Genomic DNA, 144,179 nt, shown 5'->3' on the forward strand with positions numbered 1-144,179 from the left:
GACACTACCAAGAAAATGAAAAGACCACCCACAAAATGGGAGAAAATATTTGCAAATGATATATCTGATAATGGACTTGGATCCAGAATATATAAAAAACTCTTACAACTCAATAATAAAAAGACAAATAACCCACTCTGAAAATGGGTAAAAGATCTGAATAAACATTTATCCAAAGAAGATACATAAATGGCCAAGAAGCACACAAAATGATGCTCAATATCATTCCTCATTAGGGAAATGCAGAGCAAAATGACAGTGAGATACCACTTCATACCCTCTGAGATGGCCATCATTTAAAAAACAAATGGACCCAAAATAGCAAGTGTTGGCAAAGACGTGGAGAAACTGGAACCCTGATACAGTGTGGGAATGTAAAATGGTGCAATCACTAGGAAAAACAGCTTGGCGATTCCTCAAAAAGTTAAATTTAGGGGCACCTGGGTGTCTCAGTCAGTTAAGCATCTGCCTTTGGCTCAGGTCATGATCTCAGGGTCCTTGGATCGAGCCCCACATCAGGCTCCCTGCTCACGGAGTCTGCTTCTCTCTCTCCCTCTGCCTCTCCCCCTAGCTTGTGTGCTCTCTCTCTCTCTCTTTTGCTTTCACTCTCCCTCTCAAATAAATAAAATCTTAAAAAAAAAAAAAGTTAAATTTAGAATTACCATATGACCTAGCAATTCCGCTCCTCAATAAATACCCATGAAAACTGAAAACATATGTCCACACCAAAATCTTGCACCCAAATATTCATAGCAGCATTATACATAATGGCCGAAAGGTAGAAACCACCAAGTATCCATCAACTGATGAATAGATTGATAAAAAGGACATATCATGCATTGAAAAAGCATTTGGCAATGAAAAGGAACAAACATAAATGAATCTTGAAAATATTATTCTAAGTGAAAGAAGGCAGTCACAAAAGACCACATGTCGCATGATTTCATTTATCTGAAATGTCCAGAGTAGACAAACCTATAGAGCTAGAAAGGAGGGCTGGAAAGTTTGGGGGGTTGGGATGTGACTGCTGAAGGGTCCGGGGTTTCCTTTGGGGTTGATAACGATGTTCTAAAATGGGAGGTATTGGCACAACCCTGTGAATATACTTAAAACCATTGAATTGCACACCTTAAATGGGTGAATTGATGGCATGTGGATTACATCTCAGTAAAGCTGCTACCAAGCAACAATAACAGGCCAAACAAACAATATCTGCAAGGCAGCGTGTGACCCCGATGTAAACCATGCAGGAAATATGGTCGAATCGATGGATAATGAATAACTAAATGAAGCATCAGAAATTATTAAAGTTGTTTGACATCCTCTTCAGCACTCTCGAGGCAGAGTTCATTGCCCTTCCCTTGGGCTCCCAGAGCATCTTGGTCATACCCCAAGGTTGCACTCACCCAGTGGTGCTGCAATTTATCTTTTTAAATGTCTAAGCCTGCAGCTGGACTGTGGGCTTCTCAAGGGCAGGGAGTGAGTCTTAGTCATCATTATCCCCTGCACCTCTTACAGTGCAATAAATGATTTATTTGAATGAAGTAGCCAAGAAATGACATTCAGGAAGTCTCAAAATAACCTGCATCCTAACTGGACCATCTGTAATGTGTTCCTTCTTAAAGGGGTATGTTGCCAGTTAAAATAATCCTGAAGGGAAGCTGGTCAAAGGCCTCCTTGTGCCAGCTTTGACTCAGTATGTGTGTCGTACGAGAAGGGACTGGAAGGTCCGTCCCTGTTTAGTGCAGCAACAATTGAAAACCGGGGCAGGTAGACGATGGGGTTGCAGGGCCCCTCCTCCGGAACAGGGAGCAATATTGGGGAGCAAGTTTCGAGGGAGTTCAGTGAGACAAACAAGAAGACTGGCCTCGGTGGAAGAGGCACAAGGGGTCTTCACAAAGACTGACTTTTCTTAGAGTGATGCAGTGGCGCTTAAGAAACTTGCCTCCAAGAGCACAGAGCAGTGGACACCCTCCCTCTCTACCGTTCTCTGTTCTCTTGTATTTGCTTTTCTTTCTTTTTAATTTTTTTTAAAGATTTTATTTATTTATTTGACAGAGAGAGACACAGCAAGAGAAGGAACACAAGCAGGGGGAGTGGGAGAGGGAGAAGCAGGCTTCCCGTGGAGCAGGGAGCCTGATGTGGGGCTCAATCCCAGGGCCCTGGGATCATGACCTGAGAGGAAGGCAGACGCTTAACCGACTGAGCCACCCAGGCGCCCCTTGTATTTGCTTTTCTTTGGATCACTTATTGCTGATAGCATCATGTATTTGTTGTTTGTTGTCTGTCCCCCCTGACTAGAACGTTGGTAGCAAAGAGCTGAGACCGCTCTGTCCTCCACACCTGGAAGACCACCTTGCATGCAGTAGCCCTCAAAATCACACGGTTTGGTTAATTATACTTCAAACACACACACACACACACACACACACACACACACACACACTTGGGTAGATTGAATTGAGTATATTTTTAAAAATTCAAACATCTCCCCCTCCAAAAGCTCCTTCTGCTCCAGGTTCAACAGCCTGAATATCTGGAATTGTTCATTCATTCACACTCAGGTCTCGGCAACCAAGTCATTTCAACCCGGAGTCCTCACTGGTTACAAAGATGAAATCTTCAAGTAAGTGGTGTGTTCTGCTTGTTCTTCCAAAAGGAAGAACTTCCTCTGCAGGCTTCCTGCCCAACCCAGAGCAGGGTTGTGAAGGGGGCAAAGCTGGGCCCCCTTGGCCACCCTCTCCTCCTATGCTCTTTCCCAACGAAGTAGACTCCTTTGCCCACAGCAGATGGAGAAAACATCTGTTGTTTTAAAGTCCCTCTAAGGCGAGCGGAGCTGATAATGTCTTAACTATCATCTCCTGGGGAATTTTAGAATTAAATAAGGGAAGTTTTGAATTGATTCGGAAGAAAAGTGGGCAATCCAGGATCCTGCAGATAGAATGTCTTGAGTGCTGGAAGCCCAGATAAACAATAAAGATCTTGGTCGGGTTGGCACTTTGATGACACTCTAATACACTAGGATATGAGCTATCTACAATGGGCCAAAGAAACCTTCCAATTTGTCTGAAAAAAAAAAAGTACCGGCCGTCCGTGGGAAAGGAAAGTATGACAGCCATCTGCATCACGCGGGGTGGCTATGCAGGGTCACATACCAACAGTCCTACTCCCATCGAGAACCCCTTACCCACGGGGATTTTTTTGAACTGAGAGAGGTTTCATCTCTGCCTACAGACCTGAGCACAGACAAAGTCACTCAGTCGGAGGTCATCCCGGTGGCAAAAAGCAGACCGAGAACTTCGGAAGGGCCACGAGCATTCCCAGGAATAACTTCACACCCACATGTGGGGAGACACGAGTAACTCTTTTCTGTGTCTGGGCAAGGCCAGAAGAGCCATCCTATGCGACCACGTGCTTTGACACAGAGATTTCCAGGGTCTCTTTTCACAAGTGTCATCTCATTTGATCCTTGTGATAAAATTGTGACAGACCCTGACACTCCTTTTACAGATGGGAGAAAACTGATTATCAGAGGTTTGGTGCTCTGCTCGAGGGCCACAGAGCTGGCTAATGAGAAGAACCCAGGTCTCTTTAAGCTTAACACTGTGATAGTCCATGTTATCTCCCTGACCTGGAGAAGTTTACCATCCAGGGAAGACTCCAAGTCCAGCATCTTTCAAAAGTACCAGATAGTACAGTGATGTACCTCCTATCGATGAGGCATCTGCTGATAGCAATTCCCCCATGGTACCTGGGTCAGGTAGGAGTTTTCCCCATGATGCTGACCCCCCTGAAGTGCCCCATGTTCCATGATGGATATAGCCCAGGGAGATAACACTACACTGAGTCTCTCCTCCACTCATTCACCCAAGCCCTCATTATAAGTAGCAAAGAGCTGAATATTGCTCTATCCCCAATACCTAGAATACTGTCCGGCAGACAGTAGCCCCTCAAAATATACTTTAGTTGATTGAATTGAATATGTTTTTAAAAATCCAAACATCTACGCTGCTGAAAGCTCCTTCTTCTGCTCCAGGTTCAAGAGCCTGAAATCTATATTTGTTCATTCCTTTTTTTTTCTTTTTTTTGCATCAAGAGAAAAATGAGTGGTAAGGCCAGCCATCCTCTGTAGGTGGTAGATGTTTATATAATCTATAATCTCATAGTGGCTTGAAGCATGATTGCTGCATCCACCACCTAAAACAGTAAGTATTGTGTTTCGTTCCACACCATGACGATCACCGTCTGTGTTCTTGAAAAACAGGAATCGCATTGTACAAAGGTGGATTTTCCTTGACCAAAATATTCTCAATGTGCTCTTTGCAGAAACTCCTTAAGAGCCCTGTAGCTAATATCCAGTTTTAATGTTTGTTGAGGTTCAAAAGCTGCACCCAATAACTTTAAGCTAAGCCCCTTGTGGGGAAGAGCAACTGTTAGCCCTGTGGCCCCGCCTCCTAAGAAACTTTCAAGAGTTTGTTGTTGTTGTTGTTGTTGTCACTGTAGAGGCCTAATCCTAGGAGAATGGGAATTCTGTTTTCTATTGTTCTTGGAGAAAGTCTCTAAAGCGGCAGAACTCGTTCCTCATAATGAAAATGAGAATTGGAATACTGGCCGTACTCTGATTAGCTGCTTTTGTAATACTAATTGACTGCACTCTCTTGATGGACCCAGTGAAATCCCAGGTTGTGTCAAAGCATTAAAACATTCAGAAGAGAAGTCTTAACGGTGCTGCTTACAGGAAGAACAACTGAATAATTGATCCCAGTAGCCATTTAACTAGAGACCTATGGTTTAAAAAGCAAGCTTTTTCTTAATCCCTGGAAGACCTTCATTCCTCTGGACACTTTATCCTTCCCTTTTGTCTTCATTCATCTACTTCCCCCACTCCTTTCTTTGTATAGGTGGCAGTTATTGGGGCTGTCCACAATTATTTCCAATTTTTGGCCTTCCCAGGACATAGTGGGATTACACTTCTCCTGACTTGGCCAATAACATTCAAGTAGATTAGCACTTTGCGAATGCTTTGTCACATGTCCTTTCTCTTGCAATTGGAGACCTCAGGCTGGGTCCCTGAGGGAGAAGAACACAGGGTAGAGCCCCCCAGCCAATGTGCTGTGGATACATGGTATAAAGAAGAAATACACTTTCGTTGTCTAAGCTGCTGGAAAGCCAGGATTGCTTGTGAGCAGAACGACCTAGTCTATCGCGACTGATACCGTAAACACGAAAGTGGAGAAGGAACATGCCAGAGTCTAGGAGCACGGGTTTTAAGAGTCAGGCAGGCCTGCGTTTGAATCTCAGCTTTGCACGTACTAGCTGTGAAGCCTGAGGCAAATAACTTTACATCTCATCTATAAAATAGGGACAATAACTTATCTGTTTCATAGGGTTGCTGCGAGGTCCCAATGTGGTAACGCATGTGTGGTGCTGAGCACAGTGACTGGCACATGGGAAGGGCTCGGCAAATGGCAGCGATTGTACGGGAATGACAGTGTTGTTCTTCCAAAACCTCTTCATTTCCACCCGCCTTCTAGTTTGGGGAGCTGATGAGTAAGTCTCAACTGCCATGAAGGGACCTCAATCAAGACTGCTCTTCATAGGAGTGTGATAAACACTGGGATGCAAGGTGCTATGGGAATGTGTAAGAGGGGGCTCCAACCCAGCCTCAGGGAATCAGGGAAGATTTTTCAGAAGAAGGGATGCTGGTGTGAGTCATGAAGGGCAACTAAGGAGAGATTGGAGGAGATATTTCCAGGCAATGAACATGGCATGCCCAACAGGTAATGGCAAGAATAAGGGGTGCTGCTACTAGGTATTTACCCAAAGGACACAAACATAGTGATCTGAAGGGGCACCTGCACCCCAATGTTTATAGCAGCAAAGTTCACAATAGTCAAACTATGGAAAGAGCTCAGATGTCCACTGACGGATGACTAGATAAAGAAGATGTGGTATTTGTACAATGGAATATTACTCAGCCATCAAAAAGAATGAAATCTTGTCATTTGCAATGACATGGATGGAACTAGAGGGTATTATGCTAAGTGAAATAAGTCAATCAGAGAAAGATCATTATCATACGATTTCACTCATATGCAGAATTTAAGAAACAGCACAGAGGATCATAGGGGAAAGGAGGGAAATATAAAATAGGATGAAATCAGAGAAGGAGACAAACCATAAGAGACTCTTAACTCTAGGAAACAAACTGAGCGTTGCTGGCGGGGAGGTGGATGGGGCAATGGGGTAACTGGGTGGTGAGCATTAAGGAGGGCACATGATGTAATGAGCACTGGGTGTTGAATGCAATGGATGAATCACTGAACTCTACCTCTGAAAGTAATAATGCACCATCTGTTAGTTAATTGAATTTAAATAAAATTAAATTTTTAAAAAAAGGAGAAGGGGTGCAAAAACACCAAAGACTTCGATATGACTAAAATCCAGAGACACAGCTGGGAGTATAGGCAGCAGCTCTAGTACATCTGTTATCAAGTTAGCTGTCTGCCCACACAATTCAGTGGGCTCTGGGTGGGCAGAAGCTGGGTCTCATTTACTTGCAGTTTTGGAGTCTGGCACAGTACATGGCACATAATAGGATCTCAGTAAATGTTTACAGAATGTCTGATGATTATAAACAAATTTCAGGCTACTCAAGCTTCAGTGTGATGCCAATTTCTCCTCATTCTTCCATAAGTTTCCAAACAACACTTCCACCCAGCCCACTTCTCAGACCCAAAGAAATACAAGCTAAAAATATAGCCCAGGTCATGAATCATAAATGAGATGGAAAAGCAGTGACTCACAGAAGTTAATCTGCTTCCCAGGAGAGTGTTGCTGGATGTCCTTTGCTGTGAGAGGTGAGGCAAAATGCCAGCACCATCACTGCACAGCTAAAGTTAATGTAATTCCCAGGCCTGCCATCGGGCACCCATCTGGTATTCCAAGGTTCCCATTCAGAGTTGCCAAGGGGCAGCAGCCCTGTGCATCCCATACAAGGAAGCGGAGACTGACAAAGTTTCTCTGCGTGTGTGCTCAAGAAAATGGTATAGGGCCCTATCTACTGTCTCAGTGGTCCAACATGTGCACCATCTTGTTGGCCAAGGCCTGAATTTGGTTATAGCTGTAGCCAAGGCAACACCTTTGCAGAATGACTTAGCAGATGACCAACCAATTACGTTTTGTATCTTTGCTTCATTCAGTTGGGAACTTTAATCTAAGAGTGACAGTGTGTGCATGGTCTCTTCTGCCCACCCGCAATCACTTGATATGCTGCATCTTTGTGGATTTAAGACCTTATTTGTCAGCTCTGAATCACCTCAAAAATATTAAATGAATTATGCCCTACACCCTCACATCACACAAATCTGTCTCAGCCTTCAGTGTTCAGGACCTAGAGTTTTTAATTAAATCAGACATTACTGGAGGAATACTACACACTCACAAATGAGAGCATCCGCAAGTACCACCACAAGGGAGACAGATTTAACAGCTCCAACAAATGCTCTCTTCTATCTCCTATCCCCCACCCAGCAGTGTCTGTACCCATCCCCCTTTAGAGATTCAAAGACCCTTAAACTTTTGCTCCCACCCCTGCCTATCAAATTAAATCTCACTCTCAGCAAATAATCTGAAATCTTAGCTAGCAGTATATATAACTAAATTAATATTGAAAACTATAGGTACCATTTAATTAAGTATTACTGGAAAAGGCCAACATTTTTATCATCAGTTGTCGTACTTAGTCAAACATGATGTCCCCAGTAGGAGCATTTATATATGGTGGTTTGAATCTTTCCAGCTCTCTAGGACTGTAACCATGCCTGGTGTGTGGTCATGTCTGGAGGCTATGGTGGCCAAAGAGCCTCATTCATACCATCCTCCCTCCAAGTCACAGCACTCAAGTCCTCCATGAATGGTCGGTTGTTCTGTTATGCTGAAACCACAACTCCCATTAGTCAGTCTCCCACATGATGATAAACTGCTGAATGACGTCATACTAGTTTTCAGCTTTTATGATTTCTCTGAATAAGAAGCAGCCGCCAACAACATGCCTTTGCAGAACTGCAGCCCAAATGTTAATCATCTCTCATTACACTTCTTTCTACTTGAAACACAGGAGTTTTCTGTAGCTCAAGCCAGTTTTCCTGACTCCTGATAATATGACTGAAAGGGTATTAGAGTTTGAGGGAATTTAGAGATTATCCATTCAAACCCCTCTTACTTTTCATGGATAAAAAATCAAGTGCCCTATTTGATGTCACACAGCATTTAAAGGGCAGGCAGAGCAGAGTCCACAAAAGACACAGACAAAAGTTGGAAACATACAAGGAGAACCAAATGAGTATGATATGGTGGAAGTCAAGAGCACACAGAGTTTCTTGGAGAAAGAGACTGTTTACTGAATTCAGGGCAGTGAAGATGACCAGGGGCTAAGGGGCTGGAAAATGTCCACTGGAATTTGGCAACTGCTAGCTTTCATTGTTGGCTTCAGTGGAGCAATATCAGTAGAGGAGAGAAGTAGAGGGCAGAGAGCAGGGGATTTAGAGTGTGATGTAGAGGTGAGGATGTAAACCAGAAAGCATAGTGCTTTTGTTTTCATTTTTGCTTTGAGAACTTTACATTTTAACAAAAGAGGAAAGATTAATGGGAGGGAGCTATTTTAAAAATGGAACAGACTTGCACACACGCTCACAGGATAGAAAGGTTGACAATAACAGGACAGGGGAGGAGGATGCAGGATCACGGTGCCCAGGGAAACAGAAGTAGAGACTCTCTGTGAAATGTGTTAAGTCCTGATTCAAATAAGTTCTTATAATAATGAGTCAGATTGTCCCAAGTGCCCGAATCAAACAGCTTTCAAAGTTGGAAGAAACATTTGCCCTTTTCATATGTCTAGATACTATTTGGGGATTCTTAAATATTCTTATAAACCATCAGGACTGAGCCAGAGTGTGTGTAAGTGGAAATGCTGTTAGGATGGACCGCAGCACAAGACTATGACTTCAGCAACTGTAGGCTTGCTTCAGAATTTAATCTCAGGGACATTGTGATCAGAGCTGGAAAGGGGTGACCTGCTAAGTCAGTATTTTTACAAAAACAAAACCCTAGACTCACAAAACCTTTGCACTTGAAAAAACTCTTTGCCTCAATCCTCTAATTTTCAAAGCGTTTAAAAGACTTGAACAAGGTCACACAACATCACAAAACTCTAAACAAGTATAGAAATTTGTGAACCTGTTCGCTCTATCACAGATATCAAGTTCCCAACAAATTCTAACATAGATTTTTTAGTCAAACTCAAATAATGCCTTCAGAAAAGTAACACCTTCAGAAAGCAACTCAAATAGAATTTCAGATTCAATTTGCTGATTTTATAGCTTGTAATCATTTTTTTTTTAATCTCAGTGTTTTAGCTGAAGAGAAAGAAAAGAGTACAAGGAAGATACCTGCTTTCCTTTAAAGTCCATTAGCATGGGGTAGATTACTTGTACTATTGGTTATTACATTAAATAATGACTTTCTACAATGTGCCCAGCTGGCTCAGTCGGTAGAGCATGCGACTCTTGATCTCAGGGTTTCGAGTTCAAGTTCCACATTGGGTATGGAGATTACTTAAAAATAAAATCTTAAAAAAAAACCAATGACTTTCTAGGATATATTGTTCAATTTAGTAATCAAAATTCTAGGAGCAGGGAGAGTCAAGTGGTTATAGCTAATAATGAGGAGTCTAGTCCAGGTTTGAGATTCTCATGGAAATCAGGAAGTTTCTTTCCTTCCCTAGCCACTGACTACATTTCAAACTTTCAACCATTGCCTTAAATACCCCTGACCAATGGCATTCATGCATATACAAATGGGAACCAAGAAGAATATGTGACATCACGCAGATGTGTCTAGGCCAGCCATTCCCATAGTACCTGAAGAGGGTCTCTGTTGATAGCATCATTTCCTTTAAAGTCCTTCTAAAATCCCATATCCTCCAGGAAGTTCTCTGATGCTCGCACTGCAGAGCTGAGATGGACAATTCCACCTTTACCAACAATCCTCCTTTTCAACTATCTGAGCCTACAAATTTTGAAGTGGTCCAGGGATGGGCTGCTGTAAACCTCTGCACAGCTCTGTGTATAACAGTGTGGTGACCTGCCTCTGTCTCATCCATCTTAAAACATGAGCTCCTAGAAAGCCAGGGTAGAGACTCTGGGTTGCCTACCTACATCCTTTTCTCCTTTTTCCTTTCCTCCTTTCTTCCTGCCAACAGAACCCCCAATGTGCCCAGCTTTAAAACCACCATTTCCAAGCTTTCCTTGAAGCCAGGAGACCAAGGAGGTTTAAGAGGATGTCATCAGGTAGGACTTCAAGGAAAGCTCTTTTAAAGGGACTCACTCAGCTAGGAGGTGCCCCATTTTTGTCTTTGTCCTTCCTTCTTCCTGCTGCCTGGAAAACGCACATTATGGGGGGTGGTGCTCCCATGGTCGTGTCACAATCTTGAGTGAGCCTGAGGATGGAAGCTATGTGTTAAGGATGGCCAAACAGAAAGATGGAAGGAGCCTGGGTGATTGATGACTGTGGGATTGCTGCATGGCCCTGAACTACCTACCTATGAACTTTTTTACATGACTGAAAAAGAAAACCTCTGCTGTTTAAACCCTCATCATTTGAGCCTTTGTGACAACCTAATCCTAAGAGCTACAGAGGCCTTATTTAACCTGTGCTGTGCAGATGGCATTTGAGGAATCAGGGTTCCTCTGTGGCTCCCTTCTGACGAAGCGAGAGCTCTATGAAGAGGTTTTAGACTAGAATCAGTTCAGTAGCTCGTAAGCACATTTTCCTATGTATCAGAAAAAGTAACATTTTAATCCCTATTATCTGAACATAGCTTTATAGACTAATACCTTAAATGGAAGTGTCCTACTTGACAACTTCAAGTGTCCTAAACATGGCTGAGAATACAGAAGCAAGGGACCAAAGAGATTTTTTTTAAAAGAGAGACAGCGCATGGGAGCAAGTGAGGGTGGGGGAAGGGGCAGAGGGAGAGGGAGAGGGAGAATCTTCAGCAGACTCCCCACCCAGCGAGGAGCCCAATGTGGGGCTGATTTCATCATCAAAATTTAGTAATCAAAATTCTAGGAGCAGGGGCCCTGAGATCATGACTGAGCCAAAATCAAGAATTGGATGCTTAACCGACTGAGCCACCCAGGTGTCCCAGCTGAAGACATATTTTTAAATTAAGTCAAACCCTAAAGCTTCTGCTTGTGTTTTTTCTCTTAGGAGAGCACCTCAGTCCTTCATTCAGAGCTCATTACTCTTGATTTATATACAATATTAACGGGTTGTCCTCTCAGGAGGCCAGAACCTCAAACTGAAATGTTGGATTCTCACTACCAAGAGCAAATAGTCACAGCTCATTGAACACAAGGAATCTGAAACACTGTAGAAGTATAGACATACAAATTCAAAAAGCTCAGAGATTTGGGGACTCAGAGTGCAAGGACAACTAGCCCATCATAGTTATTAGCTTTTGCCAGTATATCTTGGGTCCCAGAACAGCACCATGACTGTTCCACTTGATGTTAGCCAAAAAGTCGAGAAGTGATAGCACCATGACTGTTCGAATGAAGACTCCATTTCCACCAGAAGAAAAAAGAGGTTCCATTTCAACCTCTATTCACTCACAGGTATAGACCCAAGAAAGTTGAAAACACATGTCCACACAAAAACTTATGCATGAATGCTCATTGCAGTATTATTCATAATAACCAAAAAGTAGGAACAACTCAAACGTCTATCAACTGATGAATGGATCAACAAAATGTGGTACATTCACACCATGGGCTATTATTCAGCCATAGAAAGGAATGCAGTACTGATACGTGCTGCAACATGGATGAATTTTGAAAATACTTTGCTAAGTGAAAGAAGCCAGACACAAAGGACCACCTATTATATGATTCCATTTATATGAAGTACCCAAAATAGGCAAATCTAGAGAGACAGAAAGTAGGTTCATGGCTGCTAGGGGCTAGGGCAGAGGTAGGGAGCTTACAGGTACCTGGCCTCTTTTTGGAGTGATAAACCTATTCTAAAACCTGACAGTGGTGTGGCGCCTGGGTGGCTCGGTTAAGCGGCTGACTCTTAATTTCGGCTCAGGTCATGATCTCAGGGTCGTGAGATCAAGCCCCACATTGGGCTCCTCGCTGGGCATGGAGCCTGCTTAGGATTCTCTCTCTTCCTCTGGCCCTCCCCACCTCCCAGCACATATTCTTTCTCTCAAAAAAATAAATAATAATACAATAAAACCTGATAGTGGTTATGGTTGCACAATTCTGTGAATATACTAACCGCCCCTCCAAAAAAACCCAAATTATACACTTAAAATGTGAATTTTATGGTATACAAATTATATCTCAATAAAACTGTTACAAAAAATAAACCACACATCTGGAGACAAAAATCTGGCATTTCCCTCCTCCCCCCGCAATTTTTTTTTCATTCAGTTATCAGCCATCTCTGAAGAGAAAGGAGCATATAATCTTCATTATGCAGAGGTTTCTGTGTAAAGTATTTTAAGTTTTAGAAGATTGACTTCTAAAGGAAGAAGCTTCAGTTATCTGAAAAATTCAATGATTTCCTGGTGATGTCAACTAAATGAGTTGACTGTATCAGGATTCCTACCGGTGGGTGTTGACAGTGTCTGTGGGCACCTCATTCAGAAGAAACAGCCCCCCTCTTAACTCACTTGAACAGTTGGGCGATGACTCACAGACTTTCTGTCCTTTCACTCCCACAGAGTTGCTCAGTGTGTGTAGGAAGCATTAACTCACTAGCAGGTGAGCCACCTCAAAACCTTTCTGGAAGTCAGCAGGGTATAAATCCTAATAAAAATATGGCCTGTGAGTTCGCACAGGATGCTTCCTGGAGGCCTCTGGGATCAATACTGGCGCCCTGCCAGGCCCTAAGGGCCTCCCACAGCAACGCCCCAGTCCTACCTCATCTTTCCTCTTCCTTCTCCCTCCATTCCCTCCCCTCCCCCATCCCCCTTTCCTCCTTCTCTTCACAGGTAATGGGATTCTTACGTGTTACAAAGGGCGATTTGGGAGTTTGCCACACATCCCGGGCCAGAACCCTTTCCTTTGTTCCACGTTGGGGTTGGCTGCATGGCTCCCTCCTCCCCTCCCCAGTCATCTGTCTTGCTCTCTATGTACATTCTGCACATTCCCTCCACAAGACCTTCCTACCACTGGACGAGGCACAAGGAGACGGTGCTTGCAGTCTCAGCCTTTATCTCAGCAGAATTTTGCAACTTGTCATAAAAGATAAAGAATGGAAGATCTGGTGTTGAATAAAGGTTTCTTTGTTTTTCAGGGAACAGCTTATAGCTACTCCAGATGGGTTAACATATTTTTTTAAAAACTCGTCTCTGTATTTAAAGGGATTAAGAAGAGATACTTGAAATAACTTACACGGGTCCTGAGAGTCCAGCATTACGTAGACAGCCATGTGTTGGCTCCCATGGGCTGTCTATCCACGATGTAAATGTTGGGGAGTCGGGGGTCGGGGGGGTGCAGTTAGATGTACTCTTTAAAGTTTCAGACATTTATTCCAAACTTTCAGGACTTCCAAGATATTTTCTTTTCAAATCAAAAACTCTTTCCAAGTATGTCTTCATTTAGCCAGAATAAGTATCTTTAACATCATTTCAGAAACCAAAAGAAAACCAGCACAAAAATAGATGAGCCTCTGGTCAGGGTTCTCCTCCCTCCCCGGCAGGCTCCTGGCTGAAGTAGCAGGTCTCATGCTCTCTGGCAAAGCCCCTCGGAGAGAGCAGGAGAGAGCGGACCCTGTCTGCCCGGGGATATTCCTCCACAGTTGGCACCTTCTCTCATCTCTTCAAGGGACATCACATACAACTAGTTTGACTTCTAGAAGCTGAGTGGAAGTCGAATAATGAGCAAGACATCCAGACCCTACAAGGATTCCATCCCTTCTGGCCCTAAATAAGCTAGTCTGTATACTAGAATGTCAGTAAAAGAATTTATTTAATTCCAGTATTATTCTCTCAAAGAAATACATCAGACAGAACTATAGGCTTTGCTTTCTAAAACAACATGCACGCTTACATGTACATATATGCACCCACATACGGGGGAGGGGGTGTTTCAGGGTGGCTATTCTGACTTAAGACTCTCTTATTTTGGGGAGGGAAATGGTCTATCTTGATGGATCCCAGCATCTCTAGCTACACAGTAAGTAGAAGAGCGTGCTCTTAGACTGAGGACCAAGATCCCCTTGTACCGAGAGCCCCCACTTCTAGCTTCGTGCAGGTGAGGAAAGCAGCTGAGGAACAGAAGAGAGCAAGCTGACACAGTACAGGGAAGCTGAAGTTCTCCTCCTGGAGTCAGGAAGTCAGAGAACTGTCTCTTAGTAGAGGAGCGGCCAGAAGCGTGGCCCTTTCTCTGGGACACTGCTGCTCCTGGGGGATCAGCACATAGTGACACATAAGGGTGCCCCCATCTACCTGTCAGAGAGGGGGAAAGCACGTTGCAGAACAGTATGTGTGCTATGATCTTCATCTGTGTCAACAAGTATGTGTATGTGTATATGTAAGTGTGCAATGCTTAGGAAGAATTCAGAAAGACTACAAAACAAACTGTCAGGAGTGGTAATTACCCTAGAAACGGGACCTTCACCTCCTACCTTCTGCACTGTTTTTAATTTTTATCAAAGTAAGTGTGTGTTACCTTTGACATTTCAGAAAATACAATCAAGAAAAATTAGATTAAACAAAAAGAGTTCAGAAAAGTTAGCCCTTGTGACTCTTTCTCCCTTATTATATATTTTTAAAAAATACAAGTGAGAGAACAGTCTCATTCGCCAGGATCGTGTAGCCTTTGCATCCCTAGGAGTGCTGGGTAAATAAGAGTTAAGCCATAGCCATTCTGGTGAGTAGAGCACCATTTTTTGCTGGAGCATATCTCCCGTAGTTAATGTTATCCTACCTGAGAAAGATATGTATTTTTTCCAAACAACAAACAAAAGCTACTGAGAACAAATTACATCTGCCCTTGTAACAAACTTGATTCTCTTTGTTTATGTTTACAAAATACTATGGAGATGCAAAGGGCACCCTATTGTTATTAAGAGAAATAAAAAACAGAGAGTGTTCACTGAATTGTAAGCTGGCAATAACGTTCCCCCCACCAGTGTGGGGAATTCAAACCTCACACGTTTTGGTTGTCTTTATAAAAAGAGAAAGGCTTAGGCCACAGATGAGTTTCTAAATTTAAACCTACATCCCCAGAGATCGTCTTCTAGTTGCTGATTCGGTTTCATCTCCTGAAAAGAGGGTCTTGGATGAGATTCTGCTGGGGCACTCAGGATACCTACTGTATTCCTAGCGGTGTTTTTTTTAATTTTCTAGTATGCCTCGGGACACTCTCTAACATTTTCCCTGAACAGAAACCGTTTGGAGAGTAAGTACAACAGTATTCATTAAATACTGCCTTGTCTTCAAGGGCAAGATGTTGTTGTCAAGTTCAGTTTAGGAAAAGGAAAAGTAGAGTCTAAAACATGCTCGTTGTGATGACAAAAATTGGAAATGTATCCTGAGACAGATCAACCAACCAAGTTGCCGAGCTGTTAGCACACAATACAACAGTAAAACCCTGCTAACTGGTTACCACTCCACCAGCTTGCCACAGGCAGCAGGGCTGCCCACACCTCCTGCGGCCGCCGTGTGGACTGTAGACTTACTGAGAACCTGGTGTGCCGGCGGCGCACCTGTATACGGCGGTTGTGACTGTTGCTGAAGTCACATCATTTAAGTAGGTATTAAGCAAACTGAAAATATATGAGCTTAGGGTTTTTTAACATGCGGTTATTTCTATGAAAATTAAGTCAAAAGTTTTAGAAAGACTTTAGGAAGGCAAGTTCTTAAAAAAAAAATAATAGAGCTAAACTACATGTGGATGAAAACAACTCCAAATGATTTTAAAAATGAAACGTTCTGCACTCAGCTTGCTGTGAAGATCTCCCTAACAGCTCGTATCACTTTGAAGACACTGAAAGGAATATAAGTGAGGAATGATGGGTAGAATTTATACAAGAACAACGAAAGGGGTATTAATCATCATATCTATAAAACTCTGAGAAAAGGCCTTGACTCTACAACACAAATGAACATTTGTGTACATTTAACCGAAACATCGAAAGTATAAGTGAAACATTTCCATCAGAGAAGAGGCCTTCTACTATGTAATATTAAGAAACACTCCATTCTTCCCACCCTTGAAAATCACCTAAAATCTCTCTGCCTTAATGGGATGCTTGTCAGATAAGGATGCCTAATCGCTTGTCTTGACCCACAAAATACACACCAGACCTGAAGCCCTCCCCAGCTCTGCAGGCCCCCTGGACACCTCCCTCTAGTCTAGATGACTTTCTGTGACTTCAAACTCAGTGTGTCGGATATTGAACCTCTGACCTTCTCTCTCAACACTGCTCCTCCTGGGGTCCTCTGTGTCTTTCACTGGCCCACCCCAGACCTTCTACCTCAAAACCTCAGGCAAGTTGGATTGTGTTCTGCCCTCATCGTCAAATTTTTCTTCCATGATATCACCACCAGTGTTTCTTTACTTCACGCCCCCTAATAAGACCCTCATATAGATACTTCTCCCCTTGACTACTGCTGTAATAGCCTTTGAAAGGGCTTCCCCACTTCCAGTCACTCCTTCTCTAGCACAAAGAGATCCCCATGCCTCTGCTCAAACTCCTCAGCCTGATATTTAAGGACTGCTATAATCTGGCTTAAGTCTTTTCCACCAGTCTTTTCCAAGCAGCCTCTACTCTAACCAAACTAAAATCAGTGCTCTCCCTTGTATTTACCTCTGTTTCCTTCTCTGTGCCCCCTCCATCTGGAATACCCCTTATTTTTATGTATTCCCTGTGGTTAAACTTCTATCCAATCTGTATCCAATCTCAAATGCCATCTCCCCTGGAAGCTTTCCCTGACCACCCAGCTAGAAGCTGTCTCCACCTCCTAGAGTTCATGACACTGATGCACCAAACTATTTTCTATAGGTATGTATCATTTCCCACATAGTATTAGGATCATTCTTCTCCTAGCTTCAACCAAAAGCTACAATTACAGTATTTTGCGAAGTGCATTTAGTAGACCAGTAGAGAAAATAGTAGACCAGTAAGAAGCTGGTCAATGAGTTTGAAAATGCTGCCTACTCTCATCCTCACCTTAGAAATTGCAGTGGGGATAGGAGGACATGGATGTGTATGAGAAATGTCATAAGAGTGGGATTGTCAGGGCTTGACAACTGAAGGCTGTGTGGAATGTGACGGCAAGTGATGTAGACATGCCTCAGACTTCTGGCTCAGAATCTGGGAGATGCCACTCAAGGAGAGGACAAGAGGAGAGAGTGCACATGTGGGATATCCAGTGACATGTGTGCTCTGCAATAGTTGAACTGAATATCTTAGTGGAGAGGGAAGTAAGAAAATAAAAGGCCAAACCTGTGGCTCTTGCAGGTCTCATATTCCTTGAATACTTCCCAGGTTCTGCTGCTGTTTCGTCCAACATCTTTCTCCTCAAAACTCTCCCCTCCTCTCTCTGGATGGCCCTGTCTTCTCTCCATCCTGCTCCTCACTCTGCTAGTTCTATCACTAATGCCTTTTCTCCACAAATACCTAAATGGTTCCCTCTCAGAGCCCTCTCCTCTGCATTCTGCGCTCTCCCTTTGGTAGCCTTGTCCATTCCCTGGGCCTTGAAGACAACAGTAACAAAAATAATTTCTCCTCAATCCTAACTATTCTATTTTCTGCTGGAGATTTCCACCTGGATGCTTTGAGGTCTCCTTGAATGCATCACATGCAGAATGGAACTCACCCTTCACCTCCAAACCCTTCCTGCCTCTCCCCTTCTCCTCTAAGGAGCCTCACATCTGCCCTCATTCCTTCTGCCACTGCCTTTGCTCCCACATTGCTTCTCGCCAGGCCTCCCTTTGCCCAGTCTCCTTCCTCTTAGATCCTCTCTGAGCACAGTAGTCCATACGATCTCTCTAAAACACAGCTTCGAGTTTGTCAAAGTTCTGAGTTTGTCCTTATGCTACTAAAAAAAAAAAAAATATTCAATGGTTTTCTATTGGAAAACCCAACTTTTCAGACACTGTGCAACTTTGTTATAGCCTCAGTCCATCTTATTTTCCCGCTGATCTCCTACATACACCTTATGTACTGTCCAACCAAGTCAAATCACTCACCATTCCCCAAATACATGCTCTACTTTCCCACCTCCAAGGCTTCTCTATTGTCATTCTCTTTGCCTAGAACACTCTTCCTGCATCTCTGCCCACGGAAACTCTACCCATTTCTCAAGACTCAAAAAAATGCTTCTTCCCTCATAAAATCTTCTCTAATCATCTCAAATGGAAGAAGTTGCCTTCCTCCATGATATCCCACATGCTTTACTTGGATCACTTTGGTGTCATTTATTATGCATTGCCTTATGTTACAGTAAGTTGTGTGGACGTCTTTGCTCCCTTTTCATATTGTCACCTCCTCATGCAAGAATTATGTCTTATTCACCATGGTAGTGAAAGAGCACCCACCTGGGAGTTGAGAGACGTGAATTTTAGTCCTAGCTCTATGCTGATGAGTCTTGTGAGCTTGGGTAGCTTAACTCACTATGAAACAGAACGTTGTAGTCAATGTATCAGTCTGAGTCCTGAGTCGAGAGGAGAGAGGAGCTGAGAGGACAGGAGAGGGAGGGGCAGTGACTTTGAAGGACCTGGAGTTGGCACGAGGTTAAAAAAACTATGTTTGAATTATATATTTCACCATTTCCTAATGAATGATTCATATAAATTATCATCTCACGACATTGAGGGAAAAATTCAATTTCTGGGGTTGTCCTTATAGCACATGGTCTTTTTCCTCAAGTTGCTTGCTTTCTGGCACTTCTTTGCCTCTAACTAAAGGAAATTTCCAACCCCAAGACAGGCTCTGTTCTTAAAATTTACTGGTAAGTTACTTGCTAAAATTGTTAACACACTTCCCTATGGAAATGAAGGTACCAATAATGGCAGGATACCATGGTTAGTAAATGCCATTTAACCCAGAATGCACCTGAGTCAGGGTCGAACCTGCTGTAACTTTGGACATACCCTGATCCACAGCTGATTTGCCCCTTTCATTCCCACCCCTTGAGATCCTGATGTGGAAGCCACAGGAATATTGTGTGGCTGGGGGGTAAGGAAGTTAACTATAATTTTTAGAGAATTTGTGGAATTAAAAGAGGAGAAAGAAGAAAACTCGAGACAAACAGAAATAGCTTAGGTTAGATTTTTCAAAAGCCAAATGACTAATCAACTGTTTATTCTTCCATTCACTACCACCTCCTAATGCACATCCCAGGGTGACACATTTCATCCCACTGCCTCAGAGCTGCTCAGCCTCCGTCCCATCAGCCAGTTGGGCCTGAGCATTCTTTGTTGTGGGGACTGTCCCGTGCCCTGTAGGATGTGTAGCTGCATCCCTGGCCTCTAGTCACTCAACCCAGTAGCACCCACCTCTTCACCAGTTTTGAGCTCTAAAAATGTCTCCAGGAGTTGCCAAATGTCCCCTGAGTGGCAAAATCATCCACTGTTGAAAACCACCACACCAAATGGACTCAGCAGAGGTTTTTGAACTTTGTATGCTTTAGAATCACATAGTGAGCGTGTTAAAAACGCAGGTTTCTGGGCCCCAGCCTCAGAGATTCTGATCCAGTAACTTCAGGAGGGTCCCGGGAGTCTGCATGTTTAACAAACAGTTTTAACGGCTCAGTGGCCCTCGGGAAATTTTGGGAAATGCTATAAGAAAGATTCAGTGAAGTAAAGAGATATCTTTCCAAAATGCAAGTTTTCCCTCTGCCGCACTGAGGGAAGAGGGAAGCACACTAGTTGGGGAGAGCAGGCAGCTGGAGAGTGGTGGGCAGGCCTGCCCTGGGGGCACCACCCGGAAGGCTTAGGGAAGGAAGGTCGACCAGGGCTGCACTGCCGGCCAGGAGACAGGATGCTAAGGGGACACGGCGAAACACCCAGGTCAAATTTAGCCCATTTCAATGTATTTTTGCCCAAGAGCACTCTTGGCCCTTTAAAAGTTTGTTTTCTTCCCTCTACCTGGGGACGGGCCCTGTACTAATCTTTTTATATATTTTTTTTCATTTAATCCTCTCTCACACCATAGGAGAAAGCTTATCAACTTTTAACATGATTTCTTTGGAAAAATTCACTGTCTCAAAGAACTGACTACAAACTAACTTTTGACTAACGTCTTCACAAAATAGGGATGGCCTGTGCCCATCCTGGAGCTCCACTGTCTTTAAAAACTCTGCAGCTTGGCTAGAATGGGCAGAGACTCTCTGAGTTGGGAAGACAACGCGTCTCTCATGGGCTCACTCAGCCCCCGGACTCTGTCCCATTACATAAAGAAGTCCTGGTACATTGCCCAAGAAGAAGACATTCTCAGTTTCTCTCCCAGATATTCCAAACTAGAAAACGAAAGACAAAGGGCTTACAGTACCTTCCCATTCTGATGCCACAGGTGGGGGGAGGGGCAGACAGGTGCTGTAAGTGTGTGAAACTGGGTGGGACCTGTGACTCACTGGCCAGCTCTGGCCATCCGCTGGCATGTGGAATGACCTGTCCAAGGCTGTCGGCTCTTCTGAGAAGCCAGAAATGCAGAGTTTTATATGGAATTTCTAAAACATTGGCAACTAAACCAAAAAATAAATAAATAAAATAAATCTTTCTCCTGCTTTGACCAAACAAAACATGCCATTAAACTGTTGGTTTATGACCTCTGTGTTCCAGATTCTTTTCTGGGTAGGACACTGTTGGTACTATGCATTCTATCTCCACTCTCTCTCTCTCCCTGCACCCCCCTCCTACTCCCCGTCTCTCAATCCCCTCAACCTCCCACAGGCAGTATAATTTCCAACTCCTGCAAAGAACCTTTAGCCTCATTTTCCATCAGAACCCTTGGCTGCCAGTGTCCGACAAATGGGGGCGACTATTTAAACTTCATTCCATCTTTGCCCAGCTCTATAGGTGGGTTGTGCTTTCCTTCGTGCCCTTCTGCTGTGCCCTCCCTCAACCAGCACCCTCTCTGGTTGCTGGTTGCTTCTGGATTTCCCATTAACTTGCTTAAGTCATCTGTCCTCCCTGTCCTTCAGGAGCAGTGATGGGAAGAGGATGGGCAGTTGATACTGGTGGGTCTCTGAGCATTCCAGACCCTCAAACTGCATTCTGGCCAAGCCCCGGGGAAGTGGCAAGTCTTCCCCAGGGGAATGGCTGGAGGGGCAGTGAGGGAAGCTGGATTCTCAGCAAGGGGCTCTCAGAATGGGTCAGGATTCTAGTGTGCAAATGGAGGTCTAGACACAGGAGTGCCTCCTGTCTTTAGGGGACTATCAATATCCTATACAATGAACTGAAGGTCAGAGGCCTTTCCTCATTTAGGGGTGCAAAATAAGCCTCCCGATTCACTATGTGATCGTGATTGGAGGTTGGGGGATGAATAATGACCAAAACTGACCAAGCAAGCAAGGGCTTGGTGTCAGATTTCATGTGATTTTTAAAATATATTTGTAATGACATTTCTTGTACACCTGAGTTTATGGTTACAAATGTATCCTTGCTTGTCATCATTGCTATGATATGGACAAGTTTTATGTGATTTCAGTCAATGTTCTCAATCAAAAATCCAATTCTCAGGAGCCTCCTGACTTTTCCAAATACCTGCTTGCTCAACTCTTCTGTTTCAGATGCCATCTTTTCATGTAATGGTTATTTGTGGGCAGCACTAAGGCCTACATCTTTTGGTAATTATGATCTTGATACTTCCACACAAATCTGACCAGACCTCTCTCACTCTGCCTCCACTGCCCTCCCCCGCCCCTCACCGAAATCTGAAGTTTGTATCTTTTAGGAGAGAGGAAGAAACCCCAGGGACCTCATATCCCTGCTGCCGGGGAGGGGGTTGTGGAATGGACTTGCTTCCTGAGCTGTGTGTAGCATTGAGATCACTCTTCTGGTGATGGGATGGTCATACTGGGCAACAGGGTTGGGTCAATCAATCCGTGTGATAACATGGTATTGGCTTTAGAGTAATATGACCATGGAAGTGAGGGGAGAAGCCATAACAGGGAAGCGATCCCCAAAAGCTGTGCAAGAGGAATTCATGGATGCCAGTCCATGCACATCGTACAAGTCCTGGTCTCACACCAACATGTCGCCATGCGCGGGGACCGCCTTCAACAAAAAGGTGGAAAATGGATAAAGCCAAGGCATTTGGGGCTCCTTACCACTCTGCCTCACTTTTTCCTTCTCGTTGCTTTTGAAACACAATTTTTCTGTTAGAAGAAAAAGGTTTTGTTCTGGTCTTCTTAAACAAAAGCACACACACAAAGCATTTTCATCAATAGAGACATTTGGCATAGCATGTTTAGTTCAGGGAGTGAGGAGGGGTGAAGCAAGATGGAGGTACAAAAGAGTGCTGTACACAGAACTGGGAGTTCTTTTCTGGGCTCCACCACTAGAAGCTGTGTGGCTTGGGGCAAGTTACTTCCTATCTCTGAGTCTCTGTGTTTCCTCAACTGTAAAATGAAGGTTTTGAACTTGGGGAACTCTAAGACTTTCTCTTCCAGTTATGCTCTAGTGGTCAGGGGTGGGAAGAACTGGACAGATCAGAGGATGTGTGAGAGTTGAAATAACAGGGGAGCGCGTGGGTGGCTCAGTTGGTTTGATTTCAGCTCAGATCGCGATCTTAGGTTCACGGGGTGGAGCCCAGTGTTGGGCTCCATGCTGGGCATGGAGCTTGCTTAGGATTTCTCTTCCCTCTCCCTCTGCCCCTCCCCCTGCAAGTGCACTTTCTCTCTCTCAAAATAAATAAATAAATAAATAATCTTTAAAAAATAAAAATAAATTAAAAAAAATAAACAAGGGGCGCCTGGGTGGCTCAGTCGTTAAGCGGCTGCCTTCAGCTCAGGTCACGATCCCAGGGTCTTGGGATTGACCTGACCCAGGGCTGACTCCCTGCTCGGCGGAAGTCTGCTTCTCCCTCTCCCACTCCCCCTGCTTGTGTTCCCTCTCTCGCTGTGTCCTTCTCTGTCAAATAAAAAATAAAAAATAAAATAAATAAGGGGACTAATTTCTAAATTCTAGCAGGATCTACTTTTACATTCACTCCAAGAAAGAAACAGGAAGGAAAATATAACACCCTCAATGACAAACTGTCAGTTTTAGATGGAAGTATTTCCTCCCATCCATATGACCAACCTTTTAAGCACCGATAATTTAGAAAAGAGGGAAATGAGCAGAGGCAGAGGCAGAAAGCCATCTGTTACCTGTGAGGGCCTGACCTACACCACTCAGGTCTGCCTTCCTTTTGCATAAATCATGGGACTGTCTCTTCAGAGGTTTCCCACAGTTATAAATCTCCCTCTTTCAAGGTTAGAGTTACTAGACTGTCTCTTTGTGTGGTAGGGCCTTTTTCTCTTAGCACTTTTGTCCAGAGAGAATCGAGAAGGGTGAACTCTTGCTGTTCCTACAGTCCTCAGGTTGGCTGGCTAGACCACATAAGCCACGATCCCGGCCACCATCACTCACCCTGGCCTGCCCCCTGGACTGGCCAGGCTTCCTACACTCCCTGGAATCCTACACTTGATATTTGGATGTTGGATGTCAGGAGACCTGACTCCTCTCACAGCGACTCTCTAGAACTGAGCACCTGTGCCCAGAGGCCTGCATAACACACCCCTTTCTGCTTTACTGGTGAAGCCAGCTCAGTGTGGGTAAGAGGATGCTAAAGACATTTCTTCTCCTCTCTATTAAGACAAAGATGTTAAAAATGATTTCCTTTAGGAAACTGTCCTGAATCCATTTTCTAAGCAAAAGAGATCCCAATAGACCAATGGGAAAGGAGACCTGGAGTTTCAGGATCTTAGGCAGCATTTTGTTCAACTCTCTTATTCTAAATATGAGAAAATGAGGCCCAGAGAGGTGAAATGACTCACCTAAGGTCACACAGCTGGTTAGCACCACAGCCATTACTTTAATGCAGATCTCATAACCCCTAGACCTGTGCTGCCCTGTGGTAGACAGAACAGGGGCAGACAGAACATCGTGGTACCATGGACTACTTCTAGTCTACACAACAGACAATAGACAATACTAGCCTATTGGCTCAGTAACAAGCCATACCATTGGACAAGGAAGGATGGATGGTCAGAGTAGGCTGTGAGATTTACAAAGGATGTAAATAAAATTCCTCAACATAAATCCATGTTTGCACACAAAACTGATAAGCCCAACACCCAAGAACACTTATGTGGGCAAACACTTTGCAATAAATGTTCTTGGGGACTGTTATGGTTTGAACTACAACCCCCTCAAAATTAAGTTGAAGTCTTAACCCCCAGGATCTACGAATGTGACCTTATTTGGAAGCAGATATAATCAAGTTAAGATGAGGTCATACTGGATCAGCATGGGCTCAAGTCTAATGACTCGTATCTTTATAAGAGGGAAATTCGGACACGGTCACATCAGTGAGGAAGCCACATTGAAGACCGAGGCAGAGATTGGAGTGATGTTTCTCCAAGCCAAGAAATGCCAAGGATTGTTGGCAACCACCCGAAGCAGGAAGAGACAAGGAAGAATCTTCTCCTTGAGCCATGAAAGAGAGCATGACCCTGCCAATGCCTTGATTTCAGACCTCTAGCCTCCAGAACTTCGAAAGGATAGATTTCTGCAGTGTAAGCCGCCTAGTTTGTGATATTTGTCACAGCAGCCTTAGCAAACTACACAATCTGGGGAAATCGCTGGGGTGGGGTGGGGTGAAGTGAAGAGACTGAAATCATGCAAATAAATGCAACGAGGCAAGGTCTGGGGGTCGGTTCTGTACTAAAGCTGAGGACAGCTTGGAGTGGTCCTTCATCTGCGGCATTCCCGTTCACAAACTTCCAGGATGCCTGTCTTGCTCCGAGGTGGAGTGAGAGCGTGGGAAGAAGATGGGCAGCAGGGTGAGACAAACCTTGATCTGGAACCCTGTGTGCTATTCACTTAGGTTGGAAAGGGTGGGGTAGGGCTGGCTGTCGTCATTCGCGGAAGGCGGCCTCGCTTGGAGGGCTACTGTCAAAACTGCTGAACGGGCTTGTGGCAGCGCCGGTGCAGTTGGTTTCTTTGCCTCTGCTTTATTTAGCTTTCAACTAAATCGTAAGCAGTTTGGGGGTTGGGAACGGGAACTAAGGTCTTAAACACCTTCCATGGGAAGAGAGGAGCTGGAGTCATTAAATGGGGGGCTTCGAGGCCCTACAGACCAATCGTCTCACTCTAGGGCATGTGGTGTGGTCTCCGTACTCAGCACAGACTGTGATGGGTGACTGAGACCTCCGAGTGAGTGTTGGGTGACGGATAAAGTGACTTGGGAATACCTCGTAAAGAAGTGAGACTTAATCTTATGGTGGGAACAAAAGTCACTGTTTGGCACCATGTCATGGACTTCACTCACCTCACTGCTTTGCTCAGACCGGGGTCTGGTTGTCCCACTTCTGGCTTGGTATCGCTCAAAGAATGGCTTGCTGGCCTACCTTCCCTGAAAGATCTTCAGAGGGTTCAAGGCCTGAGCTTAAATGAAAGTGACTCAAAAATAGGTGCTCAGAACTTATAAAACATTTTCAGCTGTATAACTGATTCTATATTATAAGACCAAAGGAACAGTCAATTTAAAAAAAAAAAAAAAAGATTTAGGGGCACCTGAGTGGCTCAGTCCATTGAGCGTCTGACTCTTGGTCTCGGCTCTGGTCACAATCTCGTGGGTCATGAGATGGAGCCCTGAACTGGGCTCTGCACTCAGCGGGGAGTCTGCTTGAAGATTCTCTCCCTCTGCCCCTCCCCCCATTCATACTTGCAGGCTCCCTCTCTGTTTCTCTCTCTTTCTCTCTCTCTCAAATAAATAAATCTTTTAATTAAAAAAAGATATTTAACCCAAAGTCAAATCTAACTTAGAGTAGAAGGCAAATATAGTTCCTATTGTAAAGATAAAAGATGCAAGGAAACAAAATAAAGAGTAACTATAACTCTGTCATTTTGCCCCAAAAGGAATGCAATCCCTTCCATTTCTGCCCAAGCAACTGCATTTCTTACTTCCCCTGTCTTATTGCTCTATCACTTAGTACATGTGACATATTATATTTACTTGTTTATTCAATCAGGGCCCATCTCCACTCACCAGAATGTGAGTTCCACGGGGGCTCAGATCTGCTCTTTTTTTATTCACTGATGTGTCCCCAGGGCCTGGAACAGTTCTGGTCACATAATTGGTTCATAATACATATTTGTTGAATAAACGAGTGAATGAATAAACAAATAAGTTTGGGCAGGGAAAGGAGAAGTCACATGATGTGGATAAGGAAGTAGAATATATGGCTACTTTTTGCCTATAAAAGTTACTTCTGTGTCCCACTAGCCATCAAGAACATCTCTCTCATTTCTCTGCTCTGATACCATCATCACTAAGCAAATTTTTATTTATTTATTTTTTTAAAGATTTTATTTATTTATTTATTTATTTATTTATTTATTTGAGAGAGAGGGAGCTAGCAGAGGGAGGGGTAGAAGGAGAGGGAGAGATCACAAGTAGACTCTGCACTGAGCACTGAGCCAGACTCAGGGCTCAAACTCACAACCTCAGGCAAAACCAAGAGTCGGATGCTCAACCGACTGAGCCACCCAGGCACCATTAAGCAACTTTTTTTTTTAAAGATTTTATTTATTTATTTGAGAGAGAGAGAATGAGCAGGAGGGAGGGGAGGAGAAGGAAAAGCAGACTCCCCACTGAGCAGGGAGCCTGAGAGGCTGGGCTCTATCCCAGGACCCTGGGATCATGACCTGAGCCAAAGGTAGATGCTTAACTGACTGAGCCACCCAGGCATCCCCTAAGAAAATTTGATTTAAATCTTCCTATGTGCATCTTCCTACAGATGGGAATAGAGAGATCACAATTTGGGTGCACTTGGTATGATAATTTTTAACTGTAAATTAATAGGTTGGCATTTCATTTTTTTTAATTGGTTCATAGCTAAAAGAATTCTGAGGAACAGAATCTCAACCAGGATGGAAACCTGTGGTGAAAAGAGCAAAGAATAGCACACAGGGAACTTGAGTTCTAACTCTCCTTTTGCCTCACCTGGTAGCCTTAAAAAAATCACTTCTCTGGGCTTCAGTTTCCCCACAGAGACATTGAACTTGATAACTTCTGTGTCCCTTCCATCTTTCAAAGTTGGACTTCTATAAAAATTAACAAAGTATGCTCTTCCATATATTTTTACCTCCTATGAGAAGTGTTAACTTGTGTCTCATGTCATTGTCTATTAGGCAATATAGTGTGGCTCACCTGGGTCATGGGGGTCAGCGCCTTCCCTGGGGTCAGTTATTATCACCATGAAAAGACAGACATCCTCATTAAAAATCTAAAATGGAAACACTCCCTAGGGAAAGTGGAGGGCACACAGCAACTCTTTTCACATTCAAAATTGTACAGGTGTGTGGGTGTGGGGAGGTGGGAGGAGGTACAAAAGGGAAGGAAAAGCAGGGCAGAGAGTAGAGGATGTCTAGGTGATGGGAAGGCAGGTGCAGAGAACACAGGTTTGGAGTCGCTCCTTTTCCCACTAGAGCCAGACACTTAGGTTGACAAATGAGAATGTGCCCATGAACTTTTAGTAGATACATGAAGCTATTTCCATTATGAGCCATGCCACTCTGGGGGAGGGCAAGAACTGAGTGTCCCGTAAGTTTATCTTCCTTAGAGGTTTGACTTATCCATTTGCCAAAGCTGCCCCATGCCTGCTCTCCCTAGAACTCTCTCAGCGTTCATTATCTGCCCTTCCTTGAGATCTTATTTGTCCATTTGTGCTAGTTATTGGCTATCTCTCAAATTTACACCTTCATATCAGACTTCTCACCTGAGTGCTGGTCTTAGATGACTGCTTACCTACAAATTAATAGCACTGAGCTGTCATTACTTTCAACATCATGTGTCCTAAGCAAACTTAGCACGACCCCCTTCCCAACTCACTCTGCTTCTATCTCACTCCTCAGAACCTTTTTATCAATAATCACCCACAACCAAACAACAATAGCAAACTCACCAGTCTACCCACTGTTCAATAAATGTTCACTATTCTGCTATTTGTGTCATGAGCTGAAATGGTCTGATGGATCACCCAAGACTGTGGAGGCTTCTCGCGGAGGCTCTTGTCTTCACCTCCTTTCTCGCACCTCCACTTCAGTCCAGGTTCCCATCCATTCATGCCTAAACTCTCGGAGTAGCTTTCCCACTGGCCTCCCAATCTCTAATCTCTCCCCGCTTCCGTTCATCTCGAATCAATGCAGGTTGATCCTTTGAAACCATTTTCATCAAGGCACAGTTTGCCTACAAACCAAGTGAGGGTTCTTGTTTACCAGTCACAGCGTTTACCAACTCCTCCTTTGACATTTGAGAGCTTCAGTCAACGGCTCCTTCTTCCCCAAGCTACCCAGCATCTATATTTGTCTCTATGCAACTCACATGTGTTTGAGCACCAGCGATGTGCCAGCCACTCTCTCTGTCACTTACTACCCTCCAGCATTCCCCTCTTCAGTTAAGCCCGGCTTATAAGATCCTCCCCTGTGGCCACCACAGTGATACCTGCCTTTCACACTGCTCATATTTTTGCCCCGCCAGGAATCTCCTCCTTTCTGTCAAACCGGACCTGATATCGCTTCCAACACATACCTTCTGAAGGTTTCCCATGTGAATGAATCCCCGACCACAACAAACCGTTTCCTTTTTCTGAATTCCTTCAGCATTCTCACACTAGATTTCTATTGCTAAGTATTGTTCTCTTATTATTTCACATGCATTGTCTGGTTTTCCTTGACTGAAATGTGAGCTCCAGAAGAGCAGGGGCCAAATCTTTTTCTCTTCTCTTACCCAGATCTGGAATGAGCAAGGGCATATGCGACGGTAAGGACCCTGATTTTGCACGCAGCTCATGGACAAGGCCCACTTGCCACAGTGTAGGAAATAAAGCCGGGGGGAGGGGGGGCACCAAAGACCTAAGACTAGCTCTTAGCACAAGCACAGAGACACAGCCACGCTTTCAGAAGTACTTGTTAAATGCTGAATTACATTTGTAAAAATAATTCACGTCCCTTGCGCATCACGCGTTCCTCTAGCACAGAAATCCCTACTGAAATACAATGGCTGATAGAGCCCAGCAGGTCTCAGTCACTAAACAGATTTGAAATTCTTCACCCTTCTTGGTCAGAATGCTAGGTCCAGGGGGGGACAAGAAGACACAATCTCGCCGCCTCCATCAGAAGTTGTCCCTAACCCCTGGAAACTACCTACAAGTTAGCACCAGTTCATGTCCTTGAACCAAAAGTTATCTGACTTCAGTACAAGCCAGATATTCCTAGGGAAACCTGTAAGCCCAGCTCCCCTCCTCTCAGTCCAGTTACACAATGTCTTGTCCAAACCTAGAACCCAGCCAGGTGGTGTGCAGCCCCTTGCAGAACACAGGGAAGATGCCCCTTTCCCCAGGAGTTCTTAGAAGGAGCACAGAGAGGGAGATAGACTTACCCTCACATAGTAGTTCATGCCCATCCCCAACAGGTGCTGCAGAAAGTGCCTGTCCTGCCTGCTCCCTGGGCTTGGCTCCCCAGGGCCAGGAAGGGGACAGGCATCGGGAGTTAAGACAGCTGCCCTGTGCCCCACCAGGTCTGGCTGCGGTGGAGGTGCGGACCCAGCCCTATTTAGACCGGTCTCAGGGGAAGCTGGGCCGCTGGGAGCCGGGTCCTGGCTTTCCTGGAGCTTCAGCCGGGGCACCTCTTTGGTACCCAAGCAAAAGTTTTTCAGACTCAGCAAGGTGGCTGGGTTGGCCAGCTTCACGCTGGCCATGCGAGGGATCAAGGTGCACAGTGGGGTGGGGCTCTCCTGGGACGCCAGGGTGGCATCGTCAGCCGGCAGGTGAGGTGCCAGGGTGGGGTAGGGAGGCTGAGGCGAGCCCTTGTTCCCCACCGAGCCTCCGGGGCTGCTTTCGTCCAAGGACGTGATGGACTCATTCCGAAAACGGCTGTACTTGGCCCTGTGCAGCATCCCGGGGTGCCCGAAGAGTCCTACATACAGCACAAGTCCTGCCAGGCTGTCCTGACCGCGTTTTCGCATAGCCTTGGCAGTGCTGAAACAGGATACTGTTGCATAAATCGCCTCGTCGTCTGCTAGATAAACGGAACGGAAAGCAAATGCCTCAACGCCCCATGCGACTCGCGGCAGCCACCTCTCCCAACTCTGCACTCTCCCTCGCCCACCTCGGCTCCCGGGCCCTTCTGGGTGACAGCCTGGGGGGGTGGGAAACGCCTCCCCCAGCTGATTTCAGTCCCTCCCTGGCCCCAGCGGCAGCGCTCGGTGTTCTCGCCTTGGATTCCTTGCCGGGAACGCCTGGACCCAGGCTCGCGGTGGCAGAGATCGCTCACGGCCAACTCTCAGGCACGGACCCGGGCCGAACACGGGCCAGCCCGTCCCGCCGCATCGTCAGCGGGCGGTGCAGGAGCCTTGCAGGAATATTTAGCGCCCCCCACCCCCAGCCTTCCCTTCTGCACACAGGAACTTTCAAACCTGCTCCCTCCGGCTCTCACAGGGCGGGGCAATGACTGGCCTATTAACCCTTTATTTGTTCCAGTGATTGCTCATTTAAAAAAGGAAAAAGAGAAAATGTATATATGAGCCAAAGGCCCTTCAGCCTGAGTTCGTCGATTCTGATGGCTGCCCTCTCTTGGAAGATCTTGTCTCGCATCCCGTCCGGGCCACAAGCCAGAAGTACTAGTGACGGGCGGTGCTCCGCATTATTTCATGGACTTGCGATCCCTCCGTGTTCCTCAGATCCCCTCCCAGCCTGCCCACCCTGGCTCTGAGCTCCCCTCCCTCCTGGACTCGGCTCAGAGCTTCTTTCAGGAGCCCGTCGGCAGCAGAAGGCTGAGATGTGCAGGATGATGCAGAGTGTTGAAATTTTTATGAATGAACTTTGCTGAATGAATTTCTCTCTGTGTGTGCAAGCTAATAAATCTGTGAATGAAGCTGAGAATAGCTGTAATTGACTGATGGTCTCAGGGGTGCTTGGTTTTTATCCAATCAGGCGGCAGCTTGATGACTCATGCACCATAAATATACTAAACTAGTAGCCAGGGGAAATAAAGCTGGAAGGAGAGATTTTATTTTGTGATATCTGATGAAAGGGTTAAAAGGAAAGGCAATCTGTACTAGGAATCTTGGGGAAGCTGGGTAGCAGCAGGTGAAAAGGTCTCTTTTCTTTTTGTTGAGAATGGCTGGGAAAGCCAAGCAGAAGAGCTAAAATTTAGTTCCATTGTTCCACGGATATTAGGACATATGGTGCACAACTCCGGTGGGAAGCCGTGATGCATTTTTCTTAGAAACATAGTTCTTTTTTTATTGATTGCTGGTTCCATCTCCCATCTCCCGTCTGGGGCAACTTCCTGTACCTATCAAATGCATTCTGAAGAGATCATGACAACTGCAAAAGCTTAGCACACAGGAAGCCAGGAAGGGAGTCAGGAAAGGGAAATGCAGGTTCTTTTAGGAATAGAGAAGAGGAAACTGCTGAAACCCAGGGAAGATGTGCCAATCCATATCAGAAGAGACAAAATCTCTGCTGAAGGTTAACATTTCTCTGTAGACCAACGCTCTTACGTCTGAAATTGTTCGTTAATTTACAAATGAAAACAACGTGGCAACCGCGGGAATCCGAGATGTCCACAAGGCTGCATTAGGCTCATGTGTATTCATGACTTCGGTGGCCTGAGCTCCCTTGGGATCTAAACACAGGTTCTGAATTAAATGGTTGCTTATGACCCACCGAAAGGCATCCTGGCTGGCTTCCTGCTCCCCCAGAGGAAGAATGCACCTTTTCACATGCTGTCTGCCAAAACCGTTAGGATGTGTTTTTCCGTGGAAGGCCTTTTTGTCTCTTCATAAACCTTCCCTTCAATCCTGCTGACCTCTTCTCCCCACCCCCACACCTTCTGGCAGAACTGAGAGAGTGGCTAAGTCAGTTAGACCCCCCACACCCCCTGGGGAGCTGGGGAGCCAAGCTCTGGGCAAGGTGTGAAGTAGCCTTCCTCTTTTTCTTTCTTCCCCTCCCCACTTCTCCCCTCCCAGGGCTCCCTTCCTTGCTGCCACAGACCCCATGCTATGCTGCTTTGAGAAAGTTACTTTACCTCTCTGTGCCTGAATGCCCTCATCTGTTAAAAGCAGCTGTCTAATGGACGTGTTATGAGAGTCCGTGAGCTAATACTAATCTCTGTAAAGCACTTGGCATCACGTGCCATACAGCGCCTGCCTCACTGAGTACGTGCCAATCAGTGCAAAGAAAGGCCATGTGAACCAGGGCCGCTTGACCCTGAAGCTGGTACACCGATCCCCTGTGGTACGGAGTCTACACCACTGCAGGCAATTGAAAACGGAGCAAAGAGCAGGAGAAGCTGAGAAAGCCAACACCATTCAAAGAATCAATTTCCTAACAATTGTGTGGGCCTGGAGAAAGAAGGAACCACAGGAGCCCAGCTGGTTAATGTGAGTCCTTGCTGAGGTCTTCATGACTGGAGGACGGGGTGCCCAGGGCAACTGGCTCAGCCGGGTAGGCACTGTGCTGGCCAGACTCTGGGGGCTCAGAGCAGTCCACATTCCTCAGGAGGACTGAGTCCTAGGAGGGCTGAGGGGCAGAGTGGATCAGGTGGGACTAGGTGGGGTCCCTGGGGACCCTGGAGACCTCCGCTGTCCTAGGCAGCTCTGCCAGGGTCTATTATAAGGGTGAAAGGGACCAGATCTGCAACTTGGGAGCAGGCAACAGCCTCAGAGGCCAGCCAGCACAGCTGGGTAGTTCTCAACCCAAAGATGGTGGCTCAAAAGCTGCCCCAACAGCCCAAGAGCAGCTCATTCATTGAGTGCGTCTCCATTCCAGGTAAGTGGCTGGGCAAGGTGGATGGTTTCCTTTTCCCCAGAACATTAGAATATCCTCTTCAATTAGCAGTGATAAAGATAATTAAAATAAGCCCTACTCTTTGTGGAACAAAAGACGATTTACCTGCCTCCTCATTCAATCATTATAACAACTCCTGGAGGCTGGGCCTTAAGGATGCGGAAACAAGACTCAGATTGAGTTTATCGACTTGGCCAAGGTTCCCTGGCTGTTCAACAGTGATGCCAGGATCGTTCCAGCAGCTCTGCCTGCCTGCGAAGCCTGTTCTGGTGGCCACTGTAGGGGGCGGCCTCCCAGGGCACCAGAGTTCCCGTCTAGGTAGATCCAAAGCCCCTCATCTTCACTGTGTTGAAGAGGCAGGCAGTCAAGGCGCTGAGCTTACAGTCAGCCACTCCGGGTTACCGGCTTGTCTAAGCCTCACAGCCAGTGAGTCTACACAGCAGGTGTAGTGTGCAACCAAGTGCTGACTCACTTCAAACACATGCCCTTACCTGCTGTGATACTGGCCAGTGTGGACCAAAAACTCACTCACGCTTGGCTCTCACTAAATGTTAGTTTTTGCTCCCTTCTCCTTGGAGATCGTATCTATAACATTCACCCTAAATACCTCACAGAATTGCCAGGAGTAAAAATATGAATAATAGATAAGAAAACCCATTACTGTCATTAAATCATCAGAGTACCATTAACCCCTCTCATCACTGCCCTTGGAAAACAGGGCTCTGCTTAGACCATGACGTATGCCCTCCTTTGCTCAGAGTCACCCCCCCTCCCCCCCAAGGATGCCTGCTGTGAGTCCACATGCCTGCTTCTTAAGGGACATCTTGCCCTGGCTGGGCTTCTTGGAATGGAACAGGCAGGTTCAAGGAAGAGCTGGGTCATGCTGGGCCATGATAGAATTAGCTAGGTCTTGCTAGGACTTCGTAGAGGAGCGGGAGAGAAGGGGTCCTGGGCAAAAATGCCTGGCCAGCTTTGGAAGATAGCCCTATGTGAGATTCGGGGTGGAGGGACAGTGGGTCAGAGAGTGCAGGGAGGTGGAGACAGAACAAGACAGAAACAACTCTGGGGGACGACAGGCCAGTTGCCACTCTGGAACCAAGTAGAGCAGGGGGCATCAGAGTACCATCTAGCACAAGGACTCTTACTCCAGCCACCAATACCATTTCTGTCACAAAGCAGACCTACTCCTCAAAAGCTTGCACTGAGGCTGCGTTCAACAACTCATCAGTGAGTAATGAAACCATTACTGAAGCTCTGTTTCAGGGGGAAAAAACAATCCACAAGACCATATTTATATAAAGTTCTTACCACGGACCAAAATACCGGTTTAAAAATGGGTAGTGAAACGGTGAGAGGAAGGTTTGGGTCCCAGTCAGGGCCTCGCTGCACGAAGATGGAGGCAGGTCCGTTCCTCCTAAAGTGGTCATTAACTCCAAAAGCAACATCTTCCTTTCGCCCCCTCAACAAAATGCTTTCAGTTTCCCTATGGTCTTCAGCCTTGGCAGGTAAACAGCTCTCTGATGGTTGCTATTGGCCCTCACTGGCTCTCTTTGAACCCAGGACCTGCTAGAAACAGGTCTGATGAGATGAGATAATGTACCTGGAAGTGCTATGTAAAGCGTTAGACACCATGCCAATGAGAAGTAGGTGAGTTATTCAGGGTCAGGTTTAGATGCAAACATACACAAATCCAAAAGAACAGTGACTTAAACAAAAAATGTATCTCCCTGGAGATTGGGAGTCCAGGGAGTGTCAGCTCTTGGCCACCCTTAAAGTACAGTTAACCCTTGAACAAAACACGGGGTAGGGGTGCTGACCTCCCCGTGCAGTCAAAAATCTGTGTGTAACCTTTGACTCCCCCAAAACTTAACTACTAGTAGCCCACTGTTGACTGGAAGCCTTACTGATAACATAAACACTCGATTAATATATATTTTGTATGTTATATGTATTATATACTGTAGTCTTACAATAAAATAAGCTAGAGACTATGTGGGCTAATTGAATTTAAATAAAAAAAATTTTAAAAAGTAAGCTAGAAAAATAGGAAACATTGTTAAGAAAATCATAAGGAAGAGAAAATTGATTTATAGTAATGTACTATATTTATTGAAAAAAATCTGCCTATTATAAGTGGACGCATGCAGTTCAAACCCATGTTGTTCAAAGGTCAACTGTATATCTATCTCTCTTCCTCATGGTCCAAAACAGCTGACAGTGCTCTAGCCATTTCATCTGCACTTCAGATAGCAAAATGGATGAGAGGACAAAGAAGGACATGCCCACTCACTGTAGAGAAACATCCTGAAAGCCCAATACAATGTTTCCACTTATGTCACATTAGCTAGAACTTAGTCACGTGGCTGCACCTCGCTGTAAGAGAAACTGAAATCCTCATCTGAGAATGAAGTCTTTTGTCTGGTACTTGGCTGCTACACATAAAGTCATAGTCTGTTACTAAGGAAGGAGGGGAGAATGGATAGACAATAGTATCTCTGTCAGAGTTCCATGCTCAGAAGACCCTCTACCCCGATCGAATTTAAAGCTAGCATAAGATAATGTCCTTGGTCAATGTGGCCTGTTTTCCCCTTTTATTTCTGCACCTGGACATGCACTCACTCACACACACACACACACACACAGAGCCTAAAAATGACCCACATAAAAAACAGGTGCTGTCAGAATAGAAGTTTGCCTCTGCATAGCCAGTGGGATGGCTGGAGTCTTGAGGCCTCTGAAAGGTGGTCAGGTGCTTCCAGGGCCTGCGGGGCGACAAGCAGTGCATCCAGGCCACTGCACATGGCAGTCTAAGTGGTTCATTGGGGTCAGAGATATCTTACAAGAAGTGAGTGGGTTGTTGGACAGCTGGTCAGAGCACAGTCATCAGGAGGTTTCTGACTCAGGAACATGATCCTAACTCTAATTGTGGACTGGCAAGAGAAAAAGGCAAAGACAGGGTCCTGGACAGATTGAAATTCTGGCACTGTGAGGTGGCTAATCCAAACTTCATTTCCAATCCTCTTTTCTTTTGCCTGCCTCTACCAGGAAAAGCTAAATACTCACTTTCTCAGGCTTCCTTGCACCTGCAGGGGGTGGGGGCATATGACACAGCTCTGGTCTATGAGATATAATGAAAGTCTCGGTGGTCTTCTGGGAACATATCTGCCTTCCTGATAAAAGGGGCCGACAACAACAACAACAAACAAGCAAACAAACAAAAAGGGACAGACAAAACTGGAGTCTACCCTTCCTTTTCCTATGTCTTCCTTTTTTTTTTGAGAGAGAGAGAGCAAGGGGGTGGGGAGGGAGATGGGGCAGAGGGAGAGGATCATCTCAAGGAGACTCCGCGCTGAGCAGGGAGCCAACGTGGGGCTCGATCCCAGGACCCTGAGATCATGACCTGAGCTGAAATCAAGAGGCAGACGCGCAACGGACTGAGCCACCCAGGCGCCCCACCATGTCTTTCTGTCTTGAAGGTGGATGTGATATCTGAAGCTGTGGCAGACATATTGCAACTATAAGGGAAGGGCCAACCAAATTATCAAGCCAATGGCCTTGACATCATTGAATCACTGAAACAAGACCAGCGACCATCTCTAGATATGTTGTTAGGTGAGAAAAATAAACATTTACTGGTTTAAGCAGCTCAAGCAGCTCTTAGTTAAATGTTACCTGTTACTTAACAGCCCAAAGCATTACCATCTGATACAACAAAAGTGGCAAGAACAGAGGTACAAGATGAGCAGGGCTTCTGGACAGTTATGAGAGGATACCACGAAGTCTGCTAGGAAAAGTCCAAATGTAGTAAGCCCAACCTGGGCTCAAATCTGCTTGCTGACATGATGGTAGGCAGAACTGAAGGCTCTCAAAGATATCCATGACCTAATACTGTGAACATGGCAAAAGAAACTCTGCAAATGTAAAAGCTGGTTCTGATCACCAACTTCCAACGTTGGTATGAGGAGCGGGGAGTTTCACCCACACCACCAAGCAATTCTTGGCAACACCAGCTGGGTGTCTTACAATTCAACTCAGTTCTGACACTGTCCGGAGATAGCATCGGATCCCACAGGTTATGATTTCCCTCCACTCCTGATGCCAATAACAAGCCCGGGTTCTCATCTGTGCTTCTGACTGACTACATATCAGAAGTTCCACTGACTCCTTCTGTGGATTATAGGTTAAGAGCTCAGGGAGGAAGGAAGGAAGAAAGGGAGGGAGGGAGGAGGAGGAGGAGGAGGAGAGAGAGAGAGAGAGACAGAAAGAGAGAGATGCTTCCCTAAAGCCTCCAGAGAAGAATGCAGTCCTGCCAACACTTTTATTTTAGCCTGGTGAGAGCCATGTGAGACTTCTACTCTAACATACAGAAAAGTAGGGTAATAAATTTCTACTGTCTATCATGTGAGCTAAGTTGGTGGTAATCTGTTATGGCAGCAATAGAAAACTAATATGGGGGGTGCCTGGGTGGCTCAGTCGTTAAGCGTCTGCCTTTGGCTCAGGTCATGATCCCAGGGTCCTAGGATCGAGCCCCGCATCAGGCTCCCTGCTCAGCGGGAGGCCTGCTTCTCCCTCTCCCACTCCCCCTACTTGTGTTCCCTCTCTCGCTGTGTCTCTCTCTGTCAAATAAATAAATAAAAATCTTTAAAAAAAAAAGAAAACTAATATGGATTTTGACACCAAGGGTAGGGAGTTACTAGTACAGAATGTAGAGGGGCTTAGAGACTGGGCAATGGGGAGGGGCTGGACAAATCCTGATCAAAAACGCTTAAATTTCTCTGAGAGCACTCTTTTTTTTTTATTATTATTATTATGTTAATCCCCATACATTACATCATTAGTTCTCTCTGAGAGCACTCTTAGCAGAAATATGGACATTAAAGGTCCTAGGGAGGAGGTCACAGAACAAACTGAAAAACATGTTATTGGAAACTGGAAATGGGAGGGAAGATAATCCTTGTTAAACAGTGACAGAAAACTCAGTGGAATTGTGTCCCGCAGTCGTGTGAAAAGCAGAATTTGTAAAATAAAATAAAATAAAATAAAATAATAATAATAAAATTGAACACTTAGCGGAGATTTCCAAGCTAAGTATTAAAAGTGAGGTCTAGTTTCTTCTTGTTGCTCTTAGTAAAATGAGAGAGGAAAGTAATAAATTGAAGGAAGAAATGTTAACCACCCCCGTCCCCCGCCGCCAGGATTTGGTAGTTTTGAAAACCCTCAGACTATCTGGATATCAAAAGGTTCTAATATTCACAAAAGTCACTGTCAGAAATGTGTGCTCTACAGAAAAAGCCAAAGGTATGACACCTCAGAAGATTCTGGTCAGAGTATAAAGTCACACAAAAGGCTCTTAGATTAAGAGTGTGCCTCATAAATATCCCCAAACTAAGAGCTTAAGGTGTGTTCTCCCAGCCATATCAACAAAAGCCAAAAACAGAGATGAGATTATCCTGGAAAGGTCTATGAATAAGCCTCTGTCTAATGGAGTAAATCCCCATGACACACCGGGGAGACCCAGAGGTTTCTTGAGAATGTCACACCAGCAGAACCCTGCCAGCTTGAACTGAAGTGGACAAAATCCAAAATGAAAGAAGGCTGTCAAACTGGCAAAATTCTATCCACAGGAAACAGGCTTATAAAAACTGCTCTGCTGCAAATCCATGCTACCCCTCATGAAAAAGGAAGGATGATTCAGAAGACAGCCATGAGCCCAGGGGCCGGAGCCACGGCCACAAAGGGTTATTCCCACACCTTGACACCTAACGGAATTTTCTCAGCTGGATTTAGAAATGACTTAAGACCAATAACTCTTTTTCGCTTTCAGTTTTCTCCCTTTTTGAACAGGAATGCCTGTGACTGCTAACCTAAGTCTGTCCGACCATTATATTTTGAGAGAAGATAATTTGTGTTTTTAGTGTCACGGGTCCACAAATGCAAAGAAATCGTGCCCCAGAGTGGATCATTCCCAGAGCTTCCCCCATACCTGATTTAGATGATAAAACTTGGGACTTGTGAGCCGATGAGATTTGGGACTTTGAGTTGATGCTATCCTAGGTTGAGACTTTGGGGAACCTGGATGGAGGTGAATGTATTTTGCATGTGGGGCAGATGGAAGCTTCGGCAGCCAGAGGATGGAATTATCTAAGGGAAGTGAGAAGAACAAATTTGTGTTGTTCAAGCAGCTAAATTCGCGGTAAATTCCTTTATGGCAGCAACACAACCAACAGTACTAAAACAGACACCTTTACGATGAGTTGGGGGAAAGACGCATTTTGCACCATGAGATTAAAAAAAACAACAGCCACCTCAATAAATAAGGAAATAAATGAGAAAAAAGTTTTGCCCCATCTAATTCTAGTCCCCCAGAGAAATGATATCTTCATTTGTGCTCATCAGAAGTGCAGGATTAACTCTAGGAGGGCTTTCCAGTCTAATCTTCCATTTCTGAAGCATACACTTAAGAAATCTGCTTTGTGGTTCTGAGCCTTCGTTTTTACAAAGTAAAATGGGAACAGGGAGTACGTATTCTGTGTCATGCCTTCTGCAGAGCCACACCACCATTCCCCAGCCAGTGAAGTAGTAAAGACGTTCTCCAATGATATTTTCTTCAACAATCATACATAGGTCCATGGCTTCTATTCATAACCAATACTGAACCTCAAATTTTCTTTCTAGTTCAAGCTTATAAGTTCCAGAGTAAAATTTTAGTTGATCTTCAAACTCAACAGGTCAATAACAGACTGCTCCCTTGGTCACCATCACCATCTTTCCGTCCATCCAGCTGTCATCTCAGATGCCTCCTTCCCTTCACAGCCCATATCTGACCACTCATCAAGTCTGTCCATCCTACCTTTGAATTGCCTTTTGACTTTATACTCAACTTTCCATTCACATGTGTCCACAAAGAGGTCACACCCTGGTCACCTCTCACTGAGACTCTCCCTTCACACACTCCAATACACTCTTGTCAGGATTATCTTTCTTTCTAATTCAAACATATGATCGTATCAGTTCCTGGATTAAAATCTTTAATGACTCCTATGATTTACAGGATAAAATTCGAATCCTTTACCATGGCTAGCCCCAACTAGCTTTTCAACCCCTTCCCCCACCATTATTCCTTGAAAATCCTATTTCTAGCAAGCCATGCTACTGGTCACTGTTTGAAGACAAAGGAAATATGTGAGAAAATGGAAGTATTCTGATACAACTGTCCTGAGAAGTTTGGCTAATTTCCCCTCCCCCGATACACCCTCTCCCTCATCTTCCTCAGATCCTAAGTACTACATCTTTCAACTTCTCAAAATCTGTTCTCAGATTCTTCATTCACACTGAGGCAAATGATTGATAACATTTTAAAGTGGTGTTGGTGCTGACTGCCTTTAAATAGATTTTATCAGCTCATGAAAGACGGACCAAACCAGCAGTGTGGTAAGTTTGGTTCAAATGTGGATTAGAAGAACAGGGATTTTTGTACAGCCCACCAGGAAAGGTGTTATGATGTAAGTTTGCCAAATTGGAGACAAAATTGGTTAATGTTCTACAAGGCAATAAAACCATAACCTTTGGGGTTATCTTTTCTACTGGACAAAAATTATATGCCTCTATTCTAGACAAGGTCTACAAGTTAACATGTAACTTCAGAGTCTGAGCCCTTAATTAATAGTAAAAAGCCAAGTCAGACACAGCCACATTCCTCCAGATAATTAAATAATTCCCCAATAAGCCTGTTACTGAATGCTTCGGTATAATACTGAAAGGATAAACTGTCCACCTTTGTACCTTATTCCCAAGTGTTTAACGATTTTTTTCAAACCCATCGGTGGAGGCAATCAAACTGGAGGAATTTCTGGCAACAGTCAGTAGATGTATAAGGGCAGACCCGAGTTCTAATATGTGATCCTCCCTTTGATGCCAGCTATAAATTGCTGGTAGAGCAAATCATGAAACGAGGGTGGTACTGCTCTGCATGGCTAATATATCTGATGAGCTCAGTGATTTCTGGATGAAAGATAAAATTTGATCCGCCGGGATTTACTCTGGTGACCCAAGTCTAGCCGAGACTTTAAAAAGCAAACCGGGCCTATTTTCTGTCTACCATTTCCTGCAAAACCCACCAGCGCAACCTGGTGATGCAGATGCAACCCGGAACAAGGGTTCTGGAATAGGTAGACTCGAATCTGAATCCTAATTCAACCTACTTAGCTGATGGTCTCTGCAACTTAGTTTCCTCACCTACCAGATTATAAGAATCACAGCCAATGGAGAAATGGTTCCCAAACCAGGGTTTGTCTGTGAAAAGGCATTTTCCAGGTTATATAGAAATAAAAATAATTTTATAAATATGTAATGGGAGACGTGGACCACCCAGTAAGATTTGAGAGTTAAATGTAAATACTGTTGTTTTTTATTTTTTATTATTTTTTTTTATTTTTTTTAAAGATTTTATTTATTTATTCATGAGAGACAGAGAGAGAGAGAGAGGCAGAGGGAGAAGCAGGCTCCCAAGGAGCAGGGAGCCCGATGTGGGACTCGATCCCAGGACCCTGGGATCGTGACCTGAGCCGAAGGCAGACACCCAACCATCTGAGCCACCCAGGCGCCCTAAATACTGTTGTTTTTTAAATTTCGAGATTGTCCTTCTTATTTTTTGTGGGTGGTAAAATGTCTTTTTTGTTATGAAGTAGTTTTTTAAGTGGTTTTACATGGCAAAATAGAAGTTGGCAGCCCTATGTCCCTCTCCAAATGATTTTTTTGATACTGCTCTGGGAACCACTGTAAGAGAACATGTGGATTTACTTTGGGAAGTAAAAGTATGTATACAGGGAGCTCTTATTACTGTAGTATACAGTGTCACTGCTTGTAGGGTGATGGAAATATGATCCAGCTGGTCCTCAAGGTTCCTGAAGAACCCACACTAACACAGTGGCTCCCCTGAGAGTCTAACTGGGGCCGGGTGTCTCACAGAGAAAGAACTTGGGGCCCATGGGCAGCATGGAGCCTCTGGGTTAAGCCCTGGCCTTCGGAATTACACCCCCCTCCCCGGGGACTTTTACTTCTGGGAGGCAGGTTGGGGAGGGGTAGTGAATAGCATGATAGGACCCTAACTCTTTGGTGGCTAGGGAAACTCCCAGGCCCAAAAGTCAGGGATGAGAGGGAAGAATCCAGTTTGCTGCAGGACAGCAGGGACAGAGAAGGAAAGGAGGGCATGGTGCTCATATTTAGGAAACTGGGGGGAGCTGGTGGAGTTCTAACTGGCCAGGATGGGTTATGCAGCAATGTTTGCAGAGGACCTAGGACAGCCCCATGACTTTTGTCAGGATAAAGGGTGCTGGAATAATCCCAGGGGGTCCTATTGGCCTCTTTGAGCTGACCATGCATCTCTTAAATTCCTTTTTTCATTTTACGTAGATGTACTTCATTGAAAGAAATAAAAAGAAGCCAGAGATAAAAATCAAATTCACTCATACCCGAATTTAGACACAGTCCTGTTAACATTTTAATATATAACCTCCTTGTCTTTTTTCCCTAGGCAGACTTTTTTCCAAACGAAAAATAACACGTTATTGTTCATACAGTTTTCTACCTTTTTTTCATTAAACAAAAGACCCAACATTTTTCCATGCCCCTAAATGTACCATGTCATTTTAATTGCTATGTAGCACCATTGTGCAAATGTTCCATAATTTAACAAACAGTGGGTGGAGGCATTTAGGTTCTGTCTACACACACACACACACACACACACACACACACACTACCGGGCGGTGATAGTTCTTGTAGCTAAATCCTCCCATACAAAATGCTAATTGCAGGCTCCAGATAATGAGCATATGAGTATCCACTGTACCATTCCTTCAACTTTTCTGCATGTTTGAAATTTTTTATAATAAGATTAGCGTGGAAAATTTTGGGTATCCGCAAATACACAATGAGTTCCTGTAAGTAGCATGGCTGGATCAAAGAAGATGCCAGTTTTCAAGGTCTGCAATGAGAGCTGGGTGATCAGTTCTCTGGATGAACGGCGGCACGGGCGGGATCCTCCCCGGCCGGCGCAGCGCCCCCTCGGAGCCGAGCCCCGGGAGCAGCCGCCCGGGGCTGCGCGCCTCGCCCCCTCCCGGCAGCCCGGAGGCCGCCGGAGCGCCCCGTCTGCGCTTTCGCACGGCCTCCCTGGAAAAGACAGCGGAGGCCAGTCTGCCAGGCGCGCAGCATCAAAGCTGCAGGCGCTGGGAGAAGAAAAGGGCCAGTGTGCATTCGCGAAACTCCAAAGCTCTTCTCCAGGCACAGCGACTCCCGGGGGAGGGGGAGAGGGAGCCGAGACCGCGCTTTAACAGAGTGGGCAGTCAGGCTGTGGGTGCCCCGCCGGGACAAAAGGGCCTCAGTGCTGGAGAGGACGCAGCCCCGGGGCTTGGGGGCAGCATGAAGGGAAGCTGTGTCCCCGCAGCACTCAAGTTCACCTTTGTGTTCTGAGTCCAAGTCAAAGGAAGGTTACAGGAGGAGCCTGCAGGCTCTCCTCCCTCCTCAGGGGGTCTGGTCGATAGGAATGGCCAAGTTCATTCCCCAAGATGCTGGGAATTCAGATGAAAAAAGAAACGTGCTTGCCTGCTAGCTGGGACGGCGGCGGGTGTTTATGTCAATAGCTGTGTCCTCTGGCTAGGGCCAAGGGGGGGGGCGGGGGGAGGGGGGTGGAGCCAGTACAGATTACTGGAACCGGTGGCCCTGCAGGGGACACAGGCAAACATGTCCCATGCAATAAAGAATCTGCCTTTGTTTGGGAGTGGGGGAGAGAACGGGACAAGAGATCGGAGGTGAGCAGATTTCTTTCCGCCAGACCCTAGCCGGCTCGGGCGCAGTACAGACGCTGCTGCGTCTTCCCCCAAAGAGAAAGGCCACGTGGTGTTCTGGCCTGGCAGCGGCAGCCCACGGATCCCCAGCAAGGTCAGTGGCGGAAGGTCAAAGGCTACCTTTCTTGGCCCGGAGCTTTGCTGCGTCTTCTCTTAGAGTTGGCACGCAATCAGCCATCTTGGGCCAGGTCTCTGTTGGCACTTACGCAGAAAAAAACCTGCTCTTGGCTGAGTTACCTAAATAATTACAGTGGCTTGAAGCAGTGAAGAGTAGCTGTAATGACAGGTAATTCACAAGCGCCGCCCCCCCCCCCCACACCCCAGTTGCACATCAATTTTGTAATCCTACTTTTTGCCATAGAGAGGTGAGATAGTTAAGAAAGACAAGCAAATGAAAGAGCTAACACAAAAACTTTGAATCCTAGACCTGAGTTTCATTTCTAACTTTGCCACTACTATCTATGACTTTGGACAATTAACCCTATTCAATTGCCTTATCTGTAAAATGGGTGTAGGGTAATCTGCTTATGGTGTTGTTCTCTCTCTAAAAAAAAAAACTAAAAAAATCTTTGAAATTTTGCAAAACGAAACACCATACTTTTGTGAACACCAACTCTTTAAGAGCATGGTGGGTTTGATAGTAGGGTTGTTTTTCATAATGCTCTTCAACGACGGCCTGATGTCAAGATGCAACTCAGTGAGGGCACTGCTCCGAGCAGCCTGCTTAAACAACACCTTCACCACCACCATCACCTACAACAGCAATGCTCATTGACTCTCCAACAATCCTGTGGCTTAATCAAGGCCCCTGCCAGAAGATGATGGAGCCGAGAGTCCAAACCAGCAGCTTCTACACATGTGCACTTGGCTCCACCAACATTGAATAACTCAAGGGCAACTGTAAGAGAATCAGAGAAGTAAAGACACCTCTTCTCTCTCTTTTTAAAAAAGATTTATTTGAGAGAGAGAGAGCACGAGGAGAAGCAGGCTCCCCACCGATCAGGGAGTCTGACGCGGGGCTCGATCCCAGGACTCCAGGTTCATGACCTGAGCCAAAGGCAGATGCTTAATCGACTGAGCCACGCAGGCGCCCCAAGACACCTCTTCTCTTATAAAGAGAACTATTCTCTTATCTCATGGGCCAGAGAAAAGCAATGAGGAACAGAATAACAGAGGGTAGCTAAGTGAGTCAAGCTAACTTGAAAGGGGAGGATTTGAGCAGAGAAGCTGAGAAGGAAGAGAGAAAGAGTTCCATGGCAATGGGGAGAGTGCTGGAGAGAACTGCTTGGGTAAATGCCCAGACTCAAAGCCTGAAGGTGGAGGTGGAGGGTAGAGATGTAGGTCACGAGAGCTGTTGTCCTTTACTTGGGCGGCCATAACAAAATTCCACAAACTGGGTGGCCTGTTTTAAACAACAGACTTTTATCTTCTCACAGTTTTGGATGCTAGAAGTCCAAGATCAAGGTGCTGACAGTGTTGGTTTCTGGGGAGACCTATCTTCCTGCCTTGCAGATGGCTGCCTTCTCAGCTGTCCTCACGCAGCCTTTCTTTTTTGCTTGTGTGGAGAGAGAAGATGTGCTGGTGTCCCCTCCTCTTCTTAAAAGGATGACAATCCTATTAGAATAGGGCCCCATCCTTCTGGCCTCATTAAAGCTTCACTACCTCCTTAAAGGCCCCATCTCCAAATACAGTCACATTGAGGGTTAGGGAACATAGGAACACAATTCAGTTCAGAACAGGAATCAAAGGTGGGGTGGGTGGAGGGCCCCCAGAACATAGTTAAGGAGAAAATCTAGACTTGCCAATGAGAATGATCTCCTCAGGCCTACTGGGCTCTGGGACAGAGGCTAGTTCTACCTGGTAAAGGACATAGAGCTTTCGGGTGCAGGGCAGAACCCATGCCGGTTCTCACAAGGGATCAACGTGTGGCCTCACAGCCACGTTAGTTAGTTGGAGAACCCTACAAACCAAACTCCTGGCTCAGCCGCATATGAGCTCTGTGACCCTGGGCCAGTTGCTTGAATGCTCACAGCCTCCGTTTCCTTATCTATAAAACAAGGCTAATCATAACTACCCCGTTTCCTGCAGAAGGTAGAAAATGGAGGTCGGGTGAGGAGGAGCAGTAGGGAAGAACAATTCTCAACCTCCCTACCCCCACACGCTCCCAACTGCACATACGCATTGTAATCTACTGTGAACTAAAAGGAAATGGCGGGTGTAAGTAGAGGTGCTGGGTAAGCTAGAAGGTGCCATATCAACGATATAAAGGATGATATCAACAACAGTGATGGGGACAGCCGCAGAAGCTGTACTCGGGCATTTTGTCAATCCAACACCCACGTGGCCGCCTGGGTGTGAGAGGTACAGCCTCGGCCAGTGCTCATTACAGTGGTGGCGGTGAAAGGCCCTGCGAGGGGACCGTCCCATGATGGCCAAAGGAACTGTCCCCCCCATCCTTCAATAATGTGCCCAATTACTCCCCCCTCTGCTTCTGGTCTCTCCCTCCCTTCCCTCCACCCGCCACCCTGGCCAAAACTTAGATGTTGGGGAGGCAAGAGCAAGCAGAGATGAAGCCCCAAATCCTCCCAAACCAGGTTGGGCCTGGGGTGGGCATGCTCCCCTTCTTTCCACTATCACGACTGTGAGTGAATCTGGGGATACACATTAGGCTTGGCCGTCTGTCTCCTCACAGCAATGGAGGCTCCGGGGGGCTGGGGCTGCCATCTTGCTGCTCTTTCCCGGGCCTAGCCCAGTGGCTCGGACACAGCGGGGCTCAGTGCAGGCTGAAGAGCAAGGAGTGAATGAGGCCTGGGAAGCCCACTCTCTGGGGAGTCAGACGGTAAGAGGAGAATGAGAAGGAAGTTACCATTCCTGCCTCTGCCTTGGGAAAAGTCCTCTAAGGCTTGGTTTCTTTCGGGGCAAAGGGAGTGATACCCCCCTCACAGGGAGGCCGTGAGCACTCCGCGACGGTGCAGGTGAAATGCCAACGACTGAGCCGGGCATGTGGTCATCCCAAAGAGGGGTGCAGTCAGGGCGCTCGTGTTGTTGGAATGCTCACCCTCCACCCCCTCCCCCAGCTGCCTGGGCACCGGCTCCGCATTCCTACTGTGGCATTTGTTCATATACAGAATTCAATATTATACTTAGCAAAATCAGTCTTGACTGAATGTCTATCATGTGCCAGGCACTGTTTTAAGTACACTCAATCCTCATAAGTCTACGTTATTTCTCCTGTTTTATGCATGAGGCAGCTCAGCGCAAGTTAAGTAACTCTTTCAAGACGGGATTTGAAGCCAGAACATCGGAATCCAGAGTCTATGCTCTTAGCCTCTATATAAATTGCTTCCCGCCCACTCCAAGGTACTGCCATTTGTTTGCTAAGGAATCCTTCTCCTGGTTTAAGTCATAAGCACCTTGTTTCACTCACCTCCTTCCTCTTTTACCCAGTACAGCATCTGGCACATAAGTAGGGCACATAGGAAAGAGCCACCATTTATCGAACACATGTGTCATATACTAAACATGTCACGGACACTACCTCGTGTATGTGTTAGGAACCAGTACGTTCATTTGTCAGATGAGAAAATGGGAGCTCAGAGAGGTTATGTGACATGTATGTGATCAGAGCCAGTTCTGCCCTAGATCTGCCTGATTTGGGGGAGCACGTGCTTAATTTTAAGATAGACTGCACTCCTCCTAACCCCATGAGCATTACTGGATCCTTGGAAGGCAACTCCACATGCAGACACAGAAAATACATCTACTTAAGCAAATAAAAGCTATCTCTTACTTATTGTACACACACGCATACATACACATCTATACTCTTTATATACATGCATAAAGTGTCGGTATGTGCATAGATTAGCTCTGAAAGGCTGTGTCTACAGAACATTGCTTCGGGAAGCAGGGGAGCTTATAAGCAGGGAGGAGACTTAAGGTTCACTGTATGCCTTTTGTAGCTTTTGAATTTTGAACAATGTGTAGGTATTGTCTATTTAAAAACAATCCGACGTTTTTTAAAAAGACTGCTATGTTTTTGGTGGAAAACATAATGGATCCAGGAGACCTGGACTCTAATCTCATCTTTGCCACTGGCTAAGTCTGAAGAATAATCAGATTTATTTTCAGTTTCTTCATCCATAAAGTGGGTAGAGGAATAGCGGCCCCATGTCCCCCACAGGGTCAAATGAGATCATCAATGCGGACACGTTTCATGAGGTGTGTACAATCCTGCACCTGCAATACATCAGGATTCAGGATGTCATAGTTGGATGTCCAGAGCACATCCACCCACTCTGGAAGCCCGGGGACCTCGTAAGAAGCAACATGGCCTTGTCAGATATAACTGCTTAGGAAAGAGTTTTAGGCGCTTTGCCGACATCCGTGGCCAGAGCAGCATGAAGCTCCAGGATGAAATCTTTAAGCAAAGCATTTGTATTTCCCCTTCAATCACCGTTATGCCCCCACAGGGAGTGGTCTCTTTGCTCTTGGGGTTTAAGAACATCCCCAGAGACGAGAAGACGGCCAGGAACAAGGCAGCCCTTACCCAGCTGGTGGAGGGAAGCATGGTGATGATGGTAGAAGTTGTTGGTGGTCGGTGGTACTGCCCTGTTGCTGTTTTCTGCTCAGTTAGAGGAAGATTCCAGGCGCAGAGAAACTGTAGCATCTGTGGTGTCAGGGGGCCTGCAGAGTTGGGCGATCTCTGCCTCAGGAGTTCCATGACCCCAACTCAGCAAGCCCAGTTTTTTTTGTTTTTTTTTTTGTCCAGATAACAAAGCTTTCCTTATCGAATCTTCTTTTCAAAAGTAGAATTGGGGTGGGGGAGAACTCCAGGGGATTTTCTAGTTTCTGAGGCACAGGGTGGAGGGGGCAAGAGCCTAGGGATTGGAAAATTTCCAATCCCAAAGTCTAAGTGACCTTGGCCAGGTCTCTTCACTTCCCTGGGTCTATTTCCTCATCTGTAAAAGAGGGGATTGAACTGAATCATCTCTTTGGTTCTCTCCATACCAAAGACCGTATGTCCTAGAAACTCTGCCTTGGGTTCAGCTTATGTTGTCCTTACCCCCATGCCGCCACCAGCGCTGTGTCTCTCACAGACTGAGGCATCTGCTGTGTTTCCTCATCCCTGTCGTCAGCATCTGGAGCCCACAGATAGGGGAGTGTCTATCTCTCCTGAGACGTGAACACCCCAGGAGGGGGAAGGGCCACCTGATGGACACCAAGGAAACCTTGAATCTCACACTTCCCCTCTGGAATAGGACCATGGGTAAGAAATGGACCATGCACGTGCGCGCGCGTGTGTGTGTGTGTTCTCCTGCATGCATCTGTATATGTTCATTTGCATGTGTTAGTAGGAGGGGCCAGGAAAGTGTGACCGTATAGCTATCATGCTGAGTTGTAGACACTTCCTCCTAGAAACAAGGGGAGATCACAACAGCAGGGTCCAACCCGTGTGGCTGAAATACTACATTTGCAATAGCACTGTTTCCTATGGGTATAGGGCAGTTTCTATCATTTCACCTCCCACATGAGTTCTCTTTGAGGGCTCCTGGGGTTTAGTTTGGAAGTATTATCAGCACTTAACATGGTTTCTTCGGGAAAATGTTCTGAGTCCCAAGCAGTTTATACATTCTCAGCATACAACATGTGTGAATGGGGACTGCACGTACTTCTCAGAACTCTGCCACGGTACCTAACTCAACCATGGGCACATAATCAGCAATGATCAATTAATTCAAATAAAATATAACAAGGGTCCTCATTTCATGACTTACTTATGTGTTTGAACAGTAGGGTGACCAACTCTCCCCGGATTACCTGGGACTGTCTGGGTTTTTAAAATGAAGTCCCACATCTGGGGAACCCCTCACTCCTCAGGCAAACCAGGATGTGATGATGTCTTTAGGAAGAGAGTGAATCCATTGTAGGCAGGGGCTTTGTGCTCCATTCTCCTTCCCAGGAACACAAAGGCTACTCAGGCAAATATTTCTAAGCCCTGTCCAGTGATCCTGGTTGTGGGCGACTGTTCCCTGAGACGTGGCCAGAGGAACATGCAGAGGCTTCAGTGCGTCAGCCTCACGGATACTGCTCACGAGGGCAGGCAGCTGGAGTCCACTTCCCAGTGTCGTAGAACACACAGTCTTCACCCATCTTGCTTGAGCCAACTGCACAGTCAGGGCCAGCCCAGCTCATTCTCCAGGCCTTCTGCTAGCACGTGACTCCGGCTTTTCTTGGACCATTTACTCAGCAGCTCTCGCAGAGGTGCCTCCCTGCCCTTTTGCTCCTCGCACGCCTCCTCATGTGATGGGAGAAAGTAAGTGGGCTACGTGGGAGGAAGCACTGGCATGTGATCAGAAGCTGTGGGTGAATTCTCCTTAGCCTCTTCCCCAGGAAGTGAGGGGGGTGGGAAAGGCCTGTTTTATCCCGAAGATCTGGATGAGTCTGGCTAAGTCTACTCTGGAACATTAGAGAATAGCTAAACAGGTGCCAGAAACAGAGGTCAAGAGCATTTGAATGCACTGTGTGAGTACATGCCCACCGACTTGGGGCCCTGAACCCATACGGGCCTAATCCAGCATTCTGACATCAAGTGAGTACAGTTTCTCCACCTCTGCATTATTGATATTTTTGGCCAGATAATTCCTTTGCTGTGGGGTGGGAGGGGGTGCCGTCCTGGGCATTGTAGGATGCTTAGCAGCATCTCTGGTCTTGACTTACTAGAGTAGCACTCTCTCCAGTTATCACAAAAAAAAAAAAAAAAAAAAAAATGTTTCCAGGCATTGCCAAATATCCCCTGGGGAGAAAATCACCCCCGGTTGAAAACATCGAAGTCAGAGCAGACCACACATCCCTTGTGTGTCTCAACCTCATGGAAGCTTCAGTCTAAGCAACAGAGTTTAATGCATGTTACATGAAAAACTAGTTCCCCAGGATGTTCATAGTTTTTGCACAGAGATAGTACTCTGGGGCCAGGTAAATTTGGAGAACTCCATGTTCCATGGTACAAAATATTGGGGAAATGCTGCCTGATATAGAAAAAATCTTTCCCCTTACGGAGAGTCAAAATGTATTGGGATATTAGAGGTTCTAAAACATCTGACAGTCAGGAAACCTGTTCAACACTGTTTTTTCATGGCCACCAAGCGGGTCGGAGATTCCAATCTTAACATCCGAGCACACAAAACCACTGAGCCACTCTCAGTCCCAAATCCAAAAATCCCAAGAGACCCATTGGCCTAGTGTAGACTTACTGTCTCAAGATTCCCAGACCAGTCAATGGTCTCAGGATCAGTTAACTGTGGCTTCTGTTGCAATTAGAGATTATATCCCTGGTGAGGGTGGAATAGGGTGGGTGTGGAGCCATTCCCCAAAGGGATATACTAAGCAGACAAAATAATAGATGCCAAGCATAGTTCTTTAACAACAATTTCCTTTAAAAGTTTTTTTTTTTTTTTTTTGTTTTTTTTTTTGCTTTGTGCTTTCCCTAAATGCCTAAGCAACTTCATTGTCTTGATTCCTGCTCAGATTTCATGGAAATTGGGGGCAGCATATCTAAATTGCGGCAAAAGTTACAAGGACATGAAAAAATTTTCTTAAATTCTTGAATTAAAAGAGACAGGTTGCTCAATATTTCCAGGAATTGGAGATAAGGGTCACTGTGACTGGCAAGGGTGAAGTCAGGTATGTATATAGATCTAGAGCTCTTACTGATTACATTCCAGGTAGTTATCCTTTTAAAAGTTGGCTACCATGAATAGCCAGATGAAGAAGAGTCTTTGAAGAGGTAAAGCAGCCCTGAGCAGACCAGGGCATCATGATCAGGCTTACTCAATTTCTATTCTGAGCAAGGGATGCTATCACTTTAAACACTGTGTTCTGGTTGCTAAGGAAACCAGATAAGTGGGTTGCCAACACAATCTTCAATCTTCCTATGAAGATTAAAGCACCTTGCTCCAACTAGAGAGCAGATGGAAGAGGCACAGGTGCGAGACGTATTTCTTATTACTGGGGGAGGGTTAGGCCAGGTGAAGGATGAAAGGAGACAGTTTCTAGTTCATGGGAAGAAGATAAAATTTGTAGTTACTGGCTACTTAACAAATCTTAACTCTTTGCTACATCAATCAAGATAGGGGTTTAAGCCTGACTTCTAGTTCCATTTCTACCACTAAATTTTCTTTGTCAAGAATTGAAGTGAGATTTGGTGCCAAGTTTGGAAGTCAGTTACAGATGTGTTTTAGTTAGCCTATTCCTTTTGGTTATTCTTTTTTTAAAATATTTTTAAAATTTTTAATTTTTATTTTTGAGAGAGAGAGGGAAAGAGAGCGGGGGGGGGGGGGAGGGGGGGGGGGAGAGGGAGAGAGAGAATCTCCACGGCCAGCGTGGAGCCTGACATGGGGCTCAATCTCAGGACCCTGATATCATGACCTGAGCTGAAATCACGAGTTGGACGTTCAGCCAACTGAGCCACCCAGGCACCCGCCCCTTTTGGTTATTCTTATAAAATTATAAGCATATAAGAGTATAAAGAATAATATGCCATACTCTCATGTACTGATTACACAGCTTAAAAATAAAACATTATAGATACACTCAGTTGCTTGTGCATTTTTGCCCCCTTCCTGGTTAATCTCATAGAAATGTCTCGTGTATGTGTCACTTCTCTCTATATGGAAATCATAGTTATTAAACTTACCAGGTTTTCAACTATAAGCAATAAAGGAACATTAAATACAGAGTAACTCGAGCAGGCCCCTAGTCTAGGGTGAGGCTTTTCTATTTGGGATTCAGGTTAGTTTTTCCTCCAACCCCAACTCAGAACAAATGTGAAAAAAACAGGTGTAGTCAGGAGTCAGTATGTAGGAGTGTAAATGCTGCTGAGCATGACTGAATTGCCAATGCTGATTTCCTTTCCTCATTCATTCATTCAACAAAGATATATCGAGTGCCTATTTTGTGCCAGGCATTGTGCTAGGCACTGAAGATAAAGCAGGAAAATAATGCAAAGATTCAGCCCACACAGACCTTAGTAGGGGACAGAGACAAGATGAATAAAATCTATAGAAGTTGAAATGTAAATGGAAAAAAAAAAAAAGCAGGTTTGAGGAAGAAAATGATGAAGAGGTTATAATTTCAGATAGGGTCGTCCCTGATTCCCCTGAGGCTTCACGATGAAGGTGCATTTGTCAGAAACTCACCCTATGCCTTACAACACTGGTTTTAGGAAGGGAAAAGCACAGACGAACAATGACAGGGAGGATGACCTCTAACATTTCTCCTATAATTGAGAAACCAATAATTTTCACACTTTTCTCTCATCTATAACCAGAGGCAACAAAATAACTGCTTAAATATCAATTCATTATCTTATTCTCAAGCTGAGGGTTTGTAAAACAATGCAAGTGCTCCAACTCAGGTAAACAGAGGAGACGGAGAAGCAAAGACCACCTAGGGAATCTGTGCACACCTAAGCAGGTACCACTTTTACTCATATCTCTGTTACCCAAGTAAATAAGACTGCAACCAACACTGCCCTAAATCGGAGTCCCACCATAGGAAGGCTGTGGTTATTAACCTCTTCCCTCCAAAGCCACGACCAAGCCTTGACAACGCCAAGGAGACGAAGCACTCACTCCTCAAACCTATACCACTCCAGGCTCCAACCCACAGCTCACCAACTCACAATTCCACCCTGTCTTTGGTCCCTCAGTAACCGGACAAAGAACATGATGCTCAGGTAGAAGCTCCAAATTTCATGCAACTCAGTATCTTACTTGCTCCAACCCTGCTTCCAGACCCAAACCTTGGATACCAGCAGTTGAATTGTAGCCAGTTATCCAGCCCATTTCTGCAAGAGTAAATGTCTTCTTGCCACAGAGTTGCCAACTAATTACTCAGTGTAATGGGAGGAGTAGGGTAAGGAGAAATACAGGGATCAAGCCTGGGTCCAAAATGGAAGCATCCTCTGATTTTTCCAAACCTTGCACTGCGAAGTTCTAGTTGAGCATGCTTTGGCCCTGCAATCCACAAGGCTGCCCTTGATACCTATTATACAATTAGCCACGTACCTTATTTCACATATGCAACATAAGAACCCAAGCCAAGCTAAAATATTGAATTGCCAAGATAATTTAGAAATGTCGAAAGACCTAACAGCTTAACACATGAGCTAAATGTCTTGACTGTGTTCTCTTCTCTTTCTAAAATGAAATGTATGGTTCTGGAGTTCTGAGCTTAGCCTTAGAACTAAGCACCTTTTATGGCAAGGCCCACTGCTTAGGATACTTCTCTCCCTTCTCCCCCCATTTTAAATACTTACTAATTTTACCGGGTAGCCTTTGACTTTTCAGGTGTCATGCACACCCTCTTCTGGTCAGTTAAAGAAAAACTGATCGCTGTTAGGAAAAGAACTATTGGGAATGATACAAATGGTGGTCAAAAAAGGGGAATATTCTGATACAACTGATGAGGCTTCCCTTCTTTCTTTTTTTTTTTCCTTTCTTTTTGTGATCAGCAAAAATCCATTTCATTATGAAAATTAGTGATCCTATTTTCTAACAGATGAGCGTACTCCTCAGATTCCCTACATTCCCCTGTGACATAGTGACAAGGGACCACTCTAAGTGAGACTCAATAAAATCCAGTCCCTGCGAAAATCAGTTCAGTCCTGGCACACTTCACATTCCAGAAGACACCTGAGGAAGGTGAGGGAAACACAGTTTTGTTTGCAACTCTGAGAATTTTGTGCTAAGACACAACAAAGCATAGTGAGTACAGGCATGACCGTTGATGTGGGACTAAGTCTGAATCCCAGTTCTGCCATTTACCAGCTGTGAGATCTTGGGCAAGTTACTAAACATCTCCATGACCGTTTCATCCCTTAAAAGTGAAAAATAGCACTTCCTCAGAGGTCTGTAGTGAGGATTAAATGAGTTAATATTGAAAGGGCTTAGAACAGTGCCTGGCACAGAATAACTAGCATAAAAAGGAGAAGAAATCTGTAGGGGCTTTCTCCTAACACCAGGATGGTCTCTGCAGATGCCTTGGCCTGTGCCACAGATTACACCAACCCTTCCAAATGGAAATTTTACTAGTAATTTCCTCCTGCAGATTTTACAACCTTCTCTGGCAAACCCATCAGGGCACTAAGCAATGCGATGAGCTAGACTTCTCTTTTTTTCCCTATCCTACATGTTGGGCAGGTCATGAATCCCTTAAGTACCTATTCTGAAATGATAGACTACATTTCAATAATCATTTTATTAGTTACAGAAGAATCTCCACTAGTATTTACAAAGTGCAAAAAAAGCTGTTATTACTCCTAAAGTGTGAAATAACAATTATCCTTCATACAACAAAAGAACAAGATGAAAATCTTTTCATGTTATAATTCACTAATTTTGCTAGTTTTTTATTAGAGCATTACAATTAAGACATTAAATTATAAATTCATGTGGTATACTTAGAAATTAAATTACAAAATAACACAAATACTTTTAAGGTGTGTTGTGCCAACAAAGTTTAAATTTTTATCATTAATTGGGATTCAGATTTTGGATTAGGTAGACAGTTTGGCTTACTCTGTGATGTGTATAAAGGCTGGAAAGGGCAAGGGAGGAGGAAGATGTCTTTAAATAAATTATGTCACAGAAAAATTTTAAAAGCAAAAAATGATTATGTTTTTAAATGGTATAAATTAATATTTTAACCTGCTGGCACAACGTACAGAAAATACTTAAATGACAGAGGTTTTTTTTTTTTTTTAAAGCAAACAGCAGCTTTACAAACAGTAATACTTCTTTATACATATATTAAAGTAACAATGTGTTAAGATTTAACAGTTTTATGTTAAAGAGTTGAAAAATGAATGTAGAGTTCACTACTCATTTGCACATTACAATCCCCATCCCCCCCCAGCTTATTAAGAAATCAGACAAGTACATTATTTGGATATTAATTTTTCAATATTTAAACTATGTGAATTCCTTTTGACTAATTCTTTTCCAAATACTGGAAGCATATAAAATACCCTCTCTGCAAAAATGACCTCCAATCAAAGCCTTTAAAAACTTTTCAATGTATCACACACATTATTTTTCCCATGTTTAGTCAAAAGAAATATATTACATCATTTACAAACATATTTAAACCAAAAATTAAGCTAGTATGAACATTTGTCTTTTGAGAAGTGATCTTCACAGCAAACAAACCTACTAAAGCAGAAATCTAGTTCTGGGAGTGCAATTCATATTATATAATTCATATACTTATGTACTGAAATAGAAATCTAATATTAATTATTGCCATAAAACAACCTCTACACACTAAGAAAAAAATATCTATGGTTTTTATTTCTTGTGATAATGAACCCCTACTCTTACCATTAGGTCTCCGAAGAGCCACCCACTCCCAGTTACAAACAAAAAACAAAAAACAAAAAAAAACCACTTTCCCAATTTTCACACCTCCTCCTGTATAGAATATACAAATTCCAGAATTTATCTAAAGGAAACAAATTATAAGGACATTATTAATACTTATTTAAGCATACTTTCGACACAGTAGCATTTCCTTTAATAAATTTTGGATAGTCCTCTAGAGTGACCTGTCTCATATAAAAAAGGCTGTGGTCCCTTGGGTTTGCTGGCAGAAGATCCTGCACGTGCAAGAGCATTTATCAAACATATAATCAAACACTTCTGAAGTCTATAGTAATAAATTTAAAAGTTACTGGTGTTCTGAAGATTTCCTCAACTTCTCTTTTGATACAAATGTCAAAAATGTAAAATGACAATTCTCATTCAGAAGAGATATAAAATATAAGAAACCTTTGAAAAGCCAATACCTCAAGATCAAGAGTTATCTGAATCACTGACACCAAGCAAAGGAAATTTACACCATAAAAAGTATGAAAAGTTTTTAAACTCACTTTTAAGATTGTCAGTAGTTCAAAATCTCTATCATTTCCTTAAACCAATTAACACTTCCAAATGTGTAGACACAGTAAGGTCTGCCACATATACACCCATGATTACTATTTCAGAGGCTTCATTCCTTACATGCTGTGTTCCTTTAAGTACTAGACTAAATACGTTGTGCCTAAGAAGTCTATACTGGAGAACAGTTTAGACAGGACAGGATAATAATGTCCCCTTTTAGCACACTAATAAAGTTGATAGACTGACATTTTCTATACAGCAATGCTCCTAAACTTCCATAATGCACAAATAACTAAATCATCACCCAAGAAATCTCATTCTCCAGTATTAAATGCCAGCATTATAAAACATCACAACTAGCACAGTAGTCCCAATGAGTTCAGTAAAAAACCTGCCCAATTCTTCTCTCCTGCCTCTGTGAGGCAAAGCCCTGCGCCATTAAACCAGAGCAGGGAAAGTACCCCTCCCTCCTCAGTTCTGTGCCTGCTTGTGGGAGCTTGAGAGCTTAAGGCTGGAGCCGAGGGTGCATGTGTGTGGTCCACTGGAGGCTGGCGATGGGGCGGTGTGGGGCGGGGGGGGGGGGGGGGAGTTGGAGGGATGAGAGAAAAACAGGTCATCTGTAAGTCTCCCAACATTACATAAACTTGTAGACGTCACTACCAGGTGATTGACCAGCAAATAAAACTTCTAGCTGAGTAAGTTTAAATTCTCCCAAGCAGGTACATACATTATCTTAGAGAAGGGCAGGGATAAATAGTGATCAAGAAGTAATACCTGCCTAGATCTGTGTACTCTAAATCATCTAATAGTTTCAGCACAATTAGAACAACTTTCTCGCTTCTTCAAAACTTCCTTTTCCAGCCTTTTGATTATCAGGATACACATTGTAAGTTGTGTAAAGTTCTTCTCCCTGACCTCCTATCAGTAACTACGGTTGGTGTTATGTGGCAGGTGCTCAAGGCTAGGGACAAAATAGGTATTTTTTTAAAAAGGTGAAATGGTTTTTCACTCAGGACAAGTTCGGATACCTAATCAAGTTCAGATAGCAAATCCAGAGGGTCCCAAATCAAAAGCATGCAAGAGAACACACCAGTAGAAGACTCTGTTTCGGAATAGTTTACACGTTAAGTGCTGCAGTCATATAATTGGTTACAGTTAATCACCTGCCACAATTTGCCTAACTTTATGTAAATACGAATATGTACAAGAGCATTCCTGAGGTAAGTAAGAAGTAAATATGAGACAGAACCTGTTAGGTCCTATCATGGGTGACTTTTCACTATTAAAGACAACATCTATCACTTTCCACAAGTACGGCCAGCTCTACTGCATCGTGGTGACTCCTTTGCTAGCCTAAGTTTTGGAGGCTCTGTTTTAGCCTATCCCAACTTTAATCGATTACAATGATCAATGGCTTCTAAAATAAACATTTTTGGACCAAAGAAAAGTGGCATCAGTTTTTAACACAAAACAATTGTGGGCTTAGCTACCCTCAGCCTTTTTTTCAGTTTTCCAAATCTACCTCCAGTTCTTTTTTAAAGAAGCCCAAACAACTTTTGATCAAATTAGAGTGAAGGAGGCATAGTCTTGAAACATTGGTTAAGTGCTCCTATCGATCTTTAACTTTCAAAATGACTCTAAATAGGCATTTTAAATTTATTTTCTTTTTTAAACCTAGTCTTCTTCTATTTTAATCATTATTTTCCATAACAAAATAAACTCAAACAACTGAATTTCCACACAGCTCTTAGAAAGACACTTAGATGCTAATTAAAAGCTAAGCTACAGATTATAGTAAAACAAGTAAAAGACAGCTACAAAAAATATTTGTCAGAAATTAAATATACATATTAAATACTGGACAATGCAAAACGTTGAGATGAAGCATAAAAGAGAATGGCTGCAACCCTTACACAGTTGGAGACAGACAGTGGACATTTCCTGAGTTACAGACCTGGGGGCGGATAACTAAGATCAGAGGGCTCGTTGTTCAGCGAGCTGCAGCTGCTAGGCTTCTGCTGCTCCTGACTTGCTTGGTGGTCAGTAGTCCAGGCCTCCCCATCTATCCCTGGTTCTAGCACTTCAGGCGCTTCTGCCTCCTCTTCTCCACTCTGCTCTGCATGGTCTTCCTCAGAACCATTAAGGGTTTTTCCAAGCTGAAGAGTCTCCATTGTTCTCTGGGTCTCAGAGACCCACGACTCAATTCTACTATTGAGCTGTACTTCTACAGATATGGGTTCATGAGTATAATCTTCCTCCTCTTCCTCATCTTCATCATCCTCTTCTTCGAGCATGCCAGGGACAAGAGTGCTGGTGGTGCTGGTGATGGAGGAATTTAAGAGATCTCGGCAACTGCCATCCAAAGAACCAGTCTCTGTACTCTGCTGGGAGGCCCATTCCAGGTCATCGGGCTTCACTTCCTCTTTATCGCTCACTGTTGATCTCCCAGGGTTTGCAGCTGAGGTAGTACTGCTTGCAGCCAGTAATGATGGCTGCTTACCAACAGGGGCTGCATCAGATGGAAGTTTCCTGGGCTTTTCAGATGTGCTATGCTTACTGGAAACCTCTCTCTCATTTTCTGATGTTTCCAGCCCATCTGAGGTTTCCACCATGTTTCTCCAATTTGTTTCTGCAAATATCAAACAGATTTTTTAAAAACCAGAACAGTTCCAGAATCATACAACTCTTAAAAGAGGGAAGAACAAACTACAGAAATTTGTTGGCTCACCAACTGGTTGGAGAAACTAAAAACTTATTCTAGTACTGGTTTAAATGTTACAAAAGGAGAACAATTCTAAAAAATGTGCATTTAAGATAAAGAAACAAGGAGGCAAAAGTAAGCGTATTTATGGCTCAGAATGCACAAGATCTTGTAACAACAGGAGCTCATTAATGCTTTTACATAAAATCCATATTCATGAGAATCAATGAATTGCCTTTTTTTTTTTTTTGGCCTAGAGGTGTACTGGGCCCAAGGATCCACGAGTCACAGATGGCAGAGCCAAGATGTCCAGCAGAAATACTTCTAATTTGACGTGTTTGTTTCATGCTCCCACAGCAAGTTATCTGAGAACTGTCTTAGCCTATAATGGGACTTGTTTCCACTTATAATAAGCAAAGAAGCCATCCATGCATTTCTAACATTTGTGAAAATCTGTTTAATAATACATGTAGCTGGGCTCACCAACTGAATTTGGTAGCCAAAAAAAGAAGTGTTATTATATAATACAGTGGTGATAATCTAAATTATTTTTAATGACAGAAAGTCAGTTTAAAACAAAAAAACTGAGAACGAGGAGACAAAGGACAGCTCTCTTACCCCTCATTTTTCATGTGTTTTTCTTTCATTTTTCATTTTTTTATTATTGAGGTATAATGGACATATGACATTATACTAGTTTCAGGTGTACAACATAATGATTTGGTATTTGTAAGTATTGCAAAATGATTGCCTTAATAAATCAAGTTAATAATCTGTCAGCATACAGTTACCAAAAAATTTTTTTCTTCTGATGAGGATTTTAAGATCTACTCCATAGCAATTTTCAAATATGCAATACAGTATTATTAATTGTAATTGTCATGTTTTACGTTATATCCCCATGACTTAATTTATTTTATAACAGCCAAGTCTCTACTTTTTGACACCCTTCGCTCATTTCACCCACTCCCCAAGACTCTGGCAACACACACGTGTGTGTGCACACACACTATGTCTTCTTTATCCATTCATCCATTTGATGGACACTTAGGTTGTTTCCATAATTTGGCTACTGTGAATGATGATGAAATGAACATGGGAGTAGAGATATTTCTTTGAGGTAATAATTTCACGTCCTTTGGGTATATACCCAGAAGATGGGATTGCTGGATCATATGGTATTTCTATTTTTAATTTTTTGAGGAACCTCCATACTGTTTTCTGTAGTGCTTGCACAAATTTACACTGTCACAGTGTACAAGGATTTCATTTTCTCTACATCCTTGCTAACATTTGTTATTTTTTGTCTTTTTGATAATAGCCATTTTAACAGGTGTCAGGTGGTGTATCTTGTAGTTTCAATTTGCATTTCCCTGATGATTAGTGATGCTGAACATCTTTTTATATTGGCCATCTATGTCTTCTTTGGAAAAAATGTATATTCGGATCCTCTGCTCTTTTAATTGGATTGTTGGTTTTTTTCAGTTGTATGAGTTCTTTATCTATTTTGGATATTAACCCCTTATCAGATAGATGATTTGCAAGTATTTTCTCCCATTCAGTAGGTTGCCTTTTCATTTTGTTGATTCCCTCTGCTGTGCAGGAGCTTCTTAGTTTGATGTAGTCCCATTTATTTATTTTTGCCTTTTAAAAAAAATAACACCCCCTTCTATTTGCATTATAGCTGCTACCTACAGTTTGTAAGTATGATGATCAAGCTGTAGTGATAAAGCAAGTCTATTCATACTAATATATCAACTTGAATGTCACCTATCAACTATTCACTGATAAAAACCATATTTTGGGCACTTGAAGTCAGGGCACATGGTTTGGAAAAAACCTTTCTTTCCTGCAGTTACTTCAAGTTTGAAGTAAGTTGTTTCCAGTCTCCTACTCATGAAAAAAAAAATCTACTCCTTCTCCTATATTTTCATTCTTAGTTAATAACATTATCATTTTTGTAGTCTCAAAGCAAAAGAAAACTTATAGTACTCATTGACCTTATATTTCTCCCTTACTTTATTCAGCTGAACTTATATGTCACTTCTAGCTCAAAAACTATTAAATTTGGTCACTACTGTCTTAGCTCAAGCCTTCTTTATCTTGCTATACATCTACATATATTCCTAATTGGTTTTGTGAATTGGTCACATCACTGTCTAACGGGCTTTCTATTACCCTATGACAAGATCCAAATACCTCAGCTTGGCATAGCCAAAGCCCTCTGTGATCTGACCCTCACCTATCTTTCCCATCCCATTCATTACAACCCCCAGCCATGCACTCTATGCTTGGGGTCAGTCTGAATTCTCATTGCTCCCAGAAGTCATAACCTTTCTATTTACAATTCCTTGCTTTGCATAAGCTGTTCTTTCCATATGAGATGTGTTTTCCTCCTTTACCCTTCAGACTCCCACCATCCTGGATGACCATCCTTAAATGTCAATTCCTTATGAAGTCTTTCCTGACTTTCCACTCACGTGAATTCCCATAGCACTTCTGGCATATATAGTTCAAAAGCACTTTTGTGTTTGCTGTGCTGCCCCTTCTTCCCTCCTTATCCTCATTCCTGCTCATCTGTGTCCCTATGGTTGGCACAGAGTAAGTGCTGGAGGCAAAAAAGCCTATTAAATGAAAAATACCACACATATATTTAATTATGCCCCCCCTAAAAAAACTTTAAAAGGGCATATATATTTTTTTTAATTTTATGCGCACATTTATATTTCCTTCCAACAGTTTTTATCCTCCCCTAAAAGTGTAAGAGTTCACTTGGAGTTCCACCTCCCCCTTGTCAGTGAGTCAACGAACAGGAAAGAGGAAGGAGGTCAGGATACTAGGTCAGGCTGATCTCTCTCCAGAATCAACCTTAGGCCTTCATCTACTTGGGTAGGTGAGCTGAAAGCCCACATGGGTCCTTGGGATAGTAAAGGGAGATAAGACTTCAAAAGCAGAAGCAAAGGACTCTGCTATTAGCCATCAAGAGACTTGCCACAATAATCAAAAAGCCACCAAGGTCACGTATCTACTGGGGAGGGAGGGTCTAGGCTCCCACTTTAAAGTAACAGATAAAGCTTGATCAACAGCTGATGAGCACACAAACACATGCATACAACATGGAGAAAGAGAAGAGTACGAAAGTGCCATCTTTCTCTAGGGGACAGGAGAAATCTGATTGGGATGGGGAGGAGGACAGTCTAAATCCTGAACAGGACCTCTAGAAGTCCACTTCTGATGAAGGAACCAGGAAGCAAGTTAAAGGAAGAACCAAAGATCTCAACAAACCTAGAAATGGTACTGATTCAAACCCACCCTGCTTCTGAATTTTTATTGTAGCGTTATTTATTCAATAGAGCTCTTCTTTGCTTGTTAATCCCTTCTATGCTTTCCTCTTTTGTTTATTGGGTCTTTGTGAAATTGTCTTTTAAACTTTCAAATCACTAGAGGATTTCTTAGAGGATGAGGTATGTGTATTTCTCCTTTCAGTCAGTACAGAGAAGCTGTCCATCTTTAGTTATACTTAGAACAAGCAAATGAGTTCAAGAAACTACAGAACAAACTAGTGGCAGAAAATGAACAGGAAATTCAGGATGGATGGACTACATAATGAGGTTGTCCTCCCCTCGTAAGTGATTACTGAAAAGCTACTATACTGTCCTATTAAGAACTCAATCAACAGACAGGGAACACAATCACCCTGGCTAAGAATGCAGATTCTAGAGTCAGATTTACCAGGTGTATGCACTGACAAGTTAATTACCTCTCTTTATCTTAGGCTCCTCATCTATGAAATGCAGTACAGTATTTTTTTTAATTTTTAAAAAAGATTTATTTATTTGAGAGAGAGAGCGAGAAAGAGAGAGTGGGCGTGGGAGGGGGAGAGGGAGACAGAGAATCTCAAGCAGACTCCCCATTCAGCACGGAGCCTGCCCTGTGGCTCGATCTCAGGACCCGGAGATCATGACCTGAGCTGAAATCGAGTAGGATGCTTAACCAACTGAGCCACCCAGATGCCCCTGCAGTACAATATTTCTTATCTCATAGGGTTGCTCACACAATCGAATATATTAATAAATGTGAAATGCTTACAGAAGTGCTTAGCACATAGTATGAATTCAGTGAGATATTATTATTATGTATCAAGTGCCCATTATGTGTCAAGTTCCTACCTCAAAGAACTTACAACTTAGTTGGAATTTATGTTCAAAACTATTTGTTTCATGTAATAAGTATGACAGAACTGAGACTCAGCACAGGTGGAAGGAAAACATAAGCAAAGAAAACAAGGGGTATATAAAAGACAGTAAGACTGGACTATCATAGGAGGTTTTCTATTCTGCCAATGATTAGCATTCTTTTCCCAGCTTTGTTTTTCCTTTAAACTATGGGGAGAAAAACATTTTAGGAATCCTGCATCAGGATAACATGGAAGATGCTGTTTGTTGTCTATCCAACAGTCATTCCCCATTTTCTTCCTGGATAACAGAACCCCCAAACTTGGAATGAACTTGAGTCCAGTCCTGGAGGATGAATTAAAATAGTTCTTAGACTATAATGGTTATCCCATTCCTCCTTTGCCAAATAGTCCCTTGCTCGTCTCCCTTGCAGCTAAAAGGAGTCACAAGATCAGTTCTGGCTAAATGAAACAAAAGGAGAAGTCTTCTGAAAATTGTTTCTTTCACTGATAAAAGGAACTCACTGCCTGAACCTCCTGCTTTTGACTACTAATGCCAGAGCCACAGCAGCTACTTATGAACATGAGACGATGGCACAAGAATAGAAAGCCACAGACTGCAAATGGAAGAACAGAAAGAAGGAAAGAGCTAGGGACTTTGAGGGTATTGTGACATAATTAAATATCCTGATTTCTTAGGCCACATTAGTGGTTTTATGTTTGTTGCTGAATGCATCCGATATACAAAGAATGACTTCATGCTTTCTTCTCAGTGTTATTTGTGATTCCTTCCACTCATTTTGTTGGTGTCCTCATAAATCAGCTCATCATGTCAGAATCTTAAAGATTCCATCTAAATCCTTCCTTAGGATTCAACCATTAGCTCTACCAGATTTAAAAAAAAAAAAAAAAAAAAAGACAACCACAGGTCCAAAATGGTGTCACTTAGACTGAGTTCCCAAACTAGAGCTTAATTCCCAATCCAATTGCAGTTTCAAACTCCCCTAGAAATGCGGCCTTAATTGGTCAGTCAGGAAATTTTTCTTTCCATCAGCACCAATGAGTCTGTCACCTGGGTCCTCTCCATCCTCCAAAGATAGGTGAGGTAATCTGCATAAGACCCCTTGCTTTTTCCCTTAGCAACAGTGTCCTCTGGAACAATCTTTTTCTTTTCCTAGTAACTTTCTTCCCTGCCTCGCCACCCCCCCATAAAAACTTTCCACTTTGTAAAAGTCTTCAGACTGCCTCTCTACTTGCTAGATGGTGGCTGCCCAATTCATGAATCATTCAATAAAGCTACCTAGATCATCAAATACACTTGGTTGAATTTTGTTATTTAACAGCTCATAGAATTTTAGCTTTGAGTGGAACCTTATAGATGACCTAGATGAACCCTCCTCATTTCACTAAAGAGAAATCTGAGGCCCAGAAATTAATCAATTATTTCTCAGTCCCCCACGCAGAGTGTGTGAGAAAGCTAAAGCTTCAATCTTTGAACACTATATTTGGTGCCTTTTGAAAACATCTCCTAAGTCTTTGAGAGGTTCTTTTCATAACTTTTCTTTTCATGTGCTCAAACCCACAGCTTTATGAATTTACCTTGAAATTTGCTTTTGAGATCTGCATTATCATTATATAGAGAGAACTGATCTCATTTACAAAGTTGGCACTTTATCTTATTTTCAACTAGTGGCACTTCAGCCAAAAAAACGTCTGCCTCTAAGCCAGTAACACTTATTCCTGGGGCGCCTGGGTGGCTCAGTCCTTAAGCGTCAGCCTTCAGCTCAGGTCATGGCCCCAGGGTCCTGGGATCGAGCCCCACATGAGGCTCCCTGCTCAGCGGGAAGCCTGTTTCTCCCTCTCCCACTCCTCTTGCTTGTGTTCCCTCTCTCGCTATGTCTCTGTCAAATAAATAAATAAAATCGTAATAAAAAAAACACTTATCCTTGATCTGCAGTTTCCTAAAGTCCCAGAGTAACTTGTTCATTGTCTCTGGCCTAGAGCTTTGTCAAAGCATTCCAAACATTTAACTACAATCACAGATAGGGAGACTAGGAAAGGGAGTGTGAGGAAAAAAAGGGAAAACATGAGGACTCATTTTTCTACATGTTAAATTTTAGTTGGCAACAAGCTATTCAATAAACTCCCAGATAGATTTAAAAAAAAAAGAAGAAGAAGGAAGAAACTGGAGCTAAGTTGAAGGAGGTGGCTATCCTATTTTTAAAAAGAAAAAATAGGGGAAGCGAACCAGAAACATCATGAAAACTGGAGAACTTAAGAGTTCAAAGTATTGTAGAAAAAAGGCAAGGACACTCCTAAGACATATAGAGTGCAGTAAATAATATTATTTTAAACATTACACATGTTAAAAAGAAAACCACAGGCCCAAAACGGCATCACTGAGGCCAAATCACCAAACCAGAGCTTAAGATCTAACCTAATGACAGTTTCAACCTCCCTCAGAAATCTGTTTGAAGAGTTTTCTGGTCAGCGCTAGTGAGGTAATCTGTCACAAGGGCCCTTTCCACCCCCAAAAGGAAGATGAGACAATCCATTAATAAGACCCCTTGCCTGTCTCCCTAAAGGAAGGTGACCTGGCCAGGAACCATTCTTTCTTTTCTTTTGCTAATAATTTCCTTGCCCCACCCTCTTTCCTATATATAAGCCTTCCATTTTGTGCAATTCCTCAGAGCTCCCCACTACTTGCTAGAAGGGATGTTGCCCCGGTGCATAAATAACTAAGAAAGCCAATTAGATCTTTACATTTACTCAGGTGAATTTTTGTTCTTTAACACACACAAATGCTGGGTTTTAGTCTGTTTCTTTTTGACTACTATCAAATTTAACTTAAATGTCATATGTCTAGATTTTATAAGCTTATATTCCATAATATTCAGGTCTTTTGTTTACTTAGTAAATCAAAACTTCAACAATTCAGTATAAAGTATTAGAATGAAACTTCCTAGAATTTACTTAGTTATAGGCCACAAGTATTGTACCTTTTGCTTTTTAAACCCCTTTGCGGATTCTGGAAATGTGACTAAATTACAGGGGCCCATAGCAAGTCTCAGCTCCAAATAGTCTCCTAATTTTTAATGGACATGCTTAATGCAATTTTTCAAACCAAAATTCAGACCAAAATGTGAATAATCAATGAGATAAAAAGGTAATGTGAAAAATCATTTTCAAAATGATTTTAATCACTTAAATGGTTTCAACGTTTAAAACATCTGATATATACCATATACCATATACACCAACTTACCATATTCCTTTTCATTTACTTCAGAAATGGGTTCAGAAATGACACTGCAGAAAGAAATGGCGCTTGCCGCAGAGGGGTTCCGAGAGTGCCCCATGTGGTGTGGTGCCTTTTTCACGTTCTTCAAGGCTTCCTCCGCCTGCTCTTGTTCCATTGCTGCAACCATCTCTTTATATGCTTTCCTGGCTTCCTCAGTGAGCTCTACCAACTGATTAAACAGGCTCTAAAAAGAGATTTTGATTAGTGCATTTTGGGGCTGTACTTTTTATTCCTATAACTGACAATAAGTCTCTCTACTGTTTCAGGATCAGACACACTTTCAATCAGCACAAAATCCAAATGGTACGCACACTGCAGAACATTATAAAATACTCTGTAACTTACAGATATTGTTTATGTAATTCTCACAAGTCTGAGGAAATTTCCTGATTCAATACTAGTCATTAACTGTGATATACTGAAAGTTCTTGCCAAGTTTATCAATTCAACAACTGCCCCCTTCAGTCTCTGGCACTACAGTGAGTACAGAGACCACTGGAACACCACTCTGCTCTTAAGGAAACTTCCATGTGGCTGAAAGATAGGAGACACCAATGATTCAAGGTACCTTATTTTAAATGCCTTGAGATGTACAAAATGTTCTGGCTTTTGGAAGAAACATCAAATCTAACTGCTGAGCATCGCTGAAGAATTTCCCAAGTACTATTACCTCTGACATAGGCCTTGAAAAATAGATACAATTTTGAAGGGTGGAGATCCTGCATTCTTAGCCAAACATGCAAAACAATAAATACAGGTATAGACTTCAGAAAGTACAAGGCTTGTCTGGGGAGCAGTGAAGAATCCTTATATGGATTAGAATATAAGGGAATGAGCGTATGCAGTGTGGTATCGAAGTTTATAGAAGAAGATGGCAGCCTCCACAAGAATTAAAAGTTCCCTGGATGTGTGCTTATTGGAAGAGCTTGAAGAAGATCAAAAGAAGTCAGTGATGGGATGGCTAGCTGAAAATATGACACTTATAAGAAGGACAAACCAAAGATACTGGGACAAATGCAAATTACAAAAACAGAATAAAGAGCCTGAAGAAGAATGTAGAGCTAAATAATCAGAAGTTCCTCCATCAGTGAAACAAAATGAACACGAATGGCAATTAATAATTCCAGCAAAATGGTGGGTGGACTATACACATGTTAATAAAATGGCAAAATTCATATAGCATTGAAGTTGAACTTCAACAATTATGACCTCTAAAAAACTCCGAAGAAAAATGAAGTTTCCATAGCCACTAGAAAAGACAATCAAATAATAACTTGTTGTGATTCTTACATCATAATTGAACAACCTTCTACTTCCGTTTAATGTCTTAATTTAGTATCACAATGCAACACACCCACACATTAAATAAAAAATGTCAGATGTCAGACCTGAACATTCCTAAGAATATGTTTAATATTATATATTAAATTATGCTTTCAGACAATGGGAAGAAAAGTACAGTACAACTTTTTTCCTCCTACCAAGGCACTTTCATTTAACTTTAAAACCGTAACTGGATGAAAGCATGGCAAAAAATGTCATATTGCTATGGAATATGTCCCTGAAAATACGTCCTTAAGAAGGAAAAACGTAAGTAGCGTGCTTTAGCCAGCTTCAGTTTAAACTGATTAAGGTAGTAGGTACAATAAATCTGTTGCCAACTGCAATGATTTTAAGCATGCTAATACTACTAGTAGTATCAAAATATACTCAGCATTTACTTATTTTTAAAAAGAAGGAATAATGGATTCTGGTAAAAACAGCTCCTATGTGTTACATGTAACAGACTTCCTAAATATTTGTTTGCAACGTTTAACAAACTATGCATTTAAGTGAAGCCAACAAAAAGAAAATAGGCATACGGATGTGTGATATTGAGATTAACAATCATTTTACAATATAAACAAAACACAGAAATAGTTGGGAATAAAAAAATAAGTAAGAAGAGAAAAAAAGAAAATTTAAGAGAAAAGCTATCAGGGAATAGAAACCTTGAATGTCAGGGTAAGGAGAGAAAGTTTAATTCAAAGGTTACTTTTAGCAGACGGTAAAAATAACTTAGGTGTACTACCACATTATTGCAATGGGTACACTTGATAATATACCACTATTTCCTTTACCCCTATTTTAAGAGTATATTTTGGTTTAAACAATAACTTACCTATCTCAAAGTAGTAGAGGACAAGTGAAACAATGTACAAACAAAACTGGCAAGCATTTTATAAAGCCATACAAATAATCCAGTATATATAATTCAGTAAGAAGTCAATACAATGAAAAACAAACATGTCCACTTTTCCTGACCTCAATCTCACTCCTATTCCATAAACTAACAGTGAACAAAAAAGGAGTAATTTTAATTAGGTGTCTTTATATATGACCCTTTTTTCCCACAGAGGTACTTATCACCCAAATTCGCACATATAGTTTAACATAGCAAGCAGGTATACATATACCACACAGTTTACTGAACAAACATTTATCACCTGCTCATGCTCAAGTAATGTGAAAGGTGTCAGGGACACAAAGACAAGAGGTCTGCCCTCAAGGAATTCATAGTTAAAGGGAAAGAAACACATAATCTACAGCAAGGCAGTATGATACCTATAACCAAGAAAAGCACAGGCTACTGTGGGAGCAGAAATATTGAGTATATACTCATAAAGTAGGTGGGTAGATAACTTCATGGGTAGTGGGAGAGAACCTGAATGGAAATGGGGGTATGCAAACATGGTAACTGGATAAGAAAGGACACACGCTTAAATAAATAAAAATAGTATGGCTAGGAAGAGGGAAAATGGTCCATGAATGGTGTCACAAAATACTTCAGAGTCAACTTCATAAAAGAGTCTTAAAATGTTATCAGTTACTAAGCATTACTGGAGATAAATAACTTTTATTCTAATTATTAATTACCAGCCTATTGTTATTATTATTACTTATTATCATCAGCTCCTATGGGCAAAGCTTTGTATTAGCAGACCAGGAGAGGAAGATAAAGGTATCATGAGTGCAGAATTATTTTGACAATTGGTTAGGAATTCCATTTTCAAAAAGAAAATCCTCTCTAATTAAAGGATCTTTTTCTCTCTTGACTCCAAATAGCATAAAATATAGCCAATATATACACTGAAGAAAATTATTTTATATCATATAATATCGAGTATCTTTACCTAGCAGTTAAATAATTATCATATATTACAAAATTGAACCCAGAAGAAAAAAGCACTGTGGGAAAAACAGGAGCTGAAATCTTTACAGCCAAAATACTGTAGGATTAACTTGTGTAAATGTTTTTAGCACTAAAAAAAGGAAATGTAATATTCAAAAATTTTCCACTCATTCTTGAGAGAGTCATCTCATTTCTTCAAATGCTTTAAAAGAACACTGGCACATGTTAACAGAAAACGTATTGGGGGGGGGTGAGGACAAGAGGGAGTGAGGGAGTGTATCCTCTTAGGTCTTACCTCAGCACCAAAGTAGTTGAAGATTCCCACTACGCTAACAGGAACCAGCTTGTTCACACAGCGTCCTAGAGCTTTTCTTCCAAGGGCAAACACAAAAGGAATTTCTTGTTCCCGTGCCATGGCTATAACATTATAGAGAGCCTCATCCAGGCCACCTGAGAAAGTCAACACATGCTGAGGTCTTAATTTATTTATATAAATGGAGGTATTTTAGCATCCAACAGCTAAAGCGTAAAACACAGCAGCAAAGGATTCTATGAATGCTTGTGGCACTTTTGCTATTCTACTTATTTTCCTATTGGAATTTATATGATGTATGGATATATATATATATACACACACACATATGTATGTATTTTCTTTCTTCCCAATAAATTTTAAAATTCTTCAACACCAGTTTTTGTCTCTCCATAGGGATTGGTATAGTGGGGGTCAAATTTCAATACATTCACTAAAAAAGAAATTAAAATTGTTAATAGTGGCTGATATATTTATTCTCTCAGCCCAAGTGGCAATAACACAGATATATACTACTATTTTTATTGGTATTTCTCCCCTGTGGATAATATGCCTACTACTAATACCTCTGCATCTGCCTACTCCAATTACCCAAAGTGGCTCACTTGGTTGGCCCAACTTAAATCCTTCACTAGTGTTCATAGATTAGGACTTCTTTACAGTCCAATCTCAATTTTATTACTTAATTTGAGGTAATGAAAGATTTCACTTTCTTTCCTCATGTTCAGTATTATGTTTTATACCTAAACTCTGCAAAGAAAGACATATGGCTTTCACTTTAAAATTCATTGTATATCTTACAACTATACTAAATAAATATCAAAACACTTCAAAAGTAAAATGTTCATACCTTTTGACTGGATTTTTTCACAGTTTGGAGAAATTATAACACACTTGATCTTATTTAACTTCATATGTTTAGTAACCTCCCTTAGGCCCATAACCAGCCGTCTCCTTGCTTTTGCTCTCACAGGATCTTTTTGGTAGATGCGTTCCTGAAAACTGACAAGCTCTTGAAGAAGAAGAGTCACACATTCATCAATCTCTTTACAAAGAACCTGATTACAATACCTGTAAAGGAAACCCAAAATAGGTAAGTCCAACCTAATTTACTTTCCTGTAATTATAAGATTATGTTAGGGAAAAAAAATATCCAATAAGAGGTTTTCATTGAAAAATCAACTCTTTAAAATCTCTTAAATCCTACTGAGAATTAGAAAAAGAGAAGTTTTGCTGAATTACAACAGATTGGCTTTTATGGAAAGGTTAGATTATCCTCAGATAAGTACTACCCAAACTCCCAATTATTAAATTATTAAGGATATAAATCAAATGTGAGCCTGTTATTTGATAAAAAGAGATATAATGTTTCTGGTAAAAAGATATAAAGTTATTTCATTCCAGTAAATACCAATGATCCTTCTCGTAGGAAAGAAATATAATTTCCCAGAAGCTAACTGAATGCCCTCATACCAACCAAGTCATCCTCCACACTCTGATAAGTCACAATCTCTGGGAAATTGGCTTCCTCGACCACAAAAATACGGAGTTAGGTAAGATGGCCTCAACGGCTCCTCTAACAATGAAAATCTATGGCTGTGAAGGATGAACTCAGTAATCAAATTAAAGCCAAAGTCAAAGAAGCCTTGAGGTAAAAGTCACATGCCCTTATAGCAAGCAAAGCAAATGAATGAGGCTCTTTGTAAGATCCTGTATGGCTATAATGCGAGCAACAGACAGGCAGTGAGTGAGGCCACTGAAGTACTTAATTGCAGGGATAAGGAAGTCATCCAAGTTTACTTTCTCCCTATATACTCTTTTTCAAGTTCTCATCCTTAACCTCTACTATAAACAGGTACTTAACAGGGAGAATTGGTATAATTTCTAACCTAAGACTAACCAGGCAAGTAAATTTCCACTTCTGAATTATATTATATAGTAGAAAAATACTAGGCCTGCCTTCTTTAGTGGAAAAAAACTGTTTTTGGAAAATTTTTTTCTTTATGTGAAAAATATTTAAATAAGTAGTGTTTAAATAAGTAAATAAGTGTGACACTACTTCAGAAGAGAAGATAAAGACTGAGGAAAAATTATCAAAGTATGCAAAATTAAAGACTGCACTTAGAAAATAGAAAATAAAAAATGCCGTTTTCTTCATTCTGTTTTTCTTTCAAGCTGTTTATTTCATACATATGTAACATTTTACTCCCCAAGTGTTTCCTTTGCTCCACATCTATTATCTGACATTTAATTAACTTCCCAAATCCAGACAAAAAGAATTAGTTCAAAAACAATAGTATTAAAGAAAAGGAACAGGACGGAAGGATCAAGATGGCAGAACAGGAAGATCCCAAGCTCATCTCCCAGAGACACACCAAAATTACAACATCATACAGAACAACTCTCTGAGAACGATGTGACAAATAGCAAAAATTGCTCTTCCACAACTCAAGATAGAAAAAGCCATACCAGACAAGTAGGAAACGCAGAAAAGGGCTCTAGTCAGGACCCACATCCCCTGCTCAGTGACTCCCAAACAGGAGGGATATTACAAACGCAGAGGCCATCCTTCCTAAGGAGCAAAGGGTTTAAACCCTGTATCAAGCATGCCCATCCTGGGGACATGCATCAGGAAGAAGAGGTCCCATAAACGCTGGCTTTGAAAATCTATGGGGCTTAACTCCAGGAGAGCTAGGGGGTTAAAAGAAACTGAGACTCTACTCTTAAAGGGCACAGGCACAAACTCATTGGCTCTGAGACCCAGCATAGAGGCAGCATTTTGAAAAGCGCCTGGGCCACACATGAAGATTTGCTAACTTTAGGGCATGTGCAGAAGGGGCAGGGATCTATGGGAACATTTTCCTGGAACAGAAGCACTGGTGGGAGCCATTTCTGACACTCTTCTTCTACCTTGCTAATACCGCTTGCCCTGCCTCAGCATGCCCCCGCAGACCCACTCTACTTAACAATGCTGGCCCCCATACGCATCCCCCTCAAAGTGGCTCCCACCCCACTGCACCTGGCAGGTAGTCTCAGCCAGATCCCATGGTCCCCCAAAGCAGCTCCCAGTCCACCAGACTTGGTGGGCAGCCCAGGCCAGGTTTAAGGGCCCCCTCTAAAACAAGTCCCATCCCACCACACTCAGCAAGTGGCCCTGAGTGGGATCGGCATCCCTGCAAAGCAGCTCCTGCCCTGCCATGCAGCAGGGAGCCTCAGACTGATACCTCCCAAAGCAGCTACAGCCCCGACCACCAAAATGCCCCCAACCACTACAGCAGGGTCTTTCAGCCAGCTGCATGTGAGGCCAAGCCCACCCACCAGTGCAAACCCAGCAGTCACAGCCCAGCCATAACAGAAGGACACATGTCGTCCACATGCGGGACACCCCGAAGTGCCTGGGTCTGGGCACCAGGGGAGACTGTGCTTCAAGGCCCCACAGGATGCCTTCTACATTAGGTCACTCCATCAAGGCTCTGAGACATAGCTAATCTATCTAACACATAAGAACAAAGAGAGTCGGGGAAAATGAGAAGACAGAGAAATAGGTTTTGGAGGAAAGAACAAGACAAACCTGAGAAAAGAATGAAATGAAATGGAGATAAGTAAACTACCTAATAAAGAGTTCAAAGTAATGGTCATAAAGATGTTGACCAAACTCAAGCAGAATGGATGAACACAGTGAGAACTTCAACAAACAGATAAAACTATCAAAAAGAAAGATAAAATAATACACTAGAGGGAATCAAAAGCACATTAGATGATGCAGAAGAATGATCAGTGATCTGGAAGCCAGGGTAGTGAGTGTCACCCAAGTTGAACAGCAAGGAGACAAACTTTAAAAAATGAGGATAGTTTAAGAGACCTCTGAGACAACATCAAGCAGACTAACATTTACATTATAGGAGTCCCATAAGGGGAAAAAAAGAGAGAAGTAGAAAGCTTATTTGAGGAAATAATGTCAGAAAACTTCCCTAAGCTGGGGAAGAAAACAGACATCCAGTTCCAGGAAGCACAGGGAGCCAAAAACAAGATTAATGCAAAGAGATTTACACTAAGACATATAATAACTAAGATGTCAAAAATTAAAGATAAGGAGATAATCTTAGAAGCAGCAAGAGAAAAGCAACTAGTTACATACAAGAGAACATACATAAAATTATCAGCTGATCTTTCAACAGAAACTTTGCAGGCAGAAGAGAATGTCACCATATAAGTACTGAAAGGAAAAAACCGACAACCAAGAAATTTACCTGGCAAGATCATCATTCAGAATTGAAGAAGAGATGAAGAGTTTAAAGACAAAAGTTAAAGGAGCTCATCAACACTCAACTGGCCTTATAAGAAATGTTAAAGGGACTTCTTTAAGTGGAAGAGAAAAAGCCACAACTAGACGAAAGTTATAAAGGAAAAAAATCTCACTGGTAAAAGCAAACATACTGCAAAGGTAGTGTAGATCAACCACTTATAAAGTTAGTATGAAGGTTAAAAACAAAAACAGTAAAATCAATCATGTCTACAATATTTTGTTAAGGGATACAAAATAAAGATATAAAGCAGGATGTCAAAACATAAAACACTGCAGGGCAGGGAAAAATGTAGTGCTTTTAGAATGTGAACTTAAGAAATCATCAACTTAAATAAACTTACATACATAGGATATTATACATGAACTTTGTGATAAGGAAACCAAAAACCTAAATAGATACAAAGGAAATAAAGAGAAAGGAATCCAAACATAACACTAAAGAAAGTCATCAAATCCCAAGGGAAGAGATCAAGGAAAAAAACACCAAAAAAACAGAGAACTACAAAAATAGAAAACAAAAAAATGGCAATAAGTACTACCTACCAATAATTACTTTAAGTGTAAATGGAAGAAATATTATAATCAAAGACTCAGGGTGGTTGAATGGATAAAAAAGCAAGACCTATCAAAACGCTGCTTATCAGAGACTCAATCCAGGGGTGCCTAGGTGGCTCAGTCAGTTAGGCATCCGACTCTTGATTCAGCTGAGGTCATGATCTCTGCGTCTCTCTCTCCCTCTGCTTCCCCCCATACCCCCAAACACACACCCACTGCTTATGCTCTCTAAGAAAAAAAACAAAACTAAACTAAATTCACACCTAAGACACATACAGACTGGAAGAAGATTCCATGCACACAGAAACGAAAAGAAAGCTGGGGTAGGAATAGTTACATCAGACAAAATGGACTTTAAAACAAAGACTGTACAAGAGACAAAGAAGGACATTAAATAATGATAAAGGGATCAATCTAACAAGAGGATATAACAATTATAAATATCTATATACCCAACATAGGAGCACCTAAATATACAAAGGAATATTTATAGACACAAAGGTAGAAACTGATAGTAACATAATAACACCCCACCTACATCAATAGAGAGATCATCCAAAGAGAAAATCAGTAAGGAAACAGTGGCCTTAAACAACAGACTAGACCAGACAGACATAATACAAATAAAAAGAACACTCCATCCAAAACAGCAGAAAACACACTCCTTTCAAGTGCACATGGAACCTTCTCCAGGGTGGATCACATGTTAGGCCACCAAACAAGTCTCAATACATTTAAGAAGACCGAAATCATATCAAGCATCTTTTCAACTACAATGGGATGAAACCAGAAATCAATTACAAGGGGGAAAAAAAACTGGAAAAAACACAAACATGAGGAGGCCAAACAACATACAAATAAGCAACCAATGGGTCAAAGAAATCAAAGAAGGAATTAAAAAATATCTTGAGACAAATGAAAATGGAAACACAACCTCCAAAATCCGTGGTACACAGCAAAAACAGTTCTAAGAGAGAAGTTTAAAGTGATACTGGCCTACTCTAAGAAACAAGAAAAATCTCCAATAAACAATCTAACCTTACACATAAAGGAACTAAAAAAAGAAAAAGAAGGCCCAAAGTGAGCAGAAGGAAGTAAATAATAAAGGTCAGAGAGGAACTAAATAAAATAGAGACTGAAAAAGAAACAACAGAAAAGATCAATGAAACCAAGAACCGTACTCTGATAAATAATATTTATATGGACCTAGATGGTATTTTGCTAAGTAAGTCAGACAGAGAAAAACTACCATATAAATTCACTTACATGTATAATCTATAAAACAAAGCAAGTGAACAAATTAAAAAAAAAAGAAAGAAACAACCATGAGAATGAACTGATGGGTACCAAGGGGTAAAGGGTGGAAAGATGGGCACAATGGGTGAAGAGGAGAGGAAATATAAGCTTTCAGTAATGGAATGAATAAGTCCTGGGGATAAAAGGAAATATAATAGGAAATATAATCAATTATATTGTAATAGCACTGTATGGTGACAGATGGTAGCTATACTTGTGGTAAACGTAACATACAGACTTGTCAAATCATTATGTTATACACCCGAAACTAATGTAATGTTGTGTGTCAACTATACTTAATTAAAAAAAAAAAGGACAATAATGAGTCTTTAAGCCAGATTCATCAAGAAAAAAAAGGGGGACCCAAATAAACAAAATCAGAAATAAAAGAGAAGTTACAACTGACACCACAGAAATACAAAGAACCATAAAAGACTACTACGAAAATTTATACATTGATAAACTGGATAACTGAGAAGAAATGGTTAAATTCTTAGAAATACATAATCTTCCAAAACTGAATCATTAAGAAATAGAAAGTCTGAACACTGTTTACTAGTAATAAAATAGAATCAATAATCCAAAAAATCCCAACAAAAGTCCAGGACCAGACAGCTTCACAAATGAATCTATCACACATTTATTTTTTTTAAATTTCTTTTTAAAGATTTTATTTCTTTGAGAAAGAGAGAGAGTGAACGAGAGAGACAGCATACAAGCTGGGCAGAGAGGCAGAGGTAGAAGCAGACTCCCCGCTGAGCAGGGAGCCCAATGCAGGGATCGATCCCAGGACCCTGGGATCATGACCTGAGCCAAAAGCAGACGCCTAACCAACTGAGCCACCCAGGTGCCCCTCTATCACACATTTAAAGAAGAGTTAATACCTATTCTTCTCAAACTATTCCAAAAAATAAAAGTAAGGAACACTACCAAATTCATTCTAGGAGACCCTGATACCAAAACCAAAGACACTACAAAAAAAGAAAGTTATAGGCCAATATTCCTGATGAACATAGATGCAAAAATCCTCAACAAAATATTAGCAAACCAAATTCAATAATACGTTAAAAGATCACAAACCACTATCAAAATGGCATTTATTCCAGGGATGCAGAGATAATTCAATATCCACAAACTAATCATCATACACATTAACAAAATGAAGGATAAAAATCATATGATCTTCTCAACAGATGCAGAAAAAACATTTGACAAAATTCAACATCCATTTATCGTAAAAATTCTCAACAAAGTAGGTACACAGGGAATGTAACTCAACATAATAATGGCCATATATGACAAACCCACAGTTAATACCATACTCAACTAGAGAAACAAGACAAAGATGTTCAGTCTTGCCACTTTTATTCAACATAGTGTTGGCAAGGACATGGAGAAAAGGGAACCCTCATGTACTACTGGTGAGAATGTAAACTGGTGTAGCCACTACAGAAAACACTATAGAGGTTCCTCAAAAAACTGAAAATAGAACTACCATACCATCTAGCGATTCCATTTCTAGGTATTTACCTGAAGAAAACAAAAACATGAATTCATAAAAGATTTTTGCACCACTATGTTCGCTGCAGCATTGTTTATAATAAATCAAGATATGGAAGCAACCTAAATGTCCATAGATAAATGAATAAATAAAGAAGATGGGGGTGTGGCTATGTGTGGAATATTATATACTGCATGTGGCATATTACTCAGACACAAAGAAGAATGAAATCTTGCCATTTGCAACAACATGGGTGGGCGCAGAGGGTATTATGCTAAGTGAAATATATCTGAGAAAAACAAATATCGTATAATTTCACTTACATGTGGAATCTAAAAAACAAAGTAAGTGAACAAAACAGAAACAGACTCATAAATGGAGAGAAAAAAATGGTGGTTGCCAGATGGGAAGGAGTGGGGTTACAGGCGAAATAGGTGAAGGGGATTAAGAGGTATAAACTTCCAGCTATAAAATAAGTAAGTCAAAAATATTTTAATAACTTTGTATGGTGACAGATGGTAACTAAAACATCGTGATTATCATTTCATAATGTATATGAATGTCAAATCACTACACAGTACACCTAAAACTAATATAATATTGTGTATCGCTACACTTCAATTAAAAAAAGGAACAGAACAAACCAATATGGTTTGGATTCCTACCAATTTTACTTTCACCCCGGGATTCTTTCATGTGTCATTTTTAAATGTAACATCTGCACAAATCTTAAAATCCTAAAATCCTTCATAGCAATAACTGTTAGTTCAATATTATTTACTGACAGGCATTTTAAAACTTAGAAATATTTGCTGAAAAACAAGCAGGTTTATGCAATAGGTTCACTTCATGTAAGAGGGTTTTAGATTGGTTAGAGAGGGTTTTTTTTTTCTGAAAGGCCAGTAATATAAACAAAAAAGCAAAAGCATTTGAGGAGGAAAAACCCCTTATTAAGGCACTGTGCATATAGGATGTAAGGCCAAATCCCAAATTTAGTTATAAACATCATCTGTTATAAAAAGAATGTATTTACAGTCAAAGCACTTTCATCTCAAATATACAACCTAACCCTACACCTAAAGGAGATGGAGAAAGAACAGCAAATAAAGCCTAAACCCAGCAAGAGAAGAGAAATAATAAAGATCAGAGCAGAAATCAATGAAACAGAAACCAAAAGAATAGGAGAACAGATCAATGAAACTAGGAGATGGTTCTTTGAAAGAATTAATAAGATTGATAAACCCCTGGCCAGACTTATCAAAAAGAAAAAAGGACCCAAATAAATAAAACATGAATGATCACAACCAACACCAAAGAAATATAAACAATTATAAGAACATATTATGAGCAACTATATTCCAGCAAATTAGATAATCTGGAAGAAATGGATGCATTCCCAGAGACCTATAAACTACCAAAACTGAGCCAAGAAGAAACAGAAAACCTGAGCAGACCCATAACCACTAAGGAAATTGAAGCAGTAATCAAAAATCTCCCAACAAACAAGAGCCCAGGGCCAAATGGCTTTCCAGGGGAATTCTACCAAACATTTAAGGAAGAATTAATACCTATTCTTCTGAAGCTATTCCAAAAAATAGAAATGGAAGGAAAACTTCCAAACTCATTTTATGAGGCCACCATTACCTTGATCCCAAAACCAGACAAAGACCCCATCAAAAAGGAGATTTACAGACCAATATCCCTGATGAACATGGATGCAAAAATTCTCACCAAAATACTAGCCAATAGGATCCAACAATACACTAAAAGGATTATTCACCACAACCAAATGGGATTTATTCCTGGGCTGCAAGGCTGGTTCAACATCCACAAATCAATCAATGTGATACAATACGTTAATAAAAGAAAGAACAAGAACCATATAATCCTCCCAATAGACGCAGAAAAAGCATTTGACAAAGTACGACATCCTTTCTTGATTAAAACTCTTCACAGTGTAGGGATAGAGGGTACATACCTCAATATCATAAAAGCCATCTATGAAAAACCCACAGCGAATATCATACTCAAAGGGGAAAAACTGAGAGCTTTTCCCTAAGGTCAGGAACATGGCAGGGATGTCCACTATCACCACTGCTGTTCAACATAGTACTAGAAGTCCTAGCCTCAGCAATCAGACAACAAAAAGAAATAAAAGGCATCCGAATCAGCAAAGAAGAAGTCAAACTCTCATTTCTTGCAGATGATATGATACTTTATGTGGAAAACCCAAAAGACTCCACCCCAAAACTGCTAGAATTCATAAGGAATTCAGTAAAGTGGCAGGATATAAAGTCAATGCACAGAAATCAGTTGCATTTCTATACACCAACAAGACAGAAGAAAAGAGAAATTAAGGAGTCGATCCCATTTACAATTGCACCCAAAACCACAAGATACCTAGGAATAAATTTAACCAAAGAGGCAAAGGATCTGTACTCAGAAAACTATAAAATACTCATGAAAGAAACTGAGGAAGACACAAAGAAATGGAAAACGTTCCATGCTCATGGACTGGAAGAACAAATATTGTGAAAATGTCTATGCTACCTAGAACAATCTAGACATTTAATGCAATCCCTATCAAAATACCATCAACTTTCTTCAAAGAAAAATTTGTATGGAACCAGAAAACACCCCGAATAGCCAGAGGAATGTTGAAAAAGAAAAGCAAAGCTGGTGGCATCACAATTTCAGACTTCAAGCTCCATTACAAAGCTGTAATCATCAAGACAGTAGGGTATTGGCACAAAAACAGACACATAGATCAATGGAACAGAAGAGAGAGCACAGAAATGGACCCTCAACTCTATGGTCAACTAATCTTCGACAAAGCAGAAAAGAATATCCAATGGAAAAAAGACAGTGTCTTCAACAAATGGTTTTGGGAAAATTGGACAGTCACATGCAGAAGCATGAAGCTGGACCATTTCCTTACACCACACACAAAAATAGACTCAAAATGGATGAAAGACCTAAATGTGAGACAGGAATCCATCAAAATCCTAAAGGAGAACACAAGCAGCAACCTCTCCGAACTCAGCCACAGCAACTTCTTCCTAGAAACATCGCCAAAGGCAAGGGAAGCAAGGGCAAAAATGAACTATTGGGACTTCATCAGGATAAAAAGCTTTTGCACAGCAAAGGAAACAGTCAACAAAACCAAAAGATAACTGACAGAATGAGAGAAGATATTTGCAAATGTCATATCAGATAAAGGGACAGTACCCAAAATCTATAAAGAACTTACCAAACTCAACACCCAAAGAACAAATAATTCATTCAAGAAATGGGCAGAAGACATGAACAGACATTTCTGCAAAGAAGACATCCAAATGGCCAACAGACACATGAAAAGGTGCTCAACATCATTTGGCATCAGGGAAATACAAATCAAAAACCTCAATGAGATACCACCTCACACCAGCCAGAATGGCTAAAATTAACAACTCAGGAAACAATAGATGTTGGCGAGGATGCGGAGAAAGGGGAACCCTCCTACACTGTTGGTGGGAATGCAAGCTGGTGCAGCCACTCTGGAAAACAGTATGGAGGTTCCTCAAAAAGTTGAAAATAGAGCTACTCTACGACCCAGCAAATGCACTACTGGGTATTTACTCCAAAGATACAAATGTAGTGATCCAAAGGGGCACATGCAACCCAATGTTTATAGCAGCAATGTCCACAATAGCCAAACTATGGAAAGAGCCTAGATGTCCACTGACAGATGAATGGATAAAGAAGATGTGGTGTATATATATACACAATGGAATATTATGCAGCCATCAAAAGGAACGAAATCTTGCCATTTGCAACGACGTGGATAGAACTAGAGGGTATTATGCTAATAAGCAAAGTAAGTCAATCAGAGAAAGACAAGTTTCATATGATCTCACTGATATGAGGAATTTGAGAACCAAGACAGAGGATCATAGGGGAAGGGAGGGAAAAATGAAACAAGACAAAACCAGAGAGGGTGACAAACCATAATAGACTCTTATTAATCTCAGGAAACAAACTGAGGGTTGCTGGAGTGGAGGGGGGTGGGAGGGATGGGGTGGCTGGGTGATGGACATTGGGGAGGGAAAGTACTACGGTGAGTGCTGTGAACTGTGTAAGACTGATGAATCACAGACCGGTACCCCTGAAATAAATAATATATTATATGTTAATAATAAACAAAAGAACCCCCAAAAAACAGAACAAAAAAATAAAATAGAGATTTCATTTAAAAATAAAGCACTTTCACATGAACACTGATAGCTGACAGAAGCCAAATGCTTTAAATAAAACTAGGTATTAAAAAAATTTGAAAGAAGTATCTTTGAAGTTTCGTATGCTCAACCCACCATGTAATGACAATACTGCATTCAGAGCTACAATCAAGATACTTAAACTATTCAACCTCGGATAATGAGACTAAAACTTACTCTCTAAATCTTTTGCTGTGGATTTTGGTTATTGTTGAAGATGCCATCGGACTGCCTATCCCAGAACTAGCCGGAGAGCCTTGTGACACAGGTGTCATACAGTATGGAGAGTTCTGACTTGCTGGAGAAAGTGAAGTATCACTGGGCATGCTCAGTCCAGCATCTGTAGAGATGTGGGGTGAGGGAAAAAAATTTACAAACTTCAAATGCTGAAAGACTATATATTGATCAACACTACTTAGAATGGCAGTTGTCTTTTGTATAACTTTCAAATTCTCCAGAAGCTAACAAGTTGGGCATTGTTTATATCACAACATCTCTCACATTCTATAAAAATGAAGTCTTCCTATTATCTCTTAAAACATACTCTTAAAAAACTTATAGACTGTGCTTAAAAAGCACAGTCTATAAGTCTCTACACAAGGGACGATATAAAACACGTATTCTAGAGGATTTAAATTGAAGAACAAAGGTAGTAACTTCTGAACCTCTTTCCAGATCATATCATCCATCTCCTTTATCTCTATTTTTTCACTTCTAACTGTCTAAAAATTCCCATTGCTGCTGGCAATGATGAATTCTACCTCACTCATTCTCTCCACACCCCTCCTGATTTCTTCAGACACCACCCCAGTTTCTCTCTTATTTGGTCTTTGCTTCTGTGCTCAGGCAGCCTCATTTTTTAGATACCATCTCTTGACCGGATTACTTCCTTCATTTGCTGCTTCTTTCCTAAATGGCTAAACTCAGGAAATGAGTTATTATTTGTATTCCAGTCCACTAATTAGCAAAGTTACACATGTATCTTCTTGTCTCCCTACCGGGATAAGCTTTTTGTAGCAGGACCAATCCACTCTTTATCTTTATTACATTTATTACATTTCCTGACCTTCCCACCCCCAACCCAGTTACATTTCCTGACTTTCCCACCCCCAAACCAGTTACTAAAGTACACATGATAGGTGTTCAATAAACACCTAAATGAATACTGAAATTTATCCATTTTTGAATGAATGGATAAACCTAAATACAAAGGAAAGGATATTCAATTGAGAGTAAAGGGGAATCCCAACTAAGTATGTCCTAACTGAACAATCTTTAGAAACAAACTCTTTTCTAAACACAATGGAACAGTGCCAGTTAATATGTGTAAAACAGACTTAAATGTGTTGCAGAACGGAATACACATATGTCAGCAGAAAAAGGGACCTAGCAGGTATCTCTTAAAATCTCTCTTCCACAGTAGTAAAAATATCAGAAGGAATGTGCAGGTTTGCTTGAGGTCCTACCTAAAATTGTATGGGACTGAAGCTTATTGACCAAATGAATTCTGCACTACAAGAGGCTTTGTAATTCTCTATTCACTCACTGTGGTATATGTATTAATTCATGAAAGCAAGAAAGAAAATCAACAAAAGCAATCCATTGAAAAATAGTCCTGTGAAGAAAATAGCCAGTAGTATTCAAATTCAAAAGAAGACAAAATGAAAAGAACTATGAGTTATAGAGGATGCATGATGAGACCATAATTATTAGTATTTACAACAAATTCAGGCCTTAAGCCTCAAAAATGTCACAAACCTGCTATATAACACCTGCTCCTTCTCCCTTTTAAATATCTCCCTACAAAAGCATCTTCAAAAGAAACCACTCTCAAAAATAAAGAAATGTAGATAAAATATGGAGCATATCCTGCAATTAGGATAATAACTAGTGATGGCTTATCAATTAAAATACTCTGGACCATTCCATGATAAGGGAGAAAGGGGTGATCTTACCTTCTTGGGAAACAGTCTCCTGTGGCAAATCATCAATAAAATCTAAGTGCATTTCTACTGGTTCCTCAGATCCCAAAAGGTTGTGGTCCACAGTTAAACGGCCCTTCTTTTCCTCTCTTTCTTTCAAAATAACCTAAAAGTCATTACCGGTCTTTAATTACTGATCACTCTTTGATGTACTGAATGATGAAAACGTTCACTATTACACAGATATAGTTCACTTACAAATGGACATGAGGAGTTTGGTTGGCTGCATGTTTAGCTGGCTACAATGAAACTGACTGGCAAAAAAGTAAATGTAATTTTAGATACTGTAGTTGAAAGAAGTACTATATCCAAAATAAAGGAAGGCAAATATGCTAATAATGCTACAGATATCAAACCACATGTTTCCCTCTTTAAATCCTGATTGACAAACTACAGAGTTTCCACAAAAATGGATAAAATAAAAAGTGTGAAAACCAGGTCATACAGTTACAATAGATTTACATTTTATAGTTTTTAATTATTTGGACATGGATTATCTCACTCTGCTCCTAACAATACTAAATTAAATAGAGCAGATATTATCCCGACTTACAGATGAAGAAGATAAGGGTAAGAAAGGTTTGCCTAAAACTATATAATTTAGTACCAGAATCCAGGGCTTCTGATTCCTATGGTCCAATTTTTTGGATGCTAAATGTTTAACTTTTTTTTTTTTTTTTTTTTTTAACCTTACAGAAATTCATCGTCCAGGGCCTTGTTCAATACGGAAAGAGAATCGTGATGCTGATGATATCCCCAATCTCCAATTAACTAGTCATCATAAAGATATACGCCTATGACTATCTCATAATAATCTGTTGGCTCAAACACAACTACTTTTGCAAAACAGATTTAAATCCTTATTTACCTTGTAAGATAAACATCCCCAGATGTTGGTTTACCTTTTTAAGTGCTGTGGGCCGTTTTAGTTTTGCAATTTCCTTCTCTTTTCCTTTCTTTGCTTTAGAGGAAGTAATGTCCAAAGAACTAAAGGATGTCAAACAGGGCTGACTTCTGGTTAAAGGTTTTCTGTTAGTAGAGTCTTTAGTGTGAAAAGAAGCTGCAGTAACCACTAAAAACAAACAAGAATATTAGTTTTACTATTATTACCAACACCACATATTATGAAAATTTCCAATGATAAACCTACAAGAACATCCTCTTCTTGTGGGGAAAAACAGACATCATAATAGTAGGAGTAGTACAGGGCCATGCAGTGTTTATCAGATACAGCTTTTATGCATCCATTTAGCCTCCATAAGATAAAGATGACAAAGCCAAATGCAATTAACTAATTTAGCAATCCAAAGCAGGGACAAATAAATTATTAGTTCTACTCCACCACAGCAACCCTCAAGCATGCAATTCCTTGCAACTGGTCTCCAAGCAGAACCACTCAACCTCTGAAATTTCAAAATTTTGCACCTGTCCTTAATTCCTACTGAATCTTACATAAGAATCACCCTTATATAAAACACATAGTCTGTCACTCCTCCCCTCATTCCAGCCTGCCAGTGAAGAATGATTTTCCTCTTTGGCTGCACTCTTAGTAGTTCTTTTATACCTGATTGATACCCTCACCCTCTAGTGGCTACCCCAATCCTTTAACAGGTCCAAAGACTAATCTCAATTCTCTCACTCTAGCAGCAAAAAAGCTTTCCTGCTACTTCCCTGAGAGCTGCTATCCAATATAAACATATAAGCCACCTGAGAGGAGGCAGTAGGCATCCTAATTCCTGTCCAAGGCTTATCACCCCCTCTCCTCTTAATCCCATCTCCGGATTAATTCCTCAAGCATCTTGCTCTGTCCCTTTCCCCTTGCACCTTTCAAGGTCCTCCTTGACCCCTGATTCTTTTCCCTAACTCCCAATAAGAAGCTAAAAATCTCCTGTATATAGAAGAAAGAAAAACAAAAAACCCAAAAAACAGACAACCCAACAAAACCCTTTCCCTGACTGGCTTCCCCTCAAGCTAAGGTACTATCACTCCCCTTTCCTTCTCAATAGTCTGCTTTATCGGTTATTAATACTGATGTGGATGCTATCTAGCTGTATCCAAGCAACGAGGTAAGCCTAGGATCCTCCTACCCCGCCATCTTCCCCAGAGGTCCTGAAATAATCTGTTTTCTCATTATCACGTCCCAGATCATTACAATCTGGCCTCTGCCCTACCCACGCACTCACAACCACTATTGTCAAGATCACACATGAACTTGTAATCGCTAAATCTAATTCTCTACTCTAGTTTTTTTCAGCATTTGATAAGAAAGACCACATCCTCTTCCTCAAAATTCTGTCCTTACCTTGTATGACATTACACTCTCCTATTTTTCTTACTCTTTCTCAAACCTATTTTTTTAGTTCTTCCTCTTGCTGTCCTTTAAGTCTGAACATTCAACAAGGCTTTATCCCTGAATATATTTTTCCTAACTGTTCTTTCCCCTGACAACCTTATGTATTTCCACAGCTATACATCCAACTCTATTTAAAACTCACTGACTTCGGGGTGCCTGGGTGGCTCAGTCGGTTGAGCATCTGTCTTTGGCTCAGGTCATGATCCCAGGGTCCTGGGATCGAGCCCCACGTCAGGCTCCTTGCTCAGTTGGGAGTCTGCTTCTCCCTCTCCCTCTGCCTCTCTCCCCTGCTCATGCACTCTCTCTCTGTCTCAAATGAATAAATTAAAAAAAAAAAAATCTTAAAAAACAAAACAAAACTCACTGACTTCTAACCTAAAATGTACATACATAACTACATGTTAAGTAGGAACCACCAGAATCTCCCTAACTAGCATTTCAAATACAACAGGGCTGGAGTCTGTTCTTCCCAACAAAACTCTTCTTCCATAATCGTTGTTTGATATCATCAAAATCACCACAATCCTCTAACTAGGAGAGTTTGGAGTCATGGAGTCACCTTTGACCTGTTTCCACATTCCATCAGTTAAATAAAAACAACAACCACCACCACCACCCCATCAATTCCTCACAATCCTTTCACATATCTACAATAGTCTCATTCTTTTCTTGGACTTCCCAAGAAATTCAATTTCTTTGTAATCAATGCTTTCCAACTTAAACACTGGTGGCAGTTTAGAGGTTCATCTCATTTCCATCTGATAAGAATCCTACTCTCCTTTCAAAGCCCAGTCCAAATGTTATCATACATGAAGGCATTCGTAACGTCTTCCCCATAATCTCCCTGTTGACATTAATCACTCTTTTCTTCTGCAAGTTCATAAAACTTTGGCTGGTACCTTTCCTAAGGCACAGGTCTTTATTAGTTATTTGTGTATGTCTTTCCCCTCGACTAGATTATAAGCCTTTGACCACAGGAATATCTTAATCTATAATTCCACACCATGCTTTCCATATAGATATCTATAATTGTATATATCAACATGTAGTCAATGAATCAAAGTTATAACAATGAAGCCATTTGAAGTATCACAGGTTAACAATCTCTTCTCCACAGTAATCAGTTAACATTTATTGAGTGACTATAATCTTCCAACCAGGTGACATGCAAAATAACCCTGTAGCAGGTACTATCATTACCTCCATCTTAATGTCAGGAAATTGAAGCACAGCAAAGTTAAATAAGTTGCCAAGGAACTACATGGAAGAACAGGATTCAAACCAAGGCAGCTCAACTCCAAAGCTCCTGCTTGTCGCCATGAAGCCATACTGCCTCCAGAACACTCTAACTCTCAGTTCCACTGAGATGTAACTGCCACTCTAACCCAACTCAACAACATTCAACTCAAAAGCTTAGTATGCATTCAATATTATTTTTACTAATAGTAAAGCTAAGGTTTATACTGGACAAGTAACTAGCTATAGATTTAAACATTTTGCAGACAGAATTAAAGTTATACACTGCTAATTATCTTTTTGTCTAAAAACAACAGACCCTTTACATAGAAACAGAAGAAATAGAATATTCCAATTCTCCCTTTTAACACTGGGCTTTTTGTTGGTGCCCTTCCCTTTCCTTTATATTATTCCTCTCCGTCTACAACAAAGGCTATGGAAAGAAATGAGGGAGCACATAAGAGCTGCTGAACTCTAAATTTGACAAGGTTTACTAAAATATACATTAACATTTCAGTAGAAAGCCGAATCATTCATTTTCTCTCTCTCTCTCTCACACACACACACACACACACACGTGCACACACCTCTTGATCAAAACTCCTATGTTTCCTATTATCCAATTTTAAAGTTATAAAGCCAAATTACTTGTGATTCTTATTTCAACCTCTGAAAAAGAAAAACATTAGCTGCTTCACAGTGTACACCAACTGACATGTGAACAGAGACCTAAAGGACGTACGAGAACAAACCACACCAGTACATGAGGAAAGAGAGTTTCAGGGAAAAGACAGCAAGCACAAAGATACTGAGCTAGGAGCATGCTTGCTGTGTCTGTGGAACAGTGAGGGGGCTGACTGACTAGAGCAGTGTGTGTCAGAGAGAATGGTGATGGGGGCAAAAAGGTCATAGGATCAGCTAAGATCTGGCCTTAGGAATCTGGCTTTACTCCAAGTGAGATCAAGAGCTACTAGAGGGTTTGGAGCAGTGGAGTGATATAATCCTGTTTGTATTTTTAAAAGATACTCCTTTTAAGATAGCCTGCAGTAGGTAACAGTGGGCTACCACAGTGTAGTACAAGGATGCGAGCTACAAGGGTAACAGGAGAGGAGCTGGTGAGTAGACTCTGGATTTTCTAGATAGATGCAATTAAGATTAACAATATTCAAAAACTATTACCAAAACCAAACAGCGAATTGCTCAGATCGTAAGATCACCTGTATATGCCAGAGGTCTGGTATTAGTAATCTGCCGTGCTTTCATCGCTTGTTGTTGTTTTTCCAGAGCTGCTAACATATCCCCCAAATCTAGCTGCACAGGGGTTTTATTTTTTTTTCCAGCTGCCTTTGATAAAGCTTCCTGCAAGGTAAATGGAACGTTTATTTTTTGTGATAGTATTAAAGTGTAGCAATTTATGATGATTTTATTTGTCACTCCTTCTGTCCATCCCCCCCAAACCTACCAATTACATCTGTTCATAAAAATGAATAAATACCTGTAGTTTTTTTTGCTCCATACTTATTTCTGAATATTCTTGAGCTGTGGCAAGGGCCGCTGCTAAAGCTTTCTTCTTCTGACTTTTTGCACGTTTAGGAACTGAGGTGGTAATGGGAATTGGAGTCTGAACTATATTGATTGGTGAGTTTTCAGGTAAATCATCCAACTAGGATAACCAGACAAAAACATTTGTTAGTGATTCCATAAAGGTCTAACCATAAGGAAAGACAATCCAGAATGTGGGATGTTTTACAGTGTATCTGGACTGGAATCTTTGAGGATTCAATGTCATAAAGAACAGAGTGAGATGGTGGGATCCTTCCAGCCTGGGAAATAGAGACAAACAGCTTAATGCAACTGGTGACACTTGTCTGGATCTTGGCCTCAAAACAAAATAACTCCCAAGTAAAGTTTTGCAACAACAGGGGAAATGGACTGTATGCTATATGATATCCTTTAATTAATGGTGTTTTCTCGTCTGTAACAGAACTATGGATTTTATTTATTTATTTTTTTTAAAAGATTTTATTTATTTATTTGAGAGAGAGAATGAGATAGAGAGAGAGCATGAGAGGGGGGAGGGTCAGAGGGAGAAGCAGACTCCCTGCTGAGCAGGGAGCCCAATGCGGGACTCGATCCTGGGACTCCAGGATCATGACCTGAGCCGAAGGCAGTCACTTAACCAACTGAGCCACCCAGGCGCCCAGAACTATGGATTTTATAGGAAAGTGTCTTTGCTCTGGTTATGTTGCAAATAAATATTAAGTACCAAATACATGGTTTTCTTCTCTACCATGGTGCCCCATATGTCTTTATGCTAACCTGTAATACTTCTTTTCAACATAGCCACAGTTCAAAGGATGTTCAAATATTTTGCTTATCTTTTTAAAAAGAGTCACTTACTACTTTTGAAGAAAGTTTCTGTTGAATAGTCTCATCTTTAGCATTTCCATTCTCATTTAGTTCTTGAAATCCATCTTCATCCTGAAATAATTTCACATTTTAAGTGAAAACAGTTCAAAGCAATAAACTCTTCAGAAAAATGTTTTATAATGCTTAAGAGTAATGAAAAATGGGGAAATAATTTTTAAAATTCTAATATTAAACTCAAGTCAGTCTTTTTTTTTTTTTTTTAAGATTTTATTTATTTATTTGACAGAGAGAGACACAGCGAGAGAGAGGGAACACAAGCAGGGGGAGTGGGAGAGGGAGAAGCAGGCTTCCCGCTGAGCAGGGAGCCCAATGCAGGGCTCGATCCCAGGATCCTGGAATCATGACCTGAGCCGAAGGCAGACGCTTAACGACTGAGCCACCCAGGCGCCCCAAACTAAAGTCAGTCTTAAAAAGGAAATCTCATTTCTCACATGCTACAACATAGTTAATTTCATTATTCAATAATGGTGGCATATCTATACATGTCCATTTTTTGGATTTGTGTCCATTTTAATTAATTAATTCTATTTTAAAAATGGATAGGTAATTGAAAAGAAATACAACAGGGTTTTTATCGTATTTCAGATAATCTGGAAAATATTTTCAACAGATGGTTTAATATGAATTTCATAAATATATTCTCTGTCCTGCAATACTACACATACCTGTAAATAAGGTTAAAAGTTTAAAAATTTAAAAGAAAATTCTATTCAATTTATTAACGAATATCCTCCTTTATAGTGAAAATTATATCTAATATCTTTAAGTATACGGATGGAACCAGTTATATGGTTAAGTGCAAATAATAAATCTACCACATGTTCTCAATAATTTAATAGAGATGCACTCTGAATTCCTTTAGGTCAATTACTAAACTTATCTAACATATTATTCATCTCTAGTCTCTGGCCTCAAGCACATTTTCCAGTTTAATTGCCATCTATTGACCCATTTTATAGAAACTATGCTCCAACAAAAAAGAATTATTCAAATGAGTTACCTGGGATGTTCACTATCTTGACACAACCAAATTCTACCCATTCTTTAAAGTCTTTTCCAAAGATTGCCTTTACCCTACTCCAAACCCAAAGGGATTTGTCCCTCGTTCAACTCCAACCACACCGAAGCAAGTACTAGGTGTGTATGCATCTACATTACTATACCGCAACTTCCCTAAGGCTACTGTGTTTACTCACTTAATGTATCATTCACAGCACCTTATCTTACACATATAACAGGCCTCCAAAAAAAAAAAGAGCCAGTTAGATGAATAAATAAAAATATTCCAAGCAGTATACAAACTTTCTGCCTATTAGAGAAAATAAAATATCTTTTTTCTTCTCCAAGATTCTCCTGGCTAGCAGCACAAATTACCGAGACTGAACCATTCAAACCTAAAAAACTTGACGAAGAGACTAAACAATAATAACAAAAATTAGGGAGAAAGTTTCATACTAGGAGAAACCCACATAAAATCAAGTTCTACCTCTCCATGTTACCTCAAAATGAATACTCATGACGGAAGTTATAAAAATAGACATTAATGAAGTTAATATTAGACTAACTATACATATCCAGGAGAAAAATGAATCAATACTTCTAAATAATTTATAATCTAATAGCAGAGTCACAGGTTAAGACATAAAAAGTACTTATCAGAATGTAAGAAAATGAATTTCTTAATGGGAACATTTACTCTAATAGTTTACAAATAGAATCTGAAAAAATACCTCAAAATATAAAGACTCAGAATTTGAGTCGCCTCTATGAGACTGACTGGCATTTAATTGCTTATTATCTTGTCTCTTTTGCAAATTCTGTCTTCTTTCTGAGGAAGTACTATGTCCTCGGCATCTGAATCCAACCTAAGTAAGCACCAAAAGAAAAAAATATATTATTTAAATGAACATTTTACTGACATATACTTACAGAAAAATACACAAAAGTATAAAACTCAATGAATTTTCATAAAGTGTGTAATTTATTATAAAAGGTTAAAGAGCATTTGACAAGTAAGATCATTTTAAGGAAAATTAAAAATGTGATAATGCAAGTTACTTCCCTCCTTCCCCCACCTCATACATGAATGTTTAACCAGCTTTACTCGTAATAGCCAAAAACTGGAAACAACCCAGATGTCCTTGATTGGGAGAACAGTTAAACTTACTGCGGTACATCCCTACTACAGAACAACAGTCAGCCACCCAATGGAACAAACTACTGATGTATTCGATAATCTGGACAAATCCCCAGAGAACCATGAAAGTGAGAAAGCCAATCCTAAAAGGACTGTATGAGTTCATTTATAAAACATTCTTGAAATGACAAATTATATAAAGGGGGGAACAGATCAGTGGATTCTAGGGTTAACAAGAGGCTGGGCAGGAAAGGAAAGGAATGTGGCTATAAAAAGGAAACATGAGGGATCCCTGCAGTGATGGATCTGTTCTTATCTTGATTGTATCAATGTCAATATCTAGGTTGTGACACTGGGCTGCAGTTTTGCAAGATGTTATCACTGGGAGAAACTGCACCCTACCTTTTTATTAAACTATTATGTCTTCTAACATCTGTGGTTTTATTAAAAAAAAAAAAAAATTCCTAAGAAAGGTAAAAAATTAAAACTCTTATTTCCAAGAAAGTAGATTTAGAACAAAATTTTCATCCAATCTGTAAATTATTATCCCATTAACAAATCTGTAAAATGTTCGACTGTCATAAGGGCAAGATTCTTGAGACATTTCAAGATCCTCCTCTTAAATACCCAATGCAGCTAACATGAAACACCTCTCTTAACCAGGACACCCAGAAGATGTGAAAAGTATGATCTTCATTACCAGTTACCACCAAATTCTAACAGTAAACAGAACCTGAAGTAGATCTACAACAGAAGGTGCTGATACACAGGCTTTGGATGATGAAATCAAAATTATGCACACAAAGACATGGAACCACCTACCAATTCCCGTACTAACTAACTGATCTAAAATGACTTGCTGATAAGAAATAGGATTTTTTTTTTTTTTTAAGAAATAGAATTTTTATACTCTTTTGGGAGGTAGGCTGCATGGCAGAACAATAAGCCAGAGAAGATGGTCATACACCAAATGTAATTCTTCCTTAGAATTGCACTGTGACAACTGGGCTACTTCCTATAACTAGATAACTTTCCAGATACCCAACAGTTTCTTAATTTTAAATATTTACTTCATTTTAAAATAGGCTCAAAAACATGGATAGTGATATGGACAGAGGAATACACACATGATGAAACAAATCTCAGTGAAATGTTAGCTAGCATCTAACTGGTAGCTGTATGAATGCTCTCTGTAAAATTACTTCAACTTCACTATTTAGCAATTTTTGTAAAATATTTTAAAAACTGGCTCATGAAAAGCTCATAGACTGGTAAACCAAATGCAATTTATAATGTCTAGGTAAATTAAAAAAAACCAACTTAATTCACATAAATTATTAATACTAAAATGAGTACAAGCCCCAAAACAGGGATGACCAAAAAGCAAGAGAATAATTCCTGAGCATACCTCTTCATTTCTGTGGACAGTCACTATGACAAAAAAGTAAATGCAAACCTGCTCTCCAAATTATATCTAAAAAAACCCCTGTTGTAAATCATTTACTACACATACATTAATGTTGCTACAAACACTAATACAATTAAAAAGAACAAATGGAACTTGATTTCTTATACTTGGGAGACATAAAGCTCCAGGATTAAATTAAAACCCCCAAACTAATGGTCCCAACAAAGTTCATGAGAACCAAATCTGCATGTATTTCAATTATCTCCTAAAAAGAGGACTCAAAAATAGGAAGACATACAGTTTATTACATAGAAAGATGCCACATCACAAAGGTAATCCATCCTCCCTAAACTGATAGATTAATTTAATGACTAATACAGAACAAAAGAGAAATTCCAAAAATAGATTTCAATATACCTGGGAATTTAATAGATGATGAAGGTGGTTAATATCAAATCAGTGAAAAGATGGACTTTTCAATAAATGGTGCTGGAGATTTGGGTACCCACTTGGAAAATACGAAGTGGAACTGTTATCTCACACCATGCAAAAGACAAACCCAAATGGAATAAAGATTAAATGTAAAAAAACAAGAACATAAACACCCTAGTGGAAAACTGGCAAATCCTTTGTAACTCTAGAGTAAGGACAGGGCTTTCCTATGATTTAAAACCCAGAAGCCACTTTAAAAAACAAAAACAAAAAACAATAAATTCAACTTATAAACTTCTTAATGCTATTTAAAACATGCACTGATATATGGCAATAATAATGAGCAAAGTCAAAAATCGGGCTCCCTGCTGAGCGGATAACCTGCTTCTCCCTCTCCCTCTGCCCCTCACCCCACTCATTCTCTCTCTCCCCATCTCTCTCTCAAATAAATACATAAAATCTTTAAAAAAAAAAAAAGGTAGTGGAAAATACAAGTGAATATTTATTTCATTTCTAAAATACTTTTTAAGCCTAAAAACAATCAGAAATTGCAAAGGGTAAATTTGACTTAACAGGAAAAAAAAAGATTCTGCACATCACAAATCAAACACATACTTAAGAGTAAGTATAACAACACACCAAAAGTAGAAAACACATTGTTCAACATCTGGCTCCAGTTCTTTTGGAATGAAGAGAGATACAAAATAAACAAAACCTAATACACTACATGTATTTGCATAATTTTTGGTTGTTCTTTTACTATTCCTCACCAGTTTGGAGGCTCAACAGCTAGCTGTATTACTTCCTCTCCAGTGGACTACGGATACCAAAAGTCTAACAAGTTATGATTTCAACATAAAATTTCAGCACTTAAACATTTTGTAGATTTTGTTTATCTCATCTATATAAACAATTCTTGTTTTAGCTCTTTTGTTTCTAATCAAATAAAGCTAGACTGCCTCACATGCCTGCCACAAACAACAATGACTCATTTTTGCAATAACCATAGGGGAAAGGGCATTATTCTGCTTGTTCTCCTGACAGTCTAATTAATGTTAGGGTGCATCTAACGTACTTCATTTCAGGGAAGCAAATGAGCAGGCGAGTATTTGGTCTATTTAATCCATTAGTAACTTACTCGTATTTCAGCTCATCCACAGATCTATTCATATGATACTTTTTTGGGGGGGTAAAATAAATTTATTATTTATTTATTATTTATTTGACAGGGAGAGACACAGCGAGAGAGGGAACACAAGCAGGGGGAGTGGGAGAGGGAGAAGCAGGCTCCCCACTGAGCAGGGAACCTGACGCGGGGCTCGATCCCAGGACCCTGGGATCATGACCTGAGCCGAAGGCAGCCGCTTAACAACTGAGCCACCCATGAGGCCCCATATGATACTTTTAATACCTTAACTAGATTTAAGGAATCCAGGAAGTCCATCTAAAAACTAAAAAGGAAAAATGCTCATCAACAAACGACTCCCTGATTTCACAGATGACCAACGCAGGAAGACAGTTACTGGGAATCCTTGGCAGTATGTTAACCTGCTCTGCTGTACGGCAGCTAGATATTGTTCCCCAAGACCAGGAAGCCGTGTAGTCTGGCTACGTTACAGCATGAGGCAGCAATCGCTATGGCCCTGCAACAAGCCCAGAGTGCGTAGCTTGTGGTGTTTATGGTCTAGTAAAGACACACGAACAAGGCCGCAGTCCTAAAGTTCAAAGAATCAATATTTATGGCATTAAAATGCTTTTAAATTTTTTATATGGATAAGAAAAAGTCACAGCAGATGAAACAGGATTGGAGGATATTCTTTTTTAAAAGTATGAAATATCCAAATCTATTTCTTAAATACAATAAAGTAGAAAGTAGCACAACATACACATACCTATAATAGCACAATATACACATCACCTATAGTCAAGATTTTGCCATTTTTTTCATTAAATAATAATTTTACTGGCTAAGCCATTTTAAGGTTACAGATATCATGATATTTTATGATGATATAATTCAATATGCATCTCTAAAAATTAAGGACACTGCCCTTCAAGACCACTATACCATTTACAGTAATTCAAGTTTCTCCAACCTAATTCAAATTACCTGTGAATTATTTCTTTGTTCAGTCTGCCTTCCACCTCTAGAAAACGTCTGATTTTTTTCCATCCAAGGTTTTTTCTGAGTTGCCTGGCAAGTTACATTGGACCAATTTACGCTACCTGTAACCAGTGAGATTTAAAAATATGATTTATTTATGAAAGATGCCAAAACCTAAATTATCCCTTAACTTTGTGTATTGAAAGTCAGTCACTATACACGTAAAACTGGAAATTTCTCTACAGACTTTAAGTGGTATTCCAGTTCTTAGCAATAGAAGTGCCATCTTGCAGAATACTCCAATTTCTCATTTGAGAAATTTTCTAAGTTTTATCAGCCCAACTGTACTTTCAAAGTAATGTGAATCTCTTGCAAGATTTCTGATTTTTTTTGCAGTATCAGCAAGCTTCATGCTTAAAAGCAAAACTCGGACGTGGACAAAGAAAAAAGTATAGCAAAAACACTATGCAGAAAATAAGTACCTGTACATATAGATGATTCCACATGCTAAAAATAAAAACAAAAAAGACAATTATTTTCTGCTTAAGAGTCAACACCATATGCCTTGCAAATGTTTCATAACTTAGTCTAGTGTGAAGCATACTTCTTTACAATCCTAGAAAAATACTTCTCCATATATATTTTTCATATTAATATACAAAATACATTTTGATCCATTCTATTACTCTAGGAATTGTTAATGAAAATAGATACTTGAGCTTTAGAGAAGATACAAAATAATACTGACACAGATGACCGATAAAGAAATCAAAGCAGCGTTACATACATTCATGGTGCTAGAATCGGGATTTCTCAAAGCCCCCGCTGCAGGCTGGTTGTTGCTGTGTTTGGGACTGCAGTAGCCACTATCACTGTCAATGTCGGCTTCACTAGCCCCCTGCTCACTAGAGGATTCAGCAGTAGGGTGGGACGCTCTTCTCCTCCTGCCTTTGGACTTCCAGAGCATTGTGGCAGAGCTCTCCGAGAGAGATTTGTTAGCAATATCTGATGGGAAATCTGTAAAGCAAGGAAGGTGTGACATCTCTTTGTGAGGACCAAACTGATAAATTCTTGTTAAATTATCATTAAGGTCGTAAGAAAATGAAGGTATCTAACTTCGTAAATGGAGAAAACAAGTAAAAATTTTTTGGAGAAGATCATCAAAAAGTAAGATGTTCCTGGCAAGTTGGTTTATGACATGTATTTAGTATGACAAGAGAATAAAATATTTGTATAAATATTAAAACAAACCACCATTACCCATTTAAGAAAAATAACATCACTAATCCTTTTGAAGTCCACTGCATACCCCGTCCACCACTGCATCCTCTTCCTCCCCCAGAAGTTACTTCCATATGGAATTCTGTGTTTATCATTTCCTCACTTTTTAAAATAGCTTTTTCATGGATTTTTGTATTCCTAAAACATAAATCATGTAATTTTGCAGTTTTTGCTTTATAAAAATGAATTTATACTGTCCATTTTCTTTTGTGACTTGCTTCCTAGTCTGCCCCATTCCTCCAACATTAGTTTTGAGATTCTGATGCATGTGGCTGTAATTCATTAATGTCACTGGAATCTAGAATGCCTGTGTATGATGAACATACCACACAGTATTTATCCTTTGTACCACTAATGGGATGCTTGGACTGTTTTGGGGTTTGCCTTATTAAATAATACTGCTGTAACCACTCTTACACAGACATTTGAACATATATGTGTGCATGTGGAAGTTTCTTTAAGATAAATACTGCTGGGCCTTATGGCATACACATATTCGACTTTACTCGGTAATGTCAAATCATTTTCAGTCAAACTGTTTAAAACAGTTTATAAACCAACAGCAAGATATAAATATCCACAGTGATCCACATATTCACCAAATACTTGATACTGTCTGCTAGGCTATAATTTTTGCCAATTGTTAGATATAAAAAGATAGCTCATTATGGGTTTTAATTTGTATTTTCTTGCCTAATAATGAGGTTTGGTATCTTTTCTGATGGTTTTAGCCACTAATGTTTTTCTACTGAGTTGTCTCTTATTTTTGTAGTTCACAAATTGTAATCAAAAGACATTAAAAAAAACTCTTATAATGTCCTCCTACCCTAACAAATAACAATTTTCCTTTTTCTGTATTTCCGCCCATAATTTTTACACAGCATTAATACAATTTTGAGTTGGGCTATTTTTTTTTTTAAGATTTTATTTATTTATTTGACAGAGAGAGACAGCGAGAGAGGGAACACAAGCAGGGGGAGCTGGAGAGGGAGAAGCAGGCTCCCCGCTGAGCAGGGAACCCGACGTGGGGCTCAATCCCAGGACCCCGGGATCATGACCTGAGCTGAAGGCAGACGTTTAATGACTGAGCCACCCAGGCACCCCGGGCTATTTAATATTATGTATATGTTCTCCATAATTATAATGTGAGAAGGCTCCATATTATTCCACTGAGTGGATGTTCTACACTTTTCTTGACTTGTCACCTGTTACTAAACATTAGGAAGCTTCAGTGTGATACTGCAATTCAGATCTTTCATCAAATAGTCCTTTTTCTTTCTAGGGAAATATATCCATTTTAGATACATTCACAGGGGAAGGACAACTGGGTCAAAGGAAAGATTCCTATAGTCCTGCCAAACTGTTTCAGCCCCCTGGTGTGTCCCAGAGCCTGAGAACAAGGTGGGATCATTTTTTTTATTCTTCATATGAATTTTTTATGTCTTCATATTAAAACTTTTTCAGTGATAGGCATAGTAAAAATCTTTTCCAAGTTTCTGGCTCATTCTTCCACTCACTTTTGATAGACAGAATTTACTTCAGAAATAGTTTCCTCCCTGCCGTCATAAAGATATCTGCCTATATTTTCTTCAACAAACGGGTTTTCCCATTTGTCCTTAATGCATGGGTTGTAAATTAGGGATCTGTAATGCTATCTGTGTTATTTTCCACATGTGTTTCCACATACATATGAATCTGTTTCTGGGTCCCCTGTTCTAATTTTCATATACTGCATTTTTTGTAAAAGCCTATTGGAAGTCAGATAGTTTAATAAGTCTTGATATTTAGAAAAAAAAGCTCTTTTCTTCTCAAATGGTCCTTTTAGAATTAGTTTATCAAGTTCCCATAAAATTCCTGTTAAAATTTTGATTAGAACTGCACTGAATCTATAGACTGACTTTGGGGAAAATGACATTTGCAGTATCAACTCATCCTATATGAACAGGATATTTAGGTTTTTTGTTTTTTTTTTAATATCCTACCATAAAGTTAAGATTTTCTGCATAAATGTCTTGTACATCTTTTGTAAGGTTCATTCCCAGAAACTTGTATTTTTGTTGCTATTATAAATGGCATCTTTTCTCAAATTTTGTTCGTAACACACTGAAATGCACTTAATTTTTGTATATTATATCTAATCATCTTGTTAAACTCATTAAATACAAGCTTGTGTTCAAGAATAAAAATTTGTTACAAATTCCTTTAAGTTCTAATATTTCATCCTACCTGCGACTGATACCAATTAATCCTCAGAAATTAAAAACAAATTAAACAAAAATATTGATAGAATGTACAATCCTCCGAATCTGAAAACAAACTAAAGAATAAGAATACTGATAAAAGGTATTATCTTCTAATCAAATTTTACCTTCACTTTTCATTTTCTTTTTGCTTCTATTAAAGCATAGTTGACACACGTTACATTAGCTTCAAGTGTACGACACATTAATGCTACAAGAGTCTATACATTATGCTTTGCTTACAAGTGTAGCTACCCATCAGCTACCCCCCCAACCCTCTGACAACCATCAGTTTTTGTTCTCTGTGTTTATGGGTCTATTTCTGCAGGGTTTGTTTTTTTTTAGATTCCACATATAAATGAAATCATACATTTTTTGTCTTTCTCCATCTGACTTATTTCACTAAGCATTATAGCTTCTGGATCCATCCATGTTGTTGCCAATGGCAAGATTTTTATCCTTTTTTATGGTTGAGTAATATTCCATTGTATATACATACCATATCTTCCTTATCCATTCTCCATTCATTTACCTATGGACACTTGGACTGCTTCCTTATCTGGGCTATTGTAAATAATGCCACAATGAACATAGGAGTGAATATATCTTTTTGAATGAGTGTTTTCATTTTGGGGGGGGGGGGTAAAACACCCAGTAGTGGAATTATTGGATCATTTGGTATTTCTATTTTTAGTTTTTTGAGGAATGCCCATACTGTTTTCCATAGTGGCTGCATCAATTTACATTCCCACTGTCTGAGGGTTCTTTTTTCTCCTCCATCCTCACAACACTTGTTATTTCTTGTCTTTTTGATTCTAGCCACACTAACAGGTGTAAGGTGATTATTCTGTTGTGGTTTTGATTTGTATTTCCCTGATGATTAGTGATGTTGAGCATCTTTTCATGTGTCTGCTGGCCATTTGTAGGTCTTCTTTGGAAAAATGTCTATTCAGGTCCTCTGGCCAATTTAAATTGGATTATCTGGGTTTTTTGATATTGAGTAAATATTTTAGATATTAACCCCTATTGGATATATCATTTGTGAATATCTTCTCCCATTCAGTAGGCTGCCTTTTTGTTTTGCTAATGGATCATCTATTCATTTTCTAATTCTTATGCTTCAGAAGATTGTCTTTGTGGTCACTAAATGAGCAAACTAAAGAAGTAAGGATTTTTAAAAGCAGTCCCAGGGTTTAAAGCATGTAGAAGTCACTAGGACTAGGAATAACCAAAACAGAAAACTTTGTAATATATTACATTGTGATTCTTTCTATAGCCTCTCCAAGCATTTGTTAGTCCATTAATCTCACTGCTTTATGGCTACAAACTACACACAATGACTGTACTAGCAAGAAGATTGTTTTTTAACGGATTCCCAGATCCTTTCTTACTCCTAATGGATCTAAGCAATTGTAAAAAAATAACTGAACTGATGTCACAAAAGAAAAGGTACAGCCCAAATGAGAGTTTGCACCATCAAATTTATTTCAAGCCAGAGTGGAGACTACAGAAGGGTAAAAAGTAAATGTGCCTTTGTTTGAGCAGATGTAATTCTTGGCCTTCGATCATTAACAAAAATTTTTTTACTAGCACCAATGACAATGGGTGAGGAGACAGTTACTTACTCTATAGCTATTAAGCGGAGATCAGAGATACAAACTGGAATTTAATGATATAAACTGAAAAGTATTAATTTTTATCTATTACCAGGATAAAGTTTCCTTATTTAAAGTTTATACAGTCCTCTAAAAAATTCTGGACAAAATGATATCCAACTAGTCCAAAATTTTTCTTGCTTGACAGGATATAGGTGCCACTGACAGGTTTGGTTCAGATCTTTGCTAAAATATGGCACAGAAAACTTGCCAAGTTCTTTCTATAAAGATATTATACAATATTAGAGTATTTTATAAAGGGTTTTAAACTAGTTATAAAAAACATACAATTTTAATTTCTGCCAAAATGAGTCCTCAAATTCTTACAATGTCTGCAATATTCCATCTCTGATTTCTGAACTGCTCCACTACTATACGGGGATAAGGACACCTCAAACCCTCCTCAAAACTGCACATTAGCCAGCAAACAAGTTGGAAGAACATTATGGACATGGACTGCTTTTATCCTTCCTAGAGAACTTCACAAAGTGGCAGGATAAATGAAAGAATGAAAGTCTAGAATCCTGAAAAGTGGTATAGTCTACAATTATAAAGTCAATACATGAAAACAGATAAAAATCAGTGATGTATACATAAACACTCTTGCTTACCAGTTTGCTGTGAAGCATCTACCAGAAGCACAATTTTTGATCGATTATCAGGACCTGCTGCATTTGTCTCTTTCTGAGTAGCTACATTTTTCACCAGTGGCCTTTTGCTTTTTATGTGCTGTTGTAAAAGCTGTTGCTGATTTAAGCACAAATAATAATAATAATAATAATAATTTAAAATCCTACTCAATGTACTAAATACATATCTACTATAAAACACACCTGAATGTATGCTCTAAATTAGTGGCTTCCAACCCATGGGGAAAGAGGGCTACTGTGTTAGGAATTCATGACATTATCTGCATTTAATTATACGTTAAATGATGTATTATACACACACATTTTTATACTACTTTTCAAATAACTAGTAACACTACTATGACTAATAAAATATTAATTCATTTTAAATTATTACTTGTACTTCATATTTTCTCAATCAATAATTAATAAATGACAGAAGTATAATCATGTCATATAAGGGGTTGTAAATTTTTATTTAGAAGGGTAACAAAAAGGGTAGTAGCTTATCCAAGGGATAAATTTTCCTTTCATGATAGCAAGAAAGTACAAAAACAATTCTGCTTTAGAGCTTGGAAAGAAAATATAAAAAAGCTGATCCTTTCCTTCATTTTTTAAAACAGAAGTATTCATCACTTAAATAGCGATTTATACAACAGAACTCTGAATTTAACTTCCTAAATTGAAGTGTTGGAAATGCACTCTGAGAAATCCTGTTTCTTCACCACCTGAAAGTTATATACTACTACCTTACTTCCAATACTTGTTTCTTTACGTTCTCCAGCGGTCCCAAAACAATTTCCCTTGACCCAGTGTTTTCATGAACAAATACTAATAGCTCTTTATTTTTTTTTTATTTTTATTTTTTTTAAAGATTTTATTTATTTATTTATTTGAGAGAGAGAGAGAAACAGCACGAGAGGGGAGAGGGTCAGAGGGAGAAGCAGACTCCCTGCTGAGCCGGGAGCCCGATGTGGGACTCGATCCCAGGACTCCAGGACCATGACCTGAGCCGAAGGCAGTCGCTTAACCAACTGAGCCACCCAGGCGCCCACTAATAGCTTTTTAAAGCAAACTGTGGCTCCATAGCTCAGGGGTTAGAGCACTGGTCTTGTAAAGCAAACTGTGCTGCATGTTTGTATTTTAATTTGTAAAAAGTATGCCAAAAGACAGCAAAGACTTTTCACTGAAGAAGCTGGGTTAATGGAATCTAGGAAAGCATCAACTCCTCGATGATAGAGCCATAGATGCATTTAAGAAATCACTCTACCCTCCATTAGCTCAAAAGTGCTGAGAAGAAACATGGCTTTTCTTCTTACTTGCTTTGATATTAAGGCCTCAATATAAAAGTAACCTTTTAGTTAAGATACAGTTACGTAGAATAAACCTTAAATCTCTTGTGTTTTCAAGGCCTTCATGTCTCCTTTTTTTTTTTTTACTTAGTCAACAGACTGGTCTTAAGAGTGGTTTCACCCATTTATCTATTATTTTCTTCAGCCCTAGGAGACCCTGTGTTCATATAATATAGTAAAGCAATACATGAGTAACAAAGTGCTATTGCTACTAAAAATTCACAGAATAGCAACAATGAAGTTGAAGGGATTGAATGAATCACAGATGTTGTTCCCCATAATATCTCCTACTGATTTCTGAAGACTGAAATATATGAAGTGCATTAGTCATTCAACACCACTGGCATGGATCCAAACTACCACTTATAAACACTGGTGTCACTATGTAATTTTTTTCACTAAATTAAAATAATCTGGAAATATTTGTGTATTACGATTAAATAAAACTCTCTGAAGGAACCTGAATATGACTGTAAATCATACCATCGATTAAGAATAAGGCACAATAAAAAACAGGAAAAATTATTTTATAAATGCTCTACCCTTGATTATTTTATAATAGTGAATGAAATGTTTTACAGTAAATTCAGCATCAAGGCTAATCAATACAAGTAACAAATTACTTACACTATTATTAACAACAGAAATATCAAACATAAAAGCCAATCAAAATAAGTCACTTACTTTTGGTACAACTGGTCCTCTGTTACTGTTTCTGCTTCGATGACTGGACAATGGGAAGACCTGCCCAAGCTGATTTGGACGCTCAGTGCACTCTGTGGTTATAGTATTTACGGTATTTGCAGCCTGAAAGGTGTTGGAGTAAGGTGTAGGAAAAGGATGATAGAATCCCATAACTTGGGCACATGGTGCTGGCATCAGCTGATAATATGTATACTCTGTAGAAACAGGTGGCTGAGCAGATATAATGGGGTAGGCAAGGTATGGTCCAGCAGGGTTTGGATTGGGCTGTTGCCATCGTATATCATTGTTATATAACGGAAATTGTCTGTTAAAATCAAATAAAAAAAGAACAAATCTATTGACAAGTCTGAAAGTAATGCTGAAGCAAAACCTCTTAATTCATTTTAATTTAAAAAAGTACAGAACCGTGCCTTCATAATAAAAAGGAGATAAAATTATCACCTTATAAATTTCTTTGCTGTAATCAGAGATTATTATATACATGTAATAACAACTTAAATGACAGTATAAAGGAATTCAACCTGATAGTTCTACTGCATTCCAAAATTTTAAAAGTACATACCATTCTTATTTACAACTCTCTCCTCAACCTCCTCAGGGTATTTCTGCCTAGAAGTTAAACACCTAGCTGCTGGATCTGCACACAAAGGCAGTCCAAAGTTCCCATCCAATGCTAACAACTGTGACGGCCTTCTGCAAAAAGCAGGGTAAGGTGAGCCCTGTGTAAGGTGATCATTACAATAGGTGATTTGATTCCTCCACCTCTCCTTCAGCTCAGTCCCAGGGCCTCCTACTCCTCTCCCATACTCCCCGAACCATTTGGCCAAGTCAAGCTCTTTTCCTGGCTCCCCTCCTTGGCAATGGAAGCAGGTTCCTGGTCCAAGGGAAAGAAGAGAAAGAGGTAAGCCTGTCCATTGCCATCCTATCTAACATGGCATTAGAGCCTTTTCTAGTGCATTTCCTATAAAGCATCAGCAAGATTCTTCCTGTCTCAGCAGTCCTTACAGAAGGCTGCTGCAGAAGAATGAGTGGCCATGGGGAGCCGGAGCATCGAGCTTTCCTCACTACTCCCATAACAAAGCACAATGGAAAAATGTTCACTGCCATAATTAAAAAAAAAAATACTTTTAATCCGCGGGCTGGTTTACTCGTGAATTCTCAAAGATTATTTAGTATGGTAAGAAAAATTGACTGTACTTTACGCTTGGCCATTTTGTCAAATACAAAAAAATAGTATTAAATTTGGTTTTTAAGTCGCTTCAAATGTAGCCCTATACAGGTCAAAATTGTTTGACATATGCTAACCTCAACTGAGAAGGATCCCTTATACTTTGTCCAATCCCCAAAACTATAGAGTTTGAGAGATTATTAACCTGAATATTTAATATTTCATACAGTAGCTTAGTGGCCTCATCTCTCTTACACCAAGAATATCTGAAAGAATGTGCCTTGGCACATTAGTGTGCCACATGATGGCTTATAGGTGTGCAGAAATATTGATTGCCTTTGCCCTCGGGGTGGTTGAGCAGAGGCTAGAGTCCAGCTACCTCATCCATTTGTCCCAGAGTGCTAGAGAAATGTAATTTTCTATGTGTGATATTACTTGTAAAAGGCTGAAAGTACTTTTAATAAAGCAGTAACGTGAACTACACCAACAAAGTACTAATCACTCAGATAGTCTAAGCAAGGTTAAAAAAGCTATCATGATTATCACAAGTTACACCCTAACCACCAGGTCACACATTACCTGAACTGCAAGCTGATTTTGCTAAATCACCCTGTGACTACAGCACAGAAGCTAAATTTAAACTAGAATCAGAGTCCAGAAATATATGTTAACCATAAACACTTCAATGTTAAGAACTATCCCTTGGTATTTTCTTCTTATGCCCGACTGTCCTGGAAGTTAAAAGGGTTTCCGTTCACCACTTTCTGAATATTCATTCCTCCCTTGTATCAATTTATTTCAAAGTAAGTTTAATGACTTATTGTAGGAGATACATCCAAAAAACTCCATTTCCTCTTAGAAAGAATGAGAAAATAACCCACGTTAACAATTTTCAAATTTCTACCTCATTTGGTTTTATTTATTTCTCTTAAAAAAGGGAAATGGCTAATGTTTAAAAGTTACAAATGGAGGGGCGCCTGGCTGGCTCAGTTGGTGGAGCATGGGACTCTTAATCTCAAGCTTGTAAATTGAAACCCCATGTTGGCTGTAGAAATTACAAAAAAATAATAATACATAAACCTAAAAAAAGGAAAAGTTACAAAAGGAAAAAATGAAGAAGTATGCCTTGCCAATTTCTGTATTTTCCGACTCATCCCCCACAAAAGAGAAAATAATAATAAACAAATTACCTATTGGACTGGTTTTCCTGCACAAATGGATAACAAGTAATCAGGTAGCTGGGAATTGGAGTTGGTTCTACACCAGAAACATTTCCATTATCATTTGGGAGTGCCATCGGGATCATAAATGTATCAGGATTCTTCTTCTGGGGAATAAATGGCTCTACCTCAGCTGAGAGCTTGACATTCTTAAAAGAGATAGTAAAACACACTATTAATAAAGGAGCAAAAAACTTAATACAAATTCACAATTTAACAATGGAAGAGTCGGTGTTTACAAATAGTAATTAGATCTCCTCAGTATGAGAAAACATCCAAAGGAGCAGTAATGTCAAATTAAAATAACTAAATATGATTATTTAGGCAAAGCCATCAAATAAAACAGGGAAACGCTTATCAGAAGTTATTGCATTTTAATGAAATCATTTCTTACGTAACCAAAGCTGTTAAAACAATCAAGAGTACAAGGAAGTCAGACTTGAGACCAAAAATAAAGCTGGTAGTAAGAAATCTAGCTCTTCAGACAAAACAATGCTTTTAGCTAATTTTGTTAGGAGGGAAAATCATTAAACAGAGTTCTGAAGGATACTCACTTTATATTTGTTTGACTAGTCTAAAAAATAGTCTATTTCTATCCATTTCAGGAAATTAGATTAGTATGGTTTAGTTAAAAGGAAGGAAAATGTCCAAGATTAATGGAAAAAAAAAAAAAAAAACTTAACATAAGGGCAAGAAATTTTGGCTCACAGTTAAACTAGGAGAAAAAAAGGAGTACTTCAGTTTCCCAGTAGACAACTTGAGTAAACTAAAGTAATCCAGAGTATGTACTCTCATTTTAGTTTATTTTGTATTTTTTCTTACAAAAAAATCTACAGAAATTTAAAAGATATATTTAAAAAACTAAAGTATTTTAGGGTGCACATGTGGGTGACAAAACTATAAAGAAAAGTAAATAAGATCTGGGATAAAAGTCAGGACAGGAATTACTCATATGAAATTACTCATGTGAAAGAGAGTTGTGATCACGAGGAGGTACCTGGAGAGCTTCTGAGTGCCTGACAACGTTCTATATCCTAACTTGGGCGATAATTACAAGGCATTCACCTCATAATTCATTTAGCTATACATTGCTTTTATGCAGTTTTCCTTCTGTATTTAACAACAATTTCTTAAATTTAATTATAAAAAGAAAAAACCTATAGACACATTCTTCAAAGGTAGAATGTTAAAAACCACATAAATATCACAATCTAAAAAGATACTAAACACTTCTTTAAGAAACCAGTAAGTGAAGTGCAATCCAATGTTTCAATCATTCAAATCAATTACCTCAAAGCAATAGTCCTAACTAGAACTTCTGCCCAACAAACCCAGTAGGATGGCATTTATCGGAAGCTCTGAGCAAGGCAGAGTTCCCAGAATAAATGTCAGGCATGTTTCTCACAAAGGTAATCAGTAACAAATGCAAGAAAATCTGAAGACAAAATCTATAAAGACTTGATATGCTCAATAGGATAGCCTTTATTCAGATAAATTATTCTCTAAAAAGAGTCCACTGGAAATACTCAGAATGCTTGTAAAAAAGTGGGAAGAGAGAAGAAATCTGAACTATTTATAGTGGTATTAATTCAATATCCTTCCTACCTGATTAAACTTTGAAATCTACTTTTATACTATTAACCGAATATGAAATAGAGACAGTACTTGCACTTATGAATACAGTATCTGTGAACTCAAGCTGGTTTCTTGAATTTGAACCCTGAAGGCAAAACCTCCTTCAAATGCTAATAGTCTAAGTTAGTAATTTTCACTGCAATAGTCAACAGAACTCAAAAATTATTTGTGTAAGATATAAATTATCAATCTAATAAATGTTCCCTCAGGAGGAAATGAGGGGAAAAGGCTGATTTTCAACAATAATGCACAGATAATGGAAACTTGCTTTATATAGTTCATGCATAGGCATAAAAAGAGGAAAAATTTAAATCACATTTTAACTACACTGAAAATGTAATTTTTAGGATATCTTTGAAAAATCTAAAAAGTCCTTCTGAACATATGAGAACTCTCTGAACAGTTTTATAGATCTGTATTAGAAGGCATTAGCAAGAAACATGATTATATCAAATTTCCATATGAAAAGGAAATAATACTAATATAATTATAAAGAAATAAGATAATTTAAAGATAGTAAGTTTCCTAATACCTCCCCACCAAATAGTACCAACTCATAAATTACGATAGTAAGTTTCCTAATACCTCCCCACCAAATAGTACCAACTCATAAATTACCTTGGTAAAAAATTCAGATTCTTGCTCAAGTCAAAAGTTGCAACAAGTTTTTATACTTAGTTTCATTTTACTTTGTAAGAGTTTTATGAACTTAGGCAGCCCACGGTCAAAAAAGTGTCATACATAATTTAAATAATTTTGCCTTCGGGGTCGTTGAGCAGAGGCTAGAGTCATGTAGCCTCTAGCTACATGAATATAAATATAAATATTTATAATAATATAAATTATAAATCATAATTTATAATTGATATCTGTACATATACACAGTATATGCCCTTAAATATAAAAGTTTGTAATGATTTCTATTCTAAGTGCAATTCTAGATATCAGAGTTCAACAATAAAACTCACAAACACTGAAGTGATCCTTTGTTTTTAGCAAAAAAGAGAAGCTGCTGTAGTCAACAGCTGCACAAACAGAAGATGTCACTAGTAGGAACAGACTGGCAAACTTTCTCCTACAGTTACAACTCTCTATGGTCTTAAAAGTTGTTTGTTGTGACTTTGGGGCCTTCAGTATCATACATGAAAATGAAGCATCTGCTATTCTCAGGCCTAAAAAGTAAAGATAAATCCCAAACTATTTTTAAAATTCCACATAATAAAGCCCATATAGACAATATGTTAAGTAACAAATTCTGGCAATATTTCAATTATATTAGTATAGAAATCAAAGAAAAATGTCCTACATAGTGGACAACAAAACGTAATAAAAAAAATTACACTACTTACTTCATACAATGATATTCCTTAGTTTGAATTTTTTAGTCTACTTTTGACAATATCTATTTTTTTGGAATCAGAAATTTTATATAAAATAAGTCTAAACTACACAAAGTCTAACTATTCCTGTACTACTATTTGCTTAAAAAAAACTATCTACATAGTAAAATTATCTTTATCTTTCAGAAATTATTTCAGCATTTTCCAAATAATGAAAAATCATAATAATCCCAGAAACCTGTACTGGGTGGGGGGGGAACATAACCAGTTTCACATTCTTTTAAATTTAGCATATATTAAAACAAATGTCAATAATAAAACTTCTTTGATGTGAATAATCTAGAAAACCCAAGAATTTATCAGAACATGAAAATATAAAAGCCTTCTTTAAAAGAGCGTATTAAACAAATGCACTCAGATCACTGAGAGCCTATATAAATTCAACAAATATGCACTGAGTACATGTTCTGGAAAGAGTGCTGTACTAAACTGGTTCAGGGAAAATGGGCAAACATTACTACGAAGCACCCAACAGCAGGAAATGCACACTAACTCCTCTGGGATAGAATCTCTAGAAGAGTGCAAATAATTTTCCCAGATTAAGCAATAGAAAAACACCCACTTAAAATCAAAACTGAAGTAGAACATAATAAGGCACTCTCCCACAGTGAAATTTCAGTATGTACCACACACCTACAGAAAAAATATGACCATGGAAACCCTCTACATCCTTTGTATATTAAGGTAATAATACAATATATCAAACATTAAGATATTTTACATCTCATGGCCAAAGAAAAATAAATGTCTTCCAAAGGAAAAAATGACTAATGCTTAAAAGATACTTGCTGGCTGTATTGTTTTTGATTGGAATGACTTATACTGAAAGTAAACACTTGACAAATCAATTGCAGTAGTTATATATGTAAGTTTTGCAAGACTTCAGAAAATACTGAGGAAAAAAATCAAAATAATTAACTGAGACTGCCCACTTGATTTACTATTCAAATCTCTTCCTTTTTTCTTAAAATAGATTACACCTAATCCTATTAAAACCTGATGGTACTTTTCTAAAACTTAATACTGGTTTTTGGATTATCTAATTTATTAATTTTGGGTTTTCTATTTCTTTTCCTCTCTTGCTTTGATAGGGTTTTCCTGCTAACTTCTAGCCCTGGACACTTGATTTTTATTTACCTTTTAAAATGTTTAATAATGAAAGTATTTATGACTATGCATTTGCCTCAGAGTATAGCTTCAGCCACATCCCATAGGTTTTCATATGTATTACTTTTTCAATAACCCATAATTCCACTTTTTTATTTCCTCTTGATCAAGGGCTTAGGAAAAATGTCTTTTTAAATTTCCAAAGGTCGGGGTGGCTGGGTGGCTCAGTTGCTTGAGCATCCAACTCTTGGTTTTGGCTCAGGTCATGGTCTTGGGGTCCTGGGATCCAGCACCACATTGGGCTCCCCGCTCAGCAGGGAGTCTGCTTCCCCTTTCTCTCCCTCTGCCCCACCCCCCACACTCTCGCCACCAAATGATCTAAAAAAAAAAAAAAAAGGTTAAATTTCCAAAGGTTATTTTACTTTCTTTTTTATTACAAAAGTATTATTTTTAAAACCTGTTAAGATAAACCATTTACTTATATTCATTAAGGCCAACTACAAGTATTATTGAATAATAAATGTTTTATAGTAACTTATTTAGAATATATTTAGCTTGCGATACTATTTGAAGTTTATCAATTATTTAAAGGAAAGAATTATAAGCCAGATGATTTTGTATCTTTATCGGTGAACAGCACTTTGCATGAAGTCATATGTATTTGTTTCATGTTTGCTTTTCTAAGAGTTAAAGACACTGGTGATCAATAGTTTTGTAAATTGTTTTATTTTATTTTTTAATTTATTTTATTTTTTTTTACATTTTTTATTTTTTTTATTTTTATTATTTTTTTTTCAAAGATTTTATTTATTTGAGAGAGAGAATGAGAGACAGAGAGCAGGAGAGGGAAGAAGGTCAGAGGGAGAAGCAGACCCCCTGCTGAGCATGGAACCTGACGCGGGACTCGATCCAGGGACTCCAGGATCATGACCTGAGCTAAAGGCAGTCGCTTAACCAACTGAGCCACCCAGGCGCCCCTACATTTTTTATTTTTATAAATATTTTTTATTTAAATTCAATTAGCATATAATATTATTGGTTTCAGAGGAACAGGCCTGTGATTCATCAGTCTTATTAGATCACATGCCCCTCCTTAATGTCCACCACCCAGTTACCCCATTCCTCCACTCCCCTCCCCTCCAGCAAACCTCAGTTTGTTTCCTATGATTAAGAGTCTTTTACGGTTTGTCTCCCTCTCTGGTTTCGTCTTGTTTTATTTTTTCCTCTCTTCCCCTATGATCTTCTGTTTTGTTTCTTAAATTCCATGTATCAGTGAGATCGTATGATAATTATCTTTCTCTGATTGACTTATTTCGCTTAGCATAATAACCCTCTAGTTCCATCCACATCATTGCAAATGGCAAGATTTGATTTTTTAAAATTTTTATTTATTTAATTTATTTATTTGACAGAGAGAGAGAGCGAGAGCACAAGAAGGGGGAGCAGGCAGAGGGACAGGGAGAAGCAGGCTCCCTGCAGAGCAGGGAGCCCGATGCAGGGCTCGATCCCAGGACCCCAGGATCATGACCTCATGACCTGAGTCAAAGGCAGCTGCTTAACCGACTGAGCCACCCAGGTGCTCCAAGATTTCATTTTTTGCTGCGTAATATATGTATCACACATCTTCTTTATCCATTCATCTGTCAGTGGACATCTAGGCTCTTTCCATAGTTTGGCTATTGTGGACATTGCTGCTATAAACACTGGGGTGCAAGTGCCTCTTCAGATCACTACAGTTATATCTTTGGGCTAAATACCCAGTAGTGCAATTGCTGGGTCATAGGGTAGCTCTACTTTCAACTTTTTGAGGAACCTCCATACTGTTTTCCAGAGAGGCTGCACCAGCTTGCATTCCCACCAACACTGTAGTAGGGTTCCCCTTTCTCCACATCCTCACCAATATCTGTTGTTTCCTGACTTGTTAATTTTAGCGATTCTGACTGGTGTGAGGTGGTATCACATTGTGGTTTTGATTTGTATTTCCCTGATGCCAAGTAAAGAACTTATCTAGGGATGCCTGGGTGGCTCAGTCGGTTAAGCGTCTGCCTTCGGCTCAGGCCATGATCCCAGGGTCCTGGGATTGAGTACCGCATCCCGCTTCTTGCTCAGCAGGGAGCCTGCTTCTCCCTCTGCCTGCTGCGCCCCCTGCCTGTGCTCTCTCTCTCCCTCTCTCTCTCTCTCTGACAAATAAAATCTTTAAATGAACTTATCTAATGCTAACGTTCTAAAAATTAAGCCAATGTTTAAATTAGTTGATAATACAAAAGATACTGTAAACTTCAAGTGTTTTGTCACTTCTAAGGCTATTGTTCATTTTTTAAAAATGTCTCAAAACACTGTCTTAAATTTCCTAAAAATAGAAACATTAAGCCTTTATGAACAAATAAACTCCATGACTTATTTTTCACATCCCTTTACACCAACTTTCTCCCCCTCAAGGACCAAAAAAAAGGCATTATACCAAGTAATAACTGTTCTTAGAACCTCTAACTCTGGCAATTAAAATTAAATTACTTGTTTTGACTTAATACAGTCTTGCTAAAAGAGAATACCCCTGAGATCCTCTTTTGGTTATAACATTCTTTCAAATAGTCACTACTGCAATTAAGACTATTATCTAGCATGTATTCCAGTAACTTACTTTTTATAATCTTGATCAACATATATACAATTTACCCTTTTATCAAAGATTTTATTTTTTAAAAGAGCAATATGAATACCTTCAGGCAAAACATGCTTAGATTTTTTTTTAAGTTACACTTGTGCAATACTCCAAAGATTTCAATTAGGTTAACATGAAATGCACAGTTTGTATGAAGTACTGTTTTCTTAAAAAATCAAATTTCGGGCACCTGGGTGGCTCAGTTGGTTAAGCGACTGCCTTCGGCTCAGGTCATGGTCCCGGAGTCCTGGGATCGAGTCCCACATCGGGCTCTCGGCTCAGCAGGGAGCCAGCTTCTCCCTCTGACCCTCTCCCCTCTCGTGCTGTTTCTCTCTCTCTCTCTCTCAAATAAATAAATAAATAAAATCTTAAAAAAAAAAAAGTTTAAAAAAAATCAAATTTCTATAAATTGCTCATCACTACAATATTATGAGTAAGTTTTAATGCTGTAGGCATTCCCCAAAATTCTGAATATAAGACAACACTGACTTAAAATGAAAAAACAAACATTTTGTGAGGGAAAATGGAAATCCACATATCACATATATTTTTAGTGACTTTTACCTATCTAAATTCACTTCATTAGTAAATATATAAAAGTGTATTCCAAATAACCTGGAAAAGCCATTACATTACTCTATGGTATAGTGGAAACAATGAAGAACTTCACAAAGTGGAGAAAGCTCAGTTCTGGCCCCTAATCTACCATTAAATTAATGGTTCTTAGCCTTTTTTCAGTGATAGATTCCTTTGAGAATATGATGAAAATAATGGAGTCTTGCCCCAGAAAAATGCTAATATAAAATGAAGCACACTCCTTCCAGGTCATCCATGGACCCCTGAATTAACTGCCTTCAGCCTGAACAAGGCAAAGCAGCATCACTTTTCTGTATCTCGGTTTCCTGTGAGTATGTAGCAGGTGGGAAGAGAGGGTGGTCAGAATTATTCTCTTACTTAAGGTTAGGCTGAGGAAGAGGCAGGAGGTACCAGAATGAAAAAAGGAACAAATTCTTCAACGGAAAACCTACATTCATGATTTCTTTCCAATCCTTACATTTCTACAAGGTTTTAATAGGTTGTGGACTTCGGAAAGATGTAGGATGAAAGAGGAATAGGTTCTCTAGTTTAAATAATCTGCTCACAGCACTTGCTGTTAAGATAACCACACACAAATAGCTATGCTAAATAGTTAATTATATTTCCTCTAAGATGAAAGGAACCATAAGTATACATGTAGTAGCATTACTGGTTATAGTTTTGGCATCATAAAGGACCTGAGTTTAACCTTTTTATTAGTGACACACATACAAGAAAATTGTTCAAGAAAATTTCCTATTCAATTGTCAGACTTTGAAATTAAAGGCATTTCTGATAAATGCCTTAAAAATTTTTTTTTCATTAAATTGGATATAGGCTGTATATAGAATACTCTGGGTCACTAGAAAGCCAAGAGGCTCTGATCAATTTTGCTTTGGTAAACCCACGTATTATCTCATAAAACTCATTTGTGTTTTCAAATTCATATTCTCATAATTTTTTTAATTAAAGCTTTTGTAAAAAAATAAATATACACAACTAGGAATCTGCCTGCTAAAAGAGCCAGATTTCAAAATCAAAATTGCCTCTGACTAGCTACATATATACAGGAATTTTGAAATCTTGTCTCATTTCCTCAGATACTAATTATCTATTTGTAAAATAGGCAAATCACTAGTCTTTTTTTTTTTTTTTAAGATTTTTATTTATTTATTTGACAGAGAGAGAGATAGAGCAGGAACACAAGCAGGGGGAGTGGGAGAGGGAGAAGCAGGCTTCCTGCCGAGCAGGGAGCCCGATGTGGGACTCGATCCCAGGACCCCGGGATCATGACCTGAGCCGAAGGCAGACGCTTAACGACTGAGCCACCCAGGCGCCCAAATCACTAGTCTTCTTCTCCTTCATCTATTTGCCTGGCTCAACACTGGGCAAAGCCTTCAACTGAAGAGAATGCATAGTGAATGAACTTCGATTTCATCAAATTTTAAGTCGTTTCATAGAGGGCTCAAGGATGGAAAATACTAACACTTTGCCGGGGAGGGGGGGGCAATTATTTTGGATTATTATTTACATTTTCATCATCCCTGCCTCCCAGTAACTACTCGCGTGGATAATCAAGAATTTAATACAATTAAAACCAAAATAGAACACTAATGGAACTACTCTGAATGTGAAAACAGTCTCGGAAATGCGTTCATACTTCGGATCCACATTCTTAAAATATAAGCTCAATTTTTCAAAAACACTAATTTTTGCAAAATAACTGGACAGAAAGGCAGGGGAAACCCATAGTATGAAATACTTAGAGGAAACACCTCCCTAAAACCACTGCAAAAAACAATGCTCTGCTCAACGGAACGTTGATCCAAAAAAGCCCATAACCCCCCTGCTCTGTAGTTATCACACATTCTCTGACAGTCTTTCTGGGTGAGAAGCCTTCGAAAGCCTTGCCACCTTGAAAACACATTCCAGAACTAAAGGGGGGGGGGGGGTTACTCGCTGGAAGTTATAAACCCTCCTCTCAGGCAAGCACTGACAACTTGGGAGTCCTCTGGCCCCTAACACCAAACCGCAGAGGAGGAGCAAAAACGAGTCCCCAGCCCGGGGGAGGGGGGTAACCAGGGCTGGAAAAGCCCCCGTCCCCCGAGGCAGCAACTGGAACAATGCAGGAGTGGGGCGCCGCCAGGCTCTCAGGCGAGGGGAGTCGGCTCCCGCAGGAACCCAAGGGCTCCGGCGGTCCAGGCCCCCACTCAGAGACCAGGGCCCGCTCCGGAGGAAGCGGCGACCCCCAGCACCCGGCCCAGCCGGCCCAGCCGAGCCCGCGTACCTGGTCAGTGGGGGCTCGGTCCATGGCGCCTGCAGCCGCGACGGGCCTGCGTTAGTCGGTGTGGAAAGCGCCTCGGGCCGCTTTCTCCATGGCCCCCCGCTCGAGTCGAGGCAGGGCTCAGGACCTCCGCCCCTATCTGGCTGGCCCCGACACAGAGTCCGGCTACGCCACTGGCCGAGGGGGTGGCTCCAGCCCTGGGAGGAGGAGGCGGCGGTGGCAGCCTCGGGGAGGGATCATCTGGGACGGAAGCCGAGGAGGGCCCAAACAGGCGGCAGGCGTAGTGGAAAATGGCGGCTCGCGGAAGGGAAAGGGGGAGGGGCCGAGAAGGGGCGTGGGCGGAGTGACCGCAGAAGTCCTGGGCAGGTGGTGGCGGGAGCCTCGGCTGGCTGACCGGGAGGCTGAGGCCAAGTGGAGACTCCTGTAAGCAGGTGCCCCAAGCCGCTCTGCGCTTTGAGCCGGACTTCACTGTCCCTTTGGACTGTTAAACTGAGGAGTGTCGGGCCTCTTGGGACGCAGAACACCCGGGTTCCAGTCTTCAGGGACCTCAGAGACTACTTCATTATTCCAAATCATCCCTTAGTAATGTTGGAAGAGCTTTTAGCTGCCCGCTGTACATAGCGATCCTTCCTCATGTTATCTAGCTAAAGGAAGTCATGTCTATAAAGGAAAATACCACACAAGGGCCACTGGAGAGAAACTGAGTCAGGAGGTTCCACAAAGGCTTATGGATTAGGTAATTCATTGTCCAGGCCCAGGCTCACCTCCACCCTCACCTCCAGGCTGATCTCGCCTGTCTCAGAATCCCTAATTTTACTCAGTCTGTATCACACCAACCAACAGGTAACTACGTACTCTGCTATGTTGCTTTCCTCCCTGTGCTTACTGATTGTTCCTTTTATTATATTACATATATTATATATATTATCCAGTTCATTAGCTCCTCTAGGAAAGAGACTGGGCACTTGGTAAGCATGGCTGATTCCCTCTGGGCATCTCCTCAGTCAAACCTTCCAACAGGTACCTCTTCTCAGAATAGTTCTTGCTTGCTGGTCAGCTCCAGGGTGAGGAAGAAAAATAAAAAGCTATATAAGCTAAATTATACTTAAGTGAAGGAGGGGAATGGAGGTGGCTCCTGTTTGAGGGACTGGAATGGAGATTTAGAGCTGGGAAAGAGAATTTTAAGAAGTTTGCTTTGTCATGCTTCAGAAGACATCAGTAAAGACTTGAATTGCCTTTTAGTCTAGGTTGTTATTCTGGTTTTGTTTGAATTGGATTCTAAGAAGAGGCCGGTCTGTGAAACCTCTAACTGTACTTACATTGATACTGTACTTTGACCTGGTAAAAGGAGCTATATTGGGTTAACAAGACTTACATCAAAGCTGGCAGTAGAAACTGTTTATAAGGAGAAACATTTATATTTGTACACAGAGATCTTTCATTTATTTAGCTTTAACTAAATAAAATATTTTTATTCTCAAATTTTATGTGTTTATGTGCATATGTGTGTGCATGTGTATGCATGTGTTTGTTTAAATTGTACATGTATGTCTGAATGTTACATACATGAAGAATTCATGCAATGTAGCCCCTATCAATGAATGCAGAATAAATTTAGGTTTGCATAGAAAAGCTAAGCTATTTATATGAAGTAGTTATGTAAACTAACAGATGATCATCCTCCTTCACAATTGAAAGATAAAAAGAATTCTGAATTTTCAGAATGTCTCCCCACTGGTGGTCTCTAACCATAAGACACCCGGATCTAAGTAAAAAGATAATAATAATGCAGTACTAATGTAGTCATAAAAATATCACGGTTCTTGGTCTCTTTCCTGCTTCTAAGGAGTAATCTGAGAAAATTGAAATAGAAGCTCTCTAAGGATCTTTCCAAATTACAGGATTTTTATGACTATGAAATCGTTCTCATTGAGAATCTTCATTGTAGAAGATACTCACTTAAATTTTAAGATCAGAATTATAAGAAATTATATGAACAGCAATGTCACAATGCCATTCTTATTTAACATAATCCTAGAAAAGATTACATAGAAATTAGAGTAAAAAATTAAAATATATGAAGAAAAAAAGACATTTGAAAATACTACTTTGTATGGATGAGATGATTGAATTTTAATTAATCATTTCATTGAGCAACAAATATTTAATGTGCCAGGTGCTATGCTAAGTACTGGAGGTACAGCAGTTAACACAACACTGTGAAAGCAGAAACCATGTTTGTCTTGTGGGCAAGACATACATAGAACAAGTAATTACAGGTAAGCTGCATGTCATGAAAAAGGAAGTTTAATAGGTTCTGCCATAGTGTGGGATGGAAGGTCAGGGAAGTCATATGTAAGTAAATGGCATCTAAGCAAAGACTGAAGGGTGAGTAGGAGTTAAGGAAAAGAGGTAAGAAAGTGGTTCCAAGAAAATGGCTAATGTGAGGACCCTGGGGTAAAAGTATCCAGCATCAGTACTTAAACAAGCTCATTCCTTGAGAGTTGAGGATGAGAGGGATAATCCAATAGAGCAAGGCCCCTGACAAAGTAAAACCAGGAGAAGAAATTGGCCGTAGATGGGAGTAGGTACGTGTTGTCCAGGATAACAGAAGGAAAGGGAAAAAGGGTAGATATGACTGCAGATACATTTATAAGTTGAAGGAATTCCTGTCTATGGCTTCTATTTTCTTGGGGAGGTAGGGGGCCAAGATTATCTGCTGACCATGGAGGGAGGCAGAGTTGTGATGATCGTGCACTTGTCAAAACTCAGCAAACATAATTTTTTTTTTTTTTAGATTTTATTTATTTATTTTTTTTTAGAAAGCGAGCGAGAGAGAAACAGCATGAGAGGGGAGAGGGTCAGAGGGAGAAGCAGGCTCCCCGCTGAGCCGGGAGCCCGATGTGGGACTCGATCCCAGGACCTTGGGATCATGACCTGAGCCGAAGGCAGACGCTTAACCATCTGAGCCACCCAGGCGCCCTCAGCAAACATAATTTAAGAGCTACGCATGTCATATAAATTTTACATCAAAAAGAAAAAACTATAAATATTGAACTCTAGTTTTAAGAAATTCATGTTCTTCCATAACCCAAATCTCTATCAAGATATGGAATGTTACCATGAACCCCAGTGGTTTTTAAAGCTTCTCTACTTATATCAGATGTTTGTCTTAGTCACTACTGCATCTTACTACCTATACCAATGCCTGCCACATAGCAGGTGCTCACTAGATATTTGTTGAATAAATGAACATGTGCTATGATATTAAATCAGGATTTTTTAATTCAGGGGTGGGTTTTGTTAGGCATATACATTTCACTGAATGAGCAGGATTCAGTGGGGTAGGAGAACAAAATTCTTTCATTTTTGCTCCGCTAAGTCTTCAAATTCTCTGAGGGCTGCTCTTTATTCTGCCCTGGATGATATCTCATGAAGGTCACACAAACTTCATTCCAAGTTAAAGCTTTGCCTTTTCCCAAGCCCAGTCCTGCTTCAGAACTGCAGTGGGTTATTTGGTATGGGCCACCTTTATTTTGTTTTCTACCTTTTGCATCTCCACTTCCTCCACCTTAACTACTCGCTGATTAAGCTTTCCAATTCCTCCAGGTTTATATTGTGCAAGGGAGGGTAGCAGAGCTTCTCGGATGTCTCAGATATATGACATGCACAAAGGCACTTCCGGGCAACCACTTACAACCCTAGCCTTAGCTCTTGGGACTTTTTGGGGTTTAGCCCTCTTCTTGATCCCTGGGGTGCTCAGCAAAGTACTCTTCTTAGCTGGACTCCCTTTTAAATTGGCTTCAAGTATAATTCTCTCCCACCATCCCTGGGAACATTTTTGCTATACTCTTTTATCACTTAATCTCCCTACACATCCATCCCTCCATAAACTCATTAATTCATCTTATTTTTCGTGTGTAACAAAGTAAATTGCTTACATCAGTATACTTTCCCCTGGGAAAACTCATGTTTCCACAGTTGGTGAAAGTGTGGCTTGTTTCCAGTGTTCTCTCTCTCTCTCTCTCTCTCTCTCTCTCTAGTCAGCCTCTGGTTTTCTTAGGAAAGTATCAGATCCCAGGTCCCTGTATTCCCCCAGACTCCAGGCAACATGTATCAAGTTCTCCAAGTGTTTCCCCGAAAGTTCCTCTCACATAGCTTGAGATTAGGGGGAGCATCTCTTTTTTCCCTGTGGGCGGAGTGGGGAAGTGTCAAGTGTCTCCAAAGCAACACTCTTCCTGAGTCATCAGCCCCCTACCCCACCTCCATGCTCTCGGGGCTGGGCACGAGTGATGAATAATGCTAAGCCACAATTTCTTAGCATATTTTGCATGGTAGTCTAACACCTGACTTTAGGATGTAGGGGTACTTGGCACCTAACCCATTGTCCTTTGAGCACCTGTCAAAACAGCACCCTTATTAAATGTCATGTTACATGTTCATTGATTTAACAAATATTTTTTGAGCACCTGTTCTATGCAAGGCACTGGTCTAGGTAGTGAGAATGCAACAATGAACAAAGTCACTGCTCTTGTGGAATTTATAATTTAGTCTGGGTGATAGACAATAAGCATATTAAAAAGATAATTTCATGTAGAGATGAATGCTGTGAAGGAAGTAAAACATGCTAATGTGATTATTGCAGACTACTTTCATAGGTTGACCTCTAAGATGTGGATATCTTACCTGAGACTTGATGAGTACTAAAAGGAAATACCAAGGAAAACAAGGCCCTGGAGGGAAAAATCTTGTCATCAGAGTAACAGAATGGAGAAGACAGGTGTGAGTAGAGAATGGTGGAAGGGGAAGAATGGTATGAACAATGGACTGAACATGAGAGTAGAACCAAACCAGATCATGTAGGAATTTATAGGCTAAGGTAATTTTAATTTCAAAAGCAATTTGGAGGATTTTGAAGAGGTGCACGCAAATTCACATTTTGGCTAAATGCTGAAGAGTCAAATGTCAAAATTAATACTTTCTTTCTGGGATATAAAGACAAATTTGAATGTTTATTTAAGAATTGAGGGACAGGGGGGTGCCTGGGTGGCTCAGTCTGTTAAGCGGCTGCCTTCGGCTCAGGTCACGATCTCAGTGCCCTGGGATGGAGCCCCACATGGGAATCCCGGCTCAGCAGGGAGCCTCCTTCTCCCTCTCCCGCTCCCCCCTGTCTGTGCACTCTCTTTCTCTCTGTCAAATAAATAAATAAAATAAAATAAAATAAAATAAAATAATTGAGGGATGGCTGGGTGGCTCAGTTGGTTAAATGTCTGCCTTCGGCTCAGGTCATGGTCCCAGGGTCCTGGGATCGAGTCCCCCATCGGGCTCCCTGCGCAGCGGGGAGACAGACTGCTTCTCCCTCTGCCTGCAGCTCCTCCTGCTTGTGCTTTCACTCTCTCTCTCTCTCTCTGACAAATAAATAAAGAAAATCTTTTAAAAAAAGAATTAAATTATTATAATTTTATTACTAAAAATGTTACAGTCAAACTTTAGAAGTTTGAACTAATACAGCCTCAACTCTCCAGCATTGTATTTCCTACATGTTCCTGCAGTCGCAATATTGCACACTGTGATTTTAAATAAAAACTCACTTTCAACTAAATTTAGATGAGGAGCAAGATATTTTTTGGCTAGCTCTGCTAGTATAGGGTACTTCCAATAGTGATTTTGCCACATGTTATTAAGCTTTTCTTCCTTTTTGATAGGAACTAAGGTAAAGTTTTATCTGCTTTAACTCCTGGACTAGAATTGGCCAGTGAAGATTATTCAATTTCATGGAAGCCCTCTAGAAACTGAAGCTTGTGCTCTGATTGAAGAAAATGCTTTGTGAATATTTTCAGATGTAGACCTAAGACTGTTACTCTCATTTAGAGTTTTAATTTCTCATATGTTTATTTCTGCATGCCTTTCATTATTAAGTTATATGTATATTTTTGGCTCAAAAGGACAATTTTCTTCCTTAACTTATCTAGCCAACCTTTCTAAATATTGTATTAACTTTCAATTATCTCCCTACTTATTTAACTCCTTGAAAGCTCTCAATAATCTTTTTATATGAAATTAACTTTCACAACCACCATTATTATACTACAGTTTAAACTCTATATTTAAACTATTAATAGATTTCAAACTTCATCCAAAATGCTTACCTATATTTGAAAGTGCATATTCATATATTAACAATAACTCTGACTGGCATACCTTGTTCTTATAACTTATCTGTTATGCTGATTAGATATGATACTTACCCTTGAGATCACTTGATGGGTGGCCATATCAAGTTTAGGGTGGCCAGAAAGTGAAATAGGGATTTGACAAATATTTTTTAAATTAAGATATAATTGACATATAACATTGCAATAGTTTAAGTTGTACAGCATGATTTGATATATTGTGATATGTGTAAAATATATTGCAAAATGATTACCACGGTAAGTTAAGATTTATCACCACACAGTTACAGACTTTTTTCTTATGATGAGCACTTTTAAGATCTAGCCTCTTAGCAATTTTCAAATATACAATATAGTATTATTAACTATAGTCATCATGCTGTCCCTGAAGTTCCCCAGGACTTATTTATCATATAACTGGAAGTTTGTACCTTTTGCCCCCTTTACCCATTTTGCCCACCTTCCTCCCTCTACCTTTGGCAACCACCAATCTGTTCTCTGTATCTAGGAGTTTGGGTTTTTATTAGATTCCACATATAACTGAAATCATACGGTATTTGTCTTTCTCTGTCTGACTTATTTCATTTGGCATAATGCATTAAAAGTCCATCAATGTTACTGCAAATAGCAGAAGTTCCTTCTTTCCAATGACTGAATACTATTGCATTCTATATCTAGATCTAGATATCTCACATCCTTTGAATCCATTCACCTGTCAGTGGACACTTAGGTTGTTTCCATGTCTTGGCTGTTGTAAATAATGCTGCAATGAACATGAGGTTGTAGCTATTTTTTTCAAGATAATGATTTCACTTCTTTTGGATGAATATCCAGAAATGGGATTGCTGGATCATATGGAGGCCTGTTTTTAAGTTTCTGAGGAGCCTCCATACTGTGTTTCACGGTGGCTACAACAATGGCAAAGATGGTGAAGCTGAAAAGCAGATTTTGGCCAAATAGCCAGGTCAGAACACAGCTGAAGTTGAGTATATATCTCACTTTTTTGCAAGAGAGTAACATGCTCTAATGGCAAGAAGGTGGTTAAGGTGACAGACCATAGGATCAAAGTCGCATAAAGATAGTATTAACGAGGGCGCCTGGGTGGCTCAGTCGTTAAGCGTCTGCCTTCAGCTCAGGTCATGATCCCAGGGTCCTAGGATCGAGCCCCACATCGGGCTCCCTGCTTGGCAGGAAGCCTGCTTCTCCCTCTCCCACTCCCCCTGCTTGTGTGCCCTCTCTCGCTGTGTCTCTGTCAAATAAATAAATAAAATCTTAAAAAAAAAAAAGACAGTATTAACGAAAAATCACCACAGGTAACATCTGCATGTTTTCAGCATACAAGGTAAACCCATCCAAATTCTTACATATTAGTGGCCAGCTGATAGGAAAAAAGGGTCCCATTGATAATATCAGTGGTATGACAGAAAGATGACTACAAGACTAAGAATCATCAACTTGGGTTTAAATCTTAACTGTACACCCGAGAAGCTGTGTGTCCTTGAAAGTCATTTAAAGTCTCTCTGAGCCTCAGTTTCCTCACCTACACATTGCACAGGACTGTTGAGAGATTCAAGTTAAGGTAATGCATGTGTAAACACACTGCAGGCTCTAAAAGAGGTTCTCATTCTAGAGCACTGTATTTTATTTTATTATTTTATTTTTATTTTAAGTAGACTCCACACCCAGCATGGGGCTTGAACTCACAGTCCTGAGATCAAGACCTGAGATCAAGAGTCGGACACTCCACTGACAGAGCCACCCAGGAGCCTCTCTAGGGCACCTTTAAAACTAAGATGCTCAGGCCTTTCCTTAGACTGATTAAGTCAGGGTCTCTGAAGCAAATAATCCCAGCCAGAGTTGCCATAAAAATTTAAGTCAGATTGTACCCCTTCTCTCTTCAAATTCTCCAGTGGAGCTTTCCATCTCAGAGTAAAGCCAAAATCCTTAGAGTAGCCTCGTGTTCAGGCCCCCACCTCTGGCCTCATTTTCTACTCTTCACCCTTACTCATTCGGCTCTAGCCACAAACTGGCCTCCTTTCTGTTCCCCTGACATTACAAACACATTCCCATCCGGGAGCCTTTGTCTTTGCTACGGCTACTGCCTGGGCCTCTTCTCCTGGTTACCCCATACTGCTCAAGCCCTCTCTTCAGGCTTTTGCTGGAATGTGACCTTTGAGTGAAGCCTTCCCTGAGCACCCACTGTCTGTAACACAGCATGCATGCACACAATCCCTTCCTCCTTCCACCTTTTTCTCCACAGTATTTATCACCATCTGAAGCGCTATATATTTTGTTTGTTTTGTTTGTTTATTGACCATTGTTTTCCACTAGAATGTAAGCTCCATGAGGGCAGGGATTTGGTTTGATTGCTTTGTCCACTGCTGGGTAGTCCCAGTGCTTAGAACACTGCCTAGCCCATAGCAAAGCCACGATAAATAATTATGGTTGCTATTCCAAATGGATGCTCTGAGCAGGTGCCTTCCTTACTCAGCCTAAAAACTTCAGTGAAAACTCACTGCCCACTCCACAATACATTTCCTACCTCTCTGACTTTGTTCACGTGGTTCTCCCTATTTAGCATGCCCTTCTCATCTTGAAACTCATTTCCTCCATTTCCTGGATGAAAAGGATCCTCCTCAAAATTCCTCCAGCTTATTGTGCCACATCCTGCCTTAAATTATTTGTGTACTATGTGTAATTATTTATATAATTATTTCCTTTCTCGGAACGTACACTCCTTGAGAACCGCGTTACTCAACAGTGTTTGTTGAATGAACGAATGAGCTTGCTTTTGTAGCTGACTCAGACATTTATCAGAAGAAGAGAGGTAATTAAATGGTAGATTTAAATGGCAAATCCCCTAGCTCCAACAAGAACACAGGTTGCACATGAGTAAAATAAAAACAGATGAGAACATCCAAAGTTAATTCGCAAATGAGGAGACCCATCATACCGAAGATCAACAACTATGAACTGCCTTGTGGATAATCTAGTTTAGGTAAGAGTGACTTGAAGAGGAATGATTTTATTGCACAAATGGACTCTGAGAGCCAGACAAAAAGTTAGACGTGACATTCATGTTTATGGCAGTCAGGTCTTCAGCCTCAGCCGGCTAAAAACAGGAAATAACTTCCCAGATTTATTACGATGTCCTTCAGATTATTTTCATGAACTATTCCAAATCTCAATCTTTATCGGAGGATACTCATTTATGATAGTAAAAGCAATAAATCTCTGACACTTCCCCTTCATTTGGATGTACTATATAATCTGAAATTGAAAAATCTCCTTCAACTCAATGGTTTTGTTCACCCTGCTTTTAAAAACTTTTGTTAACAAGCTATCTAGATTTCTCAGGTCAGTGACTCATATCCTCAGCTCCCCAAGCCTAGGTTCTTTCTGGAATGTTCTTTCTGAACCAGCAAAAGCTTACTTCATCAGCAGGGCCTGATTTTTTGAAGCCAGGAATTTATGAAGCTCAACCCATGAATGTATAACTCTTCCTTACCTTGGATATGTTACCAGTTCTCCTTAAGGCTTCCAACCAGCGTGACTGAGCGAGACATGTCTCATGAGTCTCAGAAGGGAAAATAAGAAGCTGGAATTAAATAACTAAAGCTGGCAGAGGTAAAGCCTATGAAAAAATTCCTGCGCCAAAGAAAACCATCAAAAAAAGCATACGTTGTAGAGGAGAGAATTTGATTTTTTTCCTTTTCTTGAGTTCTAAATATTTTACATAAATTACATCATAGCAATAAGAGCAGAATAGAAAAGAAAGAAAATCACCCACAAACTCATCTTTCTAGCAAATGAAGGATTTTTTTCTAGTTGCTGCTTATCTATATGCATAAACACCTACACGACAGTTTTTATTTATGTAACCTGGAGACTCTCGGGCCTATTGCACAAGCAATTCAGCCCACTCTCTAGAAATGAGGTAGGAAGAAATCATTGCCCACCTCCCACCCCCCACTCTAGGGCCTTACTCAGCCTGATGCACCTAGGAAGTCCAGAGACCCATCACTGACCCTAGAACACAACAGGGTTTCTCCTCAAATACCATTTCCATCCCTTTAAAAAATAGCTGGAATCTTCATGTTGGCAATTATATCAAATCCATATCTCCTTGCCAAACTATAGTGGTCCTGCATTATCTCAGCATGTGGATAGAAGGTAGTATTAGTGATAGAAAAAAAGATGATGATATTAAAAAAAAAAAAAGAGGCATAAAAATCCTAAAAGCATCAATATGTCCCTGCAGTGATTTCATCCCCAGACCCATTAACACCAAAGTCAACAAGAAACTACACAAAGTGTTTTTATTCTCTTACTTGCTTATAAAACCCTAGCCTCTTCCCTAGTCCTTCCACAATCTGAGCCGGCACAACTCTTAAGGAAGACAATTGTAGCAATCCTCGTCTTGTTGCTTCTGGCTGACCCTCTCTGTTTCTTCACATGGACTTGTAATAGGCCAGCCATTCACCTGCCAGCCAGCCTTGAGGTCTCTGGATTCCCAGCTGTGCTGAGCCCTGACAGGTTACATTTCACAGGCTTTGAACGTGTCAAGGTCTCTGAAGGAGAAATAATAGGAACTATAACCCCTGGCAGTCAAAAATAATGATCTGTTAAGGCTGTCCACAATGGCCCCTTATGGAGTAGTAATAGTAACTATATACCTACTTCGATTGTGCCAGAAACAGTACTGAGTCCTTTCCAGAAAGTGTCTCATTTAATCTTCACAACAATACATGAGGTAGGAATTATTGTCTTTTTTTTTTTTTTCCCAGAAGGGGAAACTGAGATTTATAGTATCTTAGTTAGCTTCCATAAGAGCCAGTACAATTAGAACGTGGCGGGACTGGAATTTGAACACAGCAAGCAAAGGAGCTTGCACATAAGGAGACCACTTTTTCCTGCTGATGAGACAGACGCATGCAGGGGATGCTTAACAGCTTGCTTTGGAACTCAGGCCTTTTAGGCGCAGAGCTGGGCAAGGCCTCCTAAATGCTGCATCTCATCATGTGTGCTTGGACTCTGGTCGTGACTGGAGTCATCCTGTTGAGTCCTCATTGCAGCCTGAAAATGCCCTGGGGTAGAAAATAACCTTGAACCTAGTGAGCAATCAGACTGGGACAGAAGGAGGAACTGAAGCTCCAGGGGAAAGGTCCTTCTGGCAGGTTCACGCATCAGGCACAAGGAAGTGGTTTTGGATGACCCAATCAGCTGGGATCAAAGAAGCACAGCAGCTGGTGCAGCAAGGCTGCTCCAGAGATGCAGATGTCCTTCTGTCTGTTAACATATTTTGCCAAGGGCACACGAAAAGCTATTGTCTCCTTCGCAGGCAGTAAATGTATCTGTTCCAAAAGATGCGAAACCAGTGTGTTTATGAGGAGGAAAGGAGGGGGACAGGAAATGTGCAGCGAGGGAAAGAGAAAGGACAGGAGAAAGCAGAGCAATAACTAAAGCAGGGACAGAAAGAGGCTTCAGGCCGCACGGATGGGCATGGTATGAAGTCTTCCCGTTTCTCAGCATGCCCATCACCAAAGCCCAAGTGCAGCACCAGCCGAGCCCAAGGCTGTTGACAGGACCAGAGGCGGGTGGGGGCATCCCACACACACCTGCCCTGCCCCCATCTCCACCGCAGCTCATCAAGTCTCCCTTGTTTTCTCTCCTGCTCTTCCTCCCCCGTTCTCCCCCATCCCTTCCCTTCTCCACCTCTCCATGCTTTACTTTCTTTTCCTCTGCCCATTTTCTCATTCCGTAAATGCTCCGCTCAGAAGCATGCCGTGCTAAAATGCTAAAACAGCTGCTAGCCCTGGCTCTGGAGCGTGACGCATGACTGTGCTGTTATCCTGGGAAATGAGGTGAGGGGGACATTTAAGCCTGAAGCATGCAGTGTTCCTGTGCTCACCGAGGTCAGGTCCTGAGGATTAGCAGCTGATAGCATCGTAGCACTTTCAAAGGTGTAACTCTGTTGAGTCTGCCTACTCCACCCAGGACCCTGTGACACTTTTGAAGTATGTCTTGTGTAACATCTTGCAATTCCACTGCTGCAGGGGAAGGATGTTTGCTTTCTATGGGAGTCAGTGACTCGGTGCAATTAAGTCTTACTCCTTCCGAGGTCTTAGTTTGGTGTTTTTGTACCTTTGTGTTCTTGAAATTGTATGTTGGTGTGATTAAGTTTGGACTTAGTTTCAAAGCATTAAAATATTTGTTTTACCACCAGAGGAAAGTCTGTTCTGAGGGAAATCTACTATATTCAGAGGGAAAAGATGGAATGCTACTATATAGAAAGTTAGATATTAGGTGGTAAAATTCACTCTCTAGTGCTATCAGTAAGAGGGCTAGACCGTTCATTCACTCAACACATAGTTAAATATGTCAGCAGTGATGCCTGCTCTAAATAAAATTAAAGTTTGGTAAAGGAATAATATATGTAGGAGGGCTATGTTAGATAGGTTGGTCAGGGAAGACCTCACTGAAAAAGTGACCCTTAAGCAGAGCACTGAAAGGAGGGGAGTGAACCATGCAAACATTGGGGAAAGAATGTTTCAGAGAGAAAGAACAGCACGTGCAAAGGGCCTGAGATAGAAACGAGCTCGATGAGCTTAAAGAATAACTAGTTCTAATTTGAAGGCCAGTTAAATTAGAATAGACTTAGGAGAGCAGCATAGTCACAGAGGTACGCAGAGCCTGTTAAGGCTATAATAAATAATTTTTAAAAAGATTTTATTTACTTATTTGACAGAGAGAGAGAAAGAGCGAGCACAAGCAGGGGGAGCAGCTGAGCAGGGAGCCTGACGTGGGACTCAATCCCAGGGCCCTGGGACCATGACCTGAGCCGAAGGCAGACGCTTAACCGACTGAGCCACCCAGGTGCCCCAAGGTCAGAGTTTTAAATGAAGATTTGCCACTCATTGCTCTGGTGGGTGAACTTGCACAAGTGTCAGATCAGGATAATGTCAGTATTCACGTCATAGTGTTACTGTGAGGATTGGATGAGTTAAAGCCCTTAAAGAGATTAGAAGTGTACCTAGAACTTAGCAAGCACACAATATATGTTAGCTACTATTACTAGTAACCTCGTTAGCTTTAAAACCTGTTGACAAAGAGGTTTTCTTCAGAACTATAGATCCAATACAAAGAAAACATTGAAGTAGACCTTCATTAAGTTTCTGCAGTTAGTTAACACCATGTTATTTGCAAATTCAGAGAATGAAGTTTGATACAAGGCTTGACCTCGCTCAAGGCTCCCAGTGACTTACATTTTTTAAATTGAGGTACAATTTACATAACATAAAATTAATCATATTAAAGAGTACAATTCAGTGGCACTTAGTATATTCACAATATGGTACAACAATCACCCCTACCTAGTTCCAAACCATTTTCAACACCTCCAAAGGATACCACTATCCATTAAGCAGTCATTCCCCTTCCCCCCCCGCCCCAGCCCCTGGTGACCACTAAACTGCTTTCTTTCTCTGTGGATTTACCTATTCTGGATAGTCCATATAAATGGGATCATATAATATGTGGCCTTTTGTGTCTGGCTTCTTTCACTTCGAGTGACTTATTATTGAAGATGAAACTGCAGATCCCCCAAGAATCACCATCCCATCATCCCATCATCTCTGATAGCTTGGGAATTTTCCGATGCTTGATGGAGACCTGGGTCTCTAGGATTTCAGATTCTGTCCTCTGTTAAAGAAATGCTTGAATTAGCAGTGAATGGATTCTTGGGAAAACCTCAGGAAGTTCTAAATCATTTTAACATATCAAGTATCTGAGACAAATGATGCCCTCAACATCCGGAGATTTTGGCAATGATGCAGTACATACAATCCTTGATGCACTTGTTACAAAAACAGTTCCTCTGAGCAGAGTGTATAATGTGCTAGAGCCTAATGAAAGACATATTTTCTGACTTCAAGCTTCCCATAATCCACGGGAGAAAAAAAAGAGACAAATGATCAGACATTAAAATACAATGTAGTAAGTGCTGTGACTCAATTAAGCACAAGGTACCATGGGATCACATGTGAAAGTATCTCTCCACATAGGAGATGTTGGAGGGCTGGCTACTCCTTATACTCCATCTTTCTTCCACAAAAGGCTGAGTCATTGTATTGCTAGAGGAAAAGCAGATTTTATACAACACGAAGTAATACTTTTCAGGATGTTAAATGGTTGTTGACTTTGGAGACTGTCTTAACTTGTTGTCATAAAGAGTGCTGTTACCACGGGTACTTCTCCTTAGATTACTAGTGTTCTGTTTAGCCACTGATGCCAAGAGGCATTAAGGTACAGATTGCAACTTAGGATAACATTCCTTATTGTACAGAACTAGACATTTATTGATTAACTCAGAAATCCTTGCTGCTATTAAAGAGTTATTTTCTTCTTAAACTCTTTAACAATTTAAACTCTTCATAGCTTTTAGGGGACTCTATTCTAAGAGTAAGTGTATTCTCTTAATTACGTTCTGTCTCAGCCCTCTGCTACAATCGTAAGTCTGCCCCCATTATTTGCGACATGTATGCATTATCACACATGACCTTGTTGTCTTTGCTCAAGATCAGTCTCAAGCTGGATAGCAGCTGATGGTATCACTATTGTCTGTAGCATTATGAGCACACCCATTTTCATAATATTTAAATAAAAATTGTGCTTGAGTACCATCCTCATCTCTCCTTGTCCTCGGAAATTTTAGGCTTCCGTTTCTCCTAGTCATTTCTGATTCTGATGTCCTGCTTCTGCTGAATTCTCAATCCTTGCCCTGGGTCTCACCCTTCGTACTTACTGAATCTTTTCTGCACCACATCATCCCATATTGGACACATCTGATCTCTCCACTCCCCAAAATACTACTGATCAAAGCAATATCCAAATGCTTAGAGGCAATTGAAAAGGTTCTAATGCAGGACAGGAGAGCAAATAACTTAAAATTGCATATTTTAGTTGGTTCCAAAGTCCCTTCGGCCATTTCTCTCACTATTTTTTCCCCACCTCTTTTTTCTCTCCCCTAATTTCTCTCAGAATTCAGATTTTCTCCCATTTTATCATTATGCAGAGCCCCCTAGGTCATTCTGATGCATGCTAAACTTTGAGAAGCCTTGACTGAAGCAAACTTTGACTATATACAATAAGTACACATATACAAATATACTTCATCATATTTAATGGTTGTATGGATTTCATGATTCCATACTCCTGGACATTTAGGTTGCTTCCAATTTTAATATATGAAAATACACTAGAAGAATACATGAAAAAATTAAAATACTTATAGAAGATCTAGCTATTTTAGATGAAAAAATTTTGTAATTCCTTCAGTGTTAGAATATTGTTTAACAAGAAATACAAATCGGAAGAGAGCAATGTTAGGTAATCTAACAAAGGGAGGGAGTTATGCATTGTCCACCAAGGGCACAAGGAGCACACTATGGTAGGTGAGAAACTCCGTGAAGCTGGGGACTATGTCTGATTTGTTTACTTTCATATGCCCAGTGCCTTGAACAGTGCCTGACACAGAGTAGGTGCTTAGTAAGTATCTAATGAATGAAAGGATTAAGCAAGTGCTGCTGAGTCTGGATTTGTCATAGGTCAAACTCTGGGCCTTGAACTTTTGGACCATCCAGGACTGTAACTGAGGCCCGACTTTGTGCCCCAGGGCTTGTCTGCTTTGGGGAGATGCCCAAGATAATACCGCAGTGAGCAGCCAAGAGTGCATGTCAGCACAAGTCTTCCTTTGTTCCTTTCTTCTGAAAGACCTTACCTTTGACCCATCAGTGGGCAGGTTCAGCAGTCCAGTTCTACACCAACTGAATCATGGAAGATACTAAGGAATTATTGTTACTTCTTATTTAGTTTTAATAATTGTATGGTTTCATTCAATAAACTGAAAAGAGCCAAAGAAAGAATAATAGCATAGTAATGACGGTTGACCCTTGAACAATGTGGGAGGTTAGGGGTGCCAACCCCCAGCACAGTCAAAATTCTGTGTCTAACTTTTGAGTCCCTAAAAACTTACCTCTTAATAGGTTACTGTTGACCGGAAGCCTTACCAATAACATAAACAGTTAATTGACACATATTTTGTATGTGATATGTATTATATACTGTGTACTTACAATAAAGTAAGCTAGAAAAATAAAAATGTTATTAAGAAAATCCTAAGGAAAAGAAAATACATTTATAGTGTTGTACCATATTTATCAGGAAAAGAACCCACGTATAAGTGGACCCACGCAATTCAAACCCATGTTGTTCAAGGGTCAACTGTATATATATATATATGTGTGTGTGTGTGTGTGTGTGTGTGTGTGTGTGTGTATACATTAAAAAACATATATTATATTTATATATATCAAATAAATGTATTTCAAAATCATCAGGATGGGAAAGTTGAGGAGTGGGGTACAAACGAAACAAGATGGGTCATCAGCTTATAATTATGGAAGCTGGGTGGTAAGTACATAGGGACTCATAATGAATATATTGAATATATATTTATAAAGAATAGTGTGATGATTATATCATTCTCTCTTTTTAAAAAAGTTCTTCAAGTCATCAGCAGGTGTTCTCCCAATAGCCACATGCTGGCTGTCCCATCTACACACTGACTCCTGGATATATGTCTCTTGTTCCCTTTGGTACAGCAGAGCACACTCTGAGTCCCAGTCCCTCTTACATTTTAATGCACTTAATGCCATCAAACATTTCTTCTCTCTCCTGTATCTTCAAACTGCACCTCTTTTCTGGATTTTTGCCCTCTGCCTTTAAACACAACTCAAATATCTCCCATATTAAAAATCAAACAAACACATACCCCTCAGTTCAGACACCTCCTCTAGTAATTGCCTTATTTTTCTCTTTTCCAGAACACCCAAACTTATCAAGACTTGCCTATTTTTCTCTTTATATTTCCTTGCTTCCCTCTCAATCTACTCTAGGCTGGCTCTTTCATCATTCAGCATGAGTGGCTGATATCACAAAGTTCAAGGTGCGTGTTTCAGCTGTTAAAATAACAACTTCAGCCCAGATAGTCTTCTTCTTCTTCAGAGAGACTCATCTCCAAAACTTTGGTGACAGCTCCCTTTAGATATTCTGTGGTTGCCCCAAACTCAGTATGTTCCAAATAGAACTTGCGGTCTTCCTCCAAACTTATGGTCCTCCATTTTGGTGAGAACCACCGATAATTACCCAAACAAAAAAACACGTAAGCCTTGTCTCTTTATTTTTAAAACAGCTTCATTGAGGTGTAAGAGACATACCTCAAAAAATGCACATACTTACCTGATCTGCTTTTCTGTCACTATGGGTTAGTTTGAGGTTTTTAGGATCTTATGGAAATCGGGTCATATAGCATGACCCTTTTATCTGGCTTCTTGCACTCAGCATAACTATTTTGAAATTCATCCATGTGTTATGTGTATTAAGAGTTCATTCCTTTTCGCAGCCATCAAAAGGAATGAGATCTTGCCATTTGCAACGACGTGGATGGAACTGGAGGGTATTATGTTGAGTGAAATAAGTCAAACAGAGAAAGACATGTATCATATGATCTCACTGATATGAGGAATTCTTAATGGCAGGAAACAAACTGAGGGTTGCTGGAGTGGGGGGTGGGGTGGGAGGGATGGGGTGACTGGGTGATAGACACTGGGGAGGGTATGTGCTCTGGTAAGCGCTGTGAATTGTGCAAGACTGTTGAATCTCAGATCTGTACCTCTGAAACAAATAATGCAATATATGTTAAGAAAAAAAAAAGAAGAAGAAGGTAGCGGGAGGGGAAGAATGAAGCAGGGGAAATCGGAGGGGTAGACGAACCATGAGAGACGATGGACTCTGAAAAACATACAGGGTTCTAGAGGGGAGGGGGGTGTGAGGATGGGTTAGCCTGGTGGTGGGTATTGAGGAGCGCACATTCTGCATGGAGCACTGGGTGTTATGCACAAACAATGAACCATGGAACACTTCATCTAAAACTAATGATGTAATGTATGGGGATTAACATAAGAATAAAAAAAAAGAGTTCATTCCTTTTCATTAGGGAGTAACATGCCATTTTATGGATAGATCATAATTTGTTTATTCATTCCCCTATTGATGGCCATTTGGTTGTTTTCAGTTTGGGGCTATTATAAATAAAACTGGTATAAACATTCATGTACATATGGACATATGGTTTCATTTTTCTTGGTTCAGTTTCTATGAGGGGCATGTCTGGATTTTATTTTTTTATTTTTTTAAGGATTTCATTTATTTATCTGAGAGAGAGAGATATCGAGAGAGCAAGCAAGAGAGAGAGCATGAGCAGGGGAGAGGGGCAGGGGGAGAAGGAGAAGCAGGCTCCCCGCTGAGCAGGGAGCCCAATGCGGGGCTCAATCCCAGGACCGTGGGATCACAACCTGAGCCTAAGGCAGACACTCAACCAACTGAGCCACCCAGGCACCCCTGGTAGGTCTGTTTTAATCAAATTAAATTATTATTATTATTATTATTATTTTTACTGGGAGAGGACTTTTTAATTTTAATTTTTAAAGAAACTTCTGACTTTCTGTAGCTGACATGGTTGGCTACCTTCCTAACATCTCACCCTCTGCTTCCTACTCTTCATTGCCTTCTCATTGGCAGAGGCTGAAAGGTAACAGTTTCTTTCCCAGCACCCTTTGCAGCTACATTTGAGCACATGGCTCCACCTGGGTGCAGGGACCTGAACGGAAGTCGACTGGAGGTGTGGGATAAGGATGTAACAGAAAGATCCTTGGGCACTTGTGTGTCGACACCCCTTCCTACAGGGGATAGTGTTCGGGGAACCAAGGGGCCACACCCCCTCGAGCCTGCAGCCCCCTTCCGCATGAGTCTCTGGGCACCCAGGACCCTGAATTCCCTATCCTCACCAGCCCAAGCACCTCCTCAGCTTTAGAGGGCCTCTTTTCTGTCTGCCCCCTGATGAGACAGTGCTCATCCCTAGACCCCAACAGGGGTAGCCATTTGCAGAAGGAGATGCTCTGAGGTGTCCACACCCACATGTGTGAAGTCTCTAATGGTGAGAGATGCAGTATGCAGTGGGGAGATTTGGGAAGGCTCCCCTTGACCTCTTGCCCAGAAGGGGTTAGAGGTAGGATACTCAGGTCTGCCTGTGACACTAGAAAGTTCAGCAGACATTCTGGGACCATGAGGGCTACAGCACCAGCATGGTGAGAGGGATCCTTAATGACACCTTGGAGCTCCAAACCTTCCCAAGCTGCCTGGCCTCTGGTTTATGTCCCTTTTGGTTGAGTCCTCTGTTTCTTGCGGCTCAAAGCCTCCTCTCCTTTCTCACTTCTGTCAGTCGATCACAGAGTCCTCTTACTCCCATGTCCTCAGTAGTGCTCAAATCTGTCCACTTCTCTTGACCTCTCTGGCACTATGCTGTGACAACAGGACACTGGTATCTGATTAGTGCGCATTCTGAAGATTCTGCTCCTAGTACAACAGCCAGATACATCTCTCCTGGAGTCACTAAGTCCAAATCCCAGCTTGCTCCTTACCAGCTTAGTGACTCCTCTGTGCTTCAGTTAAAAGTACTTTCCTGCCAAGATTGTTGTGAGGGTTAAATGCAATTTAAAAAATGTGGAGCATTTAGCACAGTTCCTGGTTTTACAAAAAATATTTATTATATCTTTTTTAATACCCATGTAATTTGCTCGTGTTGGTTGGTTTGTTTGGAAAACCCTTCCTCTCCCATCCAAGTACTAACCAGGCCTGACCCTGCTTAGCTTCCGAGATCAGACGAGATCGGGCGCGTTCAGGGTGGTATGGCCGTAGACTGGAAAACCTTTTCTGAACATGTCTATATCTAGTTAAATCCTACTTGTGTTTCAATTTCAGTTGAGGTGACAGCTCCTTCAGGAAAGGTTTCTTTCCTTTTTTTTTTTTTTAGGATTTTATTTATTTATTTGGGAGAGAGAGAGAGAGAGCATGAGATGGGGGAGGGTCAGAGGGAGAAGCAGACTCCCTGCCAAAAGCAAGGAGCCGGATGAGGGACTTGATCCTGGGACTCCGGGATCATGACCTGAGCCGCAGACAGTCGCCCGACTGAGCCATCCAGGCATCCCTCAGGAAAGGTTTCTTGATTAACCTACTCTTTCACATTCCTTGCCAAAGAACAGCTACTTTACCTTGCTGAAGTACTCTATCATGATGCTTATCACACTTTGTGGCTATTATTATTATTATTACTATGCTTCTGAATCCACACTAGTTAATGATGAACTCTTTGAAGGCAAAGGTGATATCTTTAGCATTGAAAAAAGTTTGCTGCCATGAAGTCCCAGGAGGAGATAAGTGTTAGTTAAAACTAGGAGATTGACATACTGTAGGATTCCAACGAATAATGATATTCTGGAAAAGACAAAGCTATGGAAACAGGAAAATGATCAGCAGTTGCCACTGATTTGAGAGGATGAAGGGATGAGTAGACAGAGCACAGAGGATTTTTAGGGCAGTGAAACTACTCTAGTGCGTAGTGTATGATGGATGCATGTCATTATATATTTCTGGAAACCCATAGAGTATACAATACCAAGAAAGACCTTAATGAAAACTATGGACTTTGGGTGATAATGATGTATCAATGTAGACTCATCAATTGTAAATGAATGTACGCTCTGGTACAGGATGTTGATAGCTGGGGAGGCTATCATGTGTGTGGAAAGAAGATACATGGGAACACTCTGTACTTTCCAGCTCAATTTTGCTAAATCTAAAAGGGCTCTTTAAAAAAAGTACACACCGCCCCACACACATGAGGTGCCTGAGCATATCCCATGAAGTGAGTCAGTTTGACACTCATGCCTCCTATATGCTCAGTGTTGGAGATGCCGCTGTGAAGAAATTAAATCATCCCTGCCTTTGTGGAAGCAGATGTTAAACAAACATGATTATGCAAACTTTCATTTATTTACTGTTTAAGAAATGCTATGGAGCACAGAGTCTTCCCTGAGAAAGTACAACTTAAGGTGATACCTGAAGACGGGGAGGAGTTAATGCAACCAAAAGGCTATTCAAAGGGCCTAAGGACCAAAATGAATAGCATGTTCCGGGACCATGAGGGAGAGAGGAGAGTAGCTACAGGCAGGTCAGACTAGCTGGAGCATGGTAAGCTAAGAAGATGAGACTGAGGAGGTGAGAGGGGGGCAGACTATATAGGGCTTAAAGCCATGACTAGGGTTAGGAGCTGTGTCCTGAGAGCAGTGGGAAGCCATCAGAAGATTTTAAATAGGAGAGTGATATGATCAGATTGGAATTTAAGGAAAAAAAAAATCTCTCTGGCTACTGCATAGGACAATGGATCAGAAGAGATAATCTAAAAGTGACTGGACCAGAAAGGAGAGTACTGTCGTAGTCCAAGTGAGGATGAGCCTATAGCAAATGTGACCTACTTAGTTCCTTGCAGTCATGCTCCGTGTGGCCATGAGGGGCATGGATATTGGGGGAAGGCAGTGGAGAAGAGGAAAAGCATGTGGAAAGGAAGGAAATGTAAGCAGGGAGTTAACAGAATGACAAAGCTGAACACACTGACATAGATCATAAAATAGAATGCTTTTAAATAATATCGCTTTCATACCAATGATAAGTAATAAGAGTATAATGACCTATAGCTGGTATTTATTGAGTAATTACTATGTGCCAGGCTACTGGCGCTTTACCCACATATTAATTCATTTCATCTTCTTTCTAGTTATCTGTTGCTTAGTAACAAATCAACTTAAAACTTAGTGCTTAAAACAACTACAATATACATTTTGCTCCCAAACCTGCGGATTGGGCAGGGCTTGCAGGTTGGGGGAAGCCTGTGACTCCTCCACTGGGGCCCGCAGAGTGCGAGAGCCAGAATCTCTGAAGCCCCCTCCCTCCCGCGCCTGCAGTGGCTCCCACCTGTGTGCAGCAACTCTATGTCTACTCTTGTGTTGTCACACTCAGTCTGCTATATTGCAGTGCGTCTGCTCACACGTCCGATTCTCTGACTCGGAGCTCCTTCCAAACATAAAACATGTCTTATTTTTCTTTGTATCACCTCTTTTTGGGGTGCCATTCCCACGGTGCGTGCTCCATAAAAGTTTATCGAAAAAGGAACAAACGGGGTGCTGGGGTGGCTCAGTCGGTTAAGCAACTGCCTTCGGCTCAGGTCATGATCCTGGAGTCCCTGGATCGAGTCCCGCATCGGGCTCCCTGCTCAGCAGGGAGTCTGCTTCTAACCTCTGCCCCTCCTCACGCTCACGCGCTCTCTCTTGCAAAAATAAGTAAATTTTTAAGATCTTTAAAAAAAAATGGAAAAGGAACAAATGAATGAATTCTGATCCTCACTAATGGAATATTTTCCTTTACCAAAACCTGGTAGAAAACTACCTATCCATTCCCCCTTTGAACACTCTTAGCGGCTGGATTTTTATAGCTTTGCACGGCTACAACTTTATTAGGAAGTTTTTCTTTATCTGCAGCCCACATCTACTTTTGTATGACTTTTACTCAGTATTTCTAGTTTGGACTTGCAGAACTCCACACAATGAGTCTAAGCTAACTTCCCCACGACATCCATCCCCTCAGTGATAACTATCAAATCACATCTAAATCCTCTCTGAGCTCAATACCTCATTTCCTATCATTGTTCTCCAGGGATATGGTTTCAGTGGTGACCTCACTCTTAGATAGTTATTGGGGTCCATAGACATCCAGGACAAAATACCTGGACAAATATTAATGGTGAGCCTGTGGACCCAAAGGAATGAATGGGATAGAGAACCATTCAGAGACCGTCATAAGCAAGTGGGCTGGCAACAAAAGAAAGTGCAGGATGGGACTGAGAGGTGAGGACACGGATGGGATTTGGGGACAACATCCTTTCATGGTCCTTCCTTGGATAGGCTGATCCTGGTGAAAAGTAGATGGAGAATGTCTGGGAAGGTAATCTGAGATACTGATTGAAAACTGGGAAGGAAAAACGGGAAGAGTGGAGAGCTCATTTGAAACCCAGTTGCCCACTTCTCTCCTAAAATACTGTTTCCCGAAGCATACTTTATTGAACATCTTCATAAGAATCCCATAACCTGGGGCGCCTGGGTGGCTCAGTTGGTTAAGCGACTGCCTTCGGCTCAGGTCATGATCCTGGAGTCCCTGGATCGAGTCCCGCATCGGGCTCCCTGCTCGGCAGGGAGTCTGCTTCTCCCTCTGACCCTCCCCGTCTCATGCTCTCTCTATCTCATTCTTTCTCTCAAATAAATAAATAAAATCTTTAAAAAAAAAAAAAAGAAAAAAAAAAGAATCCCATAACCTGTGGTGAATATGCTGTCCTCAAGCTCAGCCCTACACCTGCTGAGTGTATATCCTTCACAAACTCCAAGGTAATTCTTAAGTACACAGAGAACCTTGTTTTGTTTTGTTTTTAAGATTTTATTTATTTATTTGACACAGAGAGACAAGGTGAGAGAGGGAGTACAAGCCGGGGGAGTGATCTGAGCCGAAGGCAGAGGCTTAACGACTGAACAACCCAGGTGCCCCCAGAGAATCTTGTTTTAAGGGCTGGGGTAAGATGGGAACTGCTCATATTCAGATTTAGGAGTGTTTTTCAAACTGTTTCACGAATCTTCAGAAATTTCTTCGAAATATAAAAAGTCCCAGCTCATGTGTTTAGTCTGTGTACGTTCCATCCCTAAGGTCCTCCTCCCAAGCCATAAGGGCCTGAAAAACAATAAAAAAGAGCTGCTTTTGTCAAAAGATTCGATCACAGTAACTCTTAGAGAAAGGCCTCCCACCCCTCGGCCCCCCCACCTCCAGGAAAAAAGCAGTTGAAGAATTCAACCCATGATACATTCTTTCTATTCTCTGTCCCCAGCTTCATTAATTCTTCCCTTTTTTTCTACCGGTAGATTTTAAGATAGATTTTCTAATGAATTTTTAGTTAAATAATGAATGGAAAGTGTCAAGTATAGTGTAGCAGGCGTAGATTTTATGCTTAGAATAAGAGAGAAGCTAAATGGAATTTATCTAAAATATGTTTTTTGCTCTGTTAGGAAAATATTTTAAGAACACTTACTGAGTGTCCTGAGGAAATATTAGTGCACATTTTTTCCCTCCCTCCCCCTATCCATGCACATTTTTTATGAAATTGTAATCGGTGAAAATCTAACATTACCCTACAAAAATATAAGGGCCAATTTTTCACATGTCAAAAAATTCTTACTCTAATACAATGATTTTACAATAGCCTTTCTTCAAATAGAAGCCTTTGCCTTTTAGTCTATTTCCTCCAACCCTTAAAGCGTTTATTTATAGAGCAGAATATCAGTGAAAAACGGATTCTTTTAATATTTTTTATTTTTTAAAGTATTCTTTTTTTTTAAAGTTTTTATTTATTTGAGAGCGAGCGAGTGAGAGAGAGAGAGAGAGAGAGAGAGAGAGAGAGCACAAGATGGGGGAGGGGCAGAGGGAGAAGCAGACTCCCCGCTGAGCAGGGAGCCCGATGTGGGGCTCGATTCCAGGACCCCGGGATCATGAACTGAGCCGAAGGGCAGTCGCTTAACCAACTGAACCACCCAGGCGCCCCAAAAAACGGATTCTTTTAATGAGATAGTGCCAAGTGATGAACAATCTGAAATGGGGAGGAAGCATTAGTGATAATTTCATCATAGGTCTTCAGAAAAAGAAAAAAGTGGATTCAAAGTGGATTCACCAAAGCCTTTCAGAAGCACTGCTTTAAAAGTAACAGGCTGTTGGGGCTCCTGGGTGGCTCCGTCCGTTAAGCTTCTGCCTTCAGCTCAGGTCAGGTCGTGGTCTCTGCGTCCTGGGATGGAGCCCCTAGTAGACAGGGAGTCTGCTTCTCCCTCTCCCTCCCACTCATGCACGCGCGTGCGCGCTCTCTCTCTCAACTAAATAAATAAAATCTTTAAAAATTAAAAAAAAAAAACAAGGAACACAAACTATGATGCTCACTCATTGACTCCTAAAATATTTATTGAGATCACCTACAACGTGACCGCTGGGGTAAAGAGGTAGCCAAGACAGGCACAATTCCTCTCTTCAAGGCTGAGCTCCAAAGCAACCAGGGCCCAAGGCATTTAATTACAATCGCAATGAATATTATAAAGGAGAAATGCAAAATGCTTTAAGAATAAATTTATCCGGGCGCCTGGGTGGCTCAGTTGTTAAGCGTCTGCCTTCGGCTCCGGTCATGATCCCAGTGTTCTGGGATCGAGTCCTGCATCGGGCTCCCTGCTCTGAGGGAAGCCTGCTTCTCCCTCTGCCTCTCTCTCTCTCTCTCTCTCTCTCTCATGAATAAGTAAATAAAATCTTAAAAAAAAAAAAAAGAATAAATTTATCATCCTTTGAATGTTAAGTTGAGGTTAACCTTAAAGGAGGGGACAAATTTAAAACTTTTTTCCAAGCTTCAATTTGGACTTAAGTTCTTGGCTTCAAAATTTTGAGAGTTGTTTGGAAGAGTGACCTTCTAAAACACGCATTGTGTGCCAATACGTGTTTGTAGTTTCCTACGCGCTCCTTTCTGGAGAGCAAGGAAATTCACATTTATTGAGCACTGACTCTGTAGGAGGAATTGGACCCATTTTGCCCAACAACCGAAAATGTGTGTGTCACCATGCTCGTTTTGCTAAGGAGAAAACTGAGGCTCAAAGAGGTGAAATAATTTGTTTCAAGTCAGCAGAACCTGTCTTTGCCATCATACTTAGCTAGAAAGTGGAGGAGGGGAGAGGGTGACAGATAAAAGGCTAATTTCACTGACAATCAGGCTATTGTTAGTGCAGCTAATGGGTTGAGCCAAAGCAATTAGAGCCAACAGAATGTGGCCTTTTTATCAAAAATAAACGCTGGGTCTGTAGATGAAAGAACAGCTGGAGGTTCTTGAGAAAGGAACAGCAGTTGAGATTTTAAGTGAAATACAGTTGGTAATAAAATTAGATTGTACTAAAATTCATGAAAGAGACTGAGCTTTGCTTTTCAAGCACTTTGTTGAGATGTTTGTTTTACCTTTAGCAAATTTTGTAATAGATAACAAGATAACAGAATTTATTTTGTGAAATGGAAAAAAATTGCACAACGTCAATTTACACAATGATTTAAAGCTTTTGATTTTAAGCAAGAAGTGAAGGAAAGAGCTTTTAAAGTAATTGGATCAGAGAAATCATAGAAAACCAGAGTCGTCAAGATCTGTCAACGAACAGTAATGTGGGAAATCAAGATTTGCTTCCTTCGGAATAATAATCGGTTATAATAACAGAAAACAACAAACACTGAGATTAGTAAAATTCTAGTCTGGGCTCTGCTACATCTGCCCAATAAAGTCCAGATGCCAAAGAGTTAGAAGATTTTAGTAAGTCCCAAAGCAGCTGGTGAGAATCAACATTTAATTCATTCTAAATTCAAACCCATCAGGCCTCATCATCCTAGGTGGCCGGTAAGAAGGTGGAAGGTAGGAGCAGAGAGCTAGGGTCTGAGGTGGAGAGAGATTGAGATTCGCCTTGAGATTTTATTCTCCACCTAACTGTCATCCTATTTATTTAATTTGCAGCCCACTTATCAATGTAAGTAAGGACGGGCTAAGGATACATTTGCGTGCAAGGCAATATTTATAGATTCTAAATAATATTATAGATGATATTCAATAATGCTATTCTGTTCATCTGGTTACAAAACATTCTCTTCAATGATATTTTTTGTAGTAAATTATCTTTCAAAAACATTCCTTTTCTGTTATAAAAATGTCTGATTTTGATGAACTCTTCACCATCAAAATAGCAATGCCTGGTTTCTCTTCCCCTTTGTCCACTAAATTATCTCAGTCACCTCCTAACGAAAAGGAAATCTAAACTCTTAAACCACTCACCAAACAAAATAACATTCTAAAAGTCCAGACAATTAATGGAGGTCCAGACAATTAAAAGAGAAAATTACTTGAGATTACTTTGTATATAGGACACAGCCTACTTTCCTCTGTGCATTTAAGATATTTTAATACTTTTAATTTATTTACTAGATAGCGGGTCAAGTCTATTTAGCATCTAGTTCCTATCAACTTGAGTAAGAATTCTAGCAATTCACCCAGAATAATAGAATCCTAGTTTAATAAAATAACATGTATATTCTTTTAAATATACATGGTTTATATTTATAAATAAATTAAATGAATTTGAGTTTGTATGTCTACTGTTCTTTTTTCTTTTAATGCAGACTCTCTCAATTGCCTTTTCTATCGACAATCCTACTTCTACAAAAAAAACACAGAAGGGGTAGCAGGGGGAGATCATTCATGATGGATTTTCAAAGATTGTCAGCTCCCAGAAAGCAGCAGCCTATATATTTTTAAAATAAATGCCCATGAATAAGAATGCTTCTTTGAGATCAATCAGAACTCTTACTATTTTGTATGTAATGACAAATCAATTTAAAATTATCTATTGACTTATACCTCCAGAAAGAATTTTAGGCAACTGACAAAAACATAAAATACCCATGATAGGGGTGCATGGGTGGCTCAGTCGGTTGGGGGTCTGCCTTCATTCAGCTTGGGTCATGA

General features: G+C 40.7%; 2 protein-coding genes across 2 annotated transcripts in view; both read right to left on the minus strand.

Annotated features, from left to right (window-relative positions):
• The window catches only part of SHC4 (SHC adaptor protein 4), a 129,186-nt gene extending 98,547 nt beyond the window's left edge, over positions 1–30,639 (minus strand). The window contains exon 1 of the mRNA XM_034993613.1: positions 29,671–30,639. Coding sequence (XP_034849504.1) covers positions 29,671–30,255 — 585 coding nt within the window. The 5' untranslated portion in view covers positions 30,256–30,639. The remainder of the gene's footprint in view (positions 1–29,670) is intronic.
• Positions 30,640–55,179: 24,540 nt separating this feature from the next.
• On the minus strand, positions 55,180–116,623 carry SECISBP2L (SECIS binding protein 2 like). The gene is made up of 18 exons (XM_034994628.1): positions 116,436–116,623; positions 106,739–106,917; positions 104,360–104,684; positions 102,306–102,441; positions 97,306–97,535; positions 97,001–97,025; positions 96,525–96,640; positions 92,168–92,302; positions 90,408–90,488; positions 89,503–89,670; positions 89,225–89,366; positions 85,321–85,490; positions 84,392–84,524; positions 82,614–82,776; positions 71,376–71,596; positions 70,508–70,662; positions 67,005–67,224; positions 55,180–59,493 (listed from the first exon to the last, which is right to left on the minus strand). The coding sequence occupies exons 1-18, from the start codon at positions 116,457–116,459 to the stop codon at positions 58,811–58,813; spliced, it is 3,306 nt and encodes a 1,101-aa protein (XP_034850519.1). The 5' UTR covers positions 116,460–116,623; the 3' UTR covers positions 55,180–58,810.
• Between the last annotated feature and the right edge of the window lie 27,556 nt (positions 116,624–144,179).

This window comes from Mirounga leonina, unplaced genomic scaffold (assembly GCF_011800145.1).
Source record: "Mirounga leonina isolate KUSES-001 unplaced genomic scaffold, KU_Mleo_1.0 Mir_91, whole genome shotgun sequence".
NCBI lineage: Eukaryota > Metazoa > Chordata > Mammalia > Carnivora > Phocidae > Mirounga > Mirounga leonina.

Coding starts and splice junctions, on each gene's coding strand:
- SECISBP2L (XM_034994628.1), bottom strand. CDS start 116,459: ATGGACCGAGCCCCCACTGACCAG. Junction 106,918..116,435: donor ACCGAGCCCCCACTGACCAG/GTACGCGGGCTC, acceptor ATCTCTTTTAAG/AATGTCAAGCTCTCAGCTGA. Junction 85,491..89,224: donor CAGACCTCTGGCATATACAG/GTGATCTTACGA, acceptor GTTTGTTTTTAG/TGGTTACTGCAGCTTCTTTT.